General features: G+C 44.6%; 8 protein-coding genes and 1 pseudogene across 13 annotated transcripts in view; 6 read left to right on the top strand and 3 right to left on the bottom strand.

Moving 5' to 3' along the window:
* LOC135396377 (astacin-like metalloprotease toxin 5) overlaps window positions 1-13,597 on the bottom strand; it is a 26,178-nt gene extending 12,581 nt beyond the window's left edge. The window contains exons 1-2 of the mRNA XM_064627313.1: window positions 13,353-13,597; window positions 8,806-8,873 (exon numbers count right to left, since the gene is read on the bottom strand). Coding sequence (XP_064483383.1) covers window positions 8,806-8,873; window positions 13,353-13,440 — 156 coding nt within the window. The 5' untranslated portion in view covers window positions 13,441-13,597. The remainder of the gene's footprint in view (window positions 1-8,805; window positions 8,874-13,352) is intronic.
* An 8,903-nt stretch (window positions 13,598-22,500) lies between these two features.
* LOC135397714 (uncharacterized) lies at window positions 22,501-47,871 on the top strand. Of its 3 annotated transcripts, none has more exons than XM_064629321.1 (13): window positions 22,501-22,591; window positions 28,839-28,919; window positions 33,643-33,685; window positions 33,753-33,841; window positions 33,931-34,020; window positions 37,315-37,359; window positions 38,295-38,324; window positions 40,720-40,740; window positions 41,452-41,511; window positions 42,464-42,502; window positions 42,591-42,617; window positions 47,422-47,475; window positions 47,729-47,871. In XM_064629321.1, the coding sequence occupies exons 2-13, from the start codon at window positions 28,869-28,871 to the stop codon at window positions 47,780-47,782; spliced, it is 603 nt and encodes a 200-aa protein (XP_064485391.1). In that variant the 5' UTR covers window positions 22,501-22,591; window positions 28,839-28,868; the 3' UTR covers window positions 47,783-47,871. The 3 variants fall into 3 exon arrangements, with proteins under 3 accessions (XP_064485391.1, XP_064485389.1, XP_064485390.1); XM_064629319.1 differs by having other exon boundaries at window positions 41,440-41,511; XM_064629320.1 differs by lacking the exon at window positions 22,501-22,591 and adding an exon at window positions 22,616-22,789 and having other exon boundaries at window positions 41,440-41,511.
* Window positions 47,872-62,346: 14,475 nt separating this feature from the next.
* Window positions 62,347-89,183, top strand: LOC135396375 (ribonuclease H1-like). Of its 4 annotated transcripts, XM_064627312.1 has the most exons (14): window positions 62,350-62,604; window positions 63,975-64,090; window positions 64,203-64,283; window positions 64,399-64,464; window positions 66,239-66,301; window positions 67,983-68,045; window positions 68,606-68,702; window positions 71,035-71,089; window positions 71,807-71,891; window positions 72,892-73,016; window positions 75,125-75,220; window positions 75,374-75,433; window positions 88,889-88,942; window positions 89,109-89,183. In XM_064627312.1, exons 1-14 carry the CDS (start codon window positions 62,546-62,548, stop codon window positions 89,166-89,168), a joined length of 1,080 nt encoding a protein of 359 aa, XP_064483382.1. In that variant the 5' UTR covers window positions 62,350-62,545; the 3' UTR covers window positions 89,169-89,183. The 4 variants fall into 4 exon arrangements, with proteins under 4 accessions (XP_064483379.1, XP_064483380.1, XP_064483381.1 ...); XM_064627309.1 differs by lacking the exons at window positions 88,889-88,942; window positions 89,109-89,183 and adding an exon at window positions 76,857-77,189 and having other exon boundaries at window positions 62,347-62,604; XM_064627310.1 differs by having other exon boundaries at window positions 62,349-62,604; window positions 88,889-89,170.
* Window positions 77,336-109,294, bottom strand: LOC135396374 (collagen alpha-1(IX) chain-like). The gene is made up of 43 exons (XM_064627308.1): window positions 109,035-109,294; window positions 100,404-100,502; window positions 99,234-99,314; window positions 96,996-97,058; window positions 96,577-96,712; window positions 95,266-95,482; window positions 94,674-94,844; window positions 94,511-94,582; window positions 94,199-94,312; window positions 94,043-94,123; window positions 93,588-93,632; window positions 93,390-93,443; window positions 93,242-93,295; window positions 93,060-93,119; window positions 92,895-92,945; window positions 92,723-92,776; window positions 92,577-92,630; window positions 92,456-92,509; window positions 92,324-92,380; window positions 92,202-92,255; window positions 91,695-91,748; window positions 91,569-91,622; window positions 91,432-91,485; window positions 91,296-91,349; window positions 90,927-90,980; window positions 90,785-90,838; window positions 90,426-90,479; window positions 90,281-90,334; window positions 90,120-90,164; window positions 89,949-90,002; window positions 89,098-89,151; window positions 85,664-85,726; window positions 85,517-85,588; window positions 84,204-84,239; window positions 84,082-84,135; window positions 82,994-83,026; window positions 82,750-82,896; window positions 82,616-82,670; window positions 82,025-82,126; window positions 81,042-81,143; window positions 79,871-79,960; window positions 78,846-78,923; window positions 77,336-77,559 (listed from the first exon to the last, which is right to left on the bottom strand). Exons 2-43 carry the CDS (start codon window positions 100,450-100,452, stop codon window positions 77,351-77,353), a joined length of 3,147 nt encoding a protein of 1,048 aa, XP_064483378.1. The 5' UTR covers window positions 100,453-100,502; window positions 109,035-109,294; the 3' UTR covers window positions 77,336-77,350.
* Window positions 109,295-116,257: 6,963 nt separating this feature from the next.
* Window positions 116,258-119,800, bottom strand: LOC135396373 (leucine--tRNA ligase, cytoplasmic-like). The gene has a single exon (XM_064627307.1). The coding sequence runs from the start codon at window positions 119,563-119,565 to the stop codon at window positions 116,296-116,298; it is 3,270 nt and encodes a 1,089-aa protein (XP_064483377.1). The 5' UTR covers window positions 119,566-119,800; the 3' UTR covers window positions 116,258-116,295.
* A 4,650-nt stretch (window positions 119,801-124,450) lies between these two features.
* Window positions 124,451-128,444, top strand: LOC135396370 (leucine--tRNA ligase, cytoplasmic-like). The gene has a single exon (XM_064627304.1). It carries the CDS (start codon window positions 124,802-124,804, stop codon window positions 128,372-128,374), a length of 3,573 nt encoding a protein of 1,190 aa, XP_064483374.1. The 5' UTR covers window positions 124,451-124,801; the 3' UTR covers window positions 128,375-128,444.
* Window positions 128,445-129,062: 618 nt separating this feature from the next.
* On the top strand, window positions 129,063-132,499 carry LOC135396372 (uncharacterized). The gene is made up of 2 exons (XM_064627306.1): window positions 129,063-129,388; window positions 130,301-132,499. Coding segments are annotated over exons 1-2 (2,166 nt in total). The 5' UTR covers window positions 129,063-129,386; the 3' UTR covers window positions 132,465-132,499.
* A 21-nt stretch (window positions 132,500-132,520) lies between these two features.
* LOC135397434 (leucine--tRNA ligase, cytoplasmic-like) lies at window positions 132,521-134,296 on the top strand (annotated as a pseudogene).
* Window positions 134,297-136,431: 2,135 nt separating this feature from the next.
* Window positions 136,432-139,875, top strand: LOC135396371 (uncharacterized). The gene is made up of 2 exons (XM_064627305.1): window positions 136,432-136,720; window positions 137,679-139,875. Coding segments are annotated over exons 1-2 (2,166 nt in total). The 5' UTR covers window positions 136,432-136,718; the 3' UTR covers window positions 139,843-139,875.
* The last annotated feature ends 3,643 nt before the right edge of the window (window positions 139,876-143,518 follow it).

The following is a 143,518-nucleotide window of genomic DNA, read 5'->3' as shown; positions in this document are numbered from 1 at the left end:
CAATAGTTGCCATAACGGTCGGGGTGGTGGCTTCCTAAGGATACGCCTGGTGGGACTATAGGATTTTTGTATAGCTGTGACCAGAAATACTTCAATACGACAGGTTGTACATTAAATAATCAGTTCTTTAATAAAATTATTTTCAAGTGTACATCTGTCTATGCTTCCTATATGCTGTCCAGGTTCGATGCATCGGATCCGGGCGTCACGCGCCTCATGAATTTAAAGACCCCTGGAGAAGCGTGGTTTTTGAGGCCAGGCCATAGTCATGATTTTGTTGTTGTTGTAGTGGTTTTTGAAGGGAAACTTTGGCGTTTCAAGCTGACACAAAATTATAAGTACGGTTAACCAGCAGACAGCCAGTTTATGTTCACGGCATAGTTTAACAGCTTCGCTTGTAAACCCAGCATAAGCTACACATGTTACAGGGAACACTTATTTGTAATTTGTTATCTAAAATGCGGTAAGACGGCTCTGTGCGCCGTTTTGTGGGAAATAATGCCCAATTCGTCAAGCAACAGTGATGCATGTTCCCCACTGATTTGCTGCTCCTGATGACCACGTAGCCAACTTGTTTCGTTTTAGACCCAGTGTTGTCGGCACGCAGTCTAGCTTTGCCGTCGTACTTGACGAGCAATGCTCGTTGGGTGATCACTTCGACACGCTGTTGCCGGTGACTTTCAATTTTAATATTTTTTTAATATTTGACGAGTTCATTTTTAATTTTTTGACGAGTAAACTGAGAGTACTTTCTGGCCTGATGATTAGATATGTCTGTGTACATGGTTTCTTACACGACATCAGCGCAGAGGGCAAAAAGGTACAAATGCGTGTTGCTTTGTCACTTGAGGCATGATGATACGAAACGCGACATGGACAAAGAACGACACACAGGCGCTGTTGCACCCTAACGATGTGAGCGTTTGTTCCGCCCTTGTCCAGTGGGTTACGGCGACGTTTTACTTCATACACGTATATCGAGCGACTGCAGTAGAGACGCGTAAGTTGAGCAACTCGGTGTACTTTCTAATAGTGTTTTGGTAAAATGCGTCGACCGCACCCGACCTGCTACCCGCACGACACCGAAAACCTAGACCCGCCACCCCCAACAACATGCGGGTACCGCGGGTGCCCGCAGGTCCTGCGGGCTGTGCAGAACTCTAATTCCAAGTCCATTTACCTCATGTGACTATATCGGCGTGTTGTGCGCAGTTCATGTGCGCTTTGTCAATTCTACCTTTTCCTGAAGGAAAGCACTCGAAAATTCGATGTGTAGCCACATTGATAAAATAGTGACGGCGAAATGGTTTCATTTTATTTATTTTTTGTTTATATACTACGATAATGCCACTCCTTACTCGAAGAAAGGGTCACACACGTCGTCGAAGACGTTTCGGCAACACGCTCGCGTGCGGTACCGCGTTATCGCGTCGGGAGTAAATTTTCGTTCGAAAAATATTCGAAACTTTTAATATCCGCGACATAAAGAATTCGCATTATGTTATAGTGTATACAGAAAATATCAATCCATTCGATTAAATTCCCTGACATCATGAAAGAGTGCTCGTCAAAGTGAGCGACCTAAAGCTTGCGTATTGTGAAATTACACATTCTACAACGCTGATCATAAATCGCAACACTTGTTCAAATTGTGATTAAACTCTTACCGCTGTGTGGTAGTCAACACTTCTCCTTAATGTGGATCGATAAATTTTAGCAATTAATCCACAATAAAATATCTTGTATAGTATGTGTGAGTATATGCACAACTTTTTAATCTATATCTTTAGAAAAATACAAGAAATAGCGTGCAGTTTTGATTTTGAAAATTTAAAGAAGAAAATTATCTTTAGTGTGGAATTTGCGTGTTACAACGTTATGAGCTAAAGACTTATAAAATTAAAGTATGGCCTTTCCATTTGTAGCGCCCAGTTGCCATGACACTAAAATAATGTGATAGGTTTTCTGTATGGTTACGGGAAATCTCGAGTATATTTTGTGAATTGGATCTACGCTTATGTGTGACCTGCGCTGATCTGGTTATTATAATTAATATAACATATCTTCCATTGTGTTTATGCATAACGCTCATCTTCATTGTACATTGGTTAAACACTTCTGATGGCTGTTGTGTGATCCGCTTCTCCCAAAACCTAATTGCCACTTGGAAATTATTTCATATACGTTTGTGTGCCGTGTGTTACGAAGACTACGTGATTAGAAACGTAGACTTGGCCTGTACGTCGTGCTCGTAAAATCTTTCGTTTGCATTGTGGCATCTGATAATAGATTCGCTTTTCGCGAAGGCTTCGTATTATCTCCCAGGCAGTGAACCCCAATGCGATTGTAAAAGTTGTCGCGAACGGCTCGCCGCAATCAGTTATCTTGCCTTATTTCCCGTTTTGCCATATCTTGGCCCCCACTGCAAGCCTTGGACGGCTCCTTTTTCCTACTCAAACAATGGACAACTGTGTTGACAAAAATATTTATTTATTTGTTCCGCACTTCAATCGCGTTGCTTGTCAAAGAGGCCTTTTCTTCTTTTACTAAGTCTGGGATAGTCCAACTGATTGAGAAATATACATGCACTGTGGAATTTAATTCATGAAATATGATAAGTTTTCACATGAGATTAGTGATCCTTTTTGTAATCATAGACTGATGTATCATGTCTCTAAATTTCAATGACCGATCCTTCTCCGGCAATTCTATCCATCGGGTGTTGACTTTGTACAGAGTGTAGTCGAGTAAAACCTATTTGGTGGTCAGGTCTCATTCCATATGAGAATTCTTACACAAATTGTGGAATATTCGTTTCCTTAGCGATCATTGTTCTCAGTCTAGCCATGCTAAATGTAAAGTGTTTTTCATTGTGATGCGAAGAATTCATTATAATGATGACAAAGATTACAAATATTGTTTCATTTATACACTTGTTTATTTCGATAAATTATTCAATTTCTATTTCAAACTCTGAAGTTTTCGTTTGTTGTCTTCATTGATGAATTCCGAAGACATTAAATAGTTTATTCTGATTATTGGGCGCTTGAATCCAGCGTTGATTAACGCAGGCGCTATGTTGTCGCCGTGTTTGTATTGCTTCAACAACTTGCACTTTGTCGCGATGAACTTGCACAGTCTCTTATTGATGCTTCCTTTCTTTGTATGAAGCTTCTTGAATGGCGTACAAGAGAGTATTAGATGAAAATCGTCCGGTGGTCCACCACAATTGATATGTTTGTTGAGTTTCAATAAATGATGATACATCAGACCTTGCACGACAATATTGAACTTCTGTTCATTCGACATCTTTGCAGAAACTGGTAGAATAAAATAATTGCATTGCCATGGTAGTGGAACATATCATGTGATAAGATTTTATGTACTTTCCATCTCAGATATGTGTAATTTCAACAAATCCATAATGAACCGTGCGATATAGACCGCTTGTATATGATAATTTGATCTGACTGCGTTCTTGATGTATGCAATGCCCGTTGCAGTGATTACAATTACATCTGGTCTAGTGTATTTCAATTCTTCGTTAGCAAATCTCAAAAACTCCGCCATCAATCCTAATGGCCCTTCCGACGTTGATGTGAAGATATTTTTATAAGTATTGTAGATTCGACATATAAATTCTTGCACCTTCAGTTCTGTAGTTTGTACCATATCTCCGAATACGACCATGTCTAGGACGTATTGAAATGCAGCGATAATGAAATCGTTTCGCGGCTCCTCCTTTTCGAAGCAGATTTTTATCACATCTTCCCATGACTTATGGTATTGAGTACAAAATCTGTCCATCCTTTCAATGTAGAACAATTGTCTCTTCTGTTTTCAAGTGCACGTCTACACTTGATTAAAAGCATATCTATGTTTATTTTATTGATTAAAATTTTATTATCTGGTTTAGAATGCCACAATCTCCACCTGTCGTGAGAATTATTGTTTTGATTTTGTTTCAAGTATTCACTCGTCTGATATTCTATGAGTTGTGAACTTACTGCCTGAAATAATTATTGTCTTGCATTTGTTTCAATTGTTCACTCGATTGACATAAGTAAGTATCACTAAGATGGGAATGCCTCATAACTCTGAGTTGCATTTCACATTTGATATTTCTGTGTGGTTCATTAGAAATTTCTGTTGCAAGATATTACAAAAAAAATGATGTAATTAAATTTGTTTCTCGTTTTTGATTGAGTATTGTTGCTACCATTTAATAATTTGGACTTTTTCTACATGTTCAATATCCCATCTCTACAAACTTAGCCGACTTGTCAACCACTTTGACGAAAGATTTCCGTTTCAGGGAAAGGAAGCGAAAAGATAGTGACCCCCGCGAGTGATATCGACGTCTATTTGCGCTGCACAATAAAATATATCGCCTTTGAACTCTCTTATCTGACCTCTAGAGCGTTCTGTTTGCTGGACGAAGGAATATAGCCCCCAACCCTTTGAGTGATAACGCATGCGCTGTGCTATGGTCACATAGATAGACACATAAAGTCTCCTGGCTTTGAGGAAAAGAGTGAAAACAGTGCATATTTTCTACGTCTTGGATACCTTCATCAAGGTTCGTAGTGTTTGTTAGAATGAAAATTGTATATTGGTCGATTTTATGATGGTTCAATGATAGATTATTTTCCTCTGTTGTTGTTTACGTATCGCCGCGTGTTCCTCTGTTCTTCAGCGTTAAGTCTGAGGTATTTCGCCTTTGATAGATTGATTAGCTATTATTTCTCTATGTGATGGATGGTGCGCAGGTTTGGCTCTCTATTAATTGTAGCTGTTGATTGTGTTGTTTCTCGTTATTTCCTTACGCCTATGCTGTTCACTTAATAATAAATTAAAAGTTGAGTAATATTGGAATATGAAACTGAGATTCCCTATTGCGCTCGAAATGTATGACAGATATTCACGCTATTGCAATGATGGTTCTCACGTATAGGAATTTTTCTAATACAATTTGTAATTTGATTGTCATCATATTGATTAAGAATATCTTCTTTGTAGTGGCATAGATTTTATTTCCTCTTGTCGTTCGTGTTCCGCGGTCTTCCATACATCTATCGGCACCCGTCTTCAACAAATCGGGGCAGATATCATCAGATCTCATTGTTGGCTAGGAGCGTGCTATGCGGTGAAGTTAATTTTTAATATGTCTATTTTCTGATGAGTTTGATTTTTTCTTCTGATTTTCTGAATGATAGATTATGATTAGGAATAACTTCTTTGTAGTGGTATAGATTTTATTTCCTCTTGTGTTCGTGTCGTTCCCTGTTCTGTTTGTTGGCTAGGATCGTGCTATGTGGTGAAGTTTTTAATATGTCTATTTTCTGATGAGTTTGATTTTTTCTTCTGATTTTCTGAATGATAGATTATGATTAGGAATATCTTCTTTGTAGTGGTATAGATTTTATTTCCTCTTGTGTTCGTGTCGTTCCTTGTTCTGTTTGTTGGCTAGGATCGTGCTATGTGGTGAAGTGGAATATCTTCTTTGTATTGGTATAGATTTTATTTCCCCTTATGTTCGTGTCGTTCTTTGTTCTGTTTATTGGCTAGGAGTGTGCTATGTGGTGAAGTGGAATATCTTCTTTGTATTGGTATAGATTTTATTTCCTCTTGTGTTCGTGTCGTTCTTTGTTCTGTTTGTTGGCTAGGAGCGTGCTATGTGGTGAAGTGGAATATCTTCTTTGTATTGGTATAGATTTTATTTCCTCTTGTGTTCGTGTCGTTCTTTGTTCTGTTTGTTGGGTAGAAGCGTGCTATGTGGTGAAGTTCATTTTTAACATGTCTATTTTCTGATGAGTTTGATTTTTTCTTCTGATTTACTGAATGATAGATTACTATGTTGTTTTGATTATGAATATCTTCTTTGTATTGGTATAGATTTTGTTTCCTCTTGTGTTCGTGTTGTTCTTTGTTCTGTTTATTGGCTAGTAGTGTGCTATGTGGTGAAGTGGAATATCTTCTTTGTATTGGTATAGATTTTATTTCCTCTTGTGTTCGTGTCGTTCTTTGTTCTGTTTGTTGGCTAGGAGCGTGCTATGTGGTGAAGTGGAATATCTTCTTTGTATTGGTATAGATTTTATTTCCTCTTGTGTTCGTGTCGTTCTTTGTTCTGTTTGTTGGCTAGGAGCGTCGTATGTGGTGAAGCGGAAAATCTTCTTTGTATTGGTATAGATTTTATTTCGTCTTGTGTTCGTGTCCCATAGTCTTCCATGGTCTCTGCTGTTCACAGTTAATTACATACAACTATCATAACTTCCCGCTATTGCAAAGATGGTTCTCACGTATAGACTTTTTATAATACAACTTATAATTTTGTTTATAATCATATTGATTAAGAATATCTTCTTTGATTAAATGTTGTGATCGTTTTGATATGGTGTAGCTATTATTTCTCTACATGTCGGTTAGGTTCTATATTAATGTTATGTGTTGATTCGAATTATTGTCTGCGCTATAAGAAATTAAATTTGTGTCATATTGGAATATTAAACTTAGCTATTGTGCCCGAAATTACTTACACCTATCAGATTCTAACATCTCAGGCTTTTTATAATCGTATTGATTAAGAATATCTTCTTTGATTAAATGTATTATCACTTCCGATTAATTGAAAACTTCCACTAATAAAAATATTGTGTTTGATTTGTGATACCTATTCAATGCTAATGTATCATACCTGTAATAAGTATTGTTACGTGTATTGTGTTCCTTCTATTTCAGATTTTTGGCTAAGTTTTTCCCATTCACGCAGAGTCATAACATAATTCCTAATGATTTTAATAAATATATTTTCACTTGTACTTTTGTGTATGGCTATCCTTTGCATGTAAACAGCCTACTGCACACCTGTTGTAGCTGGAAAAAAATTGCGATTGAAATCGGCACAGATTGAAAAATGATGAAAGAAGTCGGCCCAGGCTGAAAAATTTGAGCGGGTAATCTCGCACGCAGCCCTCCGGCCGCGCTCCGCCCATCGGTAAGAGCCTCCACTCGAGCGCCGCCCGCCGGTCGCTGGAAAAAATACGCGAAAAAAGTCGGCGTGACGGTGGCGCTGCCCTGGTGGGGGTGCCGGCGTTTCGCTATGCCGACGGCTCGGCAAGGCCCATTACTACTAACGTTACGCTCCACGCACATTAGGGAATTTAGTTTACGATAACAGTTCCGAAAACGTGATAAGCCAATCGCCTTCTTTCTTTGAAGCGTGTGACGTCACGTTGCTAAGCATCGATTTGATAACTTCACTTATCGTATGGTTTTCGTGGAGTTCCTTCCGGTGCACTCATACTCGCCATTAGAGAGTTTTAGTTAGGGATGTGCCAATCGAATCCTCGAATCCTAGGCAGGGATTCGAGCGATTCGAGATTCGGGAATCCGAATCCCAGTGCCCAAAATGGCGAATCGAATCTTTCGACTCCACCAACCACGTTTGTTTGTTTCTTTTTCAAATTGCTGCTTCCGGAGTCCGCCGAAAGCCTCATTGACCGACGGGTACGTGTTTTCTTCTTTGCTTATTTGCATTGGTCGAGACTGAAAGCGTTCAGGCAGGAACAGTTACATTACAAGCTTAAAAGTAACATGGTTTTGTTTTTGACTGTTGCTTAATTTTACGGAAATAATTCAGACTCGAGAACTTGTGTATGTATTTCTTGTAGACGTGGAAGAAGTTACGTTACATGACGTTTAAGAAGAACTATACGAGTATTTTCTCCTGAAACTGCGCTATTATTTAATTTGTTTTTCATTAAAGAAATGTATCATATTCTGCTTCAAAACACTTTTCAGTACAAGTGTCTTCTTTTTCTGTTTTTTAAAACTCTTTTTAAAGAAAGGATTCGAAAGATTCGAGATTCGTAAGATTCGTGGATTCGCAGAACCTTCCTTGGATTCGGATCCGGATTCGGATTCGTAAAATTCTGGATTCGTTCCATGTCTAGTTTTAGTACATCGCGTACGCGAAGGCGATAACGTACGTAACAGATAGCGTTGGTGGTTCTGCGCACTGCGCGAAGCTCTCTTTCTCTTATGCACTCCTAAAAATGAACTTCACCGCATAGCACGCTCTAGCCAACCATTATCTGGTGGTAGCGTACGATGTACTAAAACTCACTATTATCTACCTCAGCGGCTCCGATACGAAGCTTGCCCTAGGTCTCATACGAAGCAGCCAAATACAAAGTGGTTGCTTGAACTCGAGGAAATCGATGTAAACACTCCAGAGGGTAGATCTCCACCTGACATATCGAATACCCTCTACAGAACGTTTAATCACCAGTTCCGGCTCAACGGTTCGCTTCTACATCCCCGTCTACATATTTGTCTTTTTTTTTCGCCAAACCAATCTGAGTTGCCTATCACGAGGCTTTTGTTTAGTGTTTGCCGTCGCAGTGGAAACAGACAACGTCACTGTATAAACAGGACGGCGCCGTGAATTAGTAGTGTGTACACCTTTCCGTCGTAGCAGTTTGCACACATGAGAAGTGCCACAAAAGACCCCCCCCCCCCCCCCCCGCGCTTCAGATAATGATGATATCACTCAGTCTCACTGTAGACGCTCGGTTGACGTTGCACGGCTGTGCGTTGATTCCGAGAACACTTGCCAAGAGGATAGGGGTGTCCCTTACCCCTTGAGAATAGAAACGGATTGAGTAAAATAGCGGCTAACTTTTCTCTAAGCCGAGCTGAAAACACCACTGTTCTTCGGATTACAAACAGTATATGTTCGGTCTTTGTGTGCGTTTTGTGTACTATGTCAAGCATGCTTCTGTGTTATTTTCTTCAAGTACTTACATCTGTGACATTCCCGGGCAGTACTATGTCTCCTTCGAAACGCCTCGGACTTTCCATAGGCCTGCTCGCTGTAATGAAAAGAAAAGGGGAACAGTATGGTGGTTGAAAGAAAATTGGTTGGGTGATCATGTCAGGACCAGCGCAGTAGTAGTGTTTTCTTTCTTTTTTATGTCAGCGCCGCGGTGCAACGGTGGCTATGAACGAAAGCTACAGACGTGAACAGATGGAGAGTGGGCAGCAGGAAGGGGTGGGGAGCATTAGTCTGCTTCCTGGGCCTTCGGAGGGAACTGTGCCGACATTCGTTTGGAAAGTCTGCCGGAAAACACAGAGGGACCTCCTATACAGCACAGCAGGTGGCAGGATTCGAGCCAGAGTTGTGCCTAACTCGTTACAAGTAACTCGTTACTTAGTAACGGTTACTTTTTTTGGTAACGAAGTAACGATTCAGTTACTTTTTAAAAAAATGGTAATAGTAACAGAATCAGTTACAAAACTTGGTAACTCGTTCCTTTTCTTCAGCGCGGAGGAGCAGTTACTTTTTTTGGTAACGAAGTAACGATTCAGTTACTTTTTAAAAAATGGTAATAGTAACAGAATCAGTTACAAAACTTGGTAACTCGTTACTGGCGTTACTCGTTCCTTTTCTTCAGCTCGGGGGAGCGCATTTCGGCCCTCCGTGTGGCGCAATGCGTTCAGATTTGACCTGCGTGACCCACGACCACGTGACTCAAAGTAGAGCCCTGCACCATCCGTGGATGGAAGCGGATATCCGCAAGATAATTGCGGATTCGGATGAAAATTTAGCACTTTCTGCGGTGTGCGGATCGGATGCGGATGGCTCGAGGTCGGATGCGGATCGGATGCGAAGGCAGCGGATCGGATGCTGATATACTGCGTACTGTAATTTTTCCACCAGCAATTTATTTGTATTGCACGCTGACAGCGAGCGCATACGCATGCTCGGGTTCACCTTTGACCATGGACGACCAAGACGGGAGAGGATGCATTCTGGCGTCTGGGAACCACCCGAGCACCGGCGACGTAGCGTTCCACGCGTTCCAGAAGTGTCTCCATATCGCGTTTGTTGAAAGGTTTACCTCTGCTTGTCGTCGTGAGTCCTTCCGTGACAGCATGGAGGCATCCGAAACTATACCAACATGCTTCCGGCGGTCTTTACGCGTCCTTCGAAGCGTGCGGATTTTGCGGTACGGATGCGGACGTTGCGTTTTGCTCAGCGGATAGGATGCGGATATAAACGGTTGTGTATGCTGCGGATGCGGATCGGATGCGGTAACGTGTGCGCGGATGCGGGTCGGATGCGGATGCCAAAAATATCATCCGCGCACGGCTCTAACTCAAAGTATTATTGCAGTCCCTCGCTGTTGTTGGATCTCTTGTTTCCGTAATCTCTGACCAACACTCCTTCCCAAGAATGGGCACCAATTGTGCTATGGCTACAAAAAACACGTTTCGACTTCTAGCCTTTTCTTGTCTTTGCTAAGGTTCTGAACGCCCTAAATTATGACGCAGCCCCTCGTCTGTTTTTGGGAACCGTTGGTGATCGGTGGCGCGAAAACAGGTGCCTTTTCTTGTGTTTTCATAATATCCGACCAGCCCCACTTCGACAGCAGATGTCTTCACCCCAAAGAGAACGAAGATCACTGATGTAAATTTCGAGTGTCAGCTTCTTGTGAAGTGACGCATGTTTGTTGGCTCCTTGACCTATGTGGCGGTAACGTAAAAGTAACTCGTTACCTCTGAGTAACGAGAACTCTTTACTTTTGTATGTTGGTAACGAGTAACGTATTTAGTTACTTTTTCTGAAGTAACGGTTAACGGTATTTAGTTCCTTTTTTTTTTTTTTTTTTTTGTAACGGGCACAAGTCTGATTCGAACCCACCGCCACCCACTAGTATAGTGCCTACAATAATCAGTGTATACGGCAGCAGTAGTTGCTTCATGTCCTAGTGATGATGCCTGTCAAGATGTCGCTTTCTATACGTGCATAGATTACTAATGCTAATGGGTAGTCCGCGAATAATCTGTTCACAGTGAACAAACAACAAGCGAGAACTGCGTGAATCCGTTCACACCTGCTTGAAATATTCGTTCATCGGTTCACGCATTCAATAAGGTATATTTAAACCCCTAACAAACCAAACCAAGACCCATTGTACCTGCTTTGTGATTTCGCCCTGCGTTAGCTGTATACACGCGCGGCTCCTGTGACGGTCTCCGCTAGACAGTCGAACGCATATGAGAGCCACCGCGACCACATTTATAGGCAAACTGTCGCCACACCAAGGATATATCGCTCAACGGGTATCCGAACATGTGGGAAACTCATATGTTGTGAGTAACAAAAAAACAACTTTAAAAAGTTTGAACGCTTCTGTAGCGTCCCGTGGACCGTCTTTCTCTGTTCGGAGTTGCTATACTCCTTTCTGTCCCGTCTACGCTTACCATGAGACTGCGAAGCACTGCAGCACGAACATGCCAGGCGCTAACTCAGAAATGGCATTCCGTCACAAGACTCAGAGACTCTCAAAGACTCAGACTCTCCGAGACCTGCAGACGGCCGCTCACCCCACGGCCGCTCAGTCTCCAAAGGGCGCTCCCTGATCGAGCTTTCTCACAGTGTCGTTTTCTCCGATTTTCAAACAGGGAATTCTCGCATCGTTCTCAACATCTGTCTTCTGCTCTTGCCATGCATTACATCAAATTGCAAAGAAACTACTCCACCAACATGAGACAATTGATGTTCTGAGGCTGGAACACATAGAAAGGACAAATACATACACTCTAAATCGTTTTACACCTTAAAGGGTGTAAACCAAAATGTTCATGGCGCACACCTTTTAAGGTGTATTTTAACACCCTCATGGCAATTGGGGTGTAAAGGGTGTAACGCCGAATAAACTGTTGGGTTTGTGGCAATATGCTGGTAACTGTGTTTTCACAATTACCAGCATATTGCGTTGAGGTCATATACATTGAGGTCCATATATGTATGCACATCAAGGTAACAAAATATGTGTGTAAACATGCACAGCCGACATACAGACAATCATGTATGGCGTGGCAGCTGTGCATGGCAATGAAGCATGGCAGCTGTATATAGCTTTTCGTGAAACTGTAGACCTTCTCATGAGCAGGCACCTGCCCCATATGCATGTTCATTACTTAGAACGCTGCATTTATTCCCTGCATATTTCTTCAAGGCTTTGATGTGTTGTACCCAAAGATATCTAACCCCTGTAAAATGCATTACGTTGTTCATTATCCGCGACTCATCAAGATGTTTGGTCCTTTCCTATCTGTATGGTTGTACGTGTTTCGAAGGGAAACACCAGCATTTTAAATGTTGCTAGAAAAAATCAACATTTTAAGAACATAACCCTTTCATTAGCCAGAAGACATCAATTTTATCAAATGTATGTGTGGTCGCAGCCCTTCATGAGAAATGCCACATCTACTAATGGTTCCAAGGAGATACTACTTCAACATGCCCCAGAAGCAATTCAGAGTTACATTCATGACCGTGATATTCACGCAGAATCTATAGTCTACGTGAAAAGTGCAGTTGATAATGATAACACATTTGCTATTGGCTTGCCAAAGAATCTTCCGAGGAAGACGTACCCGTGTTCATTGAGATTGCAGGCATACATGTTATTAACTCTGATAAAATTTTTCTCATACAAACATTAACTACAGTTGAGTATGATGAGCACTATCATGTATTTGTTCTGTCTTGCAATGAGGAGCAACGTGTTTTAAGAAATTTAAGCACTATGTCAACAGATCTTCTAAATCTGCATGCATTACCAGATGGTAGACGTGTTGTAAATCCAGGGCATGCACTTTTGTAATGTAACTTCCTGCTCCCTGTTGTTGTATATATTTACTTTTGTTCATGTGAACGAAAACAAACGTACTCCCTTTCTACACCCAGGCGACACACTATCACCATATATTTCACCTGAGGGTGTAGTACACCATTGTTACACCCTCAGGAACTTCCAAAACAAAGTTGTAGGGTGTGAAAGGGGTGTGATCGTTGTTAATACACCTATTTTACACCTTTAAAGGTGTGAAACGATTTAGAGTGTACAAGACCTCAAGTGCCTAAGAAATGAATGATGAAAGAAGGAAGTCACTGACTCCTATATAGATGGCTAACCTTTTCAGTAACTTCCTTCTTTCATCTTTACTTCACCAATTCGCGTCGTATTTTCGGAGACAAGCGGACTGGACGGATGCCACAGTCTCGTCTACCTATAGGCGGGTGCCTATTTCGATACATCTGGTTTAGACGAAAAGTAAGTTACACTGGATCACGTAAGACTACAACCAATGCAATGCGACGGAGATGCCCCCCCCCCCCCCCCCGCCGTCTCCTACTCCATCTCATTGACCTCTCTCCACCAGTTCACATCATAGCCACCCAGAGCCACAGTTGCTTCGCGGCGCTAACACGAAATAATAAACAAACGGATATGTTTGTCTACAATACGACGATGCAAAGATGTTAGCGGAGGGCTCACCTTTCAAGGAGTTCTTGGATAGGGCCGGCCTGGCTACAACGAGCCCGGTCGAAAAGCAGAGTAAACAGAGAGCCACGTGGAGTTCCATAATGGGCGTATGATTCACAGCGTCTTGTGTATGATGATACTGTGTCTTTGTTTTAGCACCGTACCCTGCCTTCCAAAACCCACAATCACGAAGAGCCTGTTCGTGAGCAGGTCCTTGGAAGTCCGCGTTTCTATTTGTGTGGTGGTCCGCGGATGTGATTCAAGAGCGTCGTTATCGTTCCGGTACTCATATCTGCGTTATTGTTTGCACAGCCTATGCGGCGACGTGTGTTCCCCCTTTGAAGTGAAGTGACTCATTCATAGTACCATAGCGCCCTCGTGTATGTTATGCAACGGAGATATGTGCTTCCAGTTAAATCGGCGCTGAATGATACCTGGAAGTTGTTGCCTCACTATACTTCAAGGTGTCCCTACGACGTCACTGTGTCAAGAGGGGCTTCATCAGGCGGTACTTCGGTGTTGAGGCAGAGCGCCATATATAGACCTCTACCCGAGAAACGTCATCATGACGTTGGTAGACAAACTGAAACCGAAACAAATCAGAGGAGGAGGGCTGGGATTCACGAATGGACACTTGTGCTCTGCCCCCTATTGAAAGAAAAGTAGGACCGAAGGTCGCGTCAGTTTCAGAGAACCATGGTAATCCCCTAAAGACCGTGGCTTTCAGGCGCGACCTTGTTCGCCTATGCCTTCGAGCGTAGTTCAACTCCACCAAATTGGTGGCGCTGTCGAACACTATGACGTCATTTGTTTACAAACAGGGAAAGGTCTATAGACCCTTTTCAAAAATGAGCGTTACCTGTTGCACTTTCGTCGAACTGAGCTGCGCCGGCCATGTTGCGGGAGAAGCCGATGCAGCAGCAGACTGCAGACTAAATCAACCTATGAGCTGTTGTGAATTTATCTTTCCTTTTCTCTTCGTTGAAATGTGCAAATTAATTCTGTAAAAAAGTACACTTTTGAAGCTTTCTTTTCAAGCGTTTATTTGTTTTGTACTTGACAATTAGAAAATATAGGCAATAGTGTTTGAAAATCAAAATGTGTCAGCTTAGGCTACACAACAAAATCGACCCACATGTCCCTGAAATTGCCATTTGCCCGATAGCTTGGTTGTTGTTCTCGTCATTTCTGTTTAGTGATACAGCGATAAAACTTGGGCGGGTTGGTAGAACACCACAAAAAGTTAAAAACCCCAGTCTTGGGGGGTCAGGGTTGTGGACGGTGATGGGAAATAGTTAACTACATGTAGCTAAACAACTAGTGAAACTACTGCATAGTAGTTAAACAATTGTTAGAAGTTATCTCTGGGAATGTAATTATAACGTTAAACTACATTTTTCTGTAGTTAACTACAGAAAAATGTATTTTAAATGAAGGGTTGCACTTGCTGTTTCTCGGCACGCTCTACAGATTTCTAATTTACACCTCGGGTCGTCACTAAAAAAGCTTGAAAACGTAATCACACGTAAAACATAATCAACGTAATCATACGTAAAAAAAACTTTATCATATGAGGCAATATAAATGCCCGAATAATTAAGCAAAAAGCGATTAAAACACAGGGCATCGAATACTCCAGGAGTTCTGCTTGATGTAGAGCGCATCATGCTGTTTAAACGTTCGGTGTACTTTAGGCTGGACAGCGGACACCCTGTAAAGCGCACAAGACGCCGAGGTAGTTAAAAATGTAGTTAAACAGCGTCGGCAGTAGTTACAAAGTAGTTTTAACTATTGATGCTATGATGTAGTTACACTAGTAGTTAAACTACAAAAAGTAGTTGCTGCCCTGTAGTAAAGATGAGCTTCTGTGAAGCAACTATGCCACAGCAGACCAAAGGCACACACGCCATCACGAACACTGTATCTGAGCCAAACAGATCAGCGACACGTAGGGGTAATTTCTTTTTTCATCCTTTTTCTTACCTTCATAGCACGATGCCTTGATGTACATACCTTGCCTGTATATAATAATGTTTCTTTGTTTGTTTGTAAGGAAAAACGAACGAACGAACGAATTAACTCACTGTTCATATTGTAAAGCATCACAAATATGCTCCTGTCAAAATCTGAATTCTCCGAAATGTGAACACGCATGCTGCGAGCCAACTACTATATTCACTCCCCTTGTCTACAAATTGCTCAATGTAAAAGTTGTAACTTGTGAAATTTCGCTGTGACAAGCCAAACCACGTCATGCCTTCTTCCGAAAGTTTTGGCAACTTAGATAGATCGGTCACCCATCCAGCCACGAGGAACGTTTCCACCATGGAGGTAAGAAACTAAGGAGAGGGCTATAAGATCGGAGGGCCGTGGGACCCCTCTAGCGGTCGCTCCTGGCAATACCACGCCCATCTAGTTGCCCGGTCACGTGATCCCCACATGTTTCGGCGTTATGGCGGTCTGCTCGGAGGATTGGAAGTTTAGCAAACCTCATCTTCAGCAAACGTCTTACCTTCAAGGAGTCCATTCGCACAATACTTTGAAGGTTATGGGTTGTTTCAACATTTGCCGCGTGATAAATCACAACAAAAGTTGAGCAAAACAGAAGAGAAGCCAGGCAATGTCACGATGACGTACGTACGTCTTCTAGCGATTTGTGATCCATTGCTTCCACACTGAGATGATCTATCTTGTGTTTCAACGGGTGTGATAACTTCTAAGATGTTATGAAAGCGGAAACAAGTTATTCGGCCGCAGCTCGTCTCTGTATTCAGGTAAGATACGCCGCGGACATGGAGGACGCCATGTTTTATGACGTCTTGCCGTGACGTTTATGGGTCACGTGTGTGGGCAACTAACCACAATGCCATGCGCGGGTCACAGCACGCTCGCTTGCATTGGGAGAGGCGCTTTGGGCATCTCCTTAGTTTCTTACCTCCATGGTTTCCACAGACATGATGAAAAAAAAAAAACAGGCACGTATATCATGCGGCGAACATTAAATCGCGTACACCGTTCTTGCCGCTCGTAGGCGCGTGTGTGTGTCTGATGCGCTCCGTCTCCCGCAACATGGCGGCCGCAGCTGCCCACGGCCGCTAGGTGGCAGTATTTCGAAACAGGTCTATAGGGCTGTTGCGCTAAAGTTTGGGGAAGGCGACTGGAGCGCCACTCTGACCCCTACCGTCGGAATGCTACGACACGCGGCCGCTCTCGCCCCGTACGCATAACTTATAGCAACGGGTAGGACGCGTCAAAGAGTGCGCCGTTTTTTTTTTTTTGTTTTTTTTTTTTTTTTCCGAAATCGAATTCTACTCGAATGGAATCGAACTCCACTAAAAATCGCAAACTGCTGTTGTGTCGTAGCAGCAAGAAGATGGCTACGGCAAAAACTTGCCCACCCAAGAAAAGTCCCCGGAAAAGATGTCCCCGACTGGCAGCGCAATTCCGGCTGCCGGCGATATGCAAGCGGCTGTATTATCTTTTGTACTCCAGAACTAGCTAATTCTTAAAATATGAAGCCCTGAAATAATTATTCCTGACTTCTGCCGCCGTTTACCGTTTTCAGTCATAGACTTTCATTGCGGCTATGTAATATCCAGGTATAATTATTGCTGTAGACAAATATCGGCATTAGTTCTAATGAAATAGAACACGAAAACTTTGACAATGAAAAAAAATGGAACACGAAGGGACAGACACAAACACGAGGTCTCAAGAAGAACTTTGGCCAGATATACTTTTCGTTTTCCTGTATTTGCTTTGCAGTTTTCTGCTTTTTATATTGAAAGTTGACTGTGCAGCCGATGCTTTGGATAATTATCGCTGTGTGACAGTAAGATCTCGAGTCTAGGGACGACGAAAACAGACACACACGACAGAGTTTGGAAGCATCTGTATGTGCCTGTTTTTGTCGTCCCTAGTCTCCTGGTCTTACTGTCATGAATTACGCTCACCAGCTCACTTGTTTTTATCAATTCTTTCACTGGGTCGTCGTCACCAGAAACTCCATATATACATATACAAGGAAAAAATATAGCCGGAGCACTTTGGAGCTCTTACAAACATATACGTATGCAATATATAGCCTCGTGTATATGCGCACAACCTTTGTTTCCGTACCCATATTTAAGAAAAAAGTTAGACGTCTGTTTGAACGAGGCTGACATATGATAGCTGATTCCAAATCTAAATAGTCGAGAAGTTTGCTGACGCTCCATGGCTGTGCCCGAAAACGCTTCGAAATCATCGGTACTGCGTTGCCCAATGGGTGTTTATTCTGTGTTCATGGTAGCGTCGTGAACATTCCGCACGCGGAGAACATAACCAGAGGTCCCAGGAAAGAGCAACTATTTGGGTGTTGAACCACAAAACGGTTCGTTTCTTTTAGATGTCCGGTTAATATTGTTCAACTATCTGCAGTTATAACGGCGAGCGTTTTGTTAAGTCTCCATAGAATTCGCTGAGCACCCTGCGAATTAATCTTTGCCACGTTCTTGTTAAGCCTGATTTTTCTCAGAATGAAATTTATACTTTGGCACCCCCCGTGCACCAGAGAAGCACACTAAACACCCTAACAAACAGCGTCATTCGCGATATACACACGTTCTGCATATGTACATCGTGCCGCGCATTGTACACATGTTTCAGCGACTTTTTTAGAAAGAATTTGTCGATCCTTTTGACTTTTTTCTATTCGGAAAACACATGACAAACGATAATGGCACACCAAGTTAGCCAGCGTAGACTGAGTGTCGTCTGCTAGGGAGCGGCCGTGTGTTGAAAAGGCCGCCACAAGCGGCGCTGACACACAAGGTTTGCTGCGCCACCTGGCCCAGCGCAACAGGCCTATTGGACGGGCTGCTGGTGCACGATACTCAATATTATTCTGTCTTGAGTTGAGTTCTTTTTTTTTTTTTTAGTAAAACGAGCAAGGCGTGGTTAACACAGAGCACGTAATTTAATATAAACGAGCATACTAATTCAGGTAATAATGCGTTTACAGCCAACAAGACAACGTATTCTACGAATTACACATGTGCCAAATGTGCACTCTTAAAACAGAACTTCACCGCATAGCACACTCCTAGCCACCCATCATCCCGAATGACATCGTTCTGCCCCTGGTTTGTCGAAAACTGGGGGAGTTAGCCCTTTTATGGCAATTATGCAGTTATCTTAATTGTCACAAAGAGGCTCACGCTAGACGCTTTTCACAAATGTGCCCGTTCTTTCGAGTTGTCGTTATCCGATAACATGGCCATGGCTTCGGCCCGTGATTCACCACGTGCTCTCGCGCCTGTGAAAGCCGATTTGGCGCGCGAACTTGAAATATAACGCGAACGATTGCCATGTGAACGTTGAAGATAACAGTAGCATTCACTATACACTGTTAAAACAGATGGTGCTGGTGAAAGGGCTCGCCGTTGTCGGCCTCACATGGGTGGGCAACGTCACGACTGACGCCCTGGGGGAACGTGCGTCCTCGGCCGACTTCTAAGGGATCTGTGCCGACATATGTCTGAAAGCGTCTGAGGAAAACCCAGGGAAAACTGAACAGAACTTCACTACATAGCACGCTCCTAGCCAACCATCGTACCGAATGATATCATTCTCTATCATGATTTGTTCAAAAGCTGCGTCTATCTGGGAGGAGATAATCTGTCCCAGATAGGCGCCTCCTCCCCTTTTCAACAAATCAATGCACAGAATGATATCATTCAGAATGATGGTTGGCTACACTCTTAAAAATGAACTTCACCACATAGCACGCTCCTAGCCAATCACCATCCCGAATGACAACGTTCTCGTCCCTGATTTGTTGAAAACAGGAGGAGGAGCCTATTTTGTGCCGTGCATAATGGCACAAAATAGGCTCCTCCTCTCGTTTTCAACAAATCTAGCGCGAGAACGTTGTCATTCGGGGTGATGGTTGGCTAGGAGCGTGCTATGCGGTGAAGTTCATTTTTAAGAGTGTAGGAGCGTGCTATGTATTGAAGTTCTGTTCGAACAGTGTAGGAAGACAAACGTAGCGTAGTGGTGTACCATCATGGCACTAGGGTTATTATTGTTGTTGTTGTTTTATTTTATTTTAGCATTCTATGCAATGGTTGGCCTTCACCGTATTATGTGGTGATGTTCTAAAGCCCCCCCCCCCAGACCTCTTTCTCCTTCTTTTTTTTTTTTTTTTCTGTCGGCGAACGATGTCTTGTACAGTACAGTCCCGTTTGCGCAAGTTTCCTCGCGCTCTGTGCGCATAGCTTCACCGCATCACGAACTCAGAGCGAAGTGTAATTCAGAATGATACACTCTTAGAAATGAACTTCACCACATAGCACGCTCCTACATCCAGCCATCATCCCGAATGACAACGTTCTCGCCCCTGTGTTTTGTTGAAAACGGGAGGCGGAGCGTATTCTGTGCCGTGCATAATGGCTCCGCCTCCCGTTTTCAACGAATTAGGGTCGAGAACGTTGTTCATCGGGATGGTGGATGGCTAGGAGCGTGCTATGTGGTGAAGTTCATTTTTAAGAGTGTAGATATCGTTAATTTCCTGGTTTGTTGAGAATCGCAAGTGTACGCCTTTTTGTATCAATGTCGATAAATGATGATTGAAACAAACAGGCGTAAAATCTCCAATTATTATTCCGGACACCGCTAATCTCTATACATTGGCTAAGCGACGAGCAGACGAAGGACGTTATAGCTAGTCGATTCGTATCAACCAGCCCAGCTTCTTCTGCTGCTAATCTGTCATTGCCTTCAGCAGAGTGTCATACTTGACTGCTCCGGAAAATGTCAGCACAGTTCCCTGCGAAGTCGGTCCAAGACGCACGATCCTACCCTCCGTGCTGGTCGCGAGGTTCCCCGCCTGAGCGTGGCCGACTACGACAAACAGTTCCATCATCACCACTAACACCACCCCCAGAAAATAAAGTCCAAAGAAACCGCTTCGATACTTAATCCTTCCGTGTAGAAAATAGTGCCACAACATCGTACTTTGCACAGATGTTGCCTCCGTATGAGCACCTCTTTAGTGCATGTCATAGGGTTGAAAGAGGACCCCCCCCCCCCCCCCAATGACGGGGCGCTATCATTAACAGAACGGCCTTTTCTTTTCTTTTTCAGTGGGCCGGAACCAGAAGATGCTGTGCCATATCGAAAGAGGTTCGGCGAAAACGCACTTCGCAGTCAGTCAAGGAGCGGATCAGATGGCAGTCCTCTTTCGTACGGATCCTTTGCGTTCAAGAAGTTAATAAAAGCATCGATTGTTTATTAAAATCGGCTTCAATAATTGTTCGATTGTTGCGATACATGAATGGTCCCAGGGTTGACGAGGACTTGCCACAACGTCTGCAAAGAAGCAAACTGAGTGACAAATATGAACCAGAAAAATGAGAAAACAACAAAGCGTAAACATTGAAATGAAATGCGCAGCGAATGTGTTACGGAAGCGCCTCAGCCGCCGATATTTCGAACAAAATAAGTAATAAACCTCTTTGAAAGTGTAGCATGTCCCTGGTGTTGTCCTTGTTCCTATTTCGCTGCATCGACGGATTTCGAACAAAGACTGAACATTCTTACTCTCCGTATACCGTCCCCATCATTGGTATGTAGATGGGTTCACATAATCCCCTCCACACTCTAACAAAGCAGCCATTCACTCCCGCCGTAAAAACCCGTACGGACCTTTCTTCCCTCCGGGCTGTTGACCCACAATTCGCATGAACCTTTAAACACGTCACACCTAACCCTTTAAATACCATGCCAATGATGAGGACGGTGCCCAGAAGAAGAACAGTCTCTGTTCGAAATATCGGCGGCTTCTGTCCTGAGGCAACTCCCTTCCTCCATCATTGGTATGGTATTTAAAGGATTAGGGATGTCGTATTAAAGGATCATGGGTACTGTAAGTCAACCTGTTGATCTATAATACGTTCTGCGGCTCTTTCGTGGATGTTTCGCCGGATTTACCTTAATAAATTTTTTCACGTCCCAAAGAAAGAGGCAGAGCCGCTACACCTACACGTCGTCCCGACAGAGCAACAACGCGTCTGCCAGCTATTGCTCCGTAAATTGGTCCATACAAAAAGAAATGGCAAATTCTTCATCCCTCTGAAACACATATGCTATATATTATTAGGCATGATTCCCGTCTAGCTATAGCCCTAAGTGTTGGCTGCACATTAGACTGCGTGTTGACTCCATCACCGTAACTGTTCAGCGATGGACGAATGTACCACGCGTTGCAATCCAGCGGAAAAATAGGAACGGAACGATGTTTCCCAGTCGGTGCTAGCGATATTTTAAAAACATAAACATTTGATCAAATGTCTATATTTTACTCGTCGGCGTTAAATGCGAGGTGTCTTTTTAAAAAATGGTTACAGATTCTTTTTTGTAATATAGCGACGAGAACAGTGCATGCCGTTCTTGCAGGTGAGTTCTACGGTCTGGCGGACAATGTTTTGGAGGAAGTATGTAACTACCTCAAGTTCATAAATGAACCGCTATGACTATTACTTCACAACGTAACCCAACATTCTGATACTTTTGTACATTTACAAGCTGTGAGTACCGTTTGAGTTCAGTTGTTATCAACCAATGTATAATTATAATCTTTACCACACATCTAGCTTTATTATTATTTATTTATTTATTTATTTATTTATTTTACAATACTGTTAGTCCTTGTCAGGACTGTTACAGGGGGGATGGGTATGCTGCGGGTCAGAGCAAACAAATAACCTAACTATAAGCAACCGCAACAAAAGAAATATCGCAGAACCACAAAATCATACTCGAGATAATGTGTCAAGGGCACTAGGTAACACACTGGAAAAGTTGTTTACATCGTCGACACAGGCGACCGACTGGGGTAAGCGTTCCACAAGTCGATAGAATCAGGGGTAAAAAGAATACTTGAAGACATCTATGTGTGAGGTGTGCGGCTTGATGTTCTTGTCGTGATTGATTCGCTTGCTGTGGCTAATTTTCTTCTTTCATCTTGGTCTTGGAGTGACGAAAACATATGTTTCCATTTTTAAACCAAGTTGATACCACCATGCAATTTATCTCAAGGACTGAGCGGCACCTATTCAATAAAATTATCCACTAAGGATGTAAATACCTTTTTTCAGGAAGTCCAGCTGTGTTGGGACGAAAAACGACAACGAATCACGCGCCTGTCTGTTCTGCTTCTTGCACCCTCTCTGACGCTCGGGCAGCGTTCACACCTTGGACATTATTTTCAGGCGAGTACTTTCGGGAATGTAGGAATTATTCCTTATGGGTGTATTAGCCGCGTTTGTCCCAAAACGTGTCTCGTTGTTCAACTGACTTCTAGCGCACTTGATGGTCCTTCACAAGACCTGCCTTTTGATTCGGTGTTGCCGAACGGGCCGAACTCGTCGTTATTTTGATGCTGCCACCAAAAGGTCGAGAATTTAAAGGTGCGCTAAAGTGCAAAAAAATTATCCTCGCGGTATGAAAGATGTCGTTAACTCGAAACCAGAACAAAAGGAACTGGACTAATCGGTTGCCCCGTTCGTAATTTGAGTGAAAGAAACCACTTTCCCTCTCCGTCTCCTTCTCAAGGAGGCCGACGATGCCGATCGGGCTCTCATTGGTCTCCGCAAACGATCTGTCCAATCATCACGGGAGGTTGATCGTTTGAGGAGATCAATCCGAGGCGCCTCCACATCGTCGGGCTTCTTGAGAAGCAGAGCGAAAGTGGTTTATGTCGCTTATAAATCACGAACGACGCAACCGATTAGTCCCCCGTCCCTTTTGTTTTGGTTTCAAGGTAACGACATCCTTCATGCGAGGAGAAACTTTTTCACCAATTTAAGTGAACGTGACCATTGTCATTAGAGACACTAACTACCGAAATTTTAGCTCGAATGAGACTACCGTTTCGAGTGTCGCGCATGCGCTTTAAGAGTGGTAGGACGCGCGATTTCGCTGAAACCACCACACGCTCCGAGTCTTTCGTTTTATTCCGAAGCTGCAACTGATTGGCATTGCGAAGCAACATGATGGCTGTTTGCATCGGCTGTACTACCTGTATCAGCTGAGTTACAGTGCATGTTACAGTGCATGTTACAGTGGGATTGCCAGACGTTGACTAAACCCAGGGACGAAGGACACTGTTTCGAACAATGTGTATCGTCTGCTGGAAGTATATTCGATGTAACGAGGTCTTGAGCAGTGCATTTCATACGGTTCAACGCCCAATCTTGCCGTGCTGCTTGGCATTTGGTACAAGTACCCAATACGAGTTCGTCCCATTTTCAGCATTTTCAGCCAGTATTGGGTGCACATGGGCAATATGGGGCCCATATTGCCAAGTTTGAGCCAATCATAGGGGAAGTCCTGGCAAAACAGGTCCCGTATTAGACCCGTATCGTCAATGCTCAGCCAATATGGGCCCAATATGTATACCATACTGCCCAGTCGCATCCAATATTATTTGTTCGACGGCAATATGTAGATAATATTTCAAATTTTCATCCAATGTTATTTGGTCGACGGCTATGTATGTAGACCATGTTGCCCACTTTCATTCCGTATTTGTTCTGCGGTTATATGTACATCATATTGCCCATCATCTAATATTTGGTCGACGGATATATGTAAACAATATTAGCAGTTTTCAACGAATATTCGTTGGTCGACGGATATATCTAAACAATATTAGCAGCCTTCAGCTAATACGTATTCGTTCGTCAGACGGCAATACGTAGACCATATTACCGGTTTTCATCCAACATTCGTTGCTCGATGGCTATATGTAGACCATATTGCCCACTTTCATCCAATATAATTTGTTCTATGGCAGTATGTAGACCATATTGCCAGTTTTCAGCCAATATTCGTTGGTCGACGGATATATGTAAACAATATTAGCAGTTTTCAGCTAATACGTATTCGTTGGTCGACGGCAATACGTAGACCATATTACCGGTTTTCATCCAATATTCGTTGCTCGGTGGCTATATGTAGACCATATTGCCAGTGTTTAGCCAATATTCGTTGGTCGGTGGCTATACGTAGATCATATTGCCCATTTGCATCTAATATTTTGTCGACGGCAGTATGTAGACCTTATTGCCCATTTACATGCAATATTCGTTGGTCTGTGACTATATGTAGACAATATTGCCACTTTCATCCAGTATTATTTGTTCTATGGCAAAATGTAGACCATATTGCCCTGTTGCATCCAATACTATTGGGTGGACGGTAGTATGTAGACCATATTACCAGTTTTCAGCCAAATATTCGATGGTTGGTGGCAATATGTAGACCAGAGCAGTGGACCGAGAGACACGGAACCAGGACGGACGACAAATTCTCAGACTGAGCCCCCCCCCCCCCCCACACACACACACATCTTCTTTCTATGTGTACCCATTTTCATCCAATATTGTTCGGTCGTCGGCAATATGTCGACCATATTTCCAACTTTCATGGAATATTGTTTGGCCGACCGCTATATGTAAACAATATTGCCATGTTTTCGGCCAACATTATTTTGCCCACAGATATATGTAGACCACATTGCCCACTTTGACCCAAAGTTGTCTGGTCACCGACTGTATTCGGACCGCATTGCCCGCTTCCATCAGATATTGTTTTCTCCTCGGATATATGTATACCACGTTGCCCATATTCAGCCAATGTCCCCTGTTTCATGGCCGTATGGGGCCATATTTCCAGTGACCAGCGAATATTGACCGGTTGATGACAACCTTGGACCAACATTCCCATGCAGCAACGGTTATTTGAAGAATAACGGTAAACGTGGTCCTATATAGGACAGGTAGTTCTACTGTCCCGACAATAATGGACCTGTATAGTGTGCTGCCTGGGTGCAATCCAATTTACTAAGGCCCGGGTTTTCCGCGGAATCCTAAATTAATCGCGAAATCCTTCGTTTTGCACGGAATTTCATGGAATCTCTTAGTTTGTGGGGCGTGAGGCTCCTTCGAGTTCTCGAATTCGGATCAAATATCAATCACTCGAAGTATTTAGCTTGCGAATCGAATACCCAATATTCGGATTTCCGAATATCCGGCTAGTATTCGCAGAATATATGAACGGCACCTCCCGAAAGTGGGCTTCACCTGAAGCTTACCTGCATGACGTGGGGCCTGCTTTACGAAACTGCCCATGCTGCAGGACCAACGCAGACAGATTGTAGTTTACCTTAAGGTAACGTTGGCCAAAGTTTATTGTGCATACTCCACCTGAGGAAGGGACGGCATCCAGCCCATGTGCAGTATAGCGGTGGCAGTGGGGTATTTTGATTTGATGTTTTGGAGTTTGCCTTGTACTTAAATAATGCCTACAGCCCAGAAACAAAAAGGATGTCCTACGGTAAAGATGTAACTTCCACGTGGCATGTATTGTAAGCTCCTTCCTATAATCTTCCTATAAAAATCCTATAAACTCTGTAGATGCGGAAAGATCTTTCAGCAGGTATAAAATAATTACAGGCGACAGATGGCATTATTTGTCAGAGGAGAACACAAGATAGGGTGGTGCACGATTCCCCCGATTTAAAGTCCCCCGTCCCGATTCCCCCGGCACGAAGCAACCGGCTCACCTCCACCGCCCCCCATTCACCCGTCGGATTTCCCCCGCCGTAGTGCAGTGACCCGCAACGGTTACAACAGAAGAATGGCTCAGGAGATAACACAATTTTTAATGCGTTAGCGCTAGGAGTGTTAAAAATTGAAAAAGCTATATGTATGTGTGTGTGTCCTTGTATGAGATGGTCTCCGATGGATACCTCGGCCTCACCGAGACAGAGGTATAAGTGGACATGCAAAGGGGAGATAATAATAATAATAATAATAATAATAATAATAATAATAATAATAATAATAATAATAATAATAATAATAATAATAATAATAATAATAATAATAATAATAATAATAATGTTTTATTGGTGCCCAAGAACGGTCATGACGACCCTGTAAAGCCGAGAGCAAATGTAAATGGAGGCAATTAAAAGTAAGAGGTAAGAGTAATTGAAGGTAATTAGAGGTAATTAAAGCAAGAAAGTTGAGTTTAAAGGTAATGAATGTAAGATATATGTAATTAAGAGAAATATTAAATGTAATTAAAGGTAATTAACGTCAGTTAAATCGAAATTGAGAGTAATTCAAGCAAGTAAACGTAATTAAAGGTAAGGAAATGAAATTCAAGATTACCTCAGGTAATTAAAGGGTAATTATACAGGGCAACTGAAAGTAATTGAGGGTAATTAAAGGTTAATTAAATGGAGTGTCGAACCGGAAGTCAAGTATAGACCGGAGGTGGACAACCGGAAGTGGAGAAACGGAAGTCGGGTTTAGACTGGAAGTAGACAACCGGAAGTCAAGTGTGGACCGGAAAAGGCGCTTAATGCTAACACATTTCTCTCGCATTTACCGCTAAATCGCCACTGAATTTTATTCATCTCTTATTTTTCAACGGCGAGGCTAAAGCGTGTCATGTCTATATGCCGCAAAAATGCTGAATTTTTTTGTGGAATTCAATTTCGGCGTTAGTGCCTGTTTTGATATAAACGCCTGTAACTAGCTCTATTCCTACTATTCGGCAGCAAAAACAGATAGGGCTTGTGGAAGGCGTCGCTCTACGATACCTGCCCGCGCGTTTTCGAACTCATTTATTGCTTGAAGGGGCGCTTTTGACAAAATTGCTGATAAATAACAAGCTTGGGGTTTGATTGGAGGTCATTAGCTGGTTAGTATCAATATAGCGCCATTAGATGGAACGGGTCACTTGGCGTTAAAAGCAACGTGTTTGAGTATTTCTAGTTCTATGTATACAGATGTCATGTAACGACTCATTTATGTTGCTTCCGGTAGCCCTGAGACCGTAGTTGCAGGGCTGATTTTTGTCTTCCATGTGTCATCAAGATCCACTCCTTTCTCTGCTTTCCACACTGGAGTTGGGCTCTACGTAGAGCATGAAAAACTGGGCTGTAATTTGTGATGCCTACAACTCCTTTGTAGTGCCTTAAAAGAGTTTTTTTTTTTTTGCCTTTTATAGGCGCCTGAAACCAACATTTTTTCATGCCTAAATATGCAGGCTCTAGTCATCACAGTAGCTGTGCCTTCATATGATTGGTGGTTTGGCCAGGTATTTCTAGGAAGAGTGTTCATGAAATGCTGAGTATCGCCAAAAACGGCCCGTATAGATGACCATTGATGAGATCACTTGATTAGATACCGACGGCTCAAACACTAAATGCGTCACTGTCGACGCCTATCAAAGTCTTTGTTTCGTTTCTGAAACGCAAACTGCGCGAAAAGTGTCACGGGGGAATTGGAACAGGGGGAATTGACACACGGGGGAGTTGGGACGGGGGAATCGTGCTACACCCACAAGATATCATGTATGTAATGCTGAGCCACAACAGTGCTTTCAATCTGTAATTTCTTAAAACATATTTCTTATTCCCGCATTACCCAAGAAAATAAATCGTTTCCCATTTCAAGCAGCCGCTGACTGCTTGCCGCGGAAAATCGCGGAATTTACAAGTCGGTGCCGCAGAATTTTAAATTTCCCGCAGCTGAAAACCAGGTGTCTTGCCAGTGAACAAGGAAACCTATCCGAGGTTACAATACCACTGTACATGTGCAAGTGAAACTGTGCGACACGGCAGCTTAGCAGTGGAGTCCAGAGCGCACTGTCCAGGACTTGACCTGTGTTCGTTGACCTCAACTCTTTTGTTGAGGGCAGCGTGGTTATTTCCTCCAGGTTCGAAGAAAATTGTGAACGTGTGTTTGGTATTTCCCATTATGGAAGCACGTAGGCGTGTCCAAAGGCTTCTTGTCGGGCGCTAGGCGGACCAGTAACAACGAATAAAAGTAAGAAATATAGTCTGCGAAGAAGGGATGGGGCACTAAAAAAGTATCGGTATCCGTAACGATACGGGGATCGCGTTACCGTAAATTTGTAACGGAAATCATTTTCCCGATACCGATCGCATCGCGATCCGCACTCCGATACCGAAAAAAGTATCGATTGCTGTATAGCGGTGTTACGTACAATAAGGGTGGAGCAGTCACCTTTTAGGAGGTAATAGTTATCGCATATGTTGTGCCTAAAACGTTGCAAAGTTCTACCTGCTACCTCACTCTCTGCCATGAATGATAGGGATACCGCTTCAGCGCTTCAGATGCGGGGAGCGACGGGGGCGTACGCTTTTTTGTAGCAATTTGGGTATATGATAATTGCTTTTGCCACCCTGTTACACCCTTTATCAGACGCCATGCTGACCTATAGGTGGTAACAATAGAAGTTACCACCTTTTCACACCCTTTTTTCTTAGAGTGTAGAACACTGGATGCAATGTGCTATAATGATGATGGTCACATTATTTTCATGTCAGTATGTATCAGGGGTTACACGCTACTTATAAACGTTCTGCTTGAAATGTTTTTTCCTACTGTTGCGTATATATATATATTCTGCCTGCAGATGCCACGTCCATGAAAACAGCCCAACATCATGCTTTGTGACACTAGGCAAAGTATCCTCGCGTATGCGGGCATTTTCAGTGTAAGCATTTGTTATCGCTCTTTTGTGTCGAGCCTTGTTTGAATGGTGATGAATAGGAAGTTTTATCGTCAGGGGCGATACTCTGCCCCGTTGCTATACAGAGTTCATGCAAGTGTACGTATCTCACACTGTATTATCATACTGTATGTGACGCGGAAGTATCACAAAAGTAATTTCTTTGCCTTCTTCTATAGCTCCATACAGGGTGTTTCAAAAAACGTGTCATTCGGACTTTATAAAAAAACGGGGCGACGGAAAAATACGGGGTAAAGGCATTTATGTGTGTGGCAATTAAATTTGCCACCTTGCAAAAATATTTTTATTTGATTTTAATTAAAAGAAATTGAATTTCTTTAATGGAACTCTAAAATTTCCCAAGTCAACCTAACGTTTTTTTCACAGAATTAGAGAGCCTGTAGCGAACTTAGTCAGATCCAGCAAGAAGTCCGCTCGATATTGCAAATGGAACTGCCCAAAAAAAGCCCTCAAATTGAGGCTTCAGAGTTTCGGGTATTCAACAGCGCACGAAATCAGACGCAAAAATTCGTGGAGAGGAGGACTTGCTCCTGCCCCATGAAAGATAGAAGGTCGAAAAAAAAAAACGGCGGGAAAAAGAGGAGGAATCATTTTTGTTTGCCGCTTATCAACGATGGTGGAATGTCACCCGCCTTGTTATCGGGGCGTCTTGTGCTGCTTGCCGGTCCGGCGATAAACTGCTCTAGCTTCATGGGGGCAGGAATGTCCTGCCCTCCGCGCGACGGATTTGGTGCGCCGTTGAATACCTGAAACTCTGAAGCCTCAACTTCGGGACTTTTGTTTGGGCAGTTCCCTTTGCAATATCGAGCGGATTTCTTGGTGGTTCTGACTAAGTTCGCTACGGGCTCTCTAATTCTGTAAAAAAAAAAAAACGTGAGGTTGACTTGGGAAATTTTGAAGTTCAATTAAAGAAATTCAATTTCTTTTGAATTAAAATCAGATGAAAATATTTTTGCAAGATGGCAAATTCAGTTGCGACACAAGTGCCGTTTACCCCGTATTTTTCCGTCGCCCCGTTTTTTTATAAAGTCCGAGTGACACGTTTTTTGAAACACCCTGTATATGCGGTGAAGTTCATTTTTAAGAGTGTACATGACATTCTCGGGTAAACATAAACAAGCCTCCATCAGGATTTGTGGTGTCACGAAGACTTCCGGTCCTTCCGCGACAAAGGACGCTCGGAACCAGCCACCATGCTGAATGATAGCTTTCACTTTCCTGATTTGTTGAAAACGGGAGGCGTACACCTCGTTGTGGCAATTTAAATTGCCATAAAAAGGCGTATACGACCCTCTCTCTCTCTCCTCAAACCAGAAGCGATAACTGTAGACTGTATCAATCGGCATAGTGGTTAGCGTACACTCTTAAAAATGAACTTCACCGCATAGCACGCTCCTAGCCAACCATTATCTCGAATGATATCGTTATCTGCCCTGATTTGTTGAAAACGGGGGGCGTACGCCATTTCTGTGACACTTATGCTGTTCATAATTGTCACAGAAAGGCGTACGCCCCCTGTTTTCAACAAATCATGGCAGATAACGATATCATTCGAGATAATGGTTGGCTAGGAGCGTGCTATGCGGTGAAGTTCATTTTTAAGAGTGAGAGCGTGTTTACTGCGAAACCGGATGTCGTTTTGAAAACAAAACGGAAGCGATGCAGAAAGGCATGTATAGGCACATGCATGATTGGCACACGTTGGCATTGGTGATGCGATGTGAACTGCACGAGTTCCAAACTTGTATCTGGTTCCGCCATCCTTCTAGCAAACCACCGTTCAGGCATTCTTATTTTCTGATTCGTGGAAAACCGTAGTGGTGCCCCTCCTTGTCGCTTTTCTTTCGGTAAGACCTACACTCTTAAAAATGAACTTCACCGCATAGCATGCTCCTAGCCAACCATAATCTCGAATGATATCGTTATCTGCCCTGATTTGTCGAAAACCGGAGGCGTACGCCTTTTTTGTGACACTTATGCTGTTCATAATTGTCACAGAAAAGGCGTACGCCTCCCGTTTTCAACAAATCAGGGCAGACAACGATATCATTTGAGATGATGATTGGTTAGGAGCGTGCTATGCGGTGAAGTTCATTTTTAAGAGTGTACGCTGCTATAGCAGTACTCCACAATCCCTCTACAGGGTGTCCCAGAAAACGTGTCATTGAATTATATTTTAAAAAGTACACCACCTAGAGTCATGCGGTCAACGGTATTTGTTCTTACTGGGTTTTTGCCACCACCTCATGTGAATGCCGTGTAACGTAAGTTTAATTATGTAAATTTTTTGCGAGCTTAAGTCGGAAATTTGCCTGGTAAAGGTCACTTTTTTACCCCACCAATGTGAAGAGCGTGTCTAATTTCGTCAAATTAATGATAATTTACAGGGATATTCAGGAGCTATCCCATCGGAAAAAATTGCCGAACATCATGCTCTACGGAGGTCGCACAGAATAGCGCACGATGAATTTTTCAGCACAATCTTTGTCAGTCCGACGAAAGGAGGTTGGAAACCCAGCCCTCCCCGACATCGCAGAAAGAGATAAAACAGGCACGGCCTATCACGTCCGACTTTCGCTGGGATAATACTTTCCCCCTCCCAATTTTAGGAACTGTTACTTTTTCTACTATCACTCTGTGGGCTGGCTTCGGAACCTCCTTTCGTCGCACTGAGAGCGATTGCGCTCAAAACGTCATCGTGCGTTATGGCCCGCTGCTCCGAAAAGCATGATATTCGGCTATTTTTTCCGATGGGATAGCTTGTGAATATCACTGTGAATTATCATGACTTTGAGTGAATTCGGCACGCTCTTCATATCGGTGGGGTAAAAGAGTGACCTTTACTTGGCAAATTTCCGAGTTCAGTTAGCAAATATTTACATAATTAAACTTCGGGTTCATGACATTCACATTAGGAGGTGGCAAAAACCTAATAAGAACAAATGCTGTTGACCGCATGATTCTAGGTGGCGTAGTTATTTTATTATAATTCAATGACACGTTTTCTGGGACACCCTGTATAACGGAAACTCTATACATAAGAATCTCCTCTCTCTCTCTTCTCAAGATGGCTGACCCGCCCATGCCGGTCACGTAGTTACTGTCTCTTCGTAGGTCAGGATCCACAGATTTAAACCTATAGAACAGTTCGCATGTCATACAACACAAGTGACGTCGAATTTCGTTGTCATTTTGGGGGGCAAAATCAGTCGCGAAATACACAAGCTAAGTTATTGCGGGGAAAACAGTAACTGCTGAGTGTAACTGAGTTACCAACGAGGTTACAAGCTGTGAAAATTAACTGTGCTGAAGCTCCCAAGTTATTCGTAAAAGTAACGAGTTACTCTCACGTTACTTGCTATATATACTATTTAGTTCTTATAGTATATAAGTTAGTATAATTAGTGGAGGTATATTGGTGGTGCAACACGTTTTAAAATAGTTTTCACACGAATCTTCAATGATGAAAGAAGACTTATAATCTCGCGGGTCAGAAAAGCTCCTCCTCGCAGCTGTCAGTCTGTGACGTCATGTCAGTTACCCAATAATGGTGAGGCTTCTTTTTGCTTCCTTTCTTTGTGTAGCTCTGTTTCGCGACCTCCATCTCGCGTCTCGACTGGGCTCAGTCATCACCAACACAAAGTTCAGACTCAAGCTGAGACTTCGTGTTTGTGTTTGTCCTTTCGTGTTCCCTAGTCTCGGGGTTTTACATTATGCAACAAAGTTCCTGTTGTGTACGTTGTATAGCTATACACAGTTCCTCCTGCCGTTACAAATACACTATACGCTACTGAACCATACGACGAACATTATACCTGAGCCTTCGGACACGCGACCAAAAAATAATTCGTACGTTTTACCACGCAACAGTAAGTGAGCGGAGTCCGACAAGAAGGCTCCGTGCACGTGCAGTCGGCAACCACGTGCCTCTCGGAACTAACCCGAGTTACAAGGTTGCCTAGAAAAGGAACGTGTTCCTCAGGAGGTTACTGGAACTCAAAAGTAACGAGTTAAGTTACAAGTTACTAAAATAGGTAGGGATGTGCCAACCGAATCCGCGAATCCTCGAATCCTATATAGGCAGGGATTCGAGATTCGTGAGTCCGAATCCCATTGCCCCAAATAGCAAATCGAATTCTTTCGAATCCACCAGTCACGTTTGTTTGTTTCTTTTTAAAATCGGCGCCTCCAAGCCGGCTTGGCCGGCGGCCCCCGTGGCGCTCCAAAAAACCACAACATAAAGCTCCGATATAAAAAAAAAAAGTTTAAAAGTAACACGGTTTTGCTTTGATTGTTTTAGTTTTCTTGAGGGACTTGAGACTCCCGAGTTTATGTATATCCTGTAGTCGATGAACAACATAAGTTACACTTAGGACGAAGTATATGGGTATGCCCTCTTCCGAAATTTGCTTTTTATTAAACAAATATATCAAATTCTGCTTCAAAACACTTTTCAGTAGAAGAGTGTTTTCGAAGAAAGGAGTCGAAAGAATCGTGGATGCGCAAAACCTTCCTTGGATTAGTATTCGGATTGGGATTCGAGAAATTCTAGATTCGTCCCATCTCTAAAAATAAGTAACGATCCATGACGATATCTGCCGAGACTGAAAAAGGGACGCACACAAGTGTCTCCAACACTGCAAAGCGATGCAGGCTCTTGATATCGTCCACATGCTTGTATTTACAGGGATATTATAGCCTTCTCTTGTTTCTGGAATACAATAGCGGAGGTGAGTATCAGTCACACTCAGATGAACGAACAAACACAAAACGCTCAAGCTGCGTGTTTCCCTACAGATGATGTGACCGTTGCGAAGATCGTAAATATGGGCTCCTACGGGATCAGCTTGCTCATGCACCTTCTCCTGTTGCTGTCCATGGCGACTGTTAGTCCACATTTCTGCTACTATATTACCAGCCTTGGGCTCTGGTTCGCTCGACACATAACGTAACGTTGACTTATCACACATAACAGATGAATCGCGAACTGCTGGGGCTCTTCATCACGTTTCTGAAGCTCAGCGTCGTTTTGTTGGTCGTCCTGATATTGATCGACATCATCATGGTATTGTATCGTTGCCTCGCAGTTTTGATTGTGCGCTCATTATGCGTTATACGGCGCAGGGGAGAGTTTGAAGAATCTGTCGGTTACATCCCATTTCGCCTATTTCCATTTTGCCTAATCCGGATTAAGGGATTAAAGAGGCGGGAGGGGTGACTGGTGTTAGGCGAAATGGGACTGCTGCGCAATCTCATTAGGCGAAACAGGACTGTCGACAAGTGGGCGTTACTTACATGCCCCGCCCCGATAGTGACGTCTGCAAGAAATGAATGCGCTCGTCCGACGACAACCTTACATCGTCCGAAACAAGGACCCTTTACATTTGCAAACGACTAGGGTGTGTGCGATACCACAAATAATAAAATGAATAGATTATTATCGAGTAAAACGTTTCCGTTGATTCATGAATGGATGGATGGATGGATGTTTAACGTAAAAACGATATACGTTTCCATATAGACTGGACAGGGAAATGGAGCTGCTGCACTCGGAAGACTGAACTTCACCGCATAGCACGCTCTGCGCCAACCATTGCCACGTATGATATGGTTTTCGCTCCTGATTCGAAGACAAACGGGGGGGGGGGGGGGGGGCGCCTTTTTGTGTCGATTTGGATATATGATAATTGACGCAAAAAGGCGTACGCCTCCCTCTCTCCTCGAATCAGAGGCGATAATCCTATCATTCGTCGCAATGGTTGGCACAGGACGTGCTATGCGGTGAAGTTCAGTTTTTAGAATGTACCACTTTGCAGAATCACTAGCAGGGACACAGGTTTTTCGTGCGGCTCAGGGAATTCGACTTCGAATGAAAAAAATTAAGAGGCAGATTTTTTTATGTTTGCTCGCCTAAAAAAAAGAAAAACAGGAAGAAAGAAAGAAAATTCCACTCGTTAATAGAGCGGAGGGAATACGAAGGCATGGCGAAGGGTACGCCGTGACCAACCAGATGGTCGTGACGTGGTCCCTGTGCACGTGACCTGTGACAGACCTCATTAGTTTAGCACACTGCTGATACGAAATATAACAGGTAAACTGGCTTTTGGCAGCACGCTTGAATAGAACTAGCAAAGGTTGTTAGTTCTAGATAAAGTTGCTATGTGGGGATGCGTACCTAACTTTGACTTCCCGACGAAGAATAACAAATTTCTCGCATTTACTTTCCAGAAAGTACTAAAAAACGCATTAATGCTATGCTTGAATAATACCAACGAGGTTGTAAAGTTATGTGAATATGCGAAAGTGTCTTTTGGCAGCACGCTAGTGGACCGCCTTCTTCCATCACGTAACACGGATCAGTAGGCAAAGTGGGACTGCCTGCAGCATACATTAGGCCAAATGGGACCCCCTTGAGTTGGAACTTGGAAGTTGGTGAACCCCCTAAGGCACTGCGAAATAATCCGCTAAAGAGCATTAGGCGAAATGGGAATAGGCGAAGTGGGAAGACACGAATCTGTCGAATCACAAGGCAGCAATAAGAGGTGCGCGCTGTTAAAAGAAAACTTCACCGCATAGTACACTCTAAAAACAGAGCTTCACCGCATAGCACGCTGTGCGCCAACCATTGCCACGAATGATAGGGTTATCGCTTCTGATTCGAGGAGAGAGGGAGGCATACGCCTTTTTGTGGCAATTTGGATATATGGTAATTGCCACAAAAAGGCGTACGCCTTCTCGTCTCCTCGAATCAAAAGCGATAACCCTATCGTTCGCGACAATGATTGGCGCAATACGTGCTATGCGGTGAAGGGCTGTTTTTAGAGTGTATTCTCTAATCCCGAATGTCCTATTTCTTCCCGCTGATTTGTTGAAAAAAGAGAGGTGTCTGCCTTTTTGTAACATTTTGATATTAATTGTCACAGAAAGGCGTACGCCTCCACGCTTTCCACAAACCGAGAAAGATAAAGGCATCGTTATGTACAATGGTTGCCCTTCACCGTGTTATGTGGTGAAATTCTCTCTTAGGAGTGTATCCGTAGACCGGCGTTGGTGCGAAAAGTGAGGACGTGAATACAAGCCCCCTCTGTGTAGGGTAGAGTGACCCCTTTGAAAAGCGAACGCCGCCTAGCCGCCATTGTGAAGCCCACGCTCGCCATGCATGAATGATGTGTTCCCATTTTGTTGACGTTTGCAAACCTCTGCTGCTGTCCTATTTATTCGGGTTGAAAGTGCAGGGTGTTTCAGTTAAATCCAAGGACTAAATAATTCGCGAACGGGTGCGCCAATTGAATAACTTTCTTTTTTACAAGTATCTGTCCGATACCACCTACAAGCTACGCACCGTGAGAATGAGTGCGGAGGTGCTCATTATTTAAATGAAAATTCAAATGAGTTTCGTGAAAAACACAACTTGTAAAGCAGGGCGCCGTCTGCATGAAAATGGGTGCTACCCCTTTTGGAACCTTCAGGGGACACCATAGAGAAGGATCAACCACCGAAGCGGGTCATTTGTTGCAGCAATTAATTGCTTTCGGTTTACAGATTTTTGTCGCGGTTGGTCGCGGTGAAGCGCAAAAGGACGCTCTTTCACTCCCTTATCCACCAATGAATTACGTGTTCTTGAGCTTACTTCGCAATGGCGAGTGCTGATGAAAAAGTAACAGGCGTCAGGCAGGCTTCACCAGTCCCCCACCCGGCTTATCTGTCTGATAATGCGCCCTTTCTCTTATGGTCGCACGGACGAAACACAGTTAGTCACATGGTACCTTGATATCACATGCTTTCCACCAGCGCAGCACTGGCTCAAACTTTTTCGTCAGCACTCTCTGTGTGCACTGCTGTTGTTGTTGTTGTTGATTTTCTTCTATGCCTTTTGTTTCTTGCTTAGTTCGGGTGTAACCAACAACAACAACTTTTATTTTGGGTATCGTTTCGTCACCAGATGCGTTAATCTACCAAACTGTTTGGAGCGCGTTCTCTTTGATTGTCAACGAGTAATACAACGCTTACCTCTCGGTGCACTGCTCGGTGTGACAAAATTGCACGCACCCTGGTCGTATGCAGCTGATTACCTTTCCCCCTCTTTCCTAGATGAACATTGTCATTCATTAGATCACCCCTAGCAATACGATATCTATATGTATTACCGGTCGCGATGACAGCCCGGACATTGATAAGCAGCTAAATAAAGTGTTGCTTTAGGCAACCGTTCATATAAGGAACTCACACAACTGCATGGTCGTAGCCCACTGTGGTTTTGCTTTCCAAAATAGATCCCCTCCCCTTTACATCAGGATAGTAGGGTAGGATGTGACGTCATTTTTGCAGCATTGAGGATCTTGCTCTTTTTCTTTTGTAGGGCCCAAAGGTTGCGTCATCGTCGCATCGTCGACGGAGACGAAGGGTTGGTTGCTTTATCAGTAGAAGGCTAGCATGGTTTATTCAAGTGACACTATGTGAAGTAAAGTTAAAATCCGGGCGGGTTGGTGATGCATATTAAAAGCGATAAAAACCCCCAGTGCGAGGGGACAACAAAAAGGATGTCTGTCCTTTGGCCTTTTGTTTGTTTTGAGCGATTACAAACTGGAATGACAAGGATGCTCGTGTATATGATACACAAGCCACGCAACGGTACGTCAGCGCTACAACGGTACGGATTATTTGAACTTTTCCAACGCACATGCAGAGGATATTCGACGGAAATTTTTCGACATGTTTCGGCCAATGCCGAAAATCGGAACCTTTACAACACATTGTCGCGCTTCTTGAAAACGAACTGCAATTCCGTTCGCGCATAAATCGTGAACGGCGTAACGGACGAATCCTGTTCCCTTTGCATTGCTCTCAAGGTAACTGCGTCTCTCATTCCGCGAGGTGAAATTTTTGCACTTATCGAGCGCTCCAGTATCAGCTACCAATGCACCGAGCTGAGTTGAGTTGATAAGAAAAGAAAAAAAATGAAGAGATAGGCACTCATTACGAGAGCCGGCTACTCCAGATCACTTAGGAAAACACAAATGGCTATCTACAATAAAACCAATGAGTGACAAAGACACTCAGTCACTCACTCACACACACTGTCCACACACACTGTCAGTCACACTGTGTGCGCAAAATCGCACAAACGCCTGCATGGCGTTGAACTGATGGTCGGGTGTCCAAGGGACCAGAACCTTAACAACATCAAATGGTCTGCTATCCGCACCTATACCGAGCTATAGGTTTCATACATACGTAACAGCTACATAGAGAGGGTGAAGACTAGAATTTAGTGCAAAGCGATAAAACGCGATGAGATCGACCATTTTGTAAATACGTTGTTGCCCATTTCTCTTACAGAGGAAGGACGCCACGTTTCTTGACGATCTCGTAAGTGACTCTTGGACGCATTGCGACTGCAGTACAGCTAGGACTTGATGCATTACATTCAGATTCACCGCATAGCACGCTGTGCGCCAACAACTGCCACGACTGATAGGGCAGTGATGGAAGTGCTGCGCCATTTGCGCCAAATTTCGCCAGTTACGGGATGGTGCGCCATCCTGCGCCGTAAAGGGTGTTTTCGCTGCATTTGCGCCAAAGTTTCGCCAAAGCGGGGAGAAGTCGACTACTTCGCAGTCCACGGACCTCGCGAGTGTCACGAGGGAACAAAGCCCGAAGTGAACGAGGCTATTGTGTACCATAACGAGGCGAAACAGTGTTTGACCAAATTTAAACGTGAGAGCTAGCTGTCGCAGCAACTTACGAGCCTGCTAATCGGCCGATGCCAGCTACACTCTTAGAAATGAATTTCACCGCATAGCACGCTCCTAGCCAACCATCATCTCGAATGATATCGATATCGGCAGATAACGATATCATTCGAGATTATGGTTGGCTAGGAGCGTGCTATGCAGTGAAGTTCATTTTTAAGAGTGTAGGCCTAGTCTAGCCATATAGCCAGGCAGTCCAGGGTGCACATGCGCACCGTCACGTTGATGTTCCATCGATTGTGCTGTTCGTTTTGTGTTATCTTTGCGTTTTCCCCAAGCTCAGGGACATGTTGCCAACGTCAAGTATACACCAGCTAGCTTGCATTTTGCCGAACCCGAGAGGTATGAGGTGATCTCCACGCTAGGACCGCTTTTCGATTCCTAAGGGTAGCTCGGCGTGTCCCTAAAGATATCGTTTAGACCTAAAGTTGACGGTCACTGTAACCTACACTCTTAAAACTGAACTTCACCGCATAGCACGCTCTTAGCCAACCATCATGTCGAATGATATCGTTATCTGCCCTGATTTGTTGAAAACGGGAGGCGTACGCCATTTTTGTGACAATTATAAACAGCATAAGTGTCACAAAAAAGGCGTACGCCTCCCGTTTTCAACAAATCATGGCAGATAACGTAATCATTCGAGATGATGGTTGGATAGGAGCGTGCAATGCGGTGAAGTTCATTTTTAAGAGTGTACCTTTGAGGATCGCTAGGCTCTTATAGACAATGACAACGAAACACGTTGCGTATGTGGACACTCAGTTCACGATCGCTATGCACTGACTCCTCGGAAGCAGGTTAGGCTCGTGGCTTCCCCATCTCGCGCCTCTAAGTTGAGTTGAAGATTGTCCAAGACACAATGAAACTGAAATTAACGTAGAACGTGAAATTGACGTGCTGCGCCATGCTGCGCCGAAACTCGATTTTTCCTGCGCCTTTGGCTGCTCGAGAACGCTTGTGATTCGCTTCTGATTCGAACAGAGAGGGGGCGTGCGCCTTTTTGTGTCAATTTGGATATATGATAATTGACACAAAAAGGCGCACCCCCTTCTCTCTTCGAATCAGAAGCGATAGCGCTATCATTCGTGGCAATGGTTGGCGCACAGCGTGCTGTGTGGGGAAGTTCTGTTTTTCGTGTGCATGGGTTATGGCCGTTGCAACGCTGGAAGTCGCTAAATACAGGTTGCTCCGCCTAACGTGTGATACTGTCGCAACAAACTGAATTTTCCGATTTGAACTCCAAAATCTGCCAAGGATAGCGGAAGAAACGACATGAAAGCAAATGAATGAAACCTGTAACTTGTCGCCAGGCTGCTAAGCGTATACTGCATTATATCTAGGGAGTGACTTTTTCGGGTTAAATACCTTTCTCAGATTCGGGGGGTAAAAATATGGCGCTATTTTTAAATCTAATTCGGGGAGAAATCGGGCTATAATTGTGCCTTCGGGTGTTATCGGGTGTTTTTGTTTCTCCTCTTGTCTACTAAGTCCTTTCCTAATTATATCTATGTGCAGTGCAGTTCGTGTAGAATTCAGTCTCTAGCCATTTTGCCATACCACGCAATTTTCCTTGAACTTCAGTCATGCTCATGACAACTGAACTAAGAGTTTTTGCATTACTTCTGAACTTCGTAACAGCAACAGAGCCACGGGTACGCTTTCGTTAACCCTTACATTACAATGCGGCTGCATATGTCTGTATACTCTGACCTTCAAAGCGATAGAGCACTCTAACAAATTGATTTTACTGCACCAGACGCTCAGGACCAACGGGATAATTCAGAGTGATATCGTTGTATTTCCTGATTTGCTGAATCGTAACGAAAGCTTCTTTTTTTTTATCAGTTAAATAGTAATCCAAGTTGGTAGAAAAGTTCGTGCACCGTATTTTCAACAATAATAAAAACAGTTCGTTGTTGTTATTGCTTTCTTTTGTTCCGGAAGCTCGACGGAAACTTAACAAGACAAGACGTAACTCACGTGATGCTCTCGTAATATTTATATTACAGTCCTTTTTCTGGATAGGTGACGTAAGTATTACGCTTTCAAAAAAGATTAAATGCTTGCGTTCGTCCCCTGTTTAAGACTTTAATATCCGTCCTGATGTCTGACTGCTGTCTTTTTCGTTATGCAAGTCGGTGGAATGTCCTGTTTCTATGTATTAGACATGTGCGTCAATGTTATTGATCCCATGATGTATACAATGAAAGAGTGAAAAACAGTACGATGCTTTGCAAGGTTTCCTATTTACTGCCTTCGTGATGCATCGCAAGGACAGGTAAAGTACCTCAGGTCGTGCTACGAGTATGTATGCTCTGACTCCTAGCTGTCCGTTTAGTGATCCCATGGTTGCGTGCTCGTGCCTGGCCGTAATTTGGTATCACGAACAGCGCACCGGCAACTTGGTGCTATGAGATGAGCTGTTGAGCTGTTGGGATGAGCTGTACACTCCGCGAGGGATATTTCATATGGGGTGTTATGTGGACGACCTCTGACGTCGCTCAAGAGGTCACAGATGTCTCGCGATGCAACACCATTACCTGACTGCCGCGACTGGCCAAGTCCCAAACGGCTCGAGTCAAGGATTGATCGAGACAAGTTAAAAATGGTCGCACAACAAACTGTACAAATTTGCGAAAATCACCTTCGTAAAATCTGCCATTTGATATGATAGAACGTTTTACAATCGGGATAAAACTGACACATTATTTACGTGATGTTTATTTTAGCATATCTTACAGCCTTCAGATGACTACGGTGATGGTAATGAAGGGGATGACGGTGATGACGAAACTCTGAATGTAAGTTGTTGCATTATATATATTTGCCTCGCTCTGAGGTCACAATGCTAAGTTTACCGGGCGTTATGAAACGCCTTTGCAGTGTCAGTACTCGCATAGGACACGCAGGCCTGCGTGGCCTATGCATTTCAAATTAGGCCTATATTTTGCGTAACAAAATTCGGGTATGGATATTTTAACGCACGTGCGTGTTTCAGGATTTGTTAAACGTGAAATGGCTTGCAACTAGGATAGACTCTCAATCTGCCATCTCGCTTTTCCACGAAATCACCCAAATAAAAAATTAATGAATGAATTTTAGGTGATTAGTCATCTTGTAGTTGCAACTTTGTTCGAGAGGATGTCCGGCTGGCCGTAAATCTCAACCGGAAAAACGACATCTATGCTGCTTTCATAGTAAAAACAAAAAAAAATTGTAAAGGCTAAAGATAAACACCCTGTTTAGCCGACACGTATAGCCGACTTCTTTCGTTTTAGACAGTGTTATGCGCATGCAATGTAGTTTTACCGCCACAGTTGATGAGCCGTGCGCAGTTGGTGGTGACTTGGACATACTGCTTTTCAATTTTAATTTTCTATGAACTATGAGCGCAGTTGGAACGGAAATTGGGACGTAAGAGTGCTGAGGCCTCAGGCTATCGAATAGATCAATTGTCTGAGATTGAAGCTCTGCTGCTTTACAGCGGCTTTAGTCGACGAATTTTATGCAATTATTGATCTAGTATAGTTACATAATCTAGCCGACAGAAAGCCCACATGATCATTCAACTGACCCGCAAAACTCGCATCTGTACTGCTGTCCTAGGTTTTTTGTTAAAAATATGTGACTAGTAAAATGCAACACAGCTCGTATTTGCTACCGACTTACTGCACTTCTCTACATTTACTCCAATAGTGTTTGGTGAGTTGTCTTCCAATTCATTTTAACTGTTCTTGTCATCGTGTTTCACAGGTCACTCACAGCCTGAAAAAAGCAGCTCATGTGAGTCGAGTAAGTAGATCGTTCGTTATATACCCACGACAGAAGCGAGGATTGTCTCACCCTACAAATATTTATTCGACTCGATGCTTTCCTTTAGGCCGTAGCGGTCCTGGAGATAAAATCTGTAAGTATTCTAACTGAACTCGTAACGGTTATGTCCCTAAGTCAACCTGAAAGACTGTCAGAGCCGTTTATGAGGAGGGTCTGGCCATTCTTCGCCCTGTAGAGGAGGTGGTGTTCCCCTACATGGGTCCTGACCGGCGATGATGGAATGTCCCAGCGGGCAGATGGACGCGGCCTCACACTAGGACGGTGCCGGTAGAACTGGCTGGCAGGCGCAGTGGCGCGCGCCAGCAGAGGCACGTCGTTGTCATCGTCGTCCACGGGCCGCCACATCACTCCCCCCACCCCTCAGACGCGCAGCGGTGCATGCGGTTGAGGTTCGCGTCGATACCATGAAGAGGAGAATGATGACGGCTCGTAGATGGTGGACGACTGGGCACACGGCTTGTGCTTGTGGCTGTTGAAGCAGCAGCAGCGGGATGTCGGCAACAACAGCGTTGCGATCCGGGCGGGTTCCAGTGATGGGATTTGAATGCCGATTGGTTGAGTGGATGGGTGCTTGAGTGGTTGCTGATTTGTTGAGTGTCTGCTGAGTGCGTTGAGCCCTTGTTGAGTGCGCTGAGTGCTTGCTGAGTGATTGCTGCCGAGCGTTGATTGTTGCTGAGTGAGTGAGCTGCTGAGTGCTGATTGTTGCTGGGTGGAAGCGCTCGACCAGGCCATTCACTGCTGGATGGTAGGCGGTGGTACTGCAGTGTCGGGTCCCGACGAGACAGCAGAGCTCACGGAAGAGATGAGATTCAAATTGTCTGCCGCGGTCGGTTGTTACGGTGGACGGTACGCCGAAGCGGGACACCCAGCCGGCGACGAAAGCGGCGGCGACAGTCTCTGCTGTCATCTCAGGTATGGGAATGGCTTCAGGCCACCGCGTGAACCTGTCTATACAGGTCAAGAGGTAGCGGTGACCACGGACTTGCGGCAAGGGGACCACGATATCCATGTGGACGTGGTCGAATCTGGCGTCTGGAACGAGGAAACTGGCAGGTGGAGTGGATGTGTGGCGGTGGACTTTAGCGCGTATCGCAAACGTGAGGGGCTTGTGGTCCGTATATAATGAGAATGAGCGGCCCTCTAGAAAATGCTGATAGTGCCGCACAGCGGCGTACGCGGCGAGGAGCTCACGGTCGAAGGTACTGTAGCGTGCGCTCAGCGGGTGACAGCTTGCGAGAAAAAAAAACCGAGAGGCTTCCAAACACCGCCTTGCCGCTGCTGCAACACGGCGCCGAGAGCCTGGCTGGAGGCGTCAACGAGCAGGGCCGTTTCAGCGTGGGGTTGAGGGTGGTGGAGGAGGGCGGCGTTCGCGAGATGAGTCTTGACAGAGTCGAACGCTTCCCGAGCTGCTGGGGTCCACTCGAGAGGTAAACCAAGCGATCTCTTCTGGTGGGTGGGCGAGAGGAGTGCGTGGAGCGGGGCCAATAGGGTGGCGCAATGGGGGACAAAACGGCGGAAGAAGTTGACAAGCCCCAGGAACTTCCGCAGGCCTCGTTGGGTGTCCGGCAAAGGGTAGTCGGTGATAGCTTGCACTTTGCCGGGAACCGGGTGGATGCCGTCGAGCGTGATGGTATGCCCGAGGAAAGTGATGGAAGAAACTCCAAACTCGCACTTGTTGGGATTAATAACCACGCCGTACTCCTGCAACCGCGCGAATAATTGCCGGAGGTGCTCGTGATGTTCGGCCTCGGTGTTGCTGGCGACTAGAATGTCGTCTAGGTAGGCGAAAGCGAAGTCCAGGCCACGCAGAACTTGGTCGATGAACCGTTGAAACGTCTGCGCGGCGTTGCGGAGACCGAACGGCATACGGACGTATTCGAAAAGGCCAAATGGCGTCGTAATGGCAGTCTTCGGGATGTCTGGTGGATGGACTGGTATCTGGTGATACGCTTTCACCAAGTCGACCTTCGAGAAGAATCGAGCACCGTGAAGATGGGCCGTGAAATCCTGAATATGAGGCAGGGGGTAATGGTCGGGTAAGGTGGCGAGGTTTAAGGCCCTATAATCGCCACAGGGGCGCCAATCACCGGGTGTAGACTTCGGGACCATATGGAGAGCAGACGCCCAAGGACTTGACGAGGGGCGGATGATACCGAGCTGCAGCATATGGTCAAATTCGTGCTTGGCGATGCGGAGGCGTTCAGGAGCAAGGCGTCGAGGACGAGCGTTCACGGGAGGGCCGCGGGTCACGATGTGGTGAGTGACGGCATGCTCGGGTGGACAGTCGGAATGAGTCGGCCTCGTGATTGATTCAAACTCCCGGAGCAGGTTGGCGTACACGGGGGAATCGGGAAGTCTTAGGGTGGGCGAAATGGCGGCGACGGGTGATGGAACACCGCAGACGTGTAGGGAAGTGGTATTGTCTACCAAACGTGAGCGACGCATATCCACCATCAGGTCGAAGTGCGTAAGAAAGTCGGCCCCTAGGATTGCGTAAGGAAGCTACGCCACGGCGAAGACCCATCGCAAGGCGCGACGCAGCCCAAGGTTCAACGTGGCGGATCTATGCCCGTAGGTGGCAATTTTGGACTTGTTGACCGCCTGAAGGGTATAGTCGGCTCTGCGGTGCCTCTTCTCAGCGGGAGTGGGGGGAAGGATGCTGACTGCGGCTCCAGTGTCGACCAGGAATCGACAACCGGAGGTGCGGTCGGTGACGAAAAAGAGGCGGCTGCTACTTCCCCCAGCCGTGCCAGTCGCTACTGGGTGGGGGTGTAGTTTCCCGACCAGGAACAAGGGGGCTGGCAGTTGCGGGCCGAGTCACCGAAGGTGTGATGATACCAGCAGAACGCTGGCGAAGGCGAGCGGGGGCGTCTGCGGGATGGGGTACGCCGCCGACGAAAAGCGTTGCGGCGGGGACCTCGGGGAGGTTGGATGGCGGCCACACGTTCCGCCAAAACGGCAACAGTGGTCTGGAGTTGGTGGAGAGAGGCCGTTAGCGTGGCGATAGTGGGATCGGCAGAAGATGCGGCGGTGGTCGGGCAACGATTCCCAACAGCGCCCGGTACCGGGTGACCTGCGAGGTCCAAAATGCGATCTGCCATCTTCGCTTGGTCGTCGAGGGAGGTATGCTCGGTCGAGGCGAGGATCATTCGGATGTTGTGAGGCAGTCGCTGCAGGAAAAGCTTGCGGAGGAGGGTGTCTTCGGCGGTGGGGTTGCCAGCGAACTCACGCATCCGGCGTAAGAGCTGAGTGGGGCGGCTGCGGTCGGCAAGCTCTTCTGATGCCGAATGCGGTTTTCCGAGGGCAGAGCCGTGCGTCGAATGAGCTCGTCGCGTAAAGTATCGTACGGGTGCTCAGCGTGAGGCCGAATGATGAGATTGCGGACCTCCGCCGCGGCCTCGGGCGGCAGGTGGGCGAGGAGGTACCCAAACTTGGAGAGCTGCGAAGTGATGCGACGGCCGGCGAAAAGAACTTCAACCTAGACAAACCATTGCCGCGAGTCGGAGACCGAAAATGGCGGGAGGCGCAGCGGGGAGAGGGATGCTTCGACCGCTGGAGCGGGGGTCGCCGCCGGTGGAGCGGAGTGGTCACCGGTGCAAGCCATTCTGCCGCCCGGAGATGGGAAGCCGCCGTGACGTCAAAGCCGTCATCGCTCCGCCCACTTGGCCGAGATGAAAGGCGAGCCGCGGCGGCACGGGGAGATTTCAAGGCTGTGCCTCTGAACCAAAATGGCGCCACTGGCCTTGGCGCCACCCATCGTGTGACGTTAAATGGAGCGCTTTGAGACAGGCTCCTCCTCCCAATGGCCAAACTCTCCTAATAAACGGCTCTGAAGGGCGCCACCTATCTCGAGAGTTTACGTGGGTGTTCACTTTGGGATTATACATTGTACTGTCGTTTTTGTAATTATGGTGTTTCAAATGCTTATATTTTTCCACCAACACTCTGCCTTCAAAGCTCCTTTGACCTTTTTGGACACCATAGGACTTACTATGGAGGGGCTCATTGTGTCATTCGCCCCATCACCACTAGCAATGGGGTTGAGTATCGCCACTGGCGATAAAACTCCCCCATTCTTTATCTCAAATTGTTGTTTTTGCCCCTATTTGCTGTTGGACGTCTCCCATCAAAGAATGCCATTATTGCTCACAGACATGTACTCTCAGAACAAAACTTCACCGCAGAGCATGTTATCCGCCAACCACTGTCACGAATCATACACTCTTAAAAAAAGGAAAGGTTATATAATATATATAGGTTATATATAGGTTATATATATAAAGGTTATATATAAATAAAAGGAAAGGCATAGCACGCTGAAGGCCAACCATTGTACACACTCTTAAAAGAACTTCACCACATAGCATGCTCCTAGCCAACCATCATCCCGAGTGACATCGTCCTCTCCCTTGATTTGTTGAAAACGGGAGGCGTACGCCCCGAGCTTTCCAAGAGTGCTAGAGGTATCACTCTGAACTATTAAAGCAAAGCTTCACCACATAGCACGCTGAAGGCCGACCATTGTACAGAGTGATACCTCTCTCACTCTTGATTTGTGTGTTCATTTTTGAGAGTGTAGGGTTACCGCTTCTGATTCCAAGAGCGAGGGGGGCGTACGCCTTTTTGTCGCAATTTGAATATATGATAATTGCTACGAAAAGGCGTACGCCCATCTAACTCTTCATTCCCCTATCATTCGTGGCAGCCGTTGGCGCACAACATGCTATGCGGTCAAGTTCTGGTCTGAGAGTGTGAGTATAACAATCGTTTCAGTGCTGTTTTGCCTTCAGCAGTACTGTTGCGATTGCGTCAAGATATTTATCCGGTATTACCCCCGCAGCTATCCTGAAGCATTTATTTCTCGTGCTCCTTCCTAGGTCTTTGGCTTCAAGTGGAATTTTGTGAACCACGTTATCATGATCATCCTCGATGTAAGGTCATTGCTCTTCGTCCTTTATGTGTCCTTGATGATGTATTGTATTTGAGGGTTTTCAGTTAACAATGATTCGTATCGTTTGATTGTCATATCGCCAACAATGTCGAGTTTTTTCCTCGGAAGGGGTTCACGATAACGGGTTGAAGCGGGTGACATCACCATTGCTAAGCTTAAATTTGATAACTTCCTTTGTCGTATCGTTTTCGTAGAGTTCTTCCGATGTACTGAAACTCGGTAATAACTTTCAGATTTTCATGATTTGGAGGCTGTCTGGTTACTACAGCACTATGGAAAGAGACTGAATTGGTCATGAACAAGAGCTTCAAGAGACAGCTGAATGGCGAACAGAATGGCGCAATAAAGGAAGGCATCGCATGTTTTTCAAATCCGATCCTTGCCATCGATTCCGCTGCACAGTATACACTCTAAAAACAGAACTTCACCGCATAGCACGCTGTGCTCCAACCATTGCCAAGAATGATAGGATTATCGCGTCTGATTCGAAGAGAGAAGTGGGCGTACGCCTGTTTGTGGCAATTTTCATATATCCAAATTGCCACAAAAAGGCGTACGCCCACCTCTCTCTTCGAATCAGAAGCGATAACCATGTCATTCGTGGCAATGGTAGGCGCACAGCGTGAGTAGTATGTAGGGGTATCGAGGGAGACCGGATGCGAGTTAGCTCTATGGGTGTCTGATTCGAACCCCACAGCGTCTGGGACACCGTCGCGTATTTTCCATGCGCGGCGCCTGTGCGGAGGGTTGTCCGCGCGCTTATCAGCAGGGGGAGGGCTGCGTGCGTGCTTACTAGCTCACATTTTTCAGCGTGGGCCAACTTCTTTCATCATTTTTCAATCTGCGCCGACTCTTTTTCGCGATTGTTTCCTGTGCGCGGCAGGCGGCGCTCGGGTGGAGGCTCTTACCAGTGGGTGGAGCGGGGCCAGAGAGTTGCGTGAGCGCTTACTTGGTGGCCGGAGGGCTGCGTGCGCGTTTGCCCGCTCACATTTTTTTTTTCAGCCTGGGCCGACTTCTTTCGTCATTTTTCAATCTGTGTCGATTTCAATCGTAATTTCTCCCCGCTACAACGGGTGTACAGTAGGCTGTTTACATGCAAAGAAGGGTCATACACAAAAACTATAAATGAAAATATATTTATTAAAGTCATTAGTGTCGAGAATTATGTTATGACTCAGTGTGAAGGAGAAAAACTTAGTAAAAAAATCTGATGCAATAGCATTGAAGGGCTATCGCAATTTTCTTTATTAGTGATAATTATGCAAGTTTTCATTTAAGCAGAATAGGTAGCACATTTTAATCAAAGAAGTTATTTTAATCAATACGATTACAATCAAAATTAAGTTTTATTATAAAAACTATCATTATTATACGTGACCACCATAGTGGAGTTTTAATTACAAAGTTCTGATATGTAACTTCAAGAACAATAGCTGGACAGATTTCTCTAGTGATTTTTTATTATTTTCTTCCAGCGCAGTGGGTGGTGCGCAGGTGAGGGGCTGTCCGGGTGCTTACCAGCAGGCCAACGGGCTCAGTGCGCCCTGGGCCGACTTCTTTGGCGATTTTTCCACATGGACCGACTTCTCTAGCGATTTTTTTTTTCAGCGCGCGATGGGTGGTGCGCAGGTGAGGGGCTGTCCGCGTGCTTACCAGCGGGCTGAAGAGCTGAGCGTACACTTATGGTTGTACACACTGGGCTGACTTATTTGGCGATTTTTCAGCCTGGGCCGAATTCGTTCGCATTTTTTCATGTGGCGCGCAAGTAGGGACATGCACACTGACAACATCGGGCCACATCTTTGGCGATTTTTCACCCTGGGACGACTTCGTTAGCAATTTTTTTCAGGTGGCGCGTGTATCAAAATTAAAAGTTTTATTACAAAAAGTCTAACATGACCACCATAGCGGAGTTTTAATTACAAAGTTCTGACAGATGTACGTAACTTCATGCACAACAGCTAATATTCCGTTATGACACATTTAATCAAAAAGATATTTTTAATCAATATGATTACAATCAAAATTAAAAGTTTTATTAGAAAAAGTCTAATATTCCTATACGTGACCACCATAGTGGAGCTTTAATTACAAGGGTCGATAGATGTATGTGAACAGCAGAGAACTGGAAGACCGTGGGACACGAACACAAGAGGAAATAAAATCTGTAACACTACATTGGTTAATCAAAACAACAGAGGAGGAGAATAATCTATCATTTTAACTATCATAAAATCATCCTCGTGACTTCCCCATACAATTTTCATTCTAAAAGCGACTACAAACCTTACTTTGTTTTATGAATTCAACACAGAAAATATATTAAAAAATGAACTTCACCGCATAGCAAGCTCCTAGCCAACAACCAGCTCTAATAATATCTGCCATGATTTGTTGAAGACGAGAGGTGTACACCTGACAGTCATGAACATTTTCGAGCGCAATAGGGAAGATTATTCCAACATTACACAATTAATCATTTTCTTATTAAGTAAACAGCATAGGCATACGGAAATAATGAGAAACACGATCAACAGCTAATAGAGAACCAAAACCTATCACATAAACAACAGACAGATGCAGGAAATAAATGAAAAAAATCTATCAAAACGATAAACATGCACGGACGAATAGCAGAGAAACACTCTAAACAGCGCATCTGCCAACGTGTAAACAACAGACAGGAAAATATTATTGAAACAAGATCATCAGCTAATAGAGAGCCAAAATCCAACATGTAAACAAGAGGTACACAAAGGATAAATAGTTGAAGAACAATCTAACAAAACAAGAAACATGCACTGGTGAATAGCAGAGAAACACTCTAAACGGTGCATCCACCAACGGTAAACAACAAACACATGCAGGAAAATAATTGAAAAAGAATCAATCAAAACGATAAACATGCACGGATGAATAGCAGAGAAACGCTTTGAACGATGCATCTACCAACATGTAAACAACACACAGGAAAATAATAACGAAACAAACTATCAAACATTACAATTTGAAATAATATATCTTTTGAACTATCATAAAATCAACCTTGCGAGCTAACAATATAGAATTTTCATCCTACTCAGTCACTATAAACATTACCTTGACAGAGCTATCCAAACACGCAACACAGCTATGCTTTACACAGTACAACCAGACTCGAGACCCGGTGGGGTCACTCTCTCCATCTATGCAGCCCGGTGGGGGTCACTCTCTCCATCTATACAGCCCAAAGCAAGGAACCAGTTGTCAATCTGTGGGGTGGGGAAATCCTCTCTCTTTTTCACATTCTTTCCGCCAAAAGGAAATATTCTTAGGACTGGTGTACAGAGACGAATTTTTTATTGATCGCAAATAGACATTGGAATTATTCGACTCTTAAGAACACAATAAGAATTCTATCAAAAAACAATAGCACGCAAAAAATCTAAGAATAGATTTTCTAAGCAAACGAGAAAATATTATCGGCGCAAACAATACCAAACGAGAAACGTTGCATTTAATATATTTCAGATCAGACAAAACTATAAGGCATTCTTATTATTCTCAACTCACAAAATATCAATCGAGTGAAAGTCAAGTTTATTCAGTGATAGAAACAATACTAATTCGAAAACGAGAAACAAATTTAATTACATATTTTTTATGATAACTTTGCAACAGTAATTTCTACACGTAGAAGCCACAAACAACTCATCTGAAATGTAAATTATTGTGTTTGCTACAGCGAAACTCAACGCACACAGCTCAAAAATACATTCCCAACTAGTAGAATATTTTTATTAATATGAATCGAGTGATCATCTGAAACAAAATCAAAAGCAGTAATTAATTTGGGCAAACATTTTTTCATAACCACGCAGCACAAATATATGTCTTTATACGCAGCATAAACATGTCTTTTTCATTCAGGGCCCACTAGTGGAAATGAAATGAGAGAGGGAAGCTGAGTTCCTGTACACTTTCGTTAAGGTTACGCTCGCAGGCAGTAGGGGAACCCAACAATGGTCTTGGTATACAAAGCTCTAAACTGACTCCCGCAAGTTAAGTTAGGGAAGGAAGGTCTCTAGCGCTGTCTTGTATGTAGAATCACTGAAATCACACATTTTTTCATTACACATTACGTCTTTTTGTAAATTGATTTTCATAATTCTAACGTCAGGTGGAACATTCTAAAAGTGATAATAAAATTTTAATAAATAAAATTAGCATCGATATGATTTAATTAAATGTCGAGGCACACTACAAAACAGAACAGACAATTGCTATACATTGAAGAGATGGACGGATTTTGTACTCGTTACCATACATCATGGGAGGACCTGATAAAAAATTGTTTCGAAAAGGAGGAGCCGCGAAACGATTCATTTATCGCTGCATTTCAATACGTCCTAGACATGGTCGTATTCGGAGATATGGCGCAAATTATGGAATTCAAGATGCGAGAACTTGTATGCCGAATCTACAATAGTTATAAAAATATTGGCACGTCACCATCGGAAGGACCACTTGGATTGATGGTGGAGTTTTTGAGGTTTGCTAACGAAGAATTGAAATACACTAGACCAAACGTAATCGTAATCATTGCAATTGGCATTGCATTAATCAAGAAAGCGATCAGATCAAATTATCATATACAAGCAGTCTATATCGCACGATTCATTACGGATTTGTTGAAATTACACCTAACGGTTGAAATGGAAAGTACATAAAAAATCTTATCACATGATATATTCCACTAGAGCCTCTACACAATTATTTTGTTCTATCAGTTCGCGCAATGATGTCGAATGAGCAGAAGTTCAATATTGTAGTGCAAGGTCTGATGTATCATCACTTATTGAAAATCAACAAACATATCAACTGCGGTGGACCACCGGACGATTTTCATCTAATACTCTCTTGTACGCCATTCAAGAATCTTCATACAAAGAAAGGAAACATCAATAAGAGACTGCGCAAGTTCGTCGCAACAAAGTACAAGTTATTGAAGCAATACAAACACGGCGACAACATATCACCTGCGTTCATCAATGCTGGATTCAAGCGCCCGATAATCAGAATAAATTACTTGATGTCTTCGGAATTCATCAATCAAGACAACAAACGAAAACTTCGGAGTTTGGAATAGAACTGTAATTTATCGAAATAAACAAGTGTATAATTGAAATAATAATTGTATTCTTTGGCATCATTGTAATGTATTCTACACAGCGCAACGAAAACAGCTTATGACTAGATTGAAGATTGCTAAGGAGATACTACGTACAAGGATCTTCGCATGGAATCAGCGCTGGCAATCAAAGATTTTTACATGACCACACTCTATACAACACGGACACCTGAAGGAAAGAATTGTAGAAGAATCAATAATAGAAATTTAGAAGCATGTTACATCAATCTTTGTTTACAAAGAGGATCACTAATATTTTGCGAAAGCTTATTTTATGAATTAAATTGCACAGTGTATATATTTTCTCAAACGATTGGACAGTTGACAATACTATATTGAAAGGAATCTATTATCAAATGACGCGATGCAAGTGATGGACATGCATGATGCGCTAGCGGAGTCTACAATTCTAATCATCATAACATGCGGCACACAATTCCAATAAGATTTGGGGAGAATCGAATCACGCAACTGTCAGCAGAAATATTTAACCACTATACAATGAAGATGAGCACTATCCATAAGATATGTAATTATAATAAGTAAATATTCCTTTTGCAAACTTAACCAAAGCAGCACACATAAACGGAGCTCCAATTCACAGAATGTACCCGAGGTTTTTCATTAGCCATACTGAAAAACTATGAGTCTGTCCATTATGTCACGGCATATGAGGCACTACAAATGGGAAAGGCATACTTTAATTTTAGAAGATTTTAGCTCATAATGAAACAAAATGCAAACTCCAACACCAAAGGTTCTTGTTTAAATTTTCAAAGTCAAAACTGTATACTCCTTCTTACAATTGTTTAATATATAGATTAAAAAGCTGTCTATATAGTCACACATTGTATACATTATATTTGTTTGTACTTTAATTGTTAAAATTTATCAGATCACATTCCAGAGCAGTGGTGACTATTGGTAAGTGTTTAATTTAAAATTTGTACTGCTGCCGCAATTTACGAACTGAGTTGTAGAAAGTGTAATTTCACAGCTTTAGCTGGCTTACTTTGATACGCGATGGTTTTAAGAACTCTTTCACGATGACAAAGAATTTAATCGATTGTATTGATATTTTCTATATACTCTATAACGTAATGTGAATTCTCCATGATGCGGATAGTAAAAGTTACGAATATTTTTACAACGAAATTTACTTAAAACTCGAAGAAATGGTCATCCGCGTCGTCGAATGCGTTTCGGCAACACGCCGGGCCGCCTTTTCCCCAATGCCGTACCCGAAACCGAACGCGATTCTGCGCCCCGACGCGTTAACGCGGTACCGCACGCGAGCGTGTTGCTTTCTTCCGGTTCGACGACGCGGATGACCATTTCTTCGAGTTTTAAGTAAATTTTGTTGTAAAAATATTCGTAACTTTTACTATCCGCATCATGGAGAATTCACATTACGTTATAGAGTATATAGAAAATATCAATACAATCGATTAAATTCTTTGTCATCGTGAAAGAGTTCTTAAAACCATCGCGTATCAAAGTGAGCCAGCTAAAGCTGTGAAATTACACTTTCTACAACTCAGTTCGTAAATTGCGGCAGCAGTACAAATTCTTCGATTCTTAGATTTTTTGCGTGCTATTGTTTTTTGATAGAATTCTTAGTGTGTTCTTAAGAGTCGAATAATTCCAATGTCTATTTGCGATCAATAAAAAATTCGTCTCTGTACACCAGTCCTAAGAATATTTCCTTTTGGCGGAAAGAATGTGAAAAAGAGAGAGGATTTCCCCACCCCACAGATTGACAACCGGTTCCTTGCTTTGGGCTGTATAGATGGAGAGAGTGACCCCACCGGGTCTCGAGTCTGGTTGTACTGTGTAAAGCATAGCTGTGTTGGGTGTTTGGATAGCTCTGTCAAGGTAATGTTTATAGTGCCTGAGTAGGATGAAAATTCTATATTGTTAGCTCGCAAGGTTGATTTTATGATAGTTCAAAAGATATATTATTTCAAATTGTAATGTTTGATAGTTTGTTTCGTTATTATTTTCCTGTGTGTTGTTTACATGTTGGTAGATGCATCGTTCAAACCGTTTCTCTGCTATTCATCCGTGCATGTTTACCGTTTTGATTGATTCTTTTTCAATTATTTTCCTGCATGTGTTTGTTGTTTACCGTTGGTGGATGCACCGTTTAGAGTGTTTCTCTGCTATTCACCAGTGCATGTTTCTTGTTTTGTTAGATTGTTCTTCAACTATTTATCCTTTGTGTACCTCTTGTTTACATGTTGGATTTTGGCTCTCTATTAGCTGATGATCTTGTTTCAGTAATATTTTCCTGTCTGTTGTTTACACGTTGGCAGATGCGCCGTTTAGAGTGTTTCTCTGCCATTCGTCCGTGCATGTTTATCGTTTTGATAGATTCTTTTTTCATTTATTTCCTGCATCTGTCTGTTGTTTATGTGATAGGTTTTGTTCTCTATTAGCTGTTGATCGTGTTTCTCATTACTTCCGTATGCCTATGCTGTTTACTTAATAAGAAAATGATTAATTGTGTAATGTTGGAATAATCTTCCCTATTGCGCTCGAAAATGTTCATAACTGTCAGGCGTACGCCTCCCGTCTTCAACAACACATGGCAGATATTATTAGAGCTGGTTGTTGGCTAGGAGCTTGCTATGCGGTGAAGTTCATTTTTTAATATATTTTCTGTGTTGAATTCATAAAACAAAGTAAGGTTTGTAGTGTCTTTTAGAATGAAAATTGTATGGGGAAGTTACGAGGATGATTTTATGATAGTTAAAATGATAGATTATTCTCCTCCTCTGTTGTTTTGATTAACTCTGTTGTTTTGATTAATTTGATGTAGTGTTATAGATTTTATTTCCTCTTGTGTTCGTGTCCCACGGTCTTCCAGGTTCTCTGCTGTTCACATACATCTATCGACACTTGTAATTAAAGCTCCACTATGGTGGTCACGTATAGGAATATTAGACTTTTTATAATAAAACTTTTAATTTTGATTGTAATCATATTGATTAAAAATATATTTTTGATTAAATGTGTCATAACGGAATATTAGCTGTTGTGCATGAAGTTACGTACATCTGTCAGAACTTTGTAATTAAAACTCCGCTATGGTGGTCATGTTAGACTTTTTGTAATAAAACTTTTAATTTTGATACACGCGCCACCTGAAAAAAATTGCGAACGAAGTCGTCCCAGGGTGAAAAATCGCCAAAGATGTGGCCCGATGTTGTCAGTGTGCATGTCCCTACTTGCGCGCCGCATGAAAAAATGTGAACGAATTCGGCCCAGGCTGAAAAATAGCCAAAGAAGTCAACCATATACAACCATGTACAACCATAAGTGTACTCTCAGCTCTTCAGCCCGCTGGTAAGCACGCGGACAGCCCCTCACCTGCGCACCACCCATCGCGCGCTGAAAAAAAATCGCTAGAGAAGTCGGTCCATGCGGAAAAATCGCCAAAGAAGTCGGCCCAGGGCGCACTGAGCCCATTTGCCTGCTGGTAAGCACCCGGACAGCCCCTCACCTGCGCACCACCCACCGCGCTGGAAGAAAATAATAAAAAATCACTAGAGAAATCGGTCCATCTATTGTTCTTGAAGTTACATATCAGAACTTTGTAATTAAAACTCCACTATGGTGGTCACGTATAATAATGATATAGTTTTTATAATAAAACTTTTAATTTTGATTGTAATCGTATTGATTAAAATATCTTCTTTGATTAAAATGTGCTACCTATTCTGCTTAAATGAAAACTTGCATAATTATCACTAATAAAGAAAATTGCGATAGCCCTTCAATGCTATTGCATCAGATTTTTTTACTAAGTTTTTCTCCTTCACACTGAGTCATACCATAATTCTCGACACTAATGACTTTAATAAATATATTTTCATTTATAGTTTTTGTGTATGACCCTTCTTTGCATGTAAACAGCCTACTGCACACCCGTTGTAGCGGGGAGAAATTACGATTGAAATCGACACAGATTGAAAAATGATGAAAAAAGTTGGCCCACGCTGAAAAATGTGAGCTAGTAAGCACGCACGCAGCCCTCCCCCCGCTGATAAGCGCGCGGACAACCCTCCGCACAGGCGCCGCGCATGGAAAATACGCGACGGTGTCCCAGACGCTGTGGGGTTCGAATCAGACACCCATAGAGCTAACTCGCATCCGGTCTCCCTCGATACCCCTACATACTACTAGCGTGCTATGCGGTGAAGTTTTGTTTTTAGAGTGTATATCAGGGGAAATGCAACAAATAAGTAGCCAATGGTCGTTCTTCCCGAGTCGTTGTCACTAAAAAGCCAACCTGTTCCCTGGGCTGTTTGTCTGGTATATAGTATTTCCTGACAATGCACCTGGAGGTGTGGAGTGCCTGGGGTTCAAAGTTTATCCTGCCTCGGCCGTAAGTTTCTGGACGTGTTCTAAAAACAATGTCTGACCTTTGACTATCCGCAGGCGAGGCTTCAGGCGGTGAAGTATACCGTGTAAGGTGTAGTATAAGAGTATGATGGAAATTTGCTCAGGTTTGGGTGCCAAACTTGCGCCGCATCAGCTGCTGCTTTCATCCGAGGATTACTAGCACAATCATTTATTCAATCGATTTCTTGAACCCTGACTGCATTCACAAAAGAAACAGACTATCGTTTCCGATACAAGCACAGCCTGACCTCGATTATGCCGAGTCAGATTACCAGAAGATACAATTGAGGGACTTGGCAGGGATATGGTCTCTCATCGGCTGCTATTAGGTAAAGTCGGCAACCACATAGGCGACTTTACCTAATAGCAGCCGATGAGAGACCATATCCCTATCGCCTATGTGGTTGCCTGCTTCCCGAATGAAAAGAATTCATCAAAACCTCTCGAGGCATATGCAGTGCACTCCTGGACACTATAACACATTCACCACCAGCTCTGGCAGCTGTTGTGTGTTTGTAACTGTATGTAACTTTTCCCATCGCTCAGGTTTATTATGGATGCAAGTGTTGTCAAGCCGCTTGCAGGGGGTGTGCCGGCGACCGCTCGACGCTTATTTGGTGCGTCAACTGCGCCCGGCATTGAATGCGATATGGCAAAAATCCTGATGTATTTCGGGGATAGATTTTTCGGGGACCTCTTCGTGGGACGTTTAAAATTCTTACCTGATCGCATGCTCCGGTACTGCCCTCGCAAGAAATGAGAGCCTTCCACTAAGCCTTAGCAAGCCGGCTCTTTGCCTGGCTAACCTTTCATTTCTTTTTCTTCTTAATAAACATATACCCCCCCCCCCCCCACTTCCACTAACTCGGACCCATGCACACTCAAAAGTAGCGATTTGGTAAAGCTTAGCAAGGATCGCTATGCTTTGTGCAGAATATTTTATAGGGGCGAGTGTAACCTGCGATGTCCCGAGTAAAAAGTGTAAATTGTCCTGATATCTGAAGATGGTGAGCGTGCTTTTCAAAATTAATTGATAATATGTATTCCTTCTGTTGATTACAGAGGCGTGCTGATAAGTATGCTTCCGTGATATGTCAAGGTTACAAATCCAACTAAGACATGCCACCAACTATGAGCTTCTTCGCGAAATTATTCCTGATTTTTAGCTTCCCGTTTGGCTCAAAAATATACTTAGAACGACCAGACTCTGCAAGGTGAGCATCCCAATGAAGACTATACTGAGGGATGCAAGCTTGCATGTTTTCTGTGGTGGGTATACTTCTCTTGGACTACCCAAATCTCTCAGCAAGACGGTTAACACACCTCTCCCTCTCCTGTGCCGCATCTCTCCCCTACTCTTTTCACCCTCCCCTTGGTGCACCGAGCCGCCACTCCAGAGCAGGCTGACCGCACCTTCACCTTAGATCACCCCGCCACCCACCCCACAAGGTGACACATGGTTGCCTTCACAACTACAGGCACGTTCGGCATGTTTCTAGCCACAATGAATCACTGGACGAGGTGTTGGAGCAGCAGCGGTCGTACATGGGAGGAATAAAATGGGGTGGCTTCGACACTGCACTGTCATTTTTTTCAACAGCCAAGTCAAGAGCCAAAATATCATATAGCCAGAATACAAGACCGTACGGGAGACTTGCATACTTCAGGTTCCAGACGCAAGTTATCAGGTTCTTACCTTCCATGTAACCTCCACCTTCGAGTTTGAAGGCTCCCTCGACGTACCACTAGCACTCTTAAAACAAAGCTTCACCACATAGCACGCTGAAGGTCAACCATTGTACACTCTTAAAAATGAACTTCACCGCATAGCACGCTCTTAGCCAACCATCATCTCGAATGAAATCGTTATATGCCCTGATTTGTTGAAAACGGGGGGCGTACGCCTTTTTTGTGACAATTATGAACAGCATAAGTGTCACAAAAAAGACGCACGCCTCCAGTTTTCAACAAATCGGGGCAGATAACGATATCATTCTAAATGATGATTGGCTAGGAGCGTGCTATGCGGTGAAGTTCATTTTTAAGAGTGTACAGAGTGATACCTCTGTCACTCTTGATTGGTGGAAAGCGCGGGGCGTACGCCTTTTTTGTGACAATTAACATTTCTGCATAAGTGTCACAAAAAGGCGTACGCCTTCCGTTTTCAACAACTCGGGGGAGAGAACAATGTCACTCGGGATGATGGTTGGCTAGGAGCGTGCTATGTGGTGAAGTTCATTTTTAAGAGTGTATGCTGTGTTGCACGCTGCATGAATTCAAGTGAAATCACGTCCTAAGTTGCAGTATACGGGGTGTCTCAGTTAAATCCCCGGGCTAAATAATTCGGGAACGGGTGCACCAATCGAAGAACTTTCTTTTTTACAAGTATCTGTCCAATACCACCTATAAGCGACGCACTGTGAGTGGGAGGCGCTCATTATTTAAATAAAAATTCAAATGAGTTTCGTGAATACGTAACTTCTAATGCAGGGCACCGTTGGCATTAAAATGGGCACTACCCCTTTTGGGACCTTCGGTGGACACCTTTTAGAGAAAAATCCACCAGCGAAGCGGGTCATTTGTTGCAGTAATTAATTGGTTTCGGCTTACATATTATTGTCGCGGCTGGTCGCGGTGAAGCGCGAAATGACGCTCTTCCACTCCCTTATCCACCAAGTAATTACGTATGCTTGAGCTCACTTCGCAACGTGGAGTGCTGAAGAAAACGTGGAAAGCATGTGTTACGATGTGATTAACTGTGTTTCGTCCGTGCGATCATATCAGAGAAAGGGCGCATATCAGTATATCACTCAGATAAGCGGCGTAGGGGACTGGCGAAGCCTGTCTAGCGCTACGTTTTCTTCAGCACTCCCTCGTTGCGAAGTAAGCTCAAGAACACGTAATTCGTTGGTAGATAAGGGAGTGGAAGAGCGTACTCTTGCGCTTCACGGCGACCAGCCGCCATCTGAGATTTTTATTTAAATAATGAGCGCCTCCCACTCATTCTCACGGTGCGTAGCTTGTATACACTCTTAAAAATGAACTTCACCGCATAGCACGCTCCTAGCCAGCCATAATCTCGAATGATATCGTTATCTGCCCTGATTTGTTGAAAACGGGAGGCGTACGCCTTTTTTGTGACACTTATGCTGTTCATAATTGTCACAGAAAAGGCGTACGCCTCCCGTTTTCAACAAATCAGGGCAGATAACGATATCATTCCAGATGATGGTTGGCTAGGAGCGTGCTATGCGGTGAAGTTCAGTTTTAAGAGTGTAGGTGGTATCGGACAGATACTTGTAAAAAATAAAGTTCTCCTATCGTTCCCGAATTATTTAGCCCGGGGATTTAACTGAGACACGCTGTATACTTGCAGTGCTACCCTGCGCAGCCAAATTGCTTCTACACATATGAGCCAATGTTGCCTTCTGCCTTGCACAGTGGGTTGTGGCAGAAAGATAAGATGGGACTCCCAGGTACACAAAACACAAGAGTAAACAACAACAACTACTTTATTTTGAGATTAATGGGGAGTTTCATCGCCAGGGGCGATGCTCTGCCCCAAAAAGAGTAAAAAACCGAGACTGGTGTGACAACGTTTCGAGCGAACGTCAATGTCGCTAGTGTCGACAACAGCGTACTATCGCCCCTTTTTTTCTGATCGCTCGCTTTAATTGTCGTCACTTCCTCCTTTGATACACCAGTCCCGTTTTTTTTTTTTTTTTTACTCTTATGTGGCAGAAGCAACATCAGCCCATATGGAAACCACTTCAGGAAGTTCAAGCATGTAACTCGTGATTCCGACTTGAACTAGCCCTCTCTCTATCTATTATGGGTTAAGAGCCATGTGGGATATTCTTTGTGGTGGTGGTGCTGGTGAAAGGGCTCGCCGTTGTCGGCCTCACAGAAGTGGGCAACGTTACGACTGACGCCCTGGGGGAATGTGCGTCCTGGGCCGACTTCTAAGGGAAGCCGACATATGTCTGAAAGCGTCTGAGGAAAACCCAGGAAAAACCCCAGACAGCACAGCCGGCACCGGGATTCGAACCCGGGTACCTCCCAGTCTCGACGTGACATGGCCAGCACGCTAACCACTGGATAGTGCTTATGGATAGGCTGCCTCATAGCCAGCCTTGTTCCAACCATTGTGGAATTCTGGAAGACCTGTGGAAGGTCTTCGGAAAATCCACGGTAAACCTCAGACAGCACAGCCGGTGGTAGGATTCGAACACACCACCTCGCAGTCTTCATCACGACCTTGGCTACCACCAACGAGACGCTGGCAGTGTCTACCACCAACGCTGGCAGTGGCGGATCAAGGGGTGCGGTTGGGCGGCCGCCCCCCAAAACATGGGGTTCCCTCCCTCACCTCCACCACTACGCGCTTCAACAAAGAAATCCCCCCCCCCTAAACCTACGGCCTGGTTCCGCCCCTGGCCGCTGGTTTATTGGTTCTCTGACTCAAATGTTTGTTTCATTCATGTGCTTGTATGTAACATATCCCTGCAATCGACAATGATTCAACCAGCCGTGTTCGTGACTTGCTCGAAGTCTGAGACGAAAACGAAAATAGCAAAGAAAATGAAATATCACCATGATAGCACGTTTCGCGTTTTGACAGGTCGGCTGCAGCACGGTGGAATAGAGTGCTGCAAGCTGGAGCCAGTGCCTCCTTTACTACATGCCTGTCACGTCGCGCGCGTTTGCATTGTTCTCCGCCTGCCAAAAGTTTCGTATTGCCAACTGTAGGATGGAAAAGTTTCTCGGAGAGTCCGCATGGCGCGCCAGCTTCCACCCCGTCCTAGAGTCACTGTACCCGGTCCATAGGGGTGGCATCCAATGTATGGCATTGCTCCGTAGACGAAAGCGTGCTGGGCGAACGCAATGCATCCTGGACAGGTCCTGGTCACACGTCACAGCAAACGTCAAGGTACACGTGACCTTAAAGATGGCGGCGCCCGTGATCGGCGGCCAAACCGCCAAACCATAGCCAAACCGTTTGTAAACAATGCGGTTGTTGTTTCTGCGCGACGTTTTTTATGTCTTTCGATCACGGTAACTATTTTTATTCGATAATCTCGCAGTAAAACGCCCTCTCCCTCTTTCAAACAAGACAATAAGCACATCGTCTGGAACGGCAACTTTCTAGCTCACTGTAAGTGCTAAATTCGACCGTGTGGCAGGCAGCGCCAAAGCGGAGGATTCGGCGTGTATGAGGGAGAGGGCTTGGCTCTCACTTGACAGGCATTGCAGAGCTGAAGCTGAAGCATTGTGTATAGAGGAGGCGCTGCTGGAGCAGTCGCATAACCATGGGACATCAGCTAAGCTAGTCAAGCCGAGACAAGTCAATTTATTTTTATTTTTGTTTGTGTACTCTGTGTGCGCGTGTTTCGATTGTGATAAATGCTTAGACGGCAAAAAACATAGAAATTTGAGTTTTCAGTTATTAACAGGACCGTCGGGTTGAGGGAGCATGGGCAAGTTTTTCTATGCCGTGCGCAGAGGGCGGAACACTGGAGTGTATGACACTTGGCAAGTTTACTTTTTACCTCTCACTCCCCGTGCACTTTTTCTCATTCACCTTGCATTCTCATGCACCTTCACGTTCACTCTCATTCACCTAACAACGTGTTTGGCATACACAGCAGATTGAAGCAGACAAATTGGCTATCAATGACACGCTGTCACAGCACGAAATTAAATGAATGGGCATGGTGAGCGCAGCCAGAACAGAATTTTGGAAGGGGTTCCACAGCACTTGAACGAACCGCTGCGTGTTGGCGGAGAATTATCCATAGCACAGTAAAACCCCGAGCTTGAAAGAAACACGAAGAACGACACGACATGAAGCCTTGCTTGAGGCTGCAAATGGGGAGAGGGGGTTTCCCCTTTCCAAAATTCACTACCCACGGCGATCTCGGGAAAGGGAATGTTGAACTCCGACCTCCTCAAACTCCATGCCATGCCATGCCTCTTCATGTATTCCATCAAAAGTACCGTAGTTTCTCCTCTTGCTCCTGACCACTGTCCAGCGATTTATCCAGATCCCCCAACACACACACACACTTCCCACAAATGTTTGGTATAACACCCCCCTTTCTCTCCTGTGCATACCCTACAGAGGAGACTTTGTTATGTCAGCAACATAACTGTAATAATGACTCCCCCTCAATTTTTTGCAACACCTTCCTGTGCTTGCGATTTCTGATGTGTCAGATATTCTGATATTACCTCACAATATATCGAATGTGTTTTGTGTGGACAGGAACGTACAGTGAAAATCTACCTTATAAGACTGCCATGCATGAAAGGGGGGACGGGTACCTCCACCCAGTGGCGTAGCGTGAGTGGCGCCGTAGGGGTGGCTGGCCTGGGTGCAAGATTTTTGGGGCACAAATTATGGACAGAGAGAGAAAACTTTGAAAGAAAAACAGTTAAACTGTTGATCACTTAAAAAAATCCCAATCTTTTAACATTTGCGCTGTTGGAACGTTCTTCTCGGCGCCTCGGGTACGGAGGCGATTCAAGCGAGGTTCGGCATGTCATGCCGATGTAAAATGTATGTCGGTGTGATGTATGCCGGTGTAAAATTGCATCCTGCGGGCTTCGGCAGTAGACTGTGTGCATTGAGACAGCAGCGCATTTTCTCAAACTGAAGCAGCCGCAATGCAAAATCCATGAAGCTCTTCCTATTGGATAGAGGGGGGGAATTCTGATGCATTCCTGTGATGTGTCTCTTTTGGGGGCGTGATACTCATTTCGCCCTAGGCGCTTGGAACCCACGCTACGCTGCTGCCTCCACCCCCACCTTCTGACTCCCATGCGCAGCTTACTAAGAGCTTGAACCGGAATTGTGTCATTCTGAACAAGTTCATGTGTCCAACTGGAGTGTACCCTTTTAGGGCAGAGTGTGAGGCGCAAGTCAAGGGATTCCCATTTGCAAGGTACAAGAAATTTGAAACACAAGAGGAAGCGCTCGCATTTGTGACAGATAACGAGCCTATTACCTTACAAAATGGTAAGTGGACTTCTTCAACACAGCCTTGCCTATGGTGCATTCATCGCAAACATTATACACCGCAGCAGTAGTATCATTTAAGTATTCTGTCTACTTTCCATCTTTCTTTCAGATCATGGTGGTACCAGTACCCACGTTGTAGCAAAGGCCCCATTCCTTCAGCAAAAACGTAGGCGGAATAAAAGGAAGCATGGTAATCCACGTTGACATTTATTTGCGTAACAGGCTATTTTGGATGGTCGCTGCGGATGAATTCTGCGCTTCTTGATTGGAAAGGCTTTGTTTCACATATAAGTGTAATTTATCAGGATTTGAGAGCTCCAATGCTCAAGCTGCTCAAAACCATGGTGTTCCAGGTGAAGGCCACCAGCAAGGTCAGTACTTTCGAAACGTAGGTGGGACCATCAGTTAGTTAATTTCTGTCGTTAAGGAAGTAAAAATAATGTAAGAATGAAAACGAAATATAGATGTGTTGAGCATAAAATCAGGGTGTCTACCAACCTGGAAAACCTGGAAAACAATAAATTGTCAGGGAATTTTGATGTAACTGGAAAAGTCAGGGAATTTGTCCAAAAAGCAGCTGAAGTCAGGGATAATCGCAGACAAGTGCCGTGATGACGCATGGCGAATCGCGAGTGCCGACCGGTGCTTGAGCGGCGATGCCGCAGCAACGTTACCACGAGTAGCAGTTCGTCAATACTACAAGCTTTGAGGGGGAAAAGTAAGATAGCCTCACTAATACTTAATAAATGGTCTGTTTTATGAGGGATCTGTATCAAAACGTAGCCCGAGGCAACAAGTTCCCTTTTGTTTTCGTCAGGGAATTTGCTTGAAATAGTCAGGGAAAAACCTGGAAAAGTCAGGGAAATTGAAGGCTGCAGTTTGGTAGACACCCTGAAAATGATTACAAGGAATTGGCATGATGTTGGAAGCATATCCTCACGTTTGGGGTGAAGACAAAGGGACAAGCAAACAAATGTACTGTACAGAAAAAAGACTCTGGCCTGCAATGAAGCTCTATTCCGGTACATCTAGGGGTTAAAAAGGGGAAGAAATGCCATAATATGGCACTCTGGTCAATTCCGAAAATCAGTGCCATCTCTAGTGATCCAGGAGTTCTTTCTGTGTTATGAGCAACTTTTAGACAGGTATGAATTAGACGCATGATTTTCAGATAGATGAAACTATGGAAATGCAAAATGCTACAGGCACATATCTCGTGATCTTTCTATAAAAGATTCAGTAGAAATCGATTAGAGTCAAAAGACCTTGCTTATTCATTCTTCTATCCCTGGACCTCTAAAATGTCACTGTTTTATTCCCCTCAAATCTTGTTGCATCGTTCTCTCATATTCAAGTCAAGGACGAGCCAGCACAAAGAAAGAAGTTAATAAATAAACGAAGCACTTTGGTGTTTTAACAGTAATACCGTTGTGCACATTGGTATGGTTTCAAAATCTGTTAAGATGCCGGTCAGCACTAAAAAGAAAATTTATTTAGCATTATAAATTAGCATTGTTCAAACACGTTAGTTGTGTCTCTCTGTCTCATTTCCATGTGCAAACTCGAAGTCTCTTCCTCATCGGCCATCTTATAAATCTCGGCATTTAAAATATAAATGCTGTCAGGGATCATTACGAATTTCCACTGATTTTTGAAACAACCGGAAAAGCTTCTTCAGCTTTCGTCTTCTCTGAAAGTAGGTGACATCATGAGAGCAAGTGTTCGTCTCCTGGCGACGGCAGGCAGATTGTGCACAAATTTATGCCGTATTTATCAAAATTATAAAATCAATTTTATGTTGCATTTGCATCACTTGCAAGAGCAATATCTTGTGAGGTTACATCATTAGGCACGTAGATTGCTATAACGCTAATCAGTCTTACACTGCAGTGCTGTTGCTCATACGTTGTTTTCAGTAATAAAATAATCTTTTGCAGACAGGCTATTCCAACATTTGTTGATCATTTTTATCTTTCTTGCTTCTACGAAGAGATCTTTATCAAGTAATACTGCTTGTAGTAAGTTATTGTATGTACTGGGTTTTTTTATGGCTCTCGTGAGCCTTGCCGGAAATGGTCTGCGCTGCGTGGGCTGTGTGGATGTCGTTGTCACAGACTTGTAAATTTGTTTTTTTAACAAATGCAGGTGCAGGAATAAACCAGAGACAAAGCGTTACTCTCCAAGCTGGACGCAAGAGGCAACAAGAAGGTACTTTGAATGTGTTCGTGTTCCTTTCCTTCTTTCTTTCTTTTTTTCTGGAAGTAAGGACTGTATGAGTAGTCATTTTAAAGCTGAAGTGAACAGTACTGTAAGAGAACTGTACAATGTGGACATATAGCATTTTTGCATTGACCCTTATGTTTTCGGGTTTTATGTGTTTTAGAAATCGGTGGGGGAAATTAGGTTTTAGTATTTCGAGCTAATGGGGTGCGATGGTGTAAAGTCAGGCAATATCGGGTAGCTAAAGCAAATTTGATTTTTGGGCACAATTGCTCCTCGCATTTCAGGTGAACAGTAGTGACTCTGCTGAATGCACAATGCTTGGTGTTCTCTGGTCCCAGGTGAAAAATTTTTGCTGTTACATGTGGTTTATGAAACAATTTCCACTTTAAACCACTTTGTACGTAAGTGGTTTAAAGTGGAAATTGTTTCATAAACCATTTGGGATTGCAGACATATTTCACCTGGGGTACCTCTGTTGGTGGCTGAATTTCAACTTTGGCAAGTTCATATTCGGAGTTTTCTGGGTTTTAAAGTAGGCGATGCAAATAAAAGGCTGTAAAAACAGGGTTTACCAGCTAGGTTTAACCCACAACCATAAGGCCCTATATATGCAGCGTACGTAAACGTGGACCCTTCTATTTTTTGGGGTTTATGTTAATAGCTGGTGGAAGATGGAAAAAGTATGAAGCAGCGTGGGGCACGAAATGGCAAGCCTCAGCATAGAGTACCAGTGTTCACCCATGCCTGTACAAGTGGATGGGTATGGGTGGACGAGTTCAGTTTTTGGACTTTTCTGGGTTTTACCCACAGCGACAATTATGCGAATCTGGCTGTAAAAGCATATTTTAGAAGGTTAGCCCCTAAAATATACACACGGATCTTCATGTGAAGCAGCATGCACATTGTTGTATATCTTCTTTTCTAACATTTTTGGGCTTACACACGGAGCTTCAGAACATTGCTTTGCATCAAATTGATTTCAGTATAGAATTGTGCATTACATTCGAAATTTAAATGTAACATGCAGTTATATGCTCCAATATTCGAAAATTCCTAATAGCTGGTGCAGCCTCACTCAAGATCGTGCTGCCAGACATCACGTGAGTCCTGTATGTTAACAGTGCCAAGCTTCTATCACATCAGCTGCTGCTGACATCTGAGGATTACTAGAGCAGAATCACTAATATTGTACAGTTCCGTTTATTCTGGGTTCTGGACCACAAACAAATTCGGATTACCCTTTCTGATACATTTATATAATGTGAATTTGTTTTTCTGAGGCCAGATTATTATTCAGGCCAGAAGCTTTCCCAGCTAGATTATGAATGAGATTATGATGTCTCATTCACTGTCATTTGGTAAAGTAGCCTGTGGTTGCCTGCTTCCACTTACATGTAAAACTCACATCCGATAGCATATGCTCCAGGGGATGCTGATATATTTGATGTATGACTTTAGTGCTGTTGTCACATCAAATGTAAAGCCTTCCACTAACTCAAGCATATGCAATCTAAAAGTTCCCTTACTCTTCAGTGTGTATGTTATGTGTGTTTCTTTGTCTCGACCATTGTCATTTTTTGTCCTAGCACCGAGATTTTATTGCTTTTAGCAATGTAGCACCAACCAGCCCTTGTTTACCCTTGCTAAGCTTTGCATGATATTATAGGTGAGAGCGTAACCTGTCAAGTGCCAAGTAAAAGGGTGTGCATTGACCTGACATCTGATGATGGTAAGCAACAGCTTTTAAGGATTCACTGACAGTATGCATTTTGTAGGTAGTAGACAATATGTGCACTGAAATGGCATTCAATTCCATATGCAAAAGCTGCACAGCAGAATCTAAATTGCTTCCTAAATCTGCACAATGCAATATGATGAAATGATTCATAAGAAATGCTAGGCTACGGACGACAAATATGCTTGCTTCATTCTAATGACAAGTTTCTGTTACAAAGTCAACAGGTGTGAAGGTTTTACTTCGCATTATGATCCCATTAAGAGCACAAGCACAGTGAAATGAGTCAGATCCGAAAGTAAGTTCCTGTAAGAAACACACAATGACAAGCATTGATACAAGTGCTTGGTCACACGTTCCAATGCACATCGTTAAAATACTAACATAGCGGTGAGAGAGGGCAGGTATGGGAATTGGGTGTCTTTTATTGTATCACTTTACTGTTCTTTCTTGCTCGGCCTGTTAATTATGTAGCTCGTTAATATTTGGATGTTCCGAGAGTGTTCCCTACTAGTGACATTATAATCTGTACTTACCTTGTATACTTTCTCCAGACATGCTGCATGTTTACACTGATGGTGCGTGTACAGCCAATGGGAAGAAGGGTGCAAAGGCAGGGATTGGTGTGTACTGGGGACACAATCACCCTATGTGAGCTCTCTCTCATAATCTCCCAACTCCAATAGTGATAGTGAGTGCTTTGATCTTGGGGATGTTCTGTTTGATGTATGAACCATACAAAAGGAGTGCTGAAGGAAAGCACTTGGTATATAGAAACATTGTGGAAATATATCACATGTGACTGAATGGCCTGTGGACACAGCATGTGGCCATGGGTGATGTGTCATGACCATAGTCACGGTCTGGTTGTGATTATGATGGTGATGGTTTCAAGGTCATGCTGCATGCTGGAAGGTGGTGGTTTGAAATGCTACCACTGACTGGGTTGTCCAAGGTTTTTCTGCACACTTTCATGATGGATGTTGGCATAGCTGCCCCTGAAGTCAGCCCAGGACACTTACTAACTACTACTTTCTCCTGCTATCAGTCATATATTTGTCCACGTCTGTTTGCTACCCATAACTGCAGTTAGTTTGTGGTGATAATGTGTAAAAGGGAAAACCTGCCGCCTCCAAAAGTGCTCGCAGGTATAAAATGACAGACTGCTTTGGAATTAGTCCACAGGCAACTCCAGTTTGGATAGTCACTGGAAGAAACCAAAAACATTGATTACAGGAAAAATAACTGGAGAACAAAATGTACATGTGTACAACACATATTGCATGTGAAGATGGCACAATAGCAATTGTGTGTTCCTTTTTTCTTTTTGCTCATTTTGTAGCTTGACCATTTGGATGTTCCTATTTGATACCTGTTTAGCTTGTGAGGTCTGCTGTTGGTATCTGGGGTGAATACATTTGGATTGACAACTGTTTAGGAGGAGTGTTGATAAGCATGCTGCATTATTTAATGTGGTGCAATGATTTGCAATGGTTTTTGTTGTATTGCAGTTTCTTGTGGACTTCCCACAATTGAACTCTTTCATGTGCAGGTCTCTTCATTTAGTCATTTCATGATACATATATTGCTTGACAGTCTCTGGTTTCCAAAATGTGAATGTTTCCCAAATATAACAAATGATGTACAGAGTTACTATTGATGTGAATTTGACACATAGGGAATTATTTCTGCTTATGTTGCCATATATAATATGGCCTCATGGTGACACTCCTGCACAGAACTTAAAACTGTGCTTCATCACCTTGAACAAAAACTACGGGAAGGTCTCAGGAAATCGCTGTGGCTGAATCCCAAAACCCTCAGTTTCGGGTTCGGTTTCGGTGATGCAAAACAAGTTACAAACCTAAGCTAATAAACGTAGTTTTGGCATACTCAGAGATGGGTAAGGTGACCAGGAAAGTGTCTCGATTTTTCGGTGTTTGCAGTCCTGCTGTCGTCCTGATTTTAGTAATATTTTTGTCCCGCTAGTCCCAGCTCTGCACATCACCACTCACTTCACAGAACACAAAGCAGTGCTCGCCACTCTAAAGTAGTTGTGCATCTATCATCAATAAAAGTGTTAACAGCCACACACAACAGCTACTGCTGTAGCTACAATCGTAGCCATCCTGTAATTTTTTAGTGTACAGAAATTTCCAATGTTTGTTCCATCGCACGGTTATTTCCTGTAAGAGGTGGTGATGTTCCACGCAGCCAGCAATCCATAACGTACTTCATGTCATGGTATCATTTACGTTTTTCTACTATGTTAATAGCTGCATCGATAAAGTAGTGTAGTCATTGTGCACAGGATTGACCATTTACGAATCTAAGAACGCTTTGACATAAGAGCATATTCCTGAGAAACTGATTGCAGCATACCGCTTAAGTGCTCTCTTTTGTATGTCAGAAATACAAAATACTCGCGCAACTCTATGCCTAGCAAACCAGGACTCTTTCTTTTCTTTTTTTTTTTTTGCAATATATTAAAATTCTGGGAAATACTTTTTGTTTTTTCTCTCTTTTGCAAAATGTGCCTCTATGTGGAACATTCAAAGCATGTTTTGTGTGAGCACATTTGTTTCAGATAGACACAAAAAATTTTAAGAGATTGGAATAAAATGTTTTTGAAAAATTACAAGATCATGATTTTTGCACCAAATTCTGTTCAACATTCTGAAATCCTCTTTCAAAGCTACCTTCACTTTTTGAATATATCTCTGATGTTTCCTTTCTTTTTCTTTTCTTTTTTTTCCACAGGCATTGTAAGTTATTGAGCCCAATGCTCTGCTTTGGCTTTATGAAGTTGTCATACCAAATTGAGTGCAGCAAGAAATAATTTACACAGTGCAGATTCACATCAGTAGCACCATCATGTTTATTGTCGTGGAAATGGGAAATGGTCAGGCCACACGCATGGGATGTTTGACATGGGATGACCCTGTTGCATATGACCAGTGTGACTCATTGCATTTTTCCACAGGAATGTCAGTGAACGTATATCTGGCCGTCAGACGAACAACAGAGCAGAGATACAGGTAAATAACAATGTCAAGTGGCACGCACTGAATTAGGTGTCATTGCATTTTTTACTGTAAACGTATTTTTGTTCGCGATGTATTAATTTTCGCAAATTTCGCGATCGCTAAAAAATCGCGAAAGATAGTACTCGCGAACACAGCTTGACATTGATCCCGCGGAAGGAAGCAGACCTGGAATCGCGAAATTCAATGCTCGCGAATAACTTCCCAAATGCGATTCGCGAAAATGAATAAATCGCGAACAAAAATACGTTTACAGTACATGTTCAAGAGCACCTAAAAAATATGCAAGGTCAGAATACACACGTTCTTGAGAAATAAACCCTTTCATGCATAGAGATTGAACCGGGAGGCTGGTAACCTCTCTTATAAGGCAGACTTTTAATGAACCTGCATGTTAAACGGTATGAACTTTTACTACTGCAGGCAATATTTTTTAAAGTGAGAACTACTGGGCCCGAAAATGTATTCACTGGTCACATCACTGCCCCTTTGACACTTTATTTTGTATTTATTTATTTATATATTTTGCATACAGAACATCATTAATGTGCCAATTCTAGCTGGAGCTCCCCCCCCCCCCCTCCCCTGCAACAGAACATACGCACAACGACAATAACAACAACTTTATTTTAATGATGACCGCCAGGGGTGATGCTCTACCATATTGCTGGAAGTTTCTGCTGCTTGTATAATATACAACCATTCCTGCAGGCAGCTGTGAAAGCCATGCAACAGGCCAAGTCCATGGGTGGATGCAACCTCACAATCTACACAGACAGCCAATTTATGATCCAGAGTGAGTCCAACCGATTCACATCAGATGTCATTGCTAGTCTTTCAAATACTGTTTCTTGATGCTGCTTCTCCGTTGCCTGCAACAATGCGCGTAGCATCGAGGATTTTATTAGTGTAAGGAAACCTCTGCTGTGCTATAACAATGGCTGCTTTTGTCAGTCGTGATATTTACAAAGAACCGGAGGTGCCTGTAAAATTTGCTGCTTGTCAATACCATACTTTTTCCAATTCTGAAAGATCTCTTAGGTCCAAAAAAGGGACTCTCATTTGTGCATAAAACTGTCCAGAGTTTTTAGCTGTAGTGTAGCCATTTAGGGGGGATTCTGGGCCACATATGTGTGTTCCCTCTCTCTCTCAAAATTGCTTGGTCCCTGGCCAAATCTAGTCCACCAATGCTCTGTCCTCAAATCTCTTTTGACCTTTTTGGGCACCATAGGACTTATCCTATCCTTATTCCATCCTTATATTGAGAAGCGGCTCATTATTTCGTTTTCCACATCACCACCTGCCACGGGGTAGAGTATTGCCCCTGGAAATCAAACTCCCCATTCATCATCTCACAATAAAGTTGTTGTTTATGTGCAATGGGTAGCTCTGCAATAGTTGTGATCGCTCACTGTTGTAGAAGAGCCGTCACATCAATCAAGAGAAGTATCAATCTCAAGTCCGTGTCGGTGCGAGGGTGTATAAACACATTCCAAACCACCACACTGTCATATATGTGACAGGATACGCATGGACACTTCTTCGTCCACTGCAGCGTGACACATTCCACTGTGTGCCCGTAGCACCGAGGAGACTTGTTTTGTTGGTGATGATGTATCGTAAGACAAAATGAATGTGTGGTCAGTGATGGGAGATAGCAGCGTGGAAGTTTTCAACCGGTACCTGGCTCGTGAGTCTGAAAACAATGCTGATCACAACAGCGTGGTATAAAATATTAGTGCAACGTAGCACAACAAACCTTCAATCAGTGTTTTGTATTGTGAAATGTATTACAGGTGTGACAAGCTGGATGCCTGCATGGGTAAAAAACAACTGGCAGCTTTCTAATGGGGGTCCAGTGAAGAACAAAGAGGACTTTCAGGATTTGCTTCGAGCTGCTGAAGGCCTTAATGTAAAATGGGCAAGTTATAGTTTTTTGCCTCATGGAACAAAAATGGTGTCATATTTTTAAGGTTTGATACCTGGGCTTTAATGAGGCACAGTGCTATGATGTTGCACAATATCCTGCTTATCATCCTACAAATATAAGGTGTACAGTGTGTGTGATAACACATATTCATATCTATCACAAAAGCTAGATATGAGTACTGCTTTTGCCAGGTGCCATTGCTCCAAACATTGAACCACCAAAAATATCCCCACCTCCCCTTGATTCACAGTTGTTTAGGAAGATTTAGAAGCAAGCTTGCAAGTATGGAGTACTGTTCATACTCTCACAAGACAGACAGCAAATTTCGGCATAGTTAACCAACATCTGACATGAGTGTAGGCAAGGTATCACACTGCACAATCTCCTTCATAGGTAATTTCAAGCTTGAATAGTCAGCAGGAAAAAAGGGTGTTTATGACAGCTATAGCTTTGGAAAAGTATTGAGTCGTTTATATCGTCTTATTTGAGAGCTACTTGTTTGATGTAAAATATTCACAAGGCATAATGGTGGCATGACCATTAGCTATTACACACAAAAGCTTTAATTTGTGTGTTCTGACTCTAGTATACAGTAGCATTAATCCTATGAAGTGAAGCAACTGAGTGGGGAAAATAACGGGTTTAATCATTTTCATCAGTCTGGGGAAGTCATGAAGGGGTAACCTCCTATCAGTGAAACAAATTGCTCTTCTCTGAACCATTTACACTATGTGCATTCTGTACCATGTTTCAAGACACCAAACTGCAGATGCGTCAATAACCAAGCAGTGACTCAACCAGACCCATTCCCCTGCACAATCGCCAGGCAGCAGGAAACACACAAACAGGGGTTAAGGAACAACATGACTGCCTATTTATGTGTCCCTTTTTGTCCGTGTGTTTCCTGCTGCCTGGCAGTTGTGATGGATTGCCACCAACTACCCCGCATCTTACCAGCACTGAAGTTCCCTTCCCCTATGTCCTCCCCCAATGCCTCCCTCTTTACTTGCAATACTGGATAAATGTCTGTAACTGAGCATACTCTATAGTGACTTATACGAGATTGACCTTATGAGAAACTACATCTTTTTTTGTGAAGGGTTAAGAGGAGTGTTCAGTTATGTGAGTATCCCTGCTTGAGGCCTCAGCTAATGGCAGCTTATTGTAGCTATGTCGAATGTAGATGGGTCTGTCCTCATTAACATTCATTAGTCAGAAATTACACCAGTTCAAAATGATGTTTAATTATTTCTAGACTCTGCCGATGCAATTTTCTCATATTGAACGTAATTGTCCACAAACAATTTTACTCTGGCAGTTATATGCTTGTCATATATGTCATTAAAGTGCCACTACGGACTAAATCTCGTCTCTTCAGAATCCTACCAAAGTTATGTTACTGAAATCTTCTTGTCTCACTTTACATTCCTGCAAAATATTTTGGCTCTATGTGATGCGAAAGCTAGAGAAATTTAATTTTTATTTTTGAGGACTGTGGGGACGTCATGTTATGCTCCAACGGAGCGCCCGGCTCTCATCTTGCAACGTTGTTGCCCTTCGAGTCCTCCGGGGGGCTCACTTTTTGCACTTTGTTAGCGGAGCCCCACGTGACATACCATCCGAACGCTCTGACCTTGGAGAGAACACAAAGGAGGGAGAAGACATATCTCCCATTTTCCCCTCTTTCGATCAGCCTCACATGACTTCTCCACCGTGTGACCCTCCCCGGACGCCGGCATCGTTGCTAGGAAATGAGTGCCCTCTCCAGAACGTGAAATCATTGCAATTTGTGGGGTTATGATTACGTCACTCGCTCGTTGCGTCATCAAAACTTGTGGAGGTTCAGTGGATCTTCAAAAATTGACAGAAATGCACAGCGTTCGTAAACAGGATTGAAATTTCGCATATAGAATCCTTGAGGCACCTTCTCTTCATGAACTAAATAAAATAAACGCTGTATTCTGAGTCCGGAGTGGCACCTTAATGAAGAGTATGAAGAAAACTTGTCCTAATGAGCAATCTTTTTCTGAAGCTCAAGCAACAAGCTCAAATCTGGACTTTGCTCTTTATTAAACGATGCTTTGAATTCTGCTCTGAAGGTTCATGTGAGGGGTCACCGTGGGATCGAAGGAAATGAAAGGGCTGATCAGCTTGCGACTTCATCTCTGAAGCTTCCACTTCCTCAAGCCTCAAAGGTAGAACCAGAAATTATCACTTATGCATGATGGGTAGCGTCATATAATGTAAATTGATCGATATGAATTCTATCTATTCTGCAGCTGCTGCTGTTGGTCGAATTCTTGTTTATGGGATGACAAATGTTGATTGCTTTTGCTCCTTTCGTTTAGGCAAAGAGCTTTCATTTTCAAACTTCATCTCTCAAGCATCCGTTTCCTCAAGCTCCGAAGGTAACACCAGAAATTATCATTTTGTGAGTTACAGCAGCAGGACATGTATTATTGTGGTACTTTCAAAATGTAAATTGCTCAATATGAAATTCTTGTGTTCATCAGTTCATCAGCTGTTGCTGTCGGTACAGAACAGCAAGTGTTGCTGCTTTTCCATATTTGGTTTCTTTTTTTTTTTCTTCACTGTTCTGTTTACTGTTTGTGTAAATACAGTATGCATATCCAAGTTTATAGTACTCCTGTTTTTTCTTGTTCTTTTTTATGTTTTGTTTTGTTTTCTTTCTTCTGTGGTTAGTGTGCTACACCAGCGGTTTTAGTGATAGCTGGAAACCTTTTATGTAGGGGTGTGCGAATATTCGAATTCTCAAATTCGAATCGATTATCAATCACTCGAAGTATTCGATTTGCAAATCGAACATCCAGTATTTGGTTTTCTGAATATTCGACTCCGGCCAACGCCACTCCGAAAGTGGGCTTCACCTGGTGCTTCCCTGCATGAGGTGAAGCCTGCCTTACGAAAGTGCCATTGCTGCAAGATTAACACAGGCAGACCATTTTTGTTCAGCGTAAGATAATGTTAGCCAAAGTTATTTATGTACGCTTCGCCTGTGGAACGGGCGATGTCCCTCCCACATGCACTTTAGTGATACTGGCGAGGGATGTTGATTTGATGTCTGGGAGATTGCCCTAGCTCAAAAGGTTGAAACTCTTAAAAGACAAAAAGTGTGTCTTACAGATGTCCCATACATTCAAAGTTTTAGCAACACAACTTCCCCAGGTGAGACACACACCCCAGCAAGGAAGCTAAAGGATGTTAATTCACTGCAGCTGAGGCAACTAGGACGCCAATTTGTTTGTTTCGCAAGTGGCCTGTGGATGTCCAGAAACTGCTACACAGCCTCATCTGTGTAACATGCCACTGCTTTACATAAAATTTTGAAATCAAGATAATTACTCCAGTAAGTGGACCCATCTGAAAAGCAGGAAACACTATCATGCAGAATTAAAGGGTAGGGGCTTCCCACAGAAGAATTGTGTGTCTTTCTTGTGGCAGTTAATGCCAGAAAAATTACACTAAAGCCATGGATTACAAATTGCAAACTTTTAGTGCGAAAAGCATATATTATAAAATTTGCACAAATATTTCGATATTCGATTCAGTATTCAGGTTTTTTTTTCTCCCATTAGTTTCAGTATTCGATTCGACATGAAATATTCGGATCAGTCAATCTTCAGAGTATCACTGAAAACGGAGAACACTATCCAGGATAGTGTACTGCCCATTGGTCACCTTCTACCTAAAAGTACTAGGGGAGAAGGTTGTGTGGGACCATAAAAGAGAAGTGCTGGGGTGAATTCAGATAAAAAAATGCTCTGCTGCTCCATGACAAGGTCCCAACATACACAATCTCATCCTGCACAGGCAACTGTATGGGAATGTGGCTTTGAAGCTGCCCCTCCCCATGCACCAGGGTTACAATTGTTGTCCAGCCCGTACCATCGCCGTTGTCACAGCTACTCGGGAAAGAACAGAACCGAGGGCACGAAGGTGCCAATTCCCTTGCAGGCCGTATCCATCTGGCATTCGTTATCACTCCTGTTCAAAATAAATTCTGAGCTTTGGCAGTCCAGATTCACATGGTCTATCACTGTGGATAGAATCACAGCACCTGTCCTTGCCCCTAGCAACTTGCTTGTTCGTTTGAGGACAACAACAACAACAACTTTATTTGAATGGTGATAAGTGGGGAGTTTCATTGCTAGGGGCGATAGTGTACTCCACTGCTGGCGGTAATGTGGCGGTATGTACAGTACACAGCAACATTAAGCACTTGGCAGTAATATGTACATGATTTTATGCACATTAAGAAATGTAATAAAAATCAGTTCTGTGCACAGCAGGAAAATATGTAGGGTTTATTTGGCAGATGGCCCTTTTGTATTCTGAAGCGCATTTAGGTGCAACGTGTTGACGAAGTCGGCATTGGGATAGTTGCACATTTCGCAGTAGCCTGGTGGTCCCTGGACTCCGGGCCCTCCTCGTGGCCCTGGGGCACCCAAACGTCCTGGAGCTCCTCGCTCTCCTGGTCGTCCGGGGATGCCGATTCCTGGTGGACCTGGGGATCCTACAGTGTGTTGGACAAAGAATGATACACTGATCAGGACAGCTCGCCAGGCAGGTTGACGTATCGGAGCTCGATGCATCGAAATCACATTCGCGGGGGGTTATTGTCCAGTAGAACTTGAGTCTAACGGTGCAGGCAAGCGACATTTCACTTGACTCGAAGCCCTGTTTTCTTCATCATGCAGTCTATCAGGAAAGACCGTGTAGAGCCCTGCACGGGTCCGGGCCTCAGAACTGAGCCGAGCTTTTTATATGGGCTGTGTGCGCCAGCCGGGCTGGGCCCAGGCCGATAAACATGTTTTCCAGTGTTTGGCTCGGCCACGTCACGCAGTTAATTCCGCACAATGGGGGACTATTAGTTCATGTCATCACGTGCTTGCATCATTCCTGTGTATGATTCGACCCTGTAGAACATTTTCAAAGCCACTTCACATTGCTCCTGACTCCTCACATATTTCACAATCACGTTCGCAAAGCTTGGTGAGAAGGGTAGGGATTGTGGGAAGGAGTTTGTCGACAACATCTTCTACCTCCAGAAAAAGTTGGTAGTGTAACGAGCCATCGGGCGGGGCTATTTTTCGATGCGCCCGGGCCAGGTTGGGCCCGGAAAAGTCGGCCCGTGCAGGTCTCACACCATGCACAGTATTTTTTGCCAGCGTATTATCACCACGCGATCAAATTTAGAAAAATGCACTGAGAAAATAGTCGTCGGCCCAACTGGATCTTGTCGCGTGACGTCACCAGACCTGCATGGGGGAGCAGAGCAGCAGAGATTGGGAACGTCACAAAGAGATGTCGACATCCCTCTCTCTTTTTCTCTCTCTCCTTCCTCCTCACACGCTCTGTGAAGGAGTTGAGGATTCAGAGAGACCTGTCTCGCGCTTTATGAGTCACTCGTTATACGCTATGCTGAGGGAGAGGGTAAAATTTGAAGAAGCCGTGTGACAAAGTGTCTATCCACTCACGAGGCAGCAATAAGGGAGTATTTGAGACGGGCAAGGGTTACCCCTTCATTTGGGAGAGGGGAACAAATGTGGTCGCTCCGCGAGCAATAAGTGAGGGAGGGAAACTGGAGAGCTGCGCTGACAGCGGACTTATACTTGCATAGCGTATTTTGTTGCACAACACGCCACTGCCAAAAAAGAAAAAAATTGTCAAGGGACATTTTGCTGCTCCTTTAATGTGGGCTTTCTAGATGCAGATGATAAGCCCATGATGCATCGGTAGCCAAGATAATGTCCCTCATGTTTGGTGACAAACCCCTTCCTTGGTGTGAACGGTACTCACCTGGTGTTCCTCGTGGACCGATGGGTCCTTCGATGCCTACACCTTCTGGGCCTCTGTCACCCTTCTCTCCTTTCTCACCTTTAAATTGAACAAGGCAGTAGTCAGCAATGTGATTTTGTGAATGATAGCGTGTTGCTAGGTGCAGAGTTGCATTTTTTTTTTTTTTTTTTTTTTGCGTTTAGTCGAAGGAAGCCACGCATGTTGTTCCTATGGACTCAGCTTAAAGACTCGCTGCACTGTTTCAATTAGTTACGTGGCAGTATTTGCATGTTGCTGCACCTTTGCAGTAAACGCAGCTGAACCAGGATTTCGGTGTTTTTTGTCATACTCCTTTTTATAACTCTTCTCAGGACAGGAATTTGGCCTTTTGTATTTCATGCCCATAATGGCCATTCCTAAATACCCTCGTTCAGAAAAATGCACGTAGCGTATTTAGTTTTCCTGAGGCGCTGTTTGACAAAGATTGCAACCACCCAATCTAGTTTGGGTTCTAGGGTGATTAAGGAATGTCTAGGGCCGCAAATCTCCTGGCAGAGGAGCCTGATCTTTGAGACTGTCATCCATGTGCTGGAAGAGTCTATATTACATTACATTACGTGTACATTATGTAACGTTTAATTTAGTTTAAAGCTTCAGTTTAAGCTTCCTAAACTGTTCAAAGGACGATCAACAAATACTGCAACGCCTAGCTAATGAATCGATGCCGTTCTACGGTACTGTTCTCAATACGAATCCTGAGCGTTTGACCTCAAGATTTCAGTGGGCATAAGCGGCCATCAATGAACCTTTTTCACGCTTGTGTCGTATCCTGGCGGCTGTCCAGTGAAACACATTCGGCTCGCGCCGAAGCACTGCCAGCGCCATCTTGGCGCCATCTATTGAATATGTACAGGGAACCGTCACTGGCGCCGTCAGGGTCACAGAGCGCGAGAGAAGCATTGTGAAAAAAGGTCATTTCTTTACTCCATTGTCCCGCGTATACTGCACTTCGCTCAATGTTTATCGTAGTGGGCTCGTATAGTTACCTGTGTGGCCTGCCGGCCCTGGTGCGCCGGGCATTCCAGGTAGACCCATGAAGCCCCGCTCGCCAGGGAGTCCAGGTGTACCGGGATCACCTAAATAAATAAGAGATGTGTGGATACCGGCGTGCAGCTAAACATTTTGCATTTGTTCCTTCGCCTCGCATTGGTTTGCATTTAACTGATAAGAATGAAGGAAACCTCGTGCATTCACTTTATGGCACGTTCGGGGGATGGGAAGCTTTCACAACTTAGAATGCTAGCATAGAAGCACGCAAAAAAGTTAAAATGCGGTAGTTGCCCTCACGCAAACTACACTGTTTCCAAATCTGGCAACCACGTTACAGTGCCCGAGGATGTCCTGCCTATAAATGAATCGGTCTCTTTTTATTACGATAACAAAGAGAATGTTTCCATGTTACTGCATGTCCTTCTCCACTAAAGCTGATTACGATGTTTCGCCACGGAACTACATTGCCAGTTATAATGCGTCTTGTTTTAATAAAAAGCAGCCTTAAATGATCAACAAAAGATTAAGAAATATCAAAATTCAACAGAATGAAAGAGAAATCATAGAAACCCCCACAGAGAGATATACAAAAAGCCAGCATCTCAAGAACTCCAGATATAAAGCAAACAAAAAAAAACAAATAACAGCCTTTGATCTCTATCGGCACTCTCCACATAATCGAAAGCATCTATAGGTCCTATGAAAAATAAGCAAAATTCCCGAAGTGGGTACAAAACCCTACCAATTTTAAAATATCACTTACCCATTCACTCATGATTATTCCCCAAGCTCCACAACATGTTTGCCCAATATTGGCTGGGTATTGGTAGTACTGGTTCAATACGGGGCCAATATCCAACCAGTGGTGGGCCAAGATATTGTGCTGATTTGCTAGGCACTGGATTAATGTAGCTGTCACATGGAATAAAATACGCAACAAACCATGCACAACGGAAAGTACAGGGAGGAGTGGCGAGAGGGAATCTATAGAGACCCTCTCGCCACAAGTATACTGCTAGTACTAGTTCTCAGTAGTATACTACTGCGAATATCCTATGGGCGTCTACTGTCTACCGAAACTGGGCAAGTATCCTGAAACCACGGAAAGGTACATGATACAAAACATTTTGCCATCGCATGCTGTTGCTGAAAACTGATGTCTCTCACCTGGTATTCCAACAACGCCATGTTTTCCGGGCCTTCCTTGCTTTCCGCGTCCGGGGAAGCCACGTGGCCCACGAAGGCCAAGCGTAAGTTCAGACATGCGATCTGGACACCCCGGTTCGATTAGCGTATAAGCAGCAGCGTTCAGAATAGGTACTTCCCTTACTCCACTTACATTGTGTAGATGCCTCAATTAATTTTAATTCACGTTAACCACGAGTACAAGACACAAGCAATACTTGCAAACTAACAAATAGTTAATTGATCGGATACTCTGTTCAGGCGTTTGCTTTTATTACTTATTTGGTCCTGTTGTCCGAACCACAACAGCAATGTTCGATCAATGTCAATCTGAGCAGTTGCAACTTTACTTAAATTGTTCCGTGCCATTCTTGCGCGATAAATCCTTTATTTCGCTCTAGATATAAAAATTGTTCAAATTGATTGGACTATAGAATTACTTTAAAAGCTTTTAGTGCGCAGAACGGCTGCCGTGAGCACAAACGTGAGAGAAGAGCGAAACTGCTTTGTGGGGTGCATTCAGGACTGACAGCTTACAGACCTGTTAGCTCATTAAGGGCAGCCAGGAAGGACCTGGAGGTATTACGAATGATTCTGTCAGAAAGGGGATATGAGGCACGTGAGCTGTAGTGCGTTAAGCTATGGCCATAGCACGTTATTAGTCCGAGGTATGTCCAAGCGGCATGCAAGGCACGTCTGTGCCTGGAAGGATGTACACTTACCTCTTACGTACTAACTTGATGCCAGCAAATCAAGCCTCTGGATTTCATGTCTGATCCCACGTGCAAAACACTGGCTTATCTCTTATGTAACGTAAAACAGAAGCAAACTACCTGAGCAACTACAGGACCCCTGCGGTTTGTCACAAAGAAGGCACTGAGCAGGCTACAACGCTTGTGCGCGCCCCAACTTCTAAGGCGCATCAAAGCACACTTTACACACGTTAATGTAACCATTCGTAATACCTGCAGGTCCCTGAGGCCCCGGAGATCCCGGTCGACCCGGTTTGCCTCTTCCAGGGGGACCGGGAGGGCCGCGCATTTTCGCTGTCAGTTCGGCCAGTTGTTCTGAGAAAATTTAAAGAATCAAATTGCTTGCAGAACTTAAATAAGGTGTATGCACATTCTGCGGAACATTGGCAGCTAAAATATAGTGAAAAGAGCCCCACTTGAGTGCTAGGGGAAGATCATTCGGCAATGTTGTAACAACATTGCCTTGGTGGCAGTTTTGATTCATTGAATAAAATATGTACAAGGGTAACTGTCGATAATGAAATATTGCTGGGATCTTTCGGATAATTCGGCGTTCGTCTGAAACAGAACTAGCGTTTAAAGGAGCTTTTATGGCCAACGTCCCTTTGGATAGCGTGTACGTCCAAAAGAATAGGTGTAGTATTACAAGGTATTTATGCTGTCAGTTCCACCCGTAACACTTGGCGTAGTCATTTCTATGAACGATCATACTCTCCACTTTTCCTCTTTTGTGCGTGGTGGTATATGTCGAATTCCGAAAATGCTAAAGGTAGTACAGGATACGGTAAGGAGTTAAAGCCGTACCTCTGAGCACAGCCGCGCACACTTCTCGCAATTCTTCCTCTGTTACTGCTCGTCCCTAAAAGATATTTGTATGATTTTCCAGGCAACAAACGAAATATATCGCTAACACAGAATAAAAACGTTAACCTCTTTACCGGAGGTCCCGGAAGACCAGACATCCCGGGCTGTCCTCTCATCCCTGGTGTTCCAGGGACGCCAGGTGCTCCCGAAGAACCTGGCATGCCCACTTGTCCAGGATGACCTGGTAAACCACGTGCCCCCGGCGCTCCACGTTCGCCTGGCTGATGTATCGTACATTTGCATGAGGAACGACAGTAGTGTTAATAGACTACGAGAGGAAAACCTGACATGTGTAGGACAAAGTCAAGTTCCACCTACAAGTCCTGGAGGTCCAACTGATCCTGTTGCCCCCTGGAATAGAGTAAAACATGATCTGAGGTTTAATTATTGGTGCCTTGAACATAATGTCGTCAGGATGACCCCTGCGTGTAACGCGACGAGATGTACTACACATGGTGTCCCACGTAACGAACGTATCTTATAACTAGTGTATCAAACGAAGCGCGCTGCATTTTGTTGGCAGTCGTCTTCTGGAATCCAAGCAGCTTTTCCTATTGTCCAATTAATTATGATCAATATAATGTATTTTTAAACATAAACTAGCACATGACTGTAAACGAATTTTTCCCATGCCCCAAAGACGTGCACGTGGCGCCTATATGATATATAGTTTGCGGACTCTACCATAGGTCTTATAAAACCTAAATGTCCAGCTGTGAACGTGCCAAGGATTGCAGCAGCTCTATACCATGAATCGCAGCACGAAGTGCTGAAGCCTTTTCCCAAACACTAGTAATTGTGGGTAGAAGTAATTTGAGGTTTATGGCTGATAATACAACAACGGAATACATGATGACATGGGGGTGTTTCGTACTGATCTGACACGGTTTTAGCAGCTAATCCAGTTTAAGTGCACGTGCGATGCAGAAGACAAACATAGAGTGGTGTCATGGACTACTTCAGATTCGCTGAACCACCACAATTAAGAGAAGGAAGCAAAGAATATAGCGCACTGTATGTAAATCCGATAACTAGATGGGTAATTTAATAACCCCGACTGTACGCCCACTCACTTGCCCTAGGCTTCTCCCTGCTTTCCAGCACCTTCCGGCAGAGCCGTAGCGACGGGGGTGCGAGAGGGGCAGCCGCCCCGGGCGCCGAGCCTTGGGAGGTTGGTTGGATAGTATAAAGTAGGAATAACGAGAATTCGAATTTACGGTCTCGGGCAATGTAAATGGGCGTTTTCTTTTCTTTGTTTACAAGGCTTCTGACGGCAGTGAGGGAGGATGGGGGGGGGGGGGGGGGAGCGCTTTAGATTTGCCCTGCCCGGGGCGCAAACTCTCCTCGCTACGGCTCCGCCATGCGGCGTTGGAGACTGTTCTTCTGGTAAAGAATGTGAACCTTACCGGCCTTCCTGGCCCAATTTGGTATTCCTCCTGTGTGTGGTATACACATTCACCCTGTGGACAAACGAGGATTGCTATTGGTAGGCAAACAGTATCGCGTGTGACACAATGACGGTGCATACCTTTGGTCCTGGTGGTCCCATTGGTCCCTCTGATCCCTAGCAGACAAATAATATGCGCTATTAAGTAGTAGTCATTGGTGGTGTGAATAACACAGAATACCCAAGTTTTAATTTCCACATAACCCAATACTCAACGTTCACGTGAAGCTCACGCACAAATAAACGGATGAACAGTACTCGAGAAAGCTTACGGAAGCTTGTAGTGAAACTGCGTGTAATACTAGTGTGCATAATTGCTGTGCGATTTGTTTTATTAAAACCAACCAAACCAGCACCTTGTTCATAGTCACAGTTCATTAATCCTAACTAGAACTGTGCGAGCAGCAACATTTTCATTGCGAATAGTTTACGAATATTTCACTGACACTGCGAATCGAATTCGAATAGTCAGAAAATGCCAAACACGAATAATTCCGAATCCCTAATGGTGAAATATTTCGCGGTGTTGTGCTCACTCGATGATGTTCTGCTCCAAACTTGTGAGCCTTTTCACCCAGCACAACATATCGTGAGAGAAGGGTCCCTCTGTGTTGTGTATGGTAGACTGCATTAGTGGGATGAACTGCATTGAGAGTTCGTCAACATGTTCCATGCAGCCTGCTTTGTGTGCATCTCCTCATTTTGATGTTTACATCGTGAATTTCCTGTACTTTTTTTTGTGTTTTTAGAAACTGCACTTATTTCTATCTGTTACTGAACATAACTCTCAAAGTTGGGAGTACATTTACTGGAACCTGCGATGCCCAGAGTATAGTGTTGACCATGAGCTCACAAAATTTGTAGTCTTTAGTGACACAATCAAAAAGGGCCGCTTTCAAAAGGGTTTTGAAACCGTTTACCCTTACTACTGCTACTTGTTGGTATTCCTTTTGTGGTAGAGCGCAAATCAAAAGCAACACTTTTGATTGTGCTATATTTCATATCTGACTTGACTTCCCCTGTTTGACTGAGATTCTTCTAGTCTTTAGTGACAGAATATTGTGAACAGTGTAAAGCGGGATTCACCTAACGTTCGAGAGTAATGAGGTGAAGCCGACTCGCAGAATGGAGCCGAAACACCAAACAATGGCAGTAACATGAAGTGGGCTTCACCTAACTCTTGAATGTAATGAGGCGAAGCCCACTTGCAGAAAGGCGATAACGGTATCTCGCTTCGGTACTATTCGAAAGAGAGTCGAAACTTTCGAATACTGAAAATAGGTTGCGAATAGCATCAGATATTCATTTCATATTAGAAATTTCGAATATTTGCACAGCTGTAATCATAATTCATCACATACCCGCGCTAGGGTTCACAATGTATTTATGGTTACCTGAGGTCCCATAGGTCCCATTAGCCCTGGAAGCCCTTGAAGTCCGGGTGCTCCCGTGGCTCCAGGTATACCCTAAAGTTTTGTCAAATGGCAATAAGTGGCGAAAGGTATAACCTTCCATTGGTCGATCGGAATGCCGCGGCTTACCTGCGGTCCTGGGAGACCTCTCGGACCTTCCGGACCCGGTATTCCTTTGTCACCAAAGTTACCCTTTATAAATGAAAAACAACTGAACCTGCTTGCAGCATCACCAGTGACACCCCGAAGTGCGAACTTAGGCAGGCAATCGGCACACAGACCTCTAGCAGTAGGTATACGAGGGGCGTTCAAGTCAAACCGGGACTTTCTTGTTCTTCTTCTACTTCTTCTTCTTCTTCTTCCATCACTAGGACTTTCTGTCTCCTGAGTGAACAAATGGCTCGCGCTTCTTCTTTTTCGTCATTTTCACACGCGACAGGCCTCCGCGTTCACCACGTGGTTGTCCAAAGTTTGTGCAAAACAGAAGACACGTGCTGGACAAGATGGCCGACAACGAGGTGAGCGCGCACATCGAACAGCGAATTGTCATGAAGTTTCTCGTGAATGAAGGCGTAAAGTCGTCTGAAATTCACAGAAGACTTCAGGCTCAGTATGGCCACGATACACTTAGCCGCAGCAAAGCGTTTCAGTGGTGCAAACGGTTCCGGGACGGCCGTACATCAGTGCAGGACGACCCCGGCCGGGGCGGCTCAGAGCTCAGTGTCAGGGTTCCTGAGAACATTCAACTTGTGGAGCGCCTGATCCTCAAGGACCGACGGATAACGTGTCTCGAACTGGCTCGAAAGACGGACCTTTCTATGGGAACGTTGAACACTATCATTCATGAACACCTCCAGCTTCAGAAAGTTAGTGCCCGTTGGGTCCCGAGGCAGCTCTCCGTGTTTGACCGGCAGAGAAGACTGGAAATCACCCAAGAGCTAAGGTACCGTTTCGACACTGAAGGCCAGCCGTTCCTTGATCGGATCATCACGTGCGATGAAACGTAGGTGCACCATTTCACTCCTGAGTCTAAACGCGCATCAAAACAGTGGAAGCATCCAGGCTCGCCAGCTCCCAAGAAGTTCCGAAGCACTCCGTCTGCGGGTAAGGTTATGGCCATGGTTTTCTGGGGCAAGGCTGGCGTTGTTCATGTTGATTTTCTGCCCAGTGGTACCACCATGAATAGTGCGTATTACTGCCAGGTTCACAGGGATGTGCATAAGGCGCTGAAGCAAAAGCGGCCGGGCCTCATCACCAAAGGAGTCCTCCTCCTACAGGACAATGCACGCCCGCATACCGCGCATCTCACGACACGCACGTTACAGGAACTTGCCTGGGAGTTGCTGCCACATCCCCCTTACAGTCCAGACCTCGCCCCAAGCGATTTCCATCTCTTCGGGCCACTGAAGGCGTTCCTTGGGGGGCCACCATTTCAGCTGCGACGACGAGGTCAAGAATGCGGTACGATCATGGCTGCTTAGCGTCGGTAAGGATTTCTACGCTGCTGGCACCCAAGCCCTCGTGCAACGCTGGGACAAGTGCATTAGTGCATCTGGAGATTACGTTAAAAATAAAACTAATTTCTCGCCCGTAAGTTCATTTTACTTTTGCGAAAAATCAAAAGTCCCGGTTTGACTTGAACACCCCTCGTATGTGTTCTTCTCGACTGCCGCCGTTCCAAGTCTTTTCGCGACAAGCTCAAGTCTCGGCTGACCAGCCTCGGATACTCAATCTCTCTCGTAACACTACTTGGCACACGGAGCAGTGGTATAACCGCGGCGATTCTCCACTACCTGCGTGATACCGGCCTCCTCAACAGCCTGTGACGTCGTGTGTGGGACGGCGGAAGACCTCTGGCCCCACATCGCCTTACTCTTAACTACCCTAGGGATACGCACTGAGGAACTATTTAGCAAGGAATAGCAAGCCGTCCTTTCTGGCTGATTTTTCCTGTCCAAATAAATAGACCCCCCCCCCCCAAATTACGTTATTTCGTGCGTTAGTGCTCCCCTTGTGTGACTGTGCTCTTTCCGTTTACAAACTAAAGACACCATTGTTGTGTGGGCCACCACACGAACGGGACTCCAGATTGGCGTATGTAATTGCAGTTTCATTCAGGTGTTGTCGAATGGTACTTTCTTGCAAACTGTGTCACATTGTTCTCATTGTCCCGGACTCTGTTAATTTATTTTGCCCACACCGGCCTGGTGACGTCATCCGCGGATCCGTGGAACTGGTCTTATAGCAAGAAAACAGAAGCCGGCAATAACTTGCGTGAGGTAGCTCGAGTGAACACCAGCAAGACTACCCGTCATCTGGTTTGATACAACCTAGCCTTGTGCTTGCGGGTACCTCGAGAACAATTTGGTGCAGTAGGTTCCCTACTTGTGTTTGGGTCGATGATGCAAAAAATAATTGCGTGTTTTCGACACCCCAGCACCTATGTCATGTGCGCAGGCATTCCTTTATCAAGTCAGGTCAGGTCGAATTTCTTTTCTTTCTTTTTTCGTTTTTTTTTTTATCATTTTGAGTCGGCATAAGTTCGCATCACTTGGTGCCACTGCACAATAATCAAATTATCGTCAATAATCAAATTATTGTACACAAGATGTCGTCATTTTTCCAACATTAATGCTGTGATAGAGAATGAAGTGGGCTGAAATGTAGAACATGGCTCTTACGGGTTGCTCATATTATACGAGGACTCGTCAAAAAGTATCCAGAGTGGATGTATATCTATAGAAGTAAAACACTTTCAAACTTGACACCTATACACCATCGATGTAGACCATGTCGAAACATTTTTGGAAGTCTTCGTTGGAAACAGCTGTTCGCTGCCTCCTAAGAAGACTAATACTTTGTGCAGTGGAAACAGCGCTGGACTGATTGCTGAATATTTTAATTCTGGGTACTTTTTGATCGGTCCTCGTGCATTCTTATTAGTACGGTATAGCAAGCGTATACAACGAGGGGAGTCAGGTCCTGTAGATCCCAAACAAAAGTGCAGAAACCGACACTGAAGATTTTTGTTTAGGTTTAATTGACACAAGCTTTCGCGTGGAGGACGATGCTTCTGTGTGGTCCTCTACGCGAAAGCTTGTATCGATTAAACCTAAACAAAAGTCTGCGGTGTCGATTTCCGCACTTTCAGTCGCACTTCCAACGCAGTATTTCACCGCGTTTCAGCATCGTGTTATGTGCCAGCCAAGGTGGGGTCAGTTTGAAAGCGAAACGTCATTAGGAATGACTAAGTGATCACGCCATCATTAGTGGTGGTGTTAGTTTCCGAACAAAGCAACTTGAAGCTAGTTAAGGAATGGATTAGTACACGTTTTGTATATCTGTCTTCTTCAGGCCCTGCGAGTCCAGATACTATGTGACCAGTCGTTCCCATTGACAGCTGACGAGGTAATTCCACCATCGGGTCATAAGCATTCCAGTTCTATCTTGCCGATAAACAACCATGTTAGTCGGAAACGTTATCCATGTACGTGCAATGTCTCGCAAGCGTGACGTTAGTCTGACTGTGGTACGTTGTGCACCTGTTATCAAGGCGACCTTACTTTTGGACCAGGTTGTCCCATTGGACCGGGAAGTCCTGGCGCACCTGGTTGGCCCTGGGAACACGTTATGACTTCAAGAAAGAACAAATCAAAGAGACTAAAGATGCACAGGAAAAGTTGTTTTGCTTTTGTAGAGTAAACTATATCCTAAGAACGTGTAAGCGGTCCTTTTGTTTCGTTTTGGAGAACGTGAATGGTTGCCAGGTATGGAAAAAGGTACCGTAAAGCAGTTGAGGCGCGATATCGTAAAATGAGTTCATTCAATAGTGTAAGCCCTAAACGCTCTAACGACACAGTTTTCGTCACAATCGCAATCATAGTTTATTGGAAAATTGAAAATGGCGGGCAACACTGCGTCGAAGTAGACACCAATTTCGCGTTGCCCGTCAAGTGCGGCGACAAAGCTACTTGCATGCGCATAATACTGTGTCTATAACGCAGCGACGTCTACGGCGTGCGGCGTGGAAACCAAACTAGCAACAACAAAAAGAAAAATGCTGGGTACATACGCGCCGATGTTGCCTGCGAAAATGAGTGTCGCCTCGCCCCGACCGATTTTATCACAATTTTGACAGCAAATTTAATTTTTGAGAACGACACATCAAGTGAGCGCTATGTTACGAGATATTTATAAGCAACCAGCTCAAAAAATTACATCAAACGTGTAAGCTGCTTGCTTGCTGCTTTACGGTACCTTTAAAACTAAGTGCGAACTAAATTACGAGTGCTTTATTATCATTATTTTACGCTGAATGAATGCGCACATAGTGCCGTTTCAAAATGGCATTTAGCTGCGAAATTACGCGCCTCGAAATCTAAGTGACTGTATTTAGAAAGTAGAGCATATTTACAGGCGGCCCTTCAAGTCCTCGGTCTCCCGCGTCGCCCTTGGCACCTGGAGGACCCTAGATACGTAGATATTATGCATGGTATAACGCTGAAGTATGTTCGAAAAACAATCCAGTACAGAAGCGTGGAATCGTGTTGCATGCGCATGAAATGCGTGTGGAGTGGAACTACACCTCTGACCCTTCGTCACCTTGCTGCCCCGGTCGCCCTGGAGGTCCCTGTAACATGTTCACATAAAGTATGTCATAATTCTAAAGCGTAACAATGACGCGTGACGCTATAGAGTACATTTGATAATTATTTGCAGCAGTTAACGAAACGCCGTACGACTTACAGGAGGTCCAGGTGGACCTTGCAAGCCGACGGGGCCAGGCAAGCCGGGTTCACCCTAAGTCGTAGAGCAAACTTTGTTATCGGGGCATGTACATTAAGATAGTGCATCAATGATGTCCATTGCTAGATAGAAAGCTGTCCATTACTTTGGCTCCGTCGAGTCCAGACTCGCCTCTAGGTCCAGGAAGCCCTGGAGGACCCTAAGTTGAAAACGAAACGTCTTTGAGGTTGTTTCAATTGCCGACCTTGTGACAATACACACTAGAATAATCTGCAAAATAGCATTTCGTCCAGGATTCGCTTATTTAAAAAGATGTTGAGGTCAGATTCTTGAAGTTCATTTCACATAAAGCGTGCCGGAACTTCGTCGCCTGTTCCCACCCTCATGGCAAATGAATGGTATGAAGTCATCCTCAAAACGATGCAACTTCCGAAGCACTCAATGGCATATTGATCAATCCAGCCATTATTCCAATTTTCTTGTAGAATAAGCGCCACAACGCACCTGTTCCCCAGCTTGTGCCACTTCTCCTGGTAGGCCAGGCTCACCCCGTTCCCCCTGTTGAGGAAGGCGTTACACGTTACGCTCGCCTCCCTAATCAAAGGCGCAATCGTCAAAATATAGCTAAGTAGGTTGAAGCTCGCACCTTCTCGCCTCTCTGTCCAGTGGTACCGGGAGCCCCCTGAGCTCCAACGGGTCCCTAGGAGACAAAGGCAAGAGCGACATATGTAGCATGTGAGACGGTCGTTAACATAAGCTAAACAGAAGTGCATTTCATGGCGTGCACTTTGATGGTCTGTATATAAGATGTAAAGACGTAAAGAGGTGTTAGGTTTGAGATTACGCGTGGGAGGTTCGCGAATTAGCTTTTATTTATTTTTAGCTGCGCATTTAGATGAAGAAAACATTGACAACGACGTCGGAGCCTTCGCTGAAAAAAAAGAAAGTGCACAAGAATAATATTAGTCAAAGAGAACAGCCTTAGTTACAAGGCATAGGACATTATATGGCTTACAGGAAATCCGATAAGTCCTGGCTCTCCTCTCAGACCTGGAGTTCCAGGGAGTCCCTTGGAGTAGTAAAAGTGTGTGTTATTCGTCAAACAAAGGAACTCCCATACTGCTATATAATATAGCAATATAATCGCTTACTCGCTCGCCTTTCAGCCCAAGGTCTCCTTGGAACCCTCTCTCTCCTTTGTCACCCTGACACAGAACACGATGTACATGACGTCAGTGAAGATGCCCAGGTAGCACTACGCCTTCGAGTTTGGCTGTGAAACGTTTACCTTCATACCGTCCTGTCCTGGAAGACCAATCGGCCCCCTCTGGCCTGTTTCGCCCTGTTCAGTAGAGAATAGAAGGGTTCAGTATCCTCTGGTGTGGTTTCTGGGCATTTACTTATCGGGACATACCTTTTCGCCTTCGATTCCTTGGAACCCGGTTTCTCCTCGTGCACCCTTAGGACCCTGAAAATCGCATAAAATCACGCTAGTTGCAAGCGTCGCATCGCTTATTTTTGTATCGGTTTTGCACGTTCGAGCAAAAGGTAGGCACTTCAACGCTTGGCAATTGCTACTATACTCATGGATATAGGCAAGCTTACTGACTCTAGCTTCGGCTTTGTGGGTTTCACAAGCAGCTATGAGCGGATTTTCAGAAGTGTTATAATGGTGTTATAAAAATCATAAGTGCGTCCACCTATCCCGTAGAGGGGGAACAACGTTTTAGTAAACACGTTCGCGCGCCGTACGTCGATTATGTTGTCCGGTATTGCATGCGCCTTTCCCTCACCTTCTATGCTTATATACTGCCCTCATGAAGAACTGATTTCCGCAAACGCAACGCGAGAATGTTTATACCTAATTGCAAATCCCAGAGGATCAAATCAAGGCTACAAGAAAGCATAAGTGCCTGCCTACCGAAGGTCCAGGTGGGCCAGGATCCCCTGGTTCACCGGGCAATCCAGGAGCACCCTAGTAGCACGTGACGGGAACGAACAATGAATACATATGCAATCTAGATGCTCGTCTCGTATGCTTACCGGCACAGCTGTTCCCTCTATTGCAGGTCCTGGGATTCCGTCTCTGCCAGGTAGGCCCTGCATGTGGTAACGCCAAAATGAACCGAAAGATTCGAATCATTCATGCAGTAATAATAACAATAGTGCCCTCACCTGTGGTCCACGTAGACCTTGTTCACCGGGATCTCCTCGAGGCCCAGTTTCGCCCTAGGAGACGAATGCAAGTGCAATCTCTTTGAGACCGGCCGTAAAGGGCTATGCTTTATCGACATACCTGAGGTCCGCGTGGTCCAGTCTTTCCTTGAACTCCTGGTTCGCCAGGCTCACCCTATAAGCAATAATCGCGTAGATATGCGTGATTAAAGAGTTGCTAAGTTGGCATTTGTTTCCCGTGATCCGAGTACTTAAAGTAGGGGGTACCTTATTTCCTGGAGGACCTATGTGTCCTGGTAAGCCTTGAAGTCCCTGTTCGCCCTGTTGTATAGTGACGATTGCAGCGTCTAAGCTTGTGAAAATTCGCTGGTTTCTCAGCAGCGTTTTCATTGTATTTCATCACTTCATTATGTCTCACAATGAAATCTGTGTTACGTACCATTGGTCCTGGAGGACCTGGATCGCCGGGAGGTCCTATGGAGCCTTCAGTCTTTTACAGTATGAGTGAGGAAAATGTCATATTTGAGTTGGTACTTGGCTACCTGTCACCCAGGTGAGCTGAATGTCGCAAAGTACGGAATAGCAAACTTCTGCGTGTGCTTACCACAACAGTACTCCCTGGTGGCCCTTGAAGACCTCTGGGCCCCATCACTCCTGGCAGGCCCTCAAATTAATTAATACCGTATCAAGAAGCATTTCGCATGATCGTGACTAGCATTTTAGATGGTTTCGTTTCGTAGGTACTATATACTGTAAAAGCATTGCTACGTATGCATGCTGTCATACCGGTGCGCCCGCTTCTCCAGGAATGCCGTCGTCTCCTTTTTGTCCTTTTGCACCCTTAAAAATGTAAAAATGAGGATGAGTTTAATTGTACACAGCAACGCCCCGGCTTTGTACTGAGGTTCAGACCCACGCAAGTTAAAGAACTTACACTTAAGCCGGGAGGACCTGGGCTGCCAATATTACCCGAAGTTCCTGGATGCCCCTACACGGCGTTGTACATAGATTCAAGACGTGGTTTGAAATTCTTGTGCTCGCGTTAATATGTGTCTCGGGTGAGGTTTTAGTGCTTTGCCACTATAGGACTCAGCCACGTAGTATGAATTTGGGTAGTAGAGATGGTACTCACCACTGCTCCAGGCAATCCTTGTGGTCCCCTGGGTCCTGGTGATCCCTAGAAGTTAGCACGCGGAGTTAAGGTGTTTAGCGTATTTTAGTGATCGCTTTAGAATATACCTGGGTGGAAGTTTTGTTGCTGAAGTTATTTAGTGCCCACTTTAGGTCAGGTTAGTTTGTTTTGTATTAGCATGAGGTTTTGTCTCTTTCAAAGCCCTTACGTTAAAACTTTATTCAGAAAAGTACAACAACGTGTTGATGAACCATGGCAGAGAAACTGCCACCTCGCGTGCTTGTCATTGTTTTCTATCCTCGCGTTGTACTTTAGGTATCAGATTCCTATTCCCGAAGTGACGGTATGAATCCTCTTTATCGCTTCACGCGTTTAGACACGGAAGCGATTAATCCGTTGTTCTTCATGTTTCTGTTTGGCATGCAAAGAAACAAGGGTGGGACGTGGAGACATACGGGAGAACCAGTCTCGCCCTTAACGCCGTTTAGACCAGGAATACCCGGAGGTCCTTGTGGTCCAGGGGATCCTGGAGCACCCTGAAAGACGTTGCGGACAACATGCATCAGCTTATGGAAATCCGTTTCGAGTGCGCCTGTTCTTGAAAGTCTTACGTCTGTCCCATTGATGCCCGGTTCTCCGGCTGGACACTCGATGCACACATTCTCGTCTGGAAGTGGAGGTGGTGGTGGCGGAAGCGTAGGGGGTAGGGTTGGGGGTTTCTTTTCCTGGGGAGGGACATAAAGGAAATGCTTTTACGCGGATTACTCTAGCACGCCGAGAACGTTATTCGGCATATAGCTATAGCTAAGATTATCTGTCAAAATGCAATGAAGTCTGTCTGCCTCAGTTATATTGTTCTCCAGAGGATGTAACTTCATTGCCATTGCAGCGCTGCGCCTATATGACGTCCAAGGTTTTCTTACCGGTAATTCAATGCACGATTCCCTTTCGGGCCTCGTCGGGTCGCAGCTCGTCACCATCCACTGCAAGTCTATCTGCAACGATTAATGACGAAGGGAATTTAACGTGAACGCCGTCAGGAATGTCACAATATTCCACTTGTTGCTTGTATAAAAGCTATCGTACGGGCACAGTTGTGAGGTCGTTTTCGAATTTTGCCAGGTTGATGTCTCCATTGAGATCGATGGGTCCTCTGGGTTCCAGAGAAAGGCTGGAGTGTCTCTCACAGTCGACGTACAAATGGGCGCGGTCCCGATACACGCTCAAGTCGATCTTGTGCCACTCTTGGTCGTCGACCTGTGCAAGGCGAAGAGGTCATTGCAGTAGTTTGGTTTCAGTACCGGATTCGCTGTACTTCTACTTTGCGTATAATCAAGAGAAACTCCTGACGTGCAGACGCGATATTTTTGGGAGATCCTCTTGACATGTCACCATACTATCGAATAACAATCACAGTAATCCATAATAATCCATTTTGTCCTAATTGGAGACTCTATTCTATTCCATTTGTTTGCTCGCGTCTGGACACTGCTTTAATGGCAGTTCTAGTGTGAGCGTACGAGACAACAAAACAAACATAAAAACAAAAAATTACACGCAGTAGTGTACGCAACAGGAATAGAAGACGGCGTCAGGCACACAGGACGTGTCTTCACCAATGTTTTGCAAAACGGGGCATTCGGTGCTTTATAGGGTGTGCAATTGAAAGGATACTTACCCTGACATCTTCGAAACTCAACGTACTGAGTTCCTTGTTATGGCCCAACGTGTAAAGATGTAAGCGATGCTTTCTGCCGTCGATGCTGACTCCAAACTGGAGCATACCTTGGAGGTCCGACACTCGCATCAAGTACCAGGAATCACGGCGCGTGTTCCGCTTGCGGAAGGTCGATACGAATGAAAATTCTTCTGGCATACCCAACGGAAACACAACCCTGTATAGACATGTATGGACGAACGTGAGAGCAGTGCCCGTTGTACGTGCGGCAAGTCAGACACTCGACTACGGAGCCATCAGCAGCGCGCAGCAGGAACATCGACAGGATAATCATGGACGAACACAAGGACCCCGCCAAAAATTGCCCACACAGAATGGCTAGATTGAGGTACTGCGACTATCTGTCATCAGCAGTAAATGTATGGTTTCAATAAAGAATCACGCGGGCGATGTAACCATCACAGCATCGGCTGTACGTCGCGCGCCACTGTCCGCCTGGAAGCGCTCTGCCATCCCTTTCAGAGTTACCGGCATTTGTTCGGTCAAACAGCCTAGGACGTCCAAGTTCGAACACCAGATAACACGTAGAATTTAAAGTAGACTGCTTTTTTATGGTTTCGCATGTTCTTCGCTTTGGCTGACAACACGATTGTTCATGCCAATGCACGGATCCACTAAAAGCGGTAAAGCTTAAAGGTGCTGCAGTCTGGGCTTCCAATGGCATAAAAGTGGCGACGCGTGTTCCTTGCCGTGCTTGAAATTGGCATACAAAATATCTCAATTGCAACAAAGAATTCGACACCTTTATTCTCTTTTTCTCGACAGAGGCCCCTTTCTTCGTAACGTCACCGCGTCAGTTCCCCCCCTTTTTTTTTTCACCTTTAATCTCATGACTAGGTAGGGACGCCGTCTTACACCACCTATTCGAGAAAAGCAGCATGGGGTCAGTTCTCGTTGTCTGTTATCCACGACAAGTTTAATAGTCGCTTCGCGGTTTGTTGGACGGTGGCCGTGTGAAAGAGCTGCTTCCTCAGTGGTTAGGTACGAGAATTTAGCGCAGCGGCTTGTCACAAGCGACCTAGCTTATTCGCGACAACATAATGTGCGCGTACGACCTTGTACGGTATTTCCTCACATAATAAACGCACATTTTCCCAAAAATGTACGTGCCCTCACACCTGCATAGCGAAATTGGAAAATCCGCAGTGCCACACGAACGGGTGCGTTAACTACGCGAGGAAATAGTGTATATGTCGAGGGCAAGAAAACCCCATCTAAGCACCCCTGTGCCATAATATGCGTCGCGCTCACCTTGTTGGAAGTGTGAGTTCAGCTTTCTTAGAGAACCTATAAGCCGTCTGCATCCTGTTAGAGCCCACAACTCTTCGGACTCCTGGGAAGTCGATTTGCACGTCGTCCAGGCGAAACTTTCGGATGAGATCGAACCCTGCAAAGGAACTCTACTTCGATACCGGTCCTCTACCGACAGTTCCTTGGGTCTGCATGCATTGCCTTCTTTCGTGCGATTTTATGACATAGCAGAGTTAAACTCCCTCTGCAGGATAATAAAAATGAATACGTGTATACAACAAATCGTTAGCCCCTGAGGACGTTTTCCTCGAAGCAATCAAACTCCAAATTATCACGTAATAATAATTTTGATAATACAACGTAAATGATGGCAAATTAGAACAAAATCGAATAACAGCAGACAAAGACGAAACGCTTACCTGGTAAGTCATCTTGCCCAGGTCGGGTTTCAGGACATATTTCAGCCTCATCGTTGCTGACTTCTGTTTACGAATCAGATAGAAATTGGATGCTATACAACAACAAATTGACGCAAACATGAAAGTGGCGACAAATCGACGGTTTTAGGCGAACGAGTTTAGGTGTCACTTCGATCAGCAGACAAGCGATCGCGCACAACGCTGGCTGGGAACGGGTTTCCGGATCAACACTTCCCTTCCGCTCGCCGTTCCCTGGACAGGAGCGGGTTTGTGGAGTAAAGATACTGCGCGGCGAGTACTCGCTCCTCCTTCCGTTCCTGTGTATGTACAGCTCCGGTCAACCTTAATAATAACACTGGAAAAAAATTCAGTTTCATTTCCCAGCGCAATAACATACCCTTGGGGCACTCGGGGAATGTTAAGTGCACAAAATCCTTGCGGTAAACTAACAGAGTACATGTAATTATGTTCAATTAAGATTTTCTCATGGCGCCAAGGGTTGCTGTAATTGCGCTCGGGAACGAGACCACATTTTTTTTCAGCGTTATTAGTAAGGTTGACCGGAGCTGTACTCAAGCGAGCAACATTCCCCAGAATACTTCAGCGGAAAATGTGTAAAACGTGATAACTTTCTGCTGCCACGCAAGCGTGGGCACTCGACGTCTTTTCGTGCTCTTCTAACCGTGGGGGATATCCTGGGGCTACACAGGAGGCCTGCTTAATGCCTCCTCTCACTCCTGCGCCACGTACACCAGCCAATCGCCGCAGCCAGCCTATAGATGTCAACCAATCGCCGAAGACGATTTTGAAACTCATGCTTTCTGTGGCTACCAGTGGCTGTCGGGTGGTCATTTCGTACCGACTCTTTTTTTTTTTTTTTTTTTGCCAGATTCCGAGCAGTCATGTTCGCTCGGTAAAAGCGCAGCAATCTCGCGTGTTCGCGTTGCGCTTTCCGAGCGCCAGGAATTTGCAGGACTAACACTTTTTTCCCCCGGCCTCGATACATCCGGGCAGCGGGTTGCCCAGCTATATCCGATATCGTCACATCCGCCCTGCGAGGGTGGCGAAAGCCCGCACATCGAAGTTCCCGTGGGTTAGCAGACGACGAAACCCTTAGACGAGCGACCGCGGTTTTAGTCGACTAAAACCGCTCGATTCCTGGCGCTCATGTTCGGGTGGCAACGGTCACGTGATCTAGTACGGGCTCCAGACTAGCAATTTCCGAGCGTGTAATTTCATCAAGCTGGAGAACCATCTATGGAGGTAGTCCCCTTTGCACAGATACGTTATAATCCTACAGGCTAGATAAGAACACTACACGAGCGCTAGCCCGTGCTGCCTCGAAATGACCTCCCGAATTCGCCATAGGTGGCGTTGGCTCAGCCGCAAAATATTCCGTAGCAGACGGCAGATCCCATGGTGTCGTCTGCTATATGTGCGCTGTACGCTACTCCGTGAGTCCGTATATTCCGGCGGAAACTCCACCCCCATGAGCCCGTTTTTACTTTTTCTTCCACTAGATCGAATATTGCGTGGGAATGTCGCTCGTATGCATACGCGGTGCTTGGAACCAGAAAGAATGTTCCTGTCATGTAATACAGGGTGTGTGCAGAAAAACATGACCCGCATTTAGGCACATAGCTTGTTGCCTACCTAACTAACGAACTTCCGGTGGCGCACGATGGCGCATTTATGCGTGCGAAATCTGTAGAAAAATTGTGGAAGCCATACCCAGCTTAAAAAATAAACGGAACAACGAAAACGTCGGCTTCCGTGCATCAGAATAGGGCAACATGGTGGGCAACAGGGTGTATGTGAAAGGGCAACATGGTGCACGTAGGAGAGTTGTGTTCAAGTACCGCTAGGGGAGCTATCGGTGCATAAATCGAAACGATGTCCCACATGGATGCTCATCGGCAGTGCCCCTAGCGGTGCCTGCACATAACTCTTATGAGACCGAAATACACTACCACGCAGTGTCATGACCGCCCTATTCTAATGCATGGAAGCCCATGTTTTCGCACTTTGTTTATTTTTTTACATTGAGTATGGCTTCCAGGATTTTTTTGTAGCTTTCGCACGCATAAATACGCCGTCGTGCGCCACCGGAAGTTCCTCGGCTAAGTAGACAACGAGTTACATGTAAAAATGCGGGTCATGTTTTTCTGCACACACCCTGTACTGTGCAACATGATAAGAAATCGTTATTTGTTTGTTTTATCTACTAATCGTGCCTACCGTAGTCGTGGGAAAACGTCACCCGTGGTGCAGCAGACGACTCTTCCCACAGTAGCGAATTTTCTTCGCCACATTGGACACCTGTTTTAAGAGAAAACGTATTATGTGCAGTCATATCCCGTTTAATCGGACTTCTCCGTTCCGCATAACGAATTTCTCAAGTAACCAGTATTATACAAATCGCATACATGAAGTACGTACTCTAAAATAAATCAGTTCGTTTCTGTGACAAAATTGTGCATTTGCTCTACACACACGAATTCTCGTGCGCTGGGCTGGGATGAATCACAGCCTATACGCGTGATGAACCGGCGATGACCAAAATTCTGGCGAGCGGGGTGCAGCAAGGTGGCGGATATAACGTCAAAATAGGTAGAGGACGTCCAGAATCCATGCACATATTAAAACGCTATGTCTCTCTGCCGATCATCCTGTTTTCGCGTGCAGGCATGGATGTAAAATAGCAAGGTGTCTGTTTTGTTTTAGTGGGGGAGGGGTAAATGTCGCTGGGAACGGATTTCAAATATCTTTCTTTTCTTCTCTTTTCTTTTCTTTTTTTTAAATATCGGGCTGTTTGCAAATCAGCACATGTGATGGAGTGGAGGTATGCTGCGGTAACAGACCGCACTCCTTGTAGATTTCGGTTTACGTGACATCTGCAAATACTTAACGTCTATGTATTTTACCCATTGTCTTTGCGTGTGTTTTCCGAAAATAAAGCTTATTTTTTCTTTGTTCTCGCGTATTTCGTCGTGCGCAGCCCGCAGCCAACTGCAAGTACTTTCGCTCCTCTACTTCCATTCCGATAACGAATGTGCGCTGCCCACGAACCGTACCACGTCCTCTGCATCGGTAGCAGAGCAGTTCCAAAACGCCCTTATGCCTACTACTTACGTATTTGCAGCACACAGGTCTAACATTCGGTTTGGTCGTGCTTTTTAAAGTTTGTTATTACAAAATATCTTATTTGCAGCACGGCAACCATGACCACATCCGCAGTTTCCCAGCAGTTATTGTCATTGTGCAGAGTAGTTTAATTGAATACACCGCGATAGTTTGAAAACGCGAACGAATCACGTCCCATAGCCTCAGACAAGTGTGCCACAAGCAGTTCACTTCGTAGAACAAAATTTTCTTTGCCCAGAAAATTGCGGATAAACAGCAGCATACCAGAGAGGACGGACGACCCTAAGATGAAGAGCCATGTCGCAACTGACATGATAGAGAAGCCAGGAGGGCCCACAGGGATTCCTTTACTGCATCAGAAACCTGTGCGGAAACAAAAACTTATCATCCTTGAAGAGTAAACAAGAGCGTAGTGGTTATTTGGAGTTACTAGCCCTATTTTCGAAAGTAACTGAAAGTTGAGGTCCTTTGGTAAGTCGTCGAAAAGTAGATGCAAGCGCACGCGACCGGCAATCGAGAGCTATGTGGTTCGATCCCCGCCGCTGCCTGGCTTTTCGACGACTGCCATATTTCGTCTGGCCTTAATTTGCATGCTCCTGTAGTGCGAGTATATAAGAGGGTCTTCAACACAGTTATATTTCTGCATTCTATTTATCCTTTTCTTTTTTAGAGACAGTGCGGGGTATACTACACCCGAATATGCTTTTTGTATACAAGTTTTACGTTGCGACTCCTACTTTTGTAACGTTCGCATGGCTCTAGGAGAGCGAATGAAAATTTATACGTTCCAGCACGGTAGCGTCACACACTCCTATATGTATACGTTAGAACGGTTAGATGAGGTGGCCAGAGAAATTCTTTTACGAACCTTCTATAGGAACTTTACGCGGAGAGAAGGATTTGACCGCTGTTTACCTTTTCCCAAATGTAGTACCCGAAGACACGCGTTCGTGCGTGAGTGAAGTGTTGAACCCCCGACACCCCCTTTCCCCTTTCCTTTTTTCTTATTTTTTCTGCCAATAACCCCCCCCCCCCCCCCCACCGACACCCAGTAATCACGCCACTGCATTGCAAGAATCACAAAATAATAATTTTTATAGTTGTTGTTTTTGTTTGCATGTTTGCAACAATATTACGTCGCGGAAATCTCTACTTCTCGGAAACATGTTATTTCCGTACGCACTCTAGAATCTGAAACTGCACCGCATAACACACTCAAAGCCAACCTGCATTCGGAATGATATAACTCTGCCATTTTTTAAACACCTTGCACGAACGTAGAATGGTAGAGAAAGCCTCGCTTGCTTTTTAAGGATTAAGAGTGGTCAGTCATTGAGTTAAAGGCGCACTGAGGCAGCTGAATAGAACACCAGCTGTAAAAAACGCGGACACGGAGACTATACCCCCGGTTACATCCCATTTCGCCTATTCCCATTTTGCCTAACCCGGATTATCGGATTAAAGAGGCGGGAGGGGTAACAGCCGTTAGGCGAAATGGGACTGTCGTGCAATCTCATTAGGCAAAACCGGACTGTCGGCAAGTGGGCGTTACTTACACGCTCCGACCCGATGATGACGTGTGCAAGAAATGAATGTGCTCGTCGAACAACTACCTTACGTCGTCCGAAACAAAGACCCCTTACATTTGCAAATATAAGGTGTAAATATAATGTACAAATACAACAAAAACATTTTACAAACATTTTACATAGTGACTCCTGATGGACAGCATGACGAATGAAACAAGGCTTCGAGCCATGTTCAGTGTCACCTGAGCGATGTAAAATATGGAAACTGGTGTCACTATAGTCGTGTTTAATTTAACTCTTTTTTTTTTTCTTTCGTGTTAGCGCCGCGAAGCTATGAGCGACGGCGAGGTGGCTATGAGCGAGATGTGGCTATGTGGAGATGAGAGGTGGCTATGAGCGACGTACAGATGAGAACAGATGGAGAGAGGACAGCAGGAAGGAGTGGGGGGATAGGGGGTTAATATGCGTCTTGGGCAGACTTCAGGGGGAACTGTGCCGGTATTCGTCTCGAAAGTCTTCGGAAAACCCAGGGAAAACCTCAGACAGCACAACCGGTGGTAGGATTCGAACCCACCGCCTCCCAGCTAGCACGACACCACCGAGCGAGACGCCTTAACTCACGTTCAACCTAACTACCGTATTTTCCGGTGTATAACGCGCGCGTTTTTCGGTAAAAAGGTGCTCTGAAGAGGGCCTGCCCATTATCTAACGGTGGGAGTTGTACACGGAAATATTTCCGACAGGAATTCCTTTTCTGGTCGTTGTCGTACAAATTCTAGTCTCCTCCAGGGTGTGCTGTGAATTTCTCCCAAATCACTTAGGGTCAGTTGAAAAAGCCGGCGTAGGGCGTTGGAATTAATAAAAAGTTGTGATGCTACTTAAGAATGTCATTGAGCAGTCAATAATTCAGAATGGCGAACGGGACATGATGTCGTACCTCGATGCCGTGGGACATCTAATGCATATTGAGTAAAGCTGCAAATTTGGAAGAATTTTGAAGCGCAGAAAACAAAGCTGCCCTTTTAATTTAAAAAAATGTACATAAAAACTATGTTTTCACTCTTGCACAGTCTATATTTGTGAACCAACAGATGAGGGAAGAAACCCTAGTGTAATATGAATTATAAACACAGACCTCATGCTTCAGTGAAACCAACAAGGTTGCATGTAAAGTTATATGAAGATCCGAAATTGACTTTTGGCAGAGGACCGCCTTCTTTCTTACGTAACACGGATCAGTAGGCGAAGTGGGACTGTCTGCAGCATACATTAGGCCAAATGGGACCCCCTGCAGTTCGAGGTCAGTGAATCTGCTAAGGGATGGCGAGATAATCCGCTAAGAAGCATTAGGCAAAATGGGAATAGGCGAAATGGGAAGACACGATACCCCCAGGAGACTACATCCCCACAAGCATGTGGCAATGAGATAAACAGAAAGTAGGCGACCCCCAACTTTTTTTTATGCTGCAGCTTCTTTTGCAACGAATAAAATAAGCTCGATCCTGCAGAAGAACGACGGGACGCAGGTGACCTGCGCGTTGCTGGCATCGCCTGAAGATTGCAGCATCGCAACGCCGCTCATTGCACGAGCACGGATGGCGTTACGATGCTGCGATCTTCAGGCGATGCCTGCAACGCACCCCAACGGAGCACGCGGGAGGCCTCTGTCCCGCACCACACCTTTCAAAAACCCTCCACTCTTGGAAAGAGCGTATCGGAGAATGAGGGAACGTCGTGACGTATCCTATTCCCCTGTCGTGTGACTCGTCACGTAGACCGCCGCAGCTCAAGCGGGTATATTAGCAGCACGTGAGCTGAGAAGGGCACGGGGACTTTGCGACGTCAAACGAGGGTCGTGTCGGCGGCTGCTTTCTCCGGCTTTGATTTGATAGCGCAGTGACTATACGGCGCACAGACAAAATATTCTGCATTGTGAATCCCGAGGGTCAGATTGACAGATGAGACAAGGTTTCGAGACACCTTCAATGTCACCTCATTACTCTGTCCTATATACAGTCGGAACACGGAGCGATATTATCGTGAATGCTGTTCGGCTGTCTTTACGGGGCGCATCCTATTCGTTCCTTCAAAACTGAATAATAATGTTTACTTTGCCCCAGTTGCCTAAAAGATCCCGTGGCCTAGACGTTACGGTGATGACATTCCACGCCGAGTTTTCCGAAGACTTTCCAGACGAATGTCGCCACGGTACCTCCTGATGTCTGCCCAGGACGCATACTAACCCCCCCTGTCCCCCACTCCTTACTGCTGTCCTCTCTCCATCTGTCCACATCTGTACGCCTCTCATAGCCACAGTTGCTTCGCGGTGCTAACACGGAATAAAAAAAATCCACGCCGAGACTGGGAGGTGAACCGGGTTCGAATCCGGGCGCAGGCTGTGCTGTCTAGGTGTTTTCCCTCTGTTTTCCTCAGACACATGTAAGACAAATGTCGGCACAGTTCTCAGTGAAGCTGGCCCGGGACGCATGGCCCGGCCTTCCCTGCGATGGTCGTGATGTTGCCCGCCTAAGCGTGGCCAACTACCACAAGCAGTCTCATCATGGCCTCCACTACCACCCCAATTGCCTTTGACATACATCCCTAGTGTAGGGTGGCCCCCGCGAGCGATCCCATGGTTGCCTCGCATGTTTCTTCAACTTCACCCTCTACGTACATTTGTCATTTGAATACAATTTTATACTCAATGTGGATATATCTTTATACGAGGGCTACGCGGGCCTTTCTTACCGGAGAGTCATCGTCATCAATTCGAAGGCCATTGTCACTATCACATACAGACGAACAAGGGTCAGCTCGTTGATATTCTTTATTTCCAAAGCGCGCAGTCGATTGCGTGTCCGACCTTTTATTTGGTTATTTTATGTTCCGCAATTGCCGAGGTCGACTGAACAAAAAACGCGGAAGCGACGTAACCCATCCATCGACTTGAAAGGGTCCAAAGAAGGCGTCAGCAGGTCGCTTCTCGTTCTTGCTAAAAGGAAGCGGACGAGGAACGGCCCTGGCAGCTGAACGTCGTGCCGTATTTTATTAGCTTTGTAGCGAATACGCGATATCTCGAATGCTAAAAAAAGAAGAAGAAGAATAAAGAACAAGAGCTCCACCACATAACCAGCTCAAGGACAGACAGCTAGCTTCTGATCGGAACTGGAAAGGAACATCCGTGGCTATACAATAAACGAAAGCAAAAGAAGGAAAACAGCTGGGAAGACGTGCGACTTTCTTATTCAATTTCTTATTCAATTCAGTGTCCATGTTTGGGGGTACCAACCGTATGACTGTAGTACAAATGCCAACGTTGGGAACACGGATTGTCTTTAGTCGGACTCCAGCACGCGGGTACAGATATGACTGCTTTCCCACTACGAAACGTGAAAATCTCCGGTGTCGATGCTCTGCGCCGAATGGCGTCAGACTATGATCCCGGTATAGGATGAGGAAGCGTGGCGTAGCGAACGCTGACCGTCGGCGCGGGAAGTGGGCGGCGATGGGCTAAGACTACTAACTTGGACTCTAAACCAGCATTTAGAGTGTACGGGTTGAGCATTGCAATCACTACATGGTGAAGAGACAAGGACACTATTCATTTTTGAAGAAAGTCATGTGCTGGAAAAGCATAGCAGCAAGCAGGCAGCATACGGAGGAATGAGTCTAAAAAAGAAAAAGCGTCTTACGGCATGTTGCTGCAGCTAATGAAAATGACCTACTCCCTCGAAGGGAGCTCCCAAATATTTTTCTACCTACGTAACTGCTCAAAAGCAATGCCATATTACACGCCATTGTTGTAAAGAAATTGATAGTTAGCTGCCCCCTCATCAACAAAGTACCATTTATTCAGGAATGACCATAAGTGTATGCAAATGTAAATGTATGTAAAGTAGTTGGTCTACTCCAATTACCTTACGTACCGTAAGCTCGCCTTATTGTGTATTTTTTTCCTTGTTTCTAATACGCTTCAGAACAAAATATGAACAGTGCAAGATGAAGTGTAAGAAAACGACCCAAATACATAGAAGAGGAAATAAATGTGGAAGCAAAGAAACAGTTGACCATCAAAAAGGCGGAGCGATCTGCGTCAATGAGTCTTTTACTAGGATCACAGAAGAAACGAACAAAAAAGAAACGTAAACACTCGGCTGTCAGAAATAAATATTGCCCCATCCTTGCCCTACATTTAATTTCGCATCACTCCCGGCACAAAAGGGTTTTGTGGTCGCAGCCTAAGATGATTGTCCAAGGTGAATTCCGGAATTCACGCTACTTAAATGGGCGAAAGAGATTGTCACTGGCTCTTTGCATCATTCCAGCTTTCGCTAGCCGTCAGACTTGTGGCATTTCGCAAAATTAAGGACCAGTTGTTGCGCGAAAAAAAGAAAGAGAGATAGGAACAATGACACGTTTCAGCTGAAATAACATCTTAAAGGGGCACTAAAGTTCAGAAATTTCGTCACGTGGAATGAAAGATACCGTTACCTTGACAGCAATACAAACGGAAGGGGAGTCACCTGTTGCTTCGTTTGTGATGTATGACCGAAAGAAACCACAATTTACGCTTTTTGCGACAATACGGATCGGTCTCTCATTGGTCTCCTCAAACGGTTTTTCGAATCACCGCAGGGGATCGTTTGAGGCCAATCCCATGCGCTTCTTGAGAAGGAAAGGGAAAGCGTGGATTGCGGTTTCTTTCGCTCATAAATCACGAATGACGCAACCGATGAATCCCGTTCCTTCTGTATTAATGTCAAGGTAACGGCATCTTTCATTCCGAGAGGAGAAATATTCGCACTTTAGTGCTCCTAAAATGCCAATGCAAAAACAACTTGTATGCTACTGCATATGTAACTGTATAGAACTAAGATGCAAAAACAACTTGTTCTCATACAGAAGTTCGTGTTTCAATTAGTATAACGCAAGCAAAATTAGTTCACACAGCGCTACGGTTTAGAAGAAACACGCAATGAAAACAGAGTCGTCTTTGGCGGCAACCAATGGAGTCGTCCGGAAGCAAAGATTGGCGGCATCCAATAGGACAGCAGGAGAAGCGCGCACATGCCTATATCGTGTGCTCCAAAACACACCTACTTCTACTCTCTACTCTACTCTACTGCCTATCGTGTGCGTGTGGAATTGAAACGGGTCTGGTCATAGTTTTATGTACATGCGTGGCATAACACGCATTGCTGCATTTTTCAATACCAATTTTCTGAATTGCAGCCCACAACAGTAATCACAAATGTTCTAGTGACAACTATATTCACTGCCTTCAGACAACGACACCGCTTCGTAAGTCGCACTATGTGTTCCATGGCGTGGCACACGTAGCATGCATGGACTAAAAGCACCGACGCACGAGCTGAAGCGACGTTCATTGCTTAGTACCGGAGGCGAGAAAGAGCCCGGTATAATTTTGATTGTAGCGTCGTAACGGAATCAAAGTTTTGAATTACGACAACAAGCGCGAAATTAACGTAGCATGTAACATAATTTCAAGTGAGCTTGCGCGGTCATTTTTGCTGTTGCGCAAAAGCAACAACAAAAGAAAGAAAAAACTTTCCTCTGAATCCCTTGCTCTCGACGGCTTTGCTGGATCTCTGATTCGAATCAGCTTTCTGGTGTTGAAGTAACTACTGCAATGCAGTACCACACTAGAACTTGAACCCGTGAGATCATCGAGCCTTCTTCAGATGTCAAGTGAATTGCTTGTACTGCACATGTGGTAAGCATTCGGAGGACATCGGAATTTGCTTCCTTCATTCACGCACACGACATGTGGAAGCTTTTCCCTTGGACAAATTCTCGGAGCCGCTGCACTGATTATTGTTTGCGATTTCGTTGTCTATAACTTGTATGAGAACATGAAATTAAAAGCGCTAAAACCAGACGAAGAGACGAAGACGCACACAAATAGCGCCTTCCTTCGTCCTTTCCTTCGTTCCAGCGCCTGTCTTCATCTCTTCGTCTCGTTTTAGCACTCTTAATTCCATGATGTCCGGCCAACAGGACCAATTCGACGTTTTATATTGTGTGAGAAATCTGTTAGAAATATTGGAAAGTTGTTTCGCCTGTTCGAAGCGAGTAATAATTTTATGCATATCCTCGCCGGGGAAAAAACAAAAACACAGCTAGTACGACTATAATACACGAAATTTGAATGTCATTTCCAGCAAATGTCATTCACACTGAATGTCATTCGTTGGTAGTGCGTAGAGCTACGCAGCGAAAAATTATGACAATGACGATCCGTATAGGACCGAGCTACTAGAGTGTGTCCATCTATTTGTTTTGTCTTTTCTTAAACCTTTAGTTTAAAAAAATGCGTGGTCGCAAAAACTTCGCCAGAACCGCTCCTGATGGAAGGCTGCTTCAAAGCATATGCTCAACAAACAAACATGGCGAACACGAAACTCGGGTAGTGACGCCCTCTGGGAACTTTGTTTACTTTTTTTTTTACTTCCGTGTTAGCGCCGCGATGCAACTGTGGCTATGAGCGGCTTACAGACTTGGACAGATGGAGAGAGGACAGCAAGAAGGTGTGGGGGACAGGGGGGATAGTATGCGTCCTCTGGGCCGACTTCAGGGGGAACTGTGCCGACATTCGTCTGGGAAGTCTGCCGGAAAACCCAGGGAAAACCTCAGACAGCACAGCCGGTGCGGGTATTCGAACCCACGTCACCTCCCAATCTCGGCGTGGAAAGTGGCCATGCTAACCACTAGGCCACAGGTGCTGATCCCTCTGAGAACGAGGGTATAGTCCTTCGTAAATCGTGTTATGCCGACCTTTTAAACGTCGAAAATAAATTAGCTCTAAAAACGCATATTGGCTTTCTTGTGCTTTCTTTCTTCTGCCTTTTCAACTTATTACATATCAGTCAGGACGCTCTGTTTCTCTGGCACTTACCATACCTGAATATTCTCGAAGGGAAGTTTCTTCATTAAGTGACCCAAAATTGTGCAGAGAAGTCCGAAATGGGGGGATATGGGTTACCTGACTCGAGTGTGCTTAAACGTGATTGGAAGTTTCACTCTGCCGCACGACAAATTTTCACATTTCTTTAGCTGTTTAAGTATCTTCGCGGTGTTCACCAGTCTACCGCAAACTTTGTGGAGTCGAAAGTCCACCTCTCCACATCGCCTATTAGCAGCGACAGTGAAATCAAACAAAGACGTCTACGCACAAAGTACGACGTCTGCTTTTCATTTATTTACTCTCGTGCGACTGGCGTGACAAAACAAGCTGCTGGAAGGAAGCGACTGGTTGCATAAATAGGGTCACCTAGTACGTATTTTCACGTGGAAAAAGGTACTTTCAAATAGTAAACAATATAACATCCAACGGCTCAATACTCACAGCCACCGAACCCGCGGAATCCACCTTCTCTGTCAACAATCCCCAGCGTTCACCGGCAGTACTCTATGTCCGACTCGATGAGGTCCTTGATAGTCCTGGTACAGGTCTTCCACAGTACCCTCATCAGCAGAGGAAGGAACGGAAGTCGCGACTCGGTGCCATCGTGTACGTGGTTGGCGTTGTGACTGATTTCTGGAGCGTCCTCGGCGTACGAGAGGAGGGCACGAATGCTTTTTTTCTTGCACGTTGCTTTCTTGCAGCTTCTCCATGGCTCTGAGAAGGCGGAAGGTCGTGAGTTGCAGGAAGTGGTTATTCGTTCAGTTGAAATGGAAGGAATCAAACAGTGAAGCGCGAGGAACACAAGGAAAGAAAAGGGAGATTTTAAGAAGAAAAAAAAAAAAGGCGGGTCGATTTATAGAGGTGTGCGTGTGTAACACTATATCGGCGGATCCGCGCGGATATCCGTTTTTGGATGATACGCCGTTTTGAAATCCGCGTGCTATATCCGAGCGATCTGCCTCTGCGGTGTCCGCAAAGTAACCTTAATGTAGTTACCTGCCAACGTCCCGCATATATGGAGAGCCATTATTGAGCGCACGTAGTTAATCCAAAGTGTTGTGGAATTGTGCCATTGCTTGCATTGCTCTGCCTTTAACTGCTATTATTAGACAACTGTAGTATGATGTTCCTGAGAAAGTTTGTATATGCTGAAAATTAAAAACGTCTATATCACGTGACATTTTTGCCGTGCAAATATGTTTTTACGAATGCAATGACCGCGGATGCGCGGATATACTGAATAACCGCGCGGATGCGGACACGCCCATTTCAACTAGCGCGGTCACGGACCTTGCATGCGCGGATACTGTGTGGATTGTGTCAGTCTTCTAGCGGTACTCAAACTATAAAATGAAATTTTATTTTTAGGAAGGTGTGGAAGACAGGGGGGTCGGGTGCGTCCTGGGCCGACTTCAGGGGGAACTGTTAGGAAACTCTGTCGGAAAACCCAGGGAAAACTTACGACGGAACAGCCGGTGCCGGGATTCGAACCCACATCACGTCCCAGTCTACGCCACGCGAGCTGGTCAAATTAAGGCTGAGAAGTTTTTAGGACAGCGGTATAGCCCTGCGTGCTCCCTGCCTTTACCTGTGTTTCGCTCATCAACCATTATATTTAAAAATGTGAACGTTCATAATTGCTCGTTAAGAAATGCTGACGCATTGCAGCTGTGCAGATTGAATTTACTTGTTTCGCAGTCATATAACCAGCTGCGTACAACTGAAAGTGAAACTCGGATGTACTAGTTCTTTGCATACTTGCGCTTAATGTGCAACGTACGCTCAGAATGTCAAATGAATTTACTCGTGAAAGGCAAAAGGACCACACCGCCGCACCGGTGACTTCAACGGGATAGCCAATGAAAAGGCAGTACGTGTGCGTCACCTCACACGCGCAGGTAGCCTACGGAGGAATTCGAAGATGTGGAAATCACCCAAAAATGTAAAAATCGGGTTTCAATATCTTCTGTAACCTGGAAAAACGTGTGTGTTTGGTAGTTATTCACGCTCAGCTTTCGCTCTGAGCGCGAATGAAGCCGACTGGTATTATTGTTAGCAGCCGTATATCGTAGTCGCCCGTATTTATGTTTTTCCCATTGTGCCTAATTTATTAATTATATAAGGCTAATTAGCTAACATTTGAAGTATCACCGGGACGAGGTGTCAATCGGAAAAATTGTGGAGCGCCTCGAGCAAAACTCTTGAAATAAAAAAAAAAATTCCACGTGACAACGAGCACGTGCAATCGTGGACGCCTTGTCACATGACAGTTTTCGCTTTTTTTTTTTAATAGCCCCTACAAGGGGCCGCCTTTGTTAATTCACCTTTAGTCACGTATCGGCGATGATACATAAAGCCATTACAACGTAATGGCAATAATGCCCCCAATGTGTTTGCAACGCCCTCCCATGCTCTCAATTCTATGGGGAAACCGCTGGGTTTATAAAAAAGCGCCTAAGCGGCGCGTAGTCTCGGCAGCGAAAAGTCAAATAGAAGCTTATAGCGTCGCTTAAATAGAGCGTCGCCAGCGCAATATCCCGCCCGAGCGGCGAATTTCCGGCTCTGCTCTGCTGCCTGGACAACCGCGATGTCCGCAACTGCTGGTTGCCATCAGCATCATCCGGAGAGGATCCGTCGTCGCCTCGCCAACGCTGACACCGCTTCAGGAATGAACGCTCTCGCTTGTCGCCTCCCCTACATGAATTGCGAGATAAATTCCTAAGGTCCCAAAAGAAGCGTTGTATACAACTTCACCAGCCCTTGATAGTGAAACTGCATAACGAGCAAAGTAAAATACTTTCGTTTTCGTTTTTCGTTTTTTTAAGTGCTCGAATCTCATATAAATTACGGTACGGTGAGAGACGGAACGAATATTTGTTTTAATATGGATCTGGCCTCAGGTTGATAATTCACCCACAAAACAGAAATTTTCCCAGTAACGCGCTAGTGGTCAACCTGCATTCAAAATGATGTCGTTCCTCTTCTGACTTGTCAAAAATTCCAGGCGTATGCCTTTCGGAACGCCCAGCTCTCTCCTTGAATCAGAAGTGAGACGGCACGTCGAAGCCCTCCACCAACGCTAAGCAACTCGTTGGATGCTCCAACGAAGGTAACAGCAAAAAAAAAAAAAAAAAAAAGAACAGAAAGAAAGAAAGAAACATGTCTCGCGACAGCGCCCCGTCCAACGTAGTAAACAATGGGATTGCCTAATCTTTTCCAGCGCCTGCTCTAAACGACACGGGGAACACTTTCTATATTTCAGTTAGGGCGGACTTTCAGGTAAACCGCCGAAATAAAAACTGGATCCCCGAAAGGAAATTGCAGTTCTTCTTCAAGATAATTCTCGAGCACTTGTAAGTGCGGCTTGTATTAGATGAACCAGGTGGACATAGAAGCGAAAAAGAAAAAGCGTATATAACTTAACATTCGACAGGACGTTTTTTTAAATATATATATATCCTTTTCAGAGTTTTTTTTAAATAAAATAGCTATGACAGCAGCATAGATGTCGTTTTTGCGGGGGGTAAGCTCAAGGCGGACAACCTCTCGAAAAAAGTATGTAACGGCTGGGTGACTAATTATCTAAAATTCATTTATTAAATCTATGTTAGGGGCTTTCAAGATGATAGCACAATGGGAGACAACCCTCGTTGAAAGCCGTTCTATTCTTTAGAAACCTTGGAACGAGCACGTGCATTGAAATATCCAAACATGCAAATGTCCATTTATTGAAATATCCAAATATGCTAATGTCCAAATATTGAAGTATCTAAATATGCAAATGTCCACATATTGAAATATCCAAATATGCAAATGTCCAAATATAGAAATATCTAAAAATGCAAATACCCAAATATTGAAATATCTAGATATGCAAATGTCCAAATATTGAAATATCCAAATATTCAAACATGCAAATGAGCCGGAACCAAAACCGCCCGCATCGGGAGTGAATGGCTGACAGCGCTCATCCCATGTCAGAGAGCCACGTGCTTTGGAACGATGGTGATGATTGGGGTAGGTACTGATCTGATCGCCAGATAGACCTTTTTTTGGCACATAGAAGCCGCCAATGGCGAAGATCATATCCCACCTCCGCGTTCCTGAGGCGTGTGGTTTTGGTTTCGGCTCATTTGCATAGCAAAATTTGGTAATTGATATTTCAATGCACGCGCTTGTTTCAGAATGTTTAAAAAGTAGAACAGCTTTCAACGAGAATTATCTCCAATCGAGCTCTCTCTTTTGCCCGAAAGCCCCTAATTATGCAGTTAATTAATTAATTTTAGGTAATTAGTCATGTGGTAGCCGCCCTTTTTATTAAAAATCTAACGGATAAAGAAAACGCTCCAGTTAATGAATGGGCTCAAAACGTCGCCCTTTGAACTTCAGGTTTGAACGTGGAAAGCACACAGTGGGTCGTCGACTCGAGCACGGATTCTTGGCGCCAACTCAACTACGTCTTTCAAGGTTCCACTTAGAGGAGGGCGCCTACAAGAAACGCGAGTATCTTAAAATAATACAACCGGCCGGTTAATGCTCGAACGCTTGGCTTTTAACCGGGGCATCGCTGTGAGGGTAATGACAGTTGACGCCTCACAAACTCGTAGTTTCCGCCACATTGAGAACGATAACTGCTTTGCAGATAACTGCTTTACCACTATGCTTAGTTTAATTGAGTTGTGGCACTGGTTCATTGCATGATGTAACCCTATAGTACGAGGGGTGTTCAAGTCTAACCGGGACTTTCTGTCTTCTTCTTCTTCTTCATCCTCGGGGAAATGGCCGTTATCCACTAAGGGCGATTGGCCAGTACCAGATGAGGGTCATAGGCGTGGATTTTCCTGAACGCTAGCTATATATGAGAGGAGGAGGAGGAGGAGGAGGGGGTTGAGGCTTGTCGGAATAATGATAGGTGTGGGACTCGCGGAGGATAGCCGTGAAGTTAAGCGCAAGAGAAAAGGCGAAGATACGTTCGCTGCTCAAAAGCGCTGGCTAAGAGTCATGAAGGCAGCCACACTAGATGCTACCGTCCAGTTCCACCTCCCAGCATGCGAAGACCCGAACGATAGAAGAGAGCCTAGGCAGAGGGGGGCGCCTTGGGGGGGGGGGGGGGACTTTCTGTCTCCTGAGTGTACAAATGGCTCGCGCTACTTCCTTTTCCTCATTTTCACACGCGACAGGCCTCCCTGTTCACCACGTGGTGGTCCAAAGTTTGTGCAAAACAGAAGACACGTGCTGGACAAGATGGCCGACAACGAGGTGAGCGCGCACATTGAACAGCGAATTGTCATGAAGTTTCTCGTGAATGAAGGCGTAAAGTCATCTAAAATCTACAGAAGACTTCAGGATCAGTATGGCCACGATACACTTAGCCGCAGCAAAGCGTTTGAGTGGTGCATACGGTTCCGAGACAGCCGTATATAGAGACGACCGAGACGACCCCGGCCGGGGCGACTCAGAGCCCAGTGTCAGAGTTCCTGAGAACCTCCAACTGGTGGAGCGCCTGATCCTCAAGGACCGACGGATAACATGTCTCGAACTGGCTCGAAAGACGGACCTTTCTGTGGGAACGTTGAACACTATCATTCATGAACACCTCCAGTTCCGGAACGTTAGTGCCCGTTGGGTCCCGAGGGAGCTCTCCGTGTTTGACCGGCAGAGAAGACTGGAAATCTCACAAGAGCTAAGGTACCGTTTCGACACTGAAGGACAGCCGTTACTTGATCGGATCATGAAGTGCGATGAAACGTGGGTGCACCATTTCATTCCTGAGTCTAAACGCGCATCAACACCGGAAGCATCCGGGCTCGCTAGCTCCCAAGAAGTTCCGAAGCACCCCGTATGCGGGTAAGGTCATGGCCACGGTTTTCTGGGACAAGGCTGGCGTTGTTCATGTTGATTTTCTGCCCAGTTGTACCACCATCAATAGTGCATATGACTGCCAGGTTCTCAGGGATGTACATAAGGCGCTGAAGCAAAAGCGGCCGTGCCTCATCACCAAAGAAGTCCTCCTCCTACAGGACAATGCACGCCCGCATACCGCGCATCTCACGACACGCACCTTACAGGAACTTGGCTGGGAGTTGCTGCCACATCCCCCTTACAGTCCAGACCTCGCCCCCAGCGATTTCCATCTCTTGGGGGCCGCCACTTCGGCTGCGACGACGAGGTCAAGAATGCGGTCCTATCATGGCTTCTACGCGCCGGTAAGGATTTCTACGCTGCTGGCATCCAAGCCCTCGTGAAACGCTGGGACAAGTGCATTAGTGCCAGCTGGAGATTACGTTGAAAAATAAAACTAATTTCTCGCCTGTAAGTTCATTTTACTTTTGCGAAAAATGAAGTCCCGGTTTGACTTGAACACCCCTCGTATATTCCCTCGACTCCAAGGCGGAACATCTGCGACGAAGTCTGTCAACAAATCAAGCTTTTTATTTCGCGCATACCCAATGACGTTCTCTTGTTCGTTTGTTTTCGCTTTGTTATATATATATTGCATTTTTTTGGCGTACTACATAGCGCGCACGTGAAATGCTTTGAAGAGAATGCCGTCGTGCTGGCGTGCCTATCTGCATTGCGATCACGGTTGCGAGTTCCGCGCGGGAAATTCAATTCAGTTTTGTGCTCTTCTCGCGAGATCGCTTTTTCGATTGTCTGGTTTGTCATGACATCGGAAACACGGTCTCCGCTACTGAAAAGTGTGTCGCTGTTCTTTATTGACAAAAATTGCACTGGCAGTGACGTAGCCAGGCCCCTGCACCCCGTAAACCGTACCTCTGGTAGTGCATTCTGAAGAGCGAAACGAGGGTGAAATCCTCCTCCCCTATGTAAAGTCCCCATAGCGCACCTCCCGAACCATTTTTCTGACTTCGCCAGCTAGAACTACAAGTTTGTGACAAAAAGCGGAAGATCGGCTCCGATTTGTTCTGTGGGATGCCTGATACGTACAGGATAGAAAGATGGTACAAATACTTTGAAAAGTGAGTTTCAGAACAGGTGCATCAGTTATTAGACATTAAATGGCGTACCAGTTTTTTTGTTTTTATGAATAAGTAACTGGTGAGAAATTATCATCGGCTCTCTTGTCCTCTCATTCACCGCCTAGTGAATATCGCTTGAAGAGTAGCATCTTATTCGCCTCCTTTGCACCATTTTTTCCACCCAGTTGTAACACGACTAAACAGTACAATACTCTTGAGTCGTGAGTACGACCACCGACCATACAACCTACCTGCGTTGCATGTTGGCAGTAACATAGTCACAAAAGTATTCCGGGAGGTAGTTTTCCGGACAACTTTATATGGAGAAGGAGGAGGACCTTTGTTTGTCCTCTCCCAAACGCACTGCCAAAGGTTTGATTTCGACGGGGCTAGGGTTTGAACCACTGCCTGGCAAATGAACGACTACCATCAGACCGACCTCAACCAAAGAAAAGCAGGGAACCACACCCTAAAAAACATACTTCACCACATTGGTTCCCAGCACTAGGCCCTGCGCTTGCTTTGAGACGGCCCTGCATGATGGTAAGTGCAGAGTTCCATTTCAACTATCACCCTGTTTGTGTAAAGAGGTCTACCTCCATTGGTAGCTCTCCTGCTTGATGACAATACACTACCACAATAGGATTAGAGGCCATTTCCTTTCAGCCTACCAGTTGTAGAATATATTGGTCTTACAGCAATTTTATTACTGTTCCTCATGGTCATAAATTATCTCCTGCCCCTGCGGAATGTAACACAGACTGCGCAAAACTGAATACAATGAATGGCTGTCCGGGACAACACTCTTCTTTGATCTTGTCACTCGCCTCGTCATTGAACTTCAGCTCGACACTTCCCAAGTCAAGAGTACTCAACAAGTATTGCTGATTTTCTTCCAGTATTTTCTTCTCGTCAAACTCTGTTGTGGTGTTCAGGGCATCAATGCCCGAACGCTCAACCTTTTCGCGCATAGCCTGAGCAAAGGGCATCACTTTCTTCATGTATTTCTTCAACTCAGGCTTGTCTTTCAATTCCGTAGCAACGACTTTATTGTCAGGGAGTCCCCCGTGCTTGCGATGGAGATCCTGAAGTGTCGTAAGAATCGTTGCCTGCCATGGAGGGAAGCTCTTCGCTATCCAAACCGTTCCCTGGATGGTGCCGTTTGAGATCGTTGCGTCTGGATTCTCTCCCTTTTTCTTCCCTTTACTTGCCGCTGTGTGGAACTGCTTTAGTCTGATGCGGAAGTCGTGCACTGCGTCCATTAGATATTGGGATGACTTCAAGAGAGTTTCATCCACTTCTCCCGTCTGTGGCCATCTTGCCTTCATGATGCTTCCTTCTTTACCGAGCAGGAACCAAACGTGCTCACATATGTGGGGACAAATTGGGCTCAAGATTAAGATTTGAGCCTCGATGAAATGGAACACAAGGTCCCGATGCATTCCATTGGCACCGCACAGCTCTCTGTACTTATCTCTCGCTGCTTGGAACTCAAAGAAACCAGTCCGAAGAGCTTCCTTGAACATCATCTGTCTGTAGTTCTCGTACGTCTGATTGATGTAGTGGTCCATGTCGTTGAGGAAGACTTTGTCCACGTAACTGTTGGGCGGCCCCGTGCGCAAGGTGTCTCTCCCCGCAATCATTTCTTTGACCCATTCAAGAAAGGCATACAGTCTCAAAATTCCTGCATCTGCCATAGTCTCGACGAAGTTTGCGTCTTCTACACCATCGCCCGCGTCTGCAAGCGCCAACCGCATGCCGTCCGCAGAAAACTTCTCCAGAGCGTCTGCTAAGGTTAAGAAGTTACCGGTGGACTTGGACATTTTTTCCGAATTGAGAAGAAGGTGTCCGTTTGCTCTCATACCCTTGACCCACTTGTCCTGTTCATCAGGCCACATAGCACAGTGAGTGAAGATACAATACGAAAGATGATTTGGAATAAGGTCTTTCCCGGAGCAACGTAGGTCCATTGGGTACCAGTATTCAAACTCCCGTCTAATGATGTCCAGGTCCTCCTGCTTTACTTTTGAGTCGGCTGGTAAGTTGTTCTTGTTTAAGAAGATGCAGTCCCAAACTTCCGGCGTCATGTCTTCTGGCTTGTAACCGAAACGTGTCCTCGGAGAATGTCCCGTAATGTCCCCATCTTGCAAGAAATGTGCGATGGTATAGTAAGCCATGTAGATGGTGGAATCCGAAAGAGACTCAATGAGCCAAGACTCATCCCAAGGCAGTTTAGTTCCGAGGCCGTAGGTTCGCGAGCAAGCATGTTCACACAACCAGTCCAGTGTTGCTTCAAAGTTCTTTCTAACTTCATCAGAATATGTTTCCATTCTAGAGAGAGCAGCTCGTGCCATTCTCTTCCATTCCGGATTTCCGTAATCCAGGTACCACTGGTCACAGAGAGCAACGACGCATTCGTCTCCAGATCGGGACATAACTTTCTTCTCAGGCTCCATGTAGATCACCGCTTCTTGCTTGTCAGTCATTTCTTCTTGTATCTGTTTCTTGACGTCTTGGATTTTATTTCCTTTGTACGGGCCAACAAGCAACACGCCTTCGTAAAACCCCTTCAGATATACCCTCTCCTTTGCTTCCTGCAATTTATCTCTGTCATTCTGGCTCTGAATTTTCAATTGGTCACACACAGCGACTGCACTTAAAGATCCAAAGCTGGGAACATCGATGATTGGAACTGGGTCAAAGGGCAAGACCATAGAATCTTGTACACCAAACTTCTGCCTCAGGGCTTCCTTCTGTTTCAAATCTCGAAGAGCTGCAAAGTCGTCAGGTGCATCTGATGGCACACTTGTCACAATACCGGTACCTTTATCTTCCTTTATTGTCAGCATTGGGAGAGTATAGATGACATTGTAAGACGTAAGCGGAGATCTTAATGGCAACCCCATGATGTCTTGTCCAGTGAGGTTAAGTAAAACGTCCACCTTTCCATTCTCTTTTGTGAAGCCTTGGTAACTCATGTTAAGCGCAGCACGCAAAGTGGAAACGAAGACATCCCCGTTTGCCAGCTCAAAAGCGACATAGTTCATGTCGGGACGAACCCAGCAGTTGGTCTGACCATACATAGTTTCGGGACGCAGGGTAGCAGCAACAAGGAAAACGTTTCTCCCGGAAAGGCTCTTAAGCTTCTCGGGAAATGGTTCAATAGCCTTCATCTTGATGAGGGTGTACTCTTGCGGTCCCACGCCTTCGCCTGTGCTTCTGTCGTGATCCATGCACGGTTGATTGTCCTTGGGAGAGAAAATCGTATATCGTTTTCCAAACTTGATCTTGTCGCGTTCCTTCAGACGCAGGAACTGCCAGCGGATGAAAGAGTCATAGAATGGGTTGGCGTCTGTTGTGATGAAGGATCTCCTCCAATCTACTTTCAAACCCATCTTCATGAGATCGTCTCGAACAACGGGAGGGAAGTAACCCAGCCAGTAAGATGCATCTGCAAACTTCGCAATCTCGTTTTCGGGGATTCCGAGTGATGCCATTATTTGCCACTGATATTTTGCTGCTACTGTCTTTGCTGCTGCCTTGCTTTTCTTGCCTTTCGCTTTGCTCTTTAGTAAGGCTTCAGCTTTATCTGTAGTTGCCTCGGTAACATTTGTTTCGTCCTCCGTCTCTTCGGGAAACGTGGGTGGGTTGCCGTACTGCTCGATTTCTCGCGCAAGTTTGTCAGCGCAGGCCTTGATCGGCATGCCGGTGCAGTGAAAGCCGAACGGGAACAAACATTTCTTACCCAGCAGACGTTGAAATCCGACAGCAAATTCGCACTTTGACAGAGAAAACGTATGACCAAGATGAAGCCGGCCGTTCACGTACGGGTACGGAAAGGTGACGAAAAACTTATCGTCTGGTGAAGAATCCGGACTTCCGGCATTTTCTTCAAACAACTTTTCTTTTTCCCATATTGCCTGTACTGTTGCTTCGATATCAAGTAGCGTTCTTACTTTAAACGTGCCTTTTCTTTCGCTTGTTGAAGTCATGATGTACGTAGTCGAGTGTCGACGTGGATACAAAGGGTGTGCTTGTCACACCACAAGAACACACGCTCTTCACCGTCGACCGAATTGCGATGCGCAAATGTCATTCGAACACAGTCAGTACGTAGCAAAAAACTGTTTGTCAAACTCAGGATCTCACAGCACAAGGATTCAAGATTGGCGAGCTGCCTGACGCCAAAACCCACGTGGCTGTATCCGTCAGAAAAACACAGGAGCGAGAGCCGCCAGATAGAAGATATATAATTGTAAGAATTTAAAAACATGGTCACTTTTATATTATCCTCTATACAGTTCGTGTATTAAAAATATAGCAAGAATGTTGTCAGTATGCATGATGTACTTTCTATTGCTTGCTACACTCCATAGCAATGACGCCTCACATTTTCTATCTCCCACATGTCGTCTGCTACAAACGTATTGGTTTCGGTTTACTCTTCTGCCTGGCTTCAGTTTTGTGCGGTTCAACTTACTGGTACACCTCTCTATTCACAAAAATCATTGTACTTACATCGTACTAGCGATCATGTGCGCCATTTCATTGTCGTGTACTATCGTTTCCCACCTTTGTCGTACTAGGGTAACACACTCTTTGATATTCCTGTCGTGTTTCAAGTTGCGGCATGAGAGAAACGCGCTGTCTCTTTGTGCTTGAGGAATTTGTGTCGAGGGATGATACATGATGCACAGTTGTCCTTGCGTACTTCGCATAATGGGGCTTCGATCTGTTTTCTTTTTCTTTTTTCCTTTTGCGTTTTTTCATCTTTGATTTCCTATTAACTACGGGACACCTCGCTCGTTTCAACACATTGGTCGCTCAATTTAATAAACTGCGAGAAAATGACATGCGATCACTCACTGCTGGAGAGAATCGCGACATTCCATTACTTTTTTTTATGATACCAATCATGGCTCATTTTTATGACTACTGGTGCTCTGTGCACTGACTCCGCATGATTCTTCTTTATGAATGACTCATTGCTCTCAGGCTATCCTTGTCTTGTCATTGCTAACTTATGACTACTCACTGCTGCGATTAATTATGGCTTCATGAGTATTCCCGCAATATCACCTATGACTCGCGCTGACCGCGTACCTCAGCGCTTAGGCATGGCATTTTAGCAAATAACATTTGACGTTTCGGCTTCACGTTAGAACTTAGACAAAACTGGTTGACCTTTACTAAACTTGGGTACACTCCGATTTCGACAGCGCCTGGATTAGATTGGATGGCCAACGCGCAGAAATTAAATTCGACGACGGTCGAACAAAATGGGCTTACCGAATACGAATTCAGTTGCGGACAATTCTGTACTGGAAGGATTATATTTCTGCTTGCCGTTAGCGAAGTCAGAACCTCTGAACACACTTTCCCTTCGAAATATGACGTCAGAGGAGCAAGGGCATGGACCATTCACATTGTTCCTCATAAGCACGTGACCTCTCCAGTGGCCTCTTCGGTGGTGGAGATACCTCCTGACCAGGGCTGTCGCAGGATGAGTTTGGGTGTACACAGTGGCGTTTTTCTGTTTCCACTATCATCCACCTCGTCATAAAACGCGGAGTGCAGGTTCACACTGACACAAATACCCTTTCTTTGCTTTTTTTTTTTTTTTTTCATTTCCCTGGCACAACTAGGAGCGAAGCGTCGATCAGCTCTACGCCGCCGCTGCAGAGGTTCCAGTGGCAACGATATCAGCGTGACGTCACTCCCTAACATGAAGGGTGAGAGAGGGCGCCGCTCAGAGGAGAACGGCGCCGTCCGCACGGCCGCGGCATCCCTTTTCTCAAGGTCGTACTCTGATTGGCGGGGGTAGGGAATGACGTTTTCGCGGTATTCCAGAGGGGGAATTCCGGCATATTCTCAACATCTGGTGTTTGCTCTTGTCATGTATTTCATCGAATTGCAGTTAAACTCCGCCACTATTTCGCGTAGGTTTTCGAAAGCGTGGTCAGTGGTCAACGAGGAATAAAATGACACCGTAGTTTCGAAATCGACTGTAAAGGATGTGACCGTTCCTTTAAGCAGCACAATTTGCCTGTTGTACAACGCCTATAGTTGCCAAACAACGCTATAAAAGTGCTGCCACCTTACAGAGGCAAGAGCGCTCACAACCAGGATTGTTTGGATTTAATCCACAGGGATTTTATCAGGTGGATTTTTTTTGGATTTTATCCACACAATTTTATCCGGATTTTTTAGACATTTTCTCCAGATGTGATGTGAAAGACAATCTGAATTCAACGTCACACGGAAAACTCCTGGTTTATTTTCTTGTAGTGTTGGCTGTTTGCAAAAGCCCAGATTCGCGCAACATTAACTTTTAACTTTTTAACTTAACTTTTTTAAGTTATAACTTTTCAGATTTAACTTTTTCCCGCTTTCTTCTGCTTCTACCCATTCAGGGAGATACTTTCTTCCGCTTCCTTGAGGCACCGTAACTAAAGTGCGCCGAAACACGACAGCTAATCCAGGCGTGTAGGATCCACACCATTCAACCGCGCGTGCATGGAACTCCACTTTTCGGAAAACAATAGAAACTGATACAATATTGCTGGGACAGGCAGTTCCATAAACAGAAACTAGGAGAGGTCGCCTGAAATCAAGAACAGCAAAGCACATTTGTTTTTACTCTGTGTCACATTGCCTTGTATATATATTCTCCAAAAATGTAAAAAAATCCGGGTTTTATCCAAAAAAAGCCAACCGGAGAGGATCTTTTGAAAATACCCGGATTTTTTTCAACCCTGCTCACAACATAGGATCTCACAATTTTCCACCACCAGTATATCTTTTTATTCTTTTTGGACATCTACAGCCTTATCCAGGAACTAACGCATACCGGTGCTCTTCGCCACGATACGATCATTCGGGGTATCTTAATTTATAGCCATTACACAACTTCGATAATCTGCAACCCCCACGAAAAAAGAAAAAACGAGCAGAATTTACCAGAAAGCCTTCGTGCACACGACATAACTGTGAAGATCAATACCCTGCTAACTATCAAGGACTACCCAAAGGCAACGAGAATATCCTACCTTAGCGCAAACCTATCCTAGTAATCTTCCGCGGAACAGGCTCGAAAAGTGGCTCCTGGTTCCCTGATTTTTTCTTTGGTTGAGGTCCACCTGATGAATGTCATATTCAATTGGCTTTGCACAGCGGTGTAGCCGGAACCCCTTCCTCCCCCACTCCCCCGCCTAAATGGTACATTTGGCGGTGCATTTAGGAGAGGGAAAACAAAGGTGAGATCCTCCTTCTTCATATAAATTTTCCGTAGAACCCTGATTCCGCAGGTAGGTCGTACTCATGACTAAGGAGTATCGTTTAGGCGTGAGACTGTTTGTACGCAAGAACGGAAATAGTCCTATACTCTTCAAACGATATTCACTAGGCGATGGATGAGAAGGCAAGAGAGCCGATGAGAATTTAATAATAATAATAATAATAATAATAATAATAATAATAATAATAATAATAATAATAATAATAATAATAATAATAATAATAATAATAATAATAATAATAATAATAATAATAATAACAATAATAATAAACTTTATTCACCACTCTCGTGGATGAGAGTTGGGAGTAATTTCTCACCAGTTACTAATTTACTCTTTTTTTATTTTTATCTGGCACACTTTTTAATGTCGAGTAACCTCATCAGTGGCGTAGCCACGAGGGGGCTATGGGGGTATCGAGCCCCCCCTACCTGCCGGAGGCCGACCCACGCAAATATTGCAAATCCGAAGAGAAAAAAGAATATATATATATATATATATATATATATATATATATATATATATATATGGGGGGGGGGGGGGGTCAGAGTGACGATCGCAAAAGTTCTTGCAGTTATCGGCGTCTATCTAAGCAGCATACTTGAATACTTTTGAAACTATGAGCTTTTCATGCTATACTTCAAATCTCGTGAGGCGGCCTGAGAGCTCATGACACCTCATATGGAAACGCATTAATAAACGTACGTTGAAATATTCTGGATTTTCATCTCTCACCTCGCTGTGTGCACAAGGATGAGTGTGTGGGCGTTCCAGGATCAGCGGCGTGTGGGGGGAGCGGGTTTTTGTATCGAGCCCCCCCCCCCCCCCTTCTTTAGAGGTCTAGCTACGCCACTGAACCTCATCATGCACTTGTACGATACTCACTTTACGAAGTATCTGTCTCCATCTTCCTCCTCCGTACGTATCAGGCATCCCGTAGAACAAATCGGAGCCGATCTTCCGCTGCTTGTCACAATCTTGTAGATGCAGAGTGCAGTGGCGTAGCAGAGAAATATTTCAGGAGATGTGCCACGGGGATTTTACATGGGAGAGGAGGATTTCACCCTCGATCATTTCCCTCTCCCGAACGCACTACCAAAGGTACGATTTGGGGAGGGGGGACGGGGGACTCTGCATCCACCCATTCATAAATCACCCCCATTCAACATCAACCCACCTAGCTCAATGCGAACGTTACATATGTGTACATTTTTGTTTGCCTCTGGTCGAGGAAATGTCTCAAATAAACGGGCAAAAAAGTCTATCAACATTTTATTAACATCTAAAACATCGCGAGCACTTTTGATTCCGAGAAATAATATTTGATGCTGTTTTCATATCGACCACTTTCCTCGAACACGTACTTTGCGGAGCTAGGTATGTCATTGGGTGGCATGGGTCTTGCGTGAATTTTCCAAGAAGGCTGAGGAGCCCCGCCTTGGGCACTCATGCTTGCTTGCGTGTTTGGCACTTCTCCTCCGTGGTGTTTGGTAAGGAACCTCGAGCGACGGAGCCGCACGGCCCGTGCCGCCGGCCTACGGCCGCCCACTCAATGTCACGTGATAGAGCCAGGTCACGTGGGGCTCCGCGATGGAGTGCAAAAAGTGAGCCCTGCGCCCCTGCCCCCTGCCCCTGCTATCTCGCCACCTCCTATCCATCTCCTATCATCGCTCTGGTACTCTGGTTGTTGCTACGGTGGTTGTGTGGTTGGTTTGGTTGGTGCGAAGCTGGGGCTGGGATTCCTATCTCCCGTTTCGCGTGGCTATCTGGTGAAAGTACATGAGAAGGGGTTTAACGCCAACGTTTCAGGTATCCGATCAGCAGCAATGATCGCCGTATCGAGGTGGCGTTTCTCGGGATAGCAAGCCACGTGAAATATGTTATCTGTGTGATTTGAGTGCCGCTCCTTTCTCAACAGTCGAGACTGTGCATCATGAATTCGTCTAGCGCTAGGAAAGGCACCTTCAAAGTGAACACACTGCGGGAGATAGAAGCCGAAGTACAGACAAGATGGGAAAAGGAGAAAGTATTCGAAGAAAACGCTCTCGGTTCACATCCCGGAGCAGACGACAAGTTTTTCGTCACCTTTCCGTACCCATACGTGAACGGCCGGCTTCATCTTGGTCACACGTTTTCTCTGTCAAAGTGCGAATTTGCTGTCGGATTTCAACGCATGCTGGGTAAGAAGTGTTTGTTCCCGTTCGGCTTTCACTGCACTGGTATGCCGATCAAGGCCTGTGCTGACAAACTTGCGCGAGAAATCGAACAGTACGGCAACCCACCCACGTTTCCCGAAGAGACGGAGCACGATACGAATGTGACCGAGACAACTACGGATAAAGCTGAAGCTTTACTAAAGAGCAAAGCGAAAGGCAAGAAAAGCAAGGCAGCAGCCAAGACAGTAGCAGCAAAGTATCAGTGGCAAATAATGGCATCCCTTGGAATCCCCGAAAACGAGATTGCAAACTTTGCAGATGCAGCTTACTGGTTGGGTTACTTCCCTCCCGTTGTTCAAGATGATCTCATGAAGATGGGTTTGAAAGTAGATTGGAGGAGATCCTTCATCACAACAGACGCCAACCCATTCTATGACTCTTTCATCCGCTGGCAGTTCCTGCGTCTGAAGGAACGCGACAAGATCAAGTTTGGAAAACGATATACGATTTTCTCTCCCAAGGACAATCAACCGTGCATGGATCACGACAGAAGCACAGGCGAAGGCGTGGGACCGCAAGAGTACACCCTCATCAAGATGAAGGCTATTGAACCATTTCCCGAGAAGTTTAAGAGCCTTTCCGGGAGAAATGTTTTCCTCATTGCTGCTACCCTACGACCTGAAACTATGTATGGTCAAACCAACTGCTGGGTTCGTCCCGACATGAACTATGTCGCTTTTGAGCTGGCAAACGGGGATGTCTTCGTTTCCACTTTGCGTGCTGCGCTTAACATGAGTTACCAAGGCTTCACGAAAGAAAATGGAAAGGTGGACGTTTTACTTAACCTCACTGGACAAGACATCATGGGTTTGCCATTAAGATCTCCGCTTACGTCTTACAGTGTCATCTACACTCTCCCAATGCTGACAATAAAGGAAGATAAAGGTACCGGTATTGTGACAAGTGTGCCATCAGATGCACCGGATGACTTTGCAGCTCTTCGAGACTTGAAACAGAAGGAAGCCCTGAGGCTGAAATTTGGTGTACAAGATTCTATGGTCTTGCCCTTTGACCCAGTTCCAATCATCGATGTTCCCAGCTTTGGATCTTGCAGTGCAGTCGCTGTGTGTGACCAATTGAAAATTCAGAGCCAGAATGACAGAGATAAATTGCAGGAAGCAAAGGAGAGAGTATATATGAAGGGGTTTTACGAAGGTGTGTTGCTTGTTGGCCCGTACAAAGGAAATAAAATCCAAGACGTCAAGAAACAGATACAAAAAGAGATGATTGACAAGCAAGAAGCAGTGATCTACATGGAGCCAGAGAAGAAAGTTATGTCCCGATCTGGAGACGAATGCGTCGTTGCTCTCTGTGACCAGTGGTACCTGGATTACGGAAATCCGGAATGGAAGAGAATGGCACGAGCTGCTCTCTCTAGAATGGAAACATATTCTGATGAAGTCAGAAAAAACTTTGAAGCAACACTGGACTGGTTGTGTGAACATGCTTGCTCGCGAACCTACGGCCTCGGAACTAAACTGCCTTGGGATGAGTCTTGGCTCATTGAGTCTCTTTCGGATTCCACTATCTACATGGCTTACTATACCATTGCACATTTCTTGCAAGATGGGGACATTACGGGATATTCTCCGAGGACACGTTTCGGGTACAAGCCAGAAGACATGACGCCGGAAGTTTGGGACTACATCTTCTTAAACAAGAACAACTTACCAGCCGACTCAAAGGTAAAGCAGGAGGACCTGGACATCATTAGACGGGAGTTTGAATACTGGTACCCGATGGACCTACGTTGCTCCGGGAAAGACCTTATTCCAAATCATCTTTCGTATTGTATCTTCACTCACTGTGCTATGTGGCCTGATGAACCGGACAAGTGGGTCAAGGGTATGAGAGCAAACGGACACCTTCTTCTCAATTCGGAAAAAATGTCCAAGTCCACCGGTAACTTCTTAACCTTAGCAGACGCTCTGGAGAAGTTTTCTGCGGACGGCATGCGGTTGGCGCTTGCAGACGCGGGCGATGGTGTAGAAGATGCAAACTTCGTCGAGACTATGGCAGATGCAGGAATTTTGAGACTGTATGCCTTTCTTGAATGGGTCAAAGAAATGATTGTAGGGAGTGATGCCTTGCGCACGGGGCCGCCCAACAGTTACGTCGACAAAGTCTTCCTCAACGACATGGACCACTACATCAATGAGACGTACGAGAACTACAGACAGATGATGTTCAAGGAAGCTCTTCGGACTGGTTTCTTTGAGTTCCAAGCAGCGAGAGATAAGTACAGAGAGCTGTGCGGTGCCAATGGAATGCATCGAGACCTCGTGTTCCGTTTCATTGAGGCTCAAATCTTAATCTTGAGCCCAATTTGTCCCCACATATGTGAGCACGTTTGGTCCCTGCTCGGTAAAGAAGGAAGCATCATGAAGGCAAGATGGCCACAGACGGGAGAAGTGGACGAAACTCTCTTGAAGTCATCCCAATATCTAATGGACACAGTGCATGACTTCCGCATTAGACTAAAGCAATTCCACACAGCAGCAAGTAAGGGGAAGAAGAAGGAAGAAATTGCTTCCCGATCAAAAGCATCGGATAGCATTCTCCAGGGAACCGTTTGGATTGCAAAGACATATCCACCATGGCAGGCAACGGTTCTTACAACACTTCAGGCGCTTCACCGCAGACACAGAGGTCTCCCCGACAACAAAGTCATCTCAGCAGAGCTGAAGGACAATGCTGAGTTGAAGAAGTACATGAAGAGAGTGATGCCATTTGCGCAAGCCCTGCGGGAGAAAGTAGAAGAGCGTGGCATCGTAGCGCTTAATACCACTCTAGACTTTGACGAGAAGTACGTTCTGGAGGAGAACATGCGCTACTTACTGAATACTCTGGAGCTAGATGCAATTGAGCTGAAGTACAATCACGAAGCGTCAGAGAAAATCAAGGAAGAGTGTTCTCCTGGTCAACCATACATCGTGTTCAGCCATGCACAATCTGCTCACCTTCGTTGCATCAACCCACAGCCATGCAACGGGCACTTTGAGTTACTTGTCCCAGTTTTGGATGGTGATACTCTTGAGAAGGTGATCTCGCGCATGGCAAAACAGCATTCCCCACTGCTGGCAAACAAGGATAATGTCACCCTGTTGCGATATGAAGATTCACTAATGGGCCCGAGAAAGCTACCAGCATTCGATAAACCAGAATATGGCAAGACAGCTATACCGCCGGAGGCATGTTTTCATATCAAGCAAGACACGGGGGATCTGGAAGTCAGTACAAACGGGAAAAAGATAAACATTGGAAAGCAAATTGCTTACGTCGTGCATTGAGTCATAGAACTTGGAGCTGTAGCGTTTTACACATTTTAGGCATGGTTATTAAAATGGGGAGAGTTACTCATCTTTTGTGACATATTTTTAATGACTTTTCAAAGACATCAACACTGAATAAACTGGGTAGCCTGCTCTTCATTGGCCACACGTTTAGCCCATTCCTTGTGCCTTCCAAGGGTCACAGGAAATGGTGCCATTGTGATGCTTACACTGACTTGCATATCTCTCAACGTTCCTTGTGTAGCCGGGGAGGGGAAGAAGTTTTGGGCATGGACGTTTCCTCTGATTTTTTTCCAGGGGAGGGCAGGAAGCTTTCATGAGGGGAAGGGCAAAGCATGCAACTAATAGACACTAGATGATAGAATGATGACAATTTGTAGTGGGTTTGGGAGAGGGGGAAAGAAAGTAAAATGCTTCCCCCTCCATATATATGTTTTGTTCAACCTACCCGACATACATTTTTAGCAACATTGGTACCGTCGTGTCGTAACTGAATTTTTGTGTTGAATTTTGAAATGTGTTTTGCACACCCTTCGAGATTCTACGGTCCGACGGGCGTTTTCATTTCTTTTTCCTCTGAACATTTATGATTCTTGCTGCATATAGAGATGCCAGAAAACGACCGATGACGCGTCCTCCTGAAAAAAAAAAAGATATATATATATATATATTGAAGAAAAAAAAAAAGCGTGCTTTCTCCAAAGTAACTGATGTCACAGTGTCAAATTCAAAATATTTCAAAGCTCGCGCGAAGCGACAGATGTCAAGAGGAGGAAATGACATTGTTGGTCACGTGGGTGACGTGGGGTGCTTCGATGGACTCTTCCACGTGACTTTGGACAGTATGATATCATCGTAGGAGTTCCCAGAAATGACCATTGCTACGGAACTAGAAACCCCCTAATTTTGTCAAAGCCGGCTGTACAGGTACATGAGATGGTGGTGACGGTCTCCAGATGCGCACACTGCATGACGATCTTCTCCGAGGTTCAGAGCTGAGTAAACTCCAATGTAAGTACTGAATTTATTTCTAATACCGCTCATGAATTGCAGGTTTTTTGGGTGTCACATCAAGGGTTAGACATCTGTAGTAGCGACACCATCGATTTTCCCGATTGCTTTTGTCTCGAAGGTTAAACGAGGTAATCTTTGCAACTTGGGTCACTGGTGTGATCCGCAAACCATGAATGAGGAGTTCGCGGTGCCTGTTCACCTGATTCTCAGCTTTTGCACATCACGCAACCGCATTACCGTGCTTTGCATTGCTTTGCATTGCTTTGCATCACCCAGAAAAGTTATCTCGTAGTTGCGACGATGCGATACGACTCCCACGTTTCCAAATCTTCTCTCTCTCTCTTTTTTTTTTTTTACTTTCTGTGATTTCTTTTTCGCTGAACTTGTTTATCCCATTGGGGTGTAGTTCGGAGTCGGGACCACTGGGTTTTAAAAATTAGCGAAAGCGTTTGCAAATTAAATATAGCATACACGGGAAAGACGAGCACATACCGAAACGAAATATACAAGAATTGTAAGGTTTTGTGGCCTACGGTATTTTGTGTACGCATTTGCATGAAACACAGACAGAGGGCCATGCCATATATCCTATATACGAGGCTATTTCCATGCCAAGACGGATTTGGCGGCCGCCATCTTGTGCAAGGCATGCAGGAAAGCGCTTTGGCAGAGCGGGGGCCGGGTTTAGCAGGTTTAGATTAACTTAGAGATCTCTATGGGCCGGGAAAGGCCTGCTTTTGCAGAACACTAAATTAAATTCCCACCAAACAGTGTCATTCAGATTTTTTGCGCTGTACACTGATATGTATAATGACCGAATTTATTGGCTAGAAATGTCTTTGATGTCCATATGGGTACATAATGTATGACTGTAGTGGCTAAGGACATCCTGTTCAAATCCCTTCACAGGTCAGGCATGTGTTTACAAGATTCTGTGGTGGACACCCTATCTGGCCCTAGTGCACTGCCACTACAACCTCTTGGTCACTTAGAAGAACAGATAGAGAATGTGAAGAAGGCACTGCGCTTGCAGGGCATTAACTTTGAGGAGCAATGCACATCGAGTACAGGCACTGACTGCTGGATCTTATATAACCTCACACCATGGAACAAGATTCTTTACTTTGCAAATATGGAACTTCAAGAGTACAAACCTGGAAAGTTGAGTCTTTGCGAGGTGAATAATAATACCGCTATGTGCCATGACAATGGACCTCTACTCAGTGCTGCATTTGTGACTTATTGGCTAGTCAAGAAACACAGCTGTGTCGATTTTTTTAAACCAGGCGCCTTTGTAGTTCGACAGTCAAGCAGTGCGTTCAAAAATGCTCTTGCATCTAATGCTAATCTGTGCCACTTTGATTATTCCTGGAGTGGCTACTCGCGACATAAAGAACATTTTGTCTCCGAGGGAGTCAGCCTGCTGAAGAATGTCGAAAGCCTTGTCCTCTGCAACGTTGAGATCAAGCACGAAGGAACTGTTCTTGTCGCCGAGATGCTTGAGGACAATAGAAAAATTAAAAAAGTAAACTTTACTAGTAATTCCCTCACATACTGTGACTCGGAAAGAATATTTAGAGGTCTAAGAGGGTGCATGACGTTGACAGAGCTTGTGTTTGACGGCAACCGCATTGGAAAGAAGGCAATGAAGTATCTCGGTCAACTCGTTGCAAAAAGTCAGTTGCTCGAAACGGTTGCACTCCACTTCTGCATTAGCTCTGAAGATAATGGTATAGAAAGTCTCGGCAGTGCTCTCAAGGTTAACACCAGCGTTAAAGAGATCAGCTTCGACAGCTGTAGCTCTTGTGTGGAAGCAATAGCAGATGCTCTCATAGAGAACAGATCTGTACGCTGTGCCAAATTTGTACAGAGTGGAGTCAGTGACGAGAATTGCTCAAAGCTGTCCAGAATGCTCCAACAGAATTCAACTTTAGAAGAACTGCACCTCTCTTCTAACCAGATTGGAGACTACGGAGCTTCGTTTCTAGCTACTGGACTTCTTGGCAACAAAACTCTCCGAAAGCTCTTCCTGGACGAGAACTGTATTGAACATCGTGGCTTAGGACGTCTCATCGAAGCCCTGGCAACGAATGAATCTCTTCAGTTTCTCGATGTAACTTCCAATTCTTTGGAAGAACATGACACTAGCACATTAAGCAGAGCACTTATCAGTGCCAGAGCTTATGGAAGGGTAAGGCTGGACTGGCAGGATGTTGACATCAATCAGCTTGCAAAAGTTCTCGCTGCTGGAAGTCAAATTGAAGATCTCGAGCTCGACTGCACAAGGGTTTCAGAGGGGAAGATGCTTGAAGTACTCTCATCACTTTGTGCTAATGCATCGGTTAAGAAGCTTTGTTTAAAGGGGCAATTAACAGTCCCAATTGCTGAGTCTATAGCCAAAGTGCTGTACACAAACACAAGTATCAAAAGCCTTGATGTACGCTTCTGGACACAGCAGCATGGTTTCCCAAGTTTGCTTCGGGCCCTTGAATGCAACAGAACCATAACAAAGTGCAGTATTAACATACAGGAATACACCACAAAGATACGTCTGGCCATGGGGTCAGTCCTGCGCAGAAACACAGCCATCACCAATCTAGTAATTTTTGCTTTACATGAACGTGACTTCAGAGCTATATCCAAGGCATTAAGATCTAACTACACGATATCCAAACTAGACTTTGTATGTTCTGCAAAACCAAATAAGGACGTGTCTGACATTCGTAGATTGCTTCAGCGCAATCAATCACTTCTAAGTGCAGCAGCTCGTTTCGTCATCAGCCCTTCAGTCCATAAAGAAAGAGCGTTGGCCTTTGAAAAACTTGCACACAGTGACAGCCTTGCTGAGCACTTGGTGAACATCACATCCAAGAGTGCGGAGGAGATCAGAAAAATTTTGCGTTGTGCCAAGGAGTACGTTACGTCAAACTATTTCAGGATAGTTGGTGTGGTGAAAGCAAAGGTGGAGTGCTACGACATTGTGGGTGACAGAGGACAAATTGACCAACTCAACGAGGTGTGTTTGCGAAGGCTACTGTTTTACCTCAGGATTGATGACGTTATTGATCTTTGATTGTCATAGTTTAATAAATATTGAGTGTTGCTACATGAATTTTTTTTTTGTCATATATGAGACTGCAGCTGAACGGCATCTATACTAGTATGCCATTTCACGTCTGTGTGTGTGCATGTGTGTGGTATGCTTGTTCGGATGAGTGATGAGTTGTTGTTTTTGCTTGTTTAAATGTTTTTTGTGTGCTTGATAGGAAGGGAATCGGCCACATATCCTCAGCTCTCCTCTTCCACAGTGTTTTCCGCTTTTAAATACATAACACCAACCATACCAGATTTTAACCTCATTTAAACTCCAATCAAGGTCTGACTGTGTTCAGAAAATGATAACAAGTGACAGTAAACTGAATTTCATCACAAAACAACAAAGCTGACATGTTCACCAACAACATGTGCACAAAGTGATCGGCAATGTTGAATCTGTGGTTTTTGTTAGCTTGCACGATTAACTGGAGGAGAACTGAATCAAAATGCAATCGTGTGATTTGTTACGCACACAGAATGTCCTCGAACCTGTAGTATGACTTTCAAGTGACCTGTTGCATTCACTCCCTTTTCACTGCAGCTATCTTGGGAGGAAACACTGTACCAGCAAAATATCAGTGGTAAATAATGGCATCCCTTGGAATCCACGAAAACGAGATTGCAAAATTTTGCAGATGCAGCTTACTGGCTGGGTTACTTCCCTCCCTTTGTTCGAGACGATCTCATGAAGATGGATTTGAAAGTAGATTGGGGGAGATCCTTAATCACAACAGACGCCAACCCATTCTATGACTCTTTCATCCGCTGGCAGTTCCTGCGTCTGAAGGAACGCGACAAGATCAAGTTTGGAAAACGATACACGATTTTCTCTCCCAAGGACAATCAACCGTGCATGGACCACGACAGAAGCACGGGTGAAGGCGTGGGACCGCAAGAGTACACCCTCATCAAGATGAAGGCTATTGAACCGTTTCCCGAGAATCTTAAAAGACTTTCTGGGAGAAACGTTTTCCTTGTTGCTGCTACCCTGCGTCCCGAAACTATGTATGGTCAGACCAACTGCTGGGTTCGTCCCGACATGAACTGTGTCGCTTTTGACCTGGCAAAAGGGGATGTCTTCGTTTCCACTTTGCGTGCTGCGCTTAACATGAGTTACCAAGGCTTCACAAAAGAGAATGGAAAGGTGAACGTTTAACTAAGCTCACTGGACAAGACATCATGGGTTTGCCATTAAGATCTCCGCTTACGTCTTACAGTGTCATCTACACTCTCCCAATGCTAACAATAAAGGAAGCTAAAGGTACCGGTATTGTGACAAGTGTGCCATCAGATGCACCGGATGACTTTGCAGCTCTTCGAGACTTGAAACAGAAGGAAGCCCTGAGGCAGAAGTTTGGTGTACAAGATTCTATGGTCTTGCCCTTTGACCCAGTTCCAATCATTGATGTTCCCAGCTTTGCATCTTTAAGTGCAGTCGCCGTGTGTGACCAATTGAAAATTCAGAGCCAGAATGACAGAGATAAATTGCAGGAAGCAAAGGAGAGAGTATATATGAAGGGGTTTTACGAAGGTGTGTTTCTTGTCGGCCCGCACAAGGGCAATAAAATCCAAGACTTGAAGAAACAGATACAAAAAGCAGGAAGCATTGATCTACATGGAGCCCGAGAAGAAAGTTATGTCTCGATCTGGAGACGAATGCGTCGTTGCTCTCTGTGACCAGTGGTACCTGGATTACGAAAATCCAGAGTGGAAGAGAATGGCAAGAGCTGCTCTCTAGAAAATGAAAACATATTTATTTATTTATTTATATTATTTAGAACATACTATCAGCCCAAGGGCTACAATAGGAGTGGCAGCAGAACAATAATACAACGAAAAAAGAGAGAGAGAAGATACAATGCAATATAATTCTACTCAAAAAATCTATCTAATGCTGACATGAAAGTGTCAACGCTAGCACAGTTTATCACAAATAAAGGTAACCGGTTCCACTCGCGAATGGTACGAGGTAAAAATGAATAACGGAAGCAATCAGAGTGAAAACTGAACTCGGTCAAAAGTTTATCATGAGCTCGCCGAAGTGGGCGACCGACCAGCGGTTGCAGATACTCTGACCTGTCGATACTTAACATACCACTGTGAATTTTATAGAGAAATTTCAGTCGGTTCATGTCAAACCGTTTAGACATAGTTGGAATACCAGCCCTAATGTGTAATCCAGAAACAGACAGTGTCGAACGGTACTCACTGTAGATGAAGCGCAAAGCTCTATTCTATATTTTCTCAATTTTCTGCATTGCGGACTTAGTGTACGGATGCCAGACAGGGCTTGCGTACTCCACAATGGGTAAAACTAACATTTTGTATGCAATAAGTTTCGTGCCCGATGTAGCGTGTCTTAACGACCATTTAAGAAAACAAAGCTTTTTGAATGCTTTTTCAGCCACCATGTCCACATGTAAATTATATGACATATTTGACTCAATATGGACACCGAGGTACTTGAAATTACTGACGCGATTCAATAGGACACCATTAATAGAGTAATTGTAGATGGACTTCCACTTTCTACGACAGACACTCATCACAACACTTTTTGCAATATTAAAAGACATTTGCCATTCGTCACACCACTCCGCAACATCCGCGATACAACTGTTAAGTTTGATTTGATCTGTAACGTCCATTATCTCGGTATAAATTACTGCATCAGCATAAAGTCTAATATGAATCCCTTTGTCACGTAGACTTGTCAGGTCATCAATATAAAGAAGAAACAATAATGGATCTGGAAGTCAGTACAAACGGGAAAAAGATAAACATTGGAAAGAAAATTGCTTATGTGGTGCATTGAGTCGTAGAAGTTGGAGCTGTAGTGTTTTACACATTTTAAGCATGTTTATTAAAACGAGTAGAGTTACTTATCCGTCGTGACATATTTTTAATGGTGCCATTGCAAAACCTACAGAGGCTTGCACGTCTCTCGACGTTCCTCGTGTAGCAGTGCCGTGGCCGGGGGGAAGAAGTTTTGGGCATGGACGTTTCCTAGGATTTTTTTCCAGGGGAGGGCAGAAAGCTTTCAAGTGGGGAAGGGCAAAGTATGCAATTAATGGACACTAGATGATAGAATGATGACAATTTGTAGTGGATTTGAGAGAGGGGGAAAGAAGGTAAAATGCTGTTTTGTTCAACCTTCCCGAAATACATTTCTAGCAACGTTGTACTGTCGTGTCGTATTTGAATTTTTGTGTTGAATTTTGAAATGTGTTTCGCAGCCCCTTTATATCTTTTTCCTCAAACATTTATGATTCTTGCTGCAAATAGAAATGCCAGGAAACGACCGATGACGCGTCCTCCTGATGAAAAATATTGAAGAAAAAAAAAAGTGTCCTTTCCCCAATGGAACTGATGTCACAGCGTCACCGTCACGTACACAATGTCCGCGGATACTTTCAAGGTATTTCAAAGCTCGCGCGGAGCGACAGATGTGAAGGGGAGGATAGGACATCGTTGGTCACGTGTGGTGCCCACGACCTATAACGACAATGTCGTGGGCACGACCTACTAGATTATAACGACATAACGACCATGTCGTGGGCACGACTTACTAGATTATAACGACATAACGACGATGTCGTACGTACCCCTTCCCAGCGCCGCATTTTTGGAAGCTAGCGGTGGCGCTTCCCATCGTCCCACTTATTGCTTCCTCAACTTCTACAATACTTTGTCCTTCAGCTTACCTTAGTATTTCTGTACAAGCGGTGGACGTTCCACAGATGTTTTATTCTGAGGTTGATTATCATCATCATTCTACGCGTTTTCATAGGAGCTATCGCTGTCGTCTGCTACGGTAGTCCTACATACGCTTCTGCGCGTTCAGAATTCAAATTTCCATCGTCCAATCGTGGCGTGCCGATGAGTAGCGCCCCCTGGCGGATCGTGCGGACGGGCTCCTCATAGGGGATAGGGGTTGGTGATTGTGACGTGGTCACGTGGTCGTTATAGTTATAATCTGGTAGGTCGTGGTGGTGCCTCGATGGCTGGCCTGTTCCACGTGACTTTGGACAGCATGCTATCATCGTAGGACTTCACAGAAATGGCCATTGCTACGAAACTAGAAACCCCTTAATTCTGCCAAAACCGGCTGTGTACATACATGAGAGGGTGATGGTTTCCACACATGCACACTGCATGACGATCTTCTCCGAGGTTCAGAGCTGAGTAAACTCCATTGGAAGTGCTGTAGCAAGTGGTCCCTATCTTTCCGATGTAAGTAATCAATTTATTTCTAATACTGCTCATGAACTGCAGGTTTTTTCGGTGTCACATCAAGGATTAGATACCACCGCGACACCACCGATTTTCCCGATTGCTTTCGTCGCGAAGTATTCTCCCCGAAGAGGTGCGCGTTCGTTATTTATTAGGAAGGACAATTGCCGAAGCCTTACTTGAGTGAATTCCATATTTGTCACAGATCACGCAGCTCATCAACAGGTCAAACAACGTAATCTTTGCATCTTGCACCGCTGGTCGCAAACCATGAATGCGAGGAATTCGGTGTTTGTTTACCTGATTCTCAGCTCTTGCACATCAGGCAACAGCATTGCCGTGCTTTGCATCACCCACAGAAGTTACCTCGTAGTTGCGACGATGCGATAAGACTCCCACGTTTCCAAGTCTTTTTCTTTTTTTTACTTTCTGTTATTTCTTTTTCGCTGGCCTTGTTTACGACACTGGGGTGGAGTTCCTACCGGGAGTCGGGACCACTGAGTTTTAAAAATTAGTGAAAGCGTTTGTAAATTAAATATGGCATACACGGGAAAGACGAGCACATACCGAAACGAACTACAGCCTATACAAGAATTGGTTTTGTAGCCTAGGGCCTAGCACAGACAGAGGGTGCCAAGACGAATTTAGCGGGCACCATCTTGTGCAAGGAAGAGAAGCGCTTTCATAGAGCCCTTTTTTGGGGGGATGAGTGGGGTAGGGTGTAGCAGGCGTAGATTAACTTAGAGATCTCCATGGTCCGGGGAGAGGCCTCTTTGTGCAGAACAATAAATTAAATTTCTACCAAACAGTGTCACTCAGATTTTTTGCTCTGTACACTGATATGTAACGACCGAGTTTATTGGCTTGAAATGTCTGTGATGTCTATATGGGTACATATAGACATGGGTAGTGTATGACTGGTAGTGGCTAAGTACATCCTGTTCAAATCCCTTCGCAGGTCAGGCATGTGTTTACAAGATTCTGTGGTGGACACCCTATCTGGCCCTAGTGCACTGCCACTACAACCTCTTGGTCACATAGAAGAACAGATAGAGAGTGTGAAGAAGGCACTGCGCTTGCAGGGCATTACCTTCGAGGAGCAATGCACATCGAGTATAGACACTGACTGCTGGATCTTACATAACCTCACACCATGGAACAATATTCTTTACTTTGCAAATATGGAACTTAAAGAGCACAAACCTGGAAAGTTGAGTCTGTGCGAGGTGAATAATAATGCCGCTGTGTGCCATGACAGTGAACCCCTACTCAGTGCTGCATTTGTGACTTATTGGCTAGTCAAGAAACACAGTTGCATAGATTTTTTTAAACCACACACCCTTGTAGTTCGACAGTCAAGCAGTGCGTTTAAAAATGCTCTTGCATCTAATGCTAATCTGTGCCACTTTTATTATTCCTGGAGTGGCCACTTGCGACACGAAGAACATTATGTGTCTGAGGGTGTCCGTCTGCTGAAGAATGTCGAAAGCCTTGTCCTCTGCAACATCGAGATCAAGCACGAAGGAGCTGTTCTTGTTGCCAAGATGCTTGAGGACAATAGACAAATTAAAAAAGTGAACTTTACTAGAAATTCCCTCACATATTGTGGCTCGGAAAGAATATTAAGAGCTCTAAGAGGGTGCTTGACATTGACAGAGCTTGTATTTGACAGCAACGGCATTGGAAAGAAAGCAATGAAGTATCTTGGTCAACTTGTTGCAAAAAGTCAATTGCTCGAAACGGTTGCACTCCACTCCTGCATTTTCTCTGAAGATAATGGTATAGAAAGTCTCGCCAGTGCTCTCAAGATTAACACCAGCATTAAAGAGATAATCTTCGACAGCTGTATCTCTTGTGTGGAAGCAATAGCAGATGCTCTCATAGAGAACAGATCTGTACGCTGTGCCAAATTTGTACAGGGTGGAGTCAATGACGAGAATTGCTCAAAGCTGTCCAGAATGCTCCAACAGAATTCAAGCTTAGAAGAACTGCATCTCACTTCTAACCAGATTGGAGACTACGGAGCTTCGTTTCTAGCTACTGGACTTCTTGGCAACAAAACTCTCAGAAAGCTCTTCCTCAACGTGAACTGTATCGGACATCGTGGCTTAGGACGTCTCATCGAAGCCTTGGCAACGAATGAATCTCTTCAGTTTCTTGATGTAACTTTCAATTCTTTGGAAGAACATGACAGTAGCATGTTAAGCAAAGCACTTATCAGTGCCAGAGCTTATGGAAGGGTAAGGCTGGATTGGCAGGATGTTGACATCAATCAGCTTGCAAAAGTTCTTGCTGCTGGAAGTCATATTGAAGATCTCGAGCTTGACTGCTCAAGGGTTTCAGAGGGGAAGATGCTTGAGGTACTCTCATCACTTTGTGTTAATGCATCGGTTAAGAAGCTTTGTTTAAAGGGGCAATTAACAGTCCCGATTGCTGAGTCTATAGCCAAAGTGCTTTACACAAACACAAGTATCAAAAGCCTTGATGTATGCTTCTGGATACAACAGCATGGTTTCTTAAGTTTGCTTCGGGCCCTTGAATGCAACAGAACCATAACAAAGTGCAGTATTAACATAGAGGAATACACAACAAAGATACGTCTGGCTATGGGGTCAGTCTTGCGCAAAAACACAGCCATCACTAATCTAGTCATTTGTGGCTTACGTGAACGTGACTTCAGAAATATATCCAGGGCATTAAGATCGAACTACACGCTAACCAAATTAGACTTTAAATATTCTACGACACCAAATATGGATGTGTCTGACATTCGTGGATTGCTTCAGCGCAATCAATCACTTCTAAATGCAGCGGCTCGTTTTGTCATCAGCCCTTCAGTCCATAAAGAGAGAGCGTTTGCCTTTGAAAAACTTGCACACAGTGACAGCCTTGCTGAGCACTTGGTTAACATCACATCAAGGAGTGCGGAGGAGATCGCAGAAATGTTGCGTTGTGCCAAGGAGTATGTTATGTCAAACTATTTCAGGATAGTTGGCGTCGTGAAAACAAAGGTGGAGTGCTACGACATTGTGGGTGACAGAGGACAAATTGACCAACTCAACCAGGTGTGTTTGCGAAGGCTACTGTTTTACCTCAGGATTGATGACGTTATTGCTCTTTGATTGTCATAGTTTAATAAATATTGAGTGTTGCTACATGAATTTTTTTGTCATATATCGGACTTCAGCTGAAAGGCATCTATACTACGCCCTTTCACCTCTGTGTGCATGCGTGTGTGTGATATGCTTGTTCTGATGACTGATGAGGTGGTGTTTTTGTTTTTAATTGTTTATTGTACGCTTGATAGGAAGGAAACGAGTCACATATCCTCAGCTCTTCTCTTCCACTGTGTTTTTCCTCGTCCAGTCAGTCATTTTTTAGTCCCTGGGACTAAACTTTAATCACTGGGGTTCCGCTTTTAAATACATACCACCAACCATCCTGGATTTTAAAGTCATTTAATCGTAAATCAAGGTTTGACTGTGTTTAGAAAATGCTAACAAGAGGCAGTAAAATGAAAGTCATCACAAAACAACAAATCTAACATGTTCACCAACAACATTAGTGGCAAGTGATTGGAAATGTTGGATCTGTGTTTTCTTAGCTGGCACGATTAACTGGAGGAGAACTGAACCAAAAGGCAATCGTGTGATTTTTTACACACACAAAATGTCCTCGAACCTGTGGTATGACTTTCAAGTGACCCGTTTCACTCACTTTCACTGCAAATACCTTGGGAGGAAACACTGTACATCCTTGAACAGTACCAAAAGTACCCTCCTTGTAATTTGTTTCCTTTCCCTTGCCCTGGTGTGCAAGTGAAGTAGTTGTCCACTATGCAGTGAAACAATTCAAAGCGTATACCCTAAAAGAATTTCGCTGCAGCATACAATTCTGTGCTAATGATGCCACGAGAGTGCCACAGTAAAATACTGGAAAGGAGCCCTTTTGTATGCAAAGCAATTCCTGCAGTAATGCCGAGTGCATTGCAAATTACTTTGAAAATTACTTTACAGTTATAAATTATAATTAGAGTGCAGGAAAATATGCAAATACGACTTCCAAGAAACCCGACCAGACAACCAACAGTGTAGAGTACTGCAGAACCCTCAACAAGCTATGCTGCCAGATCAAGAACAAACATCGAGGACGGGTTGTGGCAGCGCCTGCTTTTTGTGTAGCTGACGTTATCCGGGACAAATTGTGGAATATGCAGAGTTGTGGAGCACCCACCCTAGACCGCAGACCTTTCCTTCTGCAACTTTCGCGTCTTTTGCTCCTTAAAAACGTGCCTAAATGCTTGGGGGGGGGGGGGGGGGGGGGGGTCATAAGTGTTCTGCATTACAGAAGCTGGTTCCTACAAAAAAAAAAAAAAAATGTTGAAAATGAAACCATGCAAAGTAATTCAGAAAATTTTTGTATTGAAAGTGCTCTTGACCTTTGCTTTATATCCATCCTCGTGAGCTTCCTGGGGGAGGCGCTAGATTCTGAGGGGTGTCTGATCTAGCGTCTTGTATGAAAGATCGTCGGGCTGCAGAAAAAACTCTTTACAATTTCGGCTAACGCTCTGAGTACGCAACGCGATCAACACGAGTGTCGTGCATCTTGATTCCAGGATCAAGATGAGGTCTTTAGTAAACATGTTGATTGAAAGTGATGAGAATTGTGAGTCCTCAGTAGTTCCTCGAATCACCCGTCGCAGGGGAGGTTGAGGAAACTTATTGTTCAACGTCAGAGAGTGCTGAACAGTTTGAAACAAAAAGTACTCAACAAGACTTCCAAGACAGAAGAGAACCCAGCCCGGTTGTACATGGATCGTTCACGAGCGATGTAATGAAGTAATGATGTAAAGTGATGTAAAGCATACTGTTACCAGTGCCATCATCTCGAATGACATCGTTCACCCCCGTGAGATGTTGAACAACGGAGGCGTACGCCTTTTTTGTACCACTTATAAATTTCATAATGGGCACAAAAAAGGCAGCGCCTCCGGTTTTCAACAAATCAGGGGTGAGAACCCTGTCATTCGGGATTGTGGTTGGCTAGGAGCGGGCTATCAGGTAAAGTGCGTTTTTAAGAAAAAAAAAAAAAAATCTCCATCACAAAACTGCACAAGTTTGCTTAGAAGGAAATAAGACTACCAAGAGGTACCAAACACAAAATGAAACCCAACAGTGTCAACCCTGTGTTCCTTTCTACTGTGTTTTTTGTGAAATTTTTGATTTGGTGTTGTTACGTATGCGACATCTTCTGAACTTGTGAACTTCTGTCTCATTTACAGGGTGTAGTTCTTTTAACTTATGCCTACTGTTTGCTGTGTTCTACAGTTCCCGACAAAAGTTAACGGAATACGCTAGCTGCATACTTTTCCTCTCGTGCGGCACGCAAGCGGTCTTCGGAAGCGGTAGAGTTCTTTGCTGAGAGAGGCGTGGATGAGTGCGCTGCTCGGAACTCGCTATGGTAATTTCCGTATTGCTTCTCTTTAACGTGCCCACGAAGTCCGTTGGATTTCACTGCAGTGCTCTCCAACACCACGTGACTGAAATACTGTGTATGTACGCTGTCATCTGGTCACGTCCGATATTTAATATCATCACAGCTATGTTCCGTAACGATTAATGTGTTTAGAAGATATGTAATGCTTCTTCGCTCTTTAATACGGGCAACACAGTATCGTGTTTGCACAATCACTTATTCTTATGTCCCCAATAATACCTGAGAGCTACCAGTCTTCACAATCTTGCAGTGACATGGTGTCGCAGAACACTGCAGTGGTTTCAAACTCACTTCGCAGGCACTATCGTGAGAAGCAATGCCGAAACTACCGCAGTATGTAGCTTGCAGCACGCTCATCTACCCCTCTCAAACGATGACCGCGCTCAAACTCACCAGCTTCTGTCTGCCGCTCTGGTGTCTTGGCGAAAAAAAAAATGCGCAGCTCGCTTATTACACTTCTGTCGGGACCTGTACCGTTTTAGGAAACTTTTAATGATGTTGGTTAGTACGTACATACTTTGTTGCTAGCATTCGATATGCAACGGCCAAGACAGCTATGCAAGGTGTGCCGGGGACGTTCTTTCACATGAAGTGTCACCAGTGTGTAACTGTCATATACCTATACCTTATTTCTTTGAGTCTGGGCATACAACTCCCTCCCCAGTCATAAGAAAGTAGCTGCAAGTATTGTTTTGCTAAAAGCACCAAGAGTGGCTGTGATAAATTATGTGTCGATATGAATAGTTACTGTATGGTATATGTACAGAGGATGTTGCACAAGAGAGTGACCATCAATTATTGTAAAACAACTACGTGAGATAAAAATTGGAAATATTCTGCATGACACTTGTGAAGGATTTTGCTCCCAAACAGTGGTTTTCTATGAGTGTGCATCGTTAATTAATCTAATTAGCACAATTGAACTCAAAAATTTGCCAAGGAAAGGTAACCTCTTGGCATTAATTAGAAGGCCCATGGCCACAACACATCATTTCAGTCACAAATACAGGATGTTTCACAACGTTTCCACAAAAATTTGGCACCCAACAACTGCCAGAGAAACCTTTCCGTGGCGAAATATTGAGTTCAATTAAGATAATTAGCCTAAGTAATGAGGTACACTCATGCAAACCATCTGTTTGGGTGGCAAAAAGCTTCATAAGTGTCATGCAGAAGGTTTCCCATTTTTATCTCACGTAGATTAAAAAAATAATAATTAAGGGTGACACTCTCGTGCAACACACTATATATATAATGGCAAGCGTTTCATAAATGTTGCTGCACTGTGCTTTGCTTCGTACC

This window comes from Ornithodoros turicata, chromosome 6 (genome assembly GCF_037126465.1).
Source record: "Ornithodoros turicata isolate Travis chromosome 6, ASM3712646v1, whole genome shotgun sequence".
Classification (NCBI taxonomy): Eukaryota; Metazoa; Arthropoda; class Arachnida; order Ixodida; family Argasidae; genus Ornithodoros; species Ornithodoros turicata.
Note: the sequence above shows the minus strand (reverse complement) of the source record. Positions and strands in the feature narration are given on the sequence as shown.

Excerpts from the sequence above, each read along its gene's own strand:
- LOC135396375 (XM_064627309.1), top strand. The coding sequence starts at position 62,546 with ATGGGCAAGTTTTTCTATGCCGTGCGCAGAGGGCGGAACACTGGAGTG. Across the intron at positions 64,091-64,202 it reads GCCTATTACCTTACAAAATG|ATCATGGTGGTACCAGTACC; the intron begins GTAAGTGGACTT and ends TCTTTCTTTCAG. Across the intron at positions 68,703-71,034 it reads TGGGGACACAATCACCCTAT|GAATGTCAGTGAACGTATAT; the intron begins GTGAGCTCTCTC and ends ATTTTTCCACAG.
- LOC135397714 (XM_064629319.1), top strand. The coding sequence starts at position 28,869 with ATGCTTTGTGACACTAGGCAAAGTATCCTCGCGTATGCGGGCATTTTC. Across the intron at positions 33,842-33,930 it reads TGTTGCTGTCCATGGCGACT|ATGAATCGCGAACTGCTGGG; the intron begins GTTAGTCCACAT and ends CACACATAACAG. Across the intron at positions 40,741-41,439 it reads CCTTTTTCTGGATAGGTGAC|CATATCTTACAGCCTTCAGA; the intron begins GTAAGTATTACG and ends TGTTTATTTTAG.
- LOC135396374 (XM_064627308.1), bottom strand. The coding sequence starts at position 100,452 with ATGTCAGTTGCGACATGGCTCTTCATCTTAGGGTCGTCCGTCCTCTCT. Across the intron at positions 94,124-94,198 it reads CGGGCATCAATGGGACAGAC|GGTGCTCCAGGATCCCCTGG; the intron begins GTAAGACTTTCA and ends AACGTCTTTCAG. Across the intron at positions 84,136-84,203 it reads TGGGACCACCAGGACCAAAG|GGTGAATGTGTATACCACAC; the intron begins GTATGCACCGTC and ends GTTTGTCCACAG.
- LOC135396370 (XM_064627304.1), top strand. The coding sequence starts at position 124,802 with ATGAATTCGTCTAGCGCTAGGAAAGGCACCTTCAAAGTGAACACACTG.
- LOC135396373 (XM_064627307.1), bottom strand. The coding sequence starts at position 119,565 with ATGACTTCAACAAGCGAAAGAAAAGGCACGTTTAAAGTAAGAACGCTA.